Source organism: Podarcis raffonei, chromosome 7 (assembly GCF_027172205.1).
Source record: "Podarcis raffonei isolate rPodRaf1 chromosome 7, rPodRaf1.pri, whole genome shotgun sequence".
Classification (NCBI taxonomy): Eukaryota; Metazoa; Chordata; class Lepidosauria; order Squamata; family Lacertidae; genus Podarcis; species Podarcis raffonei.
The window spans coordinates 51795240-51939418 of record NC_070608.1 but is presented as its reverse complement, the minus strand read 5'-3'; the positions used below and the strand labels follow the sequence as shown (position 1 = coordinate 51939418).

At 40.6% G+C, this 144179-nt stretch overlaps 1 protein-coding gene across 1 annotated transcript; it reads left to right on the top strand.

The window, feature by feature from the left end:
* The first annotated feature begins 43149 nt into the window (after positions 1–43149).
* LOC128417650 (cadherin-19-like) lies at positions 43150–104392 on the top strand. The gene is made up of 13 exons (XM_053396615.1): positions 43150–43386; positions 63875–63944; positions 64740–64967; positions 67949–68051; positions 72508–72609; positions 73682–73840; positions 76194–76378; positions 77445–77698; positions 79927–80063; positions 83152–83273; positions 95540–95657; positions 101340–101591; positions 102811–104392. Exons 3-13 carry the CDS (start codon positions 64770–64772, stop codon positions 103302–103304), a joined length of 2124 nt encoding a protein of 707 aa, XP_053252590.1. The 5' UTR covers positions 43150–43386; positions 63875–63944; positions 64740–64769; the 3' UTR covers positions 103305–104392.
* Positions 104393–144179: the final 39787 nt, after the last annotated feature.

Here is a 144179-nt window from a genome sequence, read left to right as displayed (position 1 = left end):
TGATTTTACACTTCTTGAAATCCAGAAAGAACAAAGCTGGGTACAAAAATGTTTGATATAAAATAAATCTGAAGGAAAAAAGAGAAACATAAAAGCATAAAGGTTTACTGTACCAAAAGCACTGCAGTAAAACTAGCCCTGAATATTAAACATTGCATCATATTAAGCATACCACCATTAGTCATTGCAGTGAGAAAAGGGGTTGCTTTTTATTTGTTTAAAAAATGCCATTTTAAAATCAAGAAATGAGGAAGATAGATTATAAACAGGCCACCAGATGATGGACTGCCCCAGACTTGTCATTTACCATTAAGGCATAGGTAGCTGAAGAAAAGTATCAAAATGCAAAAGTTAACAGGAAAAAACAAAAACAAAAAATGGATAATATAAATAAAAATGACTGTAAATGGAAATAAGCTGAAAGTAAAACCCAAGAGTCATAAAAAGAACTCAGAACAGGTCTTAAATTTCTTGAATAAAAACCATCTGAATTTCAAAATCAGAATTTATATTTGATTAAGTTTGCATATCTATGCAAATTGGGGGGAAGTCTCCTTTAAAGTTTAAGACTCCTGAATAAACATTCATAGGATTAGTCTACTTGGCTGCAATCTTGATTGAACTGTAAAGAGCTGTGTTTTACTAAAACCTTTGCAGCATCTTCTATCTACAGAATGACAATTATGCATGGTGGTGTGACCCTCCCAGTTTTTTCTTGCATCCTGTACCAGCTATATTTTTGTTTTGTCTGTTGCTGTAATAAACTGATGATATTTTGGTCTGTGCATGCCTATTGGTGGTTAGTGCCCATTGGCACTGGCAGGGCAGAAATCAGGGAGTAGGTGAAACCAGACCCAATAACAAGCAGAGCGAACCAAGTCTAGTTTTGTGCTCCTCATCCTCTCTACAACATTATTCAAGAACAGCACTGTTTCTAAGTGGGGAAAGGAGTTTATGGGTAGCTCCATCTCGTGGACTGGAGATAAGTAAGAAGGTAAGCAGGTGGGAGTTGGCATTTTGATGCTGGTGGCAATCCCCCTAATGAACATATGAATAACCTATGGTATCAGGCCAGAGGTCCATCTAGTTCAGCATCCTTTTCTTACAGTGGCCAACCAGATGCCCATGGGAAGCCCGCAAACATGGCATGAGTGCAACACCATCCTATGCACCTCTGATTCTCAGCAGCTTGTATTCAGAGTCATGCTGCATAATGGACCAGCCTCCTCTGTGAACTTGTGGGAACAAACAATATGTATATCCAAAGGAAAAGAACAGAAACAATATGTATCCAACAGGGAACAGACCCACTGAAATCAACAGGCTTAAGTCTGGGACTGCTCTGCACATGACTTAGTTGGGTATGTCCTAATTATCACAAAATTAATATGGTGGTACCTCGGGTTACAGATGCTTCAGGTTACAGACGCTTCAGGTTACAGACTCCGCTAACCCAGAAATAGTATCTTGGGTTAAGAACTTTGCTTCAAGATAAGAACAGAAATCGTGCGGTGGCAGTGGGAGGCCCCATTAGCTAAAGTGGTACCTCAGGTTAAGAACAGTTTCAGGTTAAGAACAGACCTCCAGAACGAATTAAGTTCTTAACCTGAGGTACCACTGTAACGTCTTTTAGCTTAGAAATCTTTCCCCAGCTAGGCTAAATCAGTAAGGTGTTTCAGAAGGTTTCAAACCAATTCACTTCATTACAATGAGGCAGTTGAAAAGTGCAGTATTAACAATCAATAATGAAAAGTAGCAGAAAACATGTTGACAGCATGCGAAACAATGGCTGAGCAGTTTGTCTCATGTCACCCTTTAGATCTAAGCTCTAAGGCATCATTCACCATCAATTCCTCTGTCTCCTGTAAGGGGCCAGAAAAACATACATGACCATGATTCTTCACATAACATATGGGATCTCTAGTCACCCTTAGTAAATGGAGCAGCCTTGCTAAATGGAGTCAGACAGGTGGAAATGGGCCAGGCAGAAAAGCAAGAGGGAGGTTTTGCCACAATATGTGATTACCGGTAGGTTTCTGCCGCAACTGCAGTCTGAGGCGATCCATAAGATTTGGGTGTCAATTTCATAGCTTAATGCCACTTTTTGTTTTCCTTATCTTGTTCTTCTCTTTTATCCTCTCTAATGGTCAGGAAGAAATAACACAATTAAATGCATAGATTTAAGTTGTTTGGTCCCTTCTCCTTCTGGAATCAATAGAGCTAAATCAGCATAACTAGTTACAGATGGGGCTGCCAGTCACCTTTTTTCCCCCAAAGAAAGTAATCCAATTTCATGTTGCTGGGGCTCCCCCCCCCCCATTTCTTTCTGAGGACATACTAACTTTTTAAATTGAACTCCCAGAGTGAATGGATCTGAATCAAAAGAGATTAGCTCCTTCATCTGGTAACATAAATTTTAAAAGCAACCAGGAGCCAAAATGAACAGTGAACTTTGAAAATCCTAAAGCAATTGGAAAGCGACAAACTATTCCTGAAAATGTAAGCTCCGCAAAGATTTTCACTTCAACGGTCAAAACTACGTAGTGTAGTTCTCTGGAAAATCTCTTTGGTGAGCTGTGGGCGACACAAACAATTTGTGATAGAGGGTTTTTGTTTGTCGGCTTGCTTGCTTGCTTTTTGCCCCCAAAACTTAACAAGCTCTACTTTTTTATTTTACTTTATCTCTCTCCCTCTCTTTCTCTCTCTGTTGGATACAGTTCAGGAAGATGCTGAATCCATCAGAAAAAAACTGAGTCAGATGGCGGGTATGATCTTTTAATCATATGGTGCAAAACACCGCCTGTGCATTTTGCTCTGCTCGTTTCATCTTCCAATTAGCAGCTCTGGGAGAAAAAATCAGATACAGCCTTGGCTATTACATAATGCACTCTGGGGGACTTCCGGAGGCGGCACCAATGGCAATGGCGGTCTCCTTCTAGTCTGGAGGGAGAAGCTCCGCGGAAATCGGGTCTGTCCGCTACGGCGAAGCGGAGACCCTTTTGAAAATCACAGGCAGGAGAAGCCTGTGAACGTGGGACTCAGCGGGCACCTTTAGCGCCCCCCGGATTTGCGAAGGAACCCCGCAAGGGGCTCCAGAGCGTAACGGGAGCTTGGAGCGGTGCTGAGAGTCAATTGTTCTTTCCGTGGGGTGAAGCCGCACAGCTGTTGCCAGAGAGCGCTGACCTTTTTCCTGTGACAATTCGGCTGCTAAACAACTACCCGTGAGTAGGTGAAGCTTAAGATCTGGGACTAAAAGGAGAAAAAGGGGATTGATTTGGCACTGAAGCGGGAAGGTGTAAACAGGAAGTCCGCCTTCCTTTCTGTATACAGATCAAAGCAAAGACTCTCTGAGCTAAGACCTGGAGAGCGGTGCTTCAAATCTGAACATCAGAGTAAAAGAACTCCCTCCCCAGGTTGCAGGAGAGGGGGGGAGGAGGGGAAAGTGACTTTTTTGCCTGCAAAAGAAAGGAAAAGGGAATAGAGACCACCACCTAATTCCTGGGAACGGACTGCAAGGACCGTTAGAATTGTTGCACTGAGAGTCGCACTATTTATGGACAATGTAACTTTTTAATGGTTAACTCTGCAAAGGAGATATTTGTTAAAGGTCTTCTCTGGATTTGAAACTGTTGCCTGCTTTGCTGAGGGGGACTTTGGAAAGTTGGAAAAGACATTTTATTGTAACATTAATGACTGCTACAGTGTCCCCCTAGAGGAACATTGAAACTATACACCCAGCTGGGGGATTTTTCCACTCTTAACTTTTAACTTTGGGGAATTTCCATTGCAAGCTTTTACCATGGGATTGACCTTGACTCATAGACAAAGTGTGATGAATGAAAAAACAACAAGATCCGGCAAGGTTAGAGTGCAGCAGCCTAGTGCAGCATCCCAGCAGCGTAGACCATCTGTTCCTGGCCCTCCTGTGACACAGGGGGAAGATACTGCACAAGCTGGGTCAAAAGGAATGGCCTCAGAAGAGGGATTCACTTCTGTACTAAGCAAAATTTATGAAAAATTGGAAAGCCTAAGTAAACAAGTTACTGAACAAACAACTAAAATTGACCAGAATACTGTTAGTATTAATAGATTGGGACAGAAGGTGAATTCCAATACAGAATCTATTGAAAAATTGTTGCAAGAATCTGCCTCTAATCGAAAGACAGCTGAGGAAGCAAAAGAAAAAGCAGCGGCAGTAGAGGAAGAAATAAAACCGATGCGTAAACAGCTCGGGGACCATCAGTCGCTTCTGTCTATGATTGAACTGAGGGAGAAACAGACTAATTTGAGGATCAGGGCGGTACCAGAACTTGGAAAAGATAACCTATGTGACTACCTTGAGCAGGAATTTGCAAAATTTTGGATGCTAATCAAGACTTCAAGATAGTGAGTGCTTTCAGACTTGGAAGAGGAGGGAGAAAGAACAGGGTGAGAGACTGTTTGGTCACCCTCCGAACGAAAGAAGAGAGAGATAAAATACTGAGTCTGCACTACCAGAAAAGCTTGGAAATAAATGATTCAAGAGTGGAGATTTTTAAGGATATTCCGAAATATTTACTGGATCTTAGAACTAACTACGGAGATTTGGTGGCCCTGCTGAGAAGAAACAGAATTGTTTTTAGGTGGGAATTCCCCCAGGGCCTACCCTTTACATTTAAAGGGGAAAAAATTTAAAATAAGATCAGTGGAAGACAAGGAAAAATTTCTGAGAGACTATGAAGAAGACCTGCAGAAAGAAGCTTTAGAAGAGTTAAGAGCCTTAAAACCAGGAGTATTAGACATAGCACCACCATCTTTGGGATTGGACAAACCAGCAAAAGTGATACCACCGTCAGAACAAGAGGAATTACTGGGAGCAGTTGGAGGAAAGTAGAATAATTACACAATGTCTCTGCAATTGCTAAGTTGGAACATTCATGGATTTAACTCCCCGGAGAAGAGAAGGAAAGTCTTTCATTTATTGAAAAAGGAACAGTTGGACTTAATTTGTTTACAGGAAACACATGTGATAAGGCTACACAGGAAAGTATTGATTAATAAAAGAATGGATCAAGAGTTTATTTCATCGGATAAGGTCAAAAAGAGAGGAGTTGTAATTTATGTCAAAGAGAGCCTATCACCGAAATTTGTTTTTAAAGATGATCAAGGAAGATTTGTGGCAATCGAAATTCAATCACAAGAAGAAAAAAATTTAATAGTAGGAGTTTATGCACCAAATGAGGGGAAATCTGAATTTTTCAGAAATTGCATGAGACATTGTTAGACTACATGGATTACAACATTATCATGATGGGAGATATGAACGGAGTGGTATCTACAAATATGGACAAGTCGCAGAGACAGATTGTAACTAAAGATGGCAGACTACCAAAAACCTTTTTTTGAATTGACTGACAATATGGACTTGATTGATATTTGGAGAATTAAGAACCCCTTAGGAAGAGAGGGAACATTCTTTTCTGAAGCCAAAATGACATGGACTAGAATTGACCAAATATGGATAACTAGAGGACTGGCACCTAAGACTCGAAAAGGGGAAATTTGCCCAAAAACTTGCTCCGACCATAATGCTGTGAAAATGGAGATGAAACTAACACCAATCGGTTCCTTCAGATGGAGGATGAATGACACCTTATTTAGAGATCAAGAGGTTGTTAAGAAGGCCCAAAAAACCTTGAGAGACTATTTTGAGATAAATTTGAATACTATTATTGAAAAAAGAATAATCTGGGACGCAAGTAAAGCAGTTATGAGGGGGTTTCTGATCCAACAGAATACAATAAAGAAGAGAGCCCAAAATGAAAAAAAAAGATAAAATTTTGGAAAAAATAAAAGAGGGTGAGAAGAAACTAAGAGCGAAACCAAAGTCACAAGAGATTCTGAGAGACATAAAGTTATATCAAGTGCAATATATGAAGATGATGAACCAGGAAATTGAATGGAAAATTAAACAAATGAGACAAAAGACATTTGAATCGGCTAATAAATGTGGAAAATTGTTAGCTTGGCAAATGAAAAAAAGACAAAAGCTCAATACTATCACTAATTTGGAAGTGGAAGGAAAGAACATTCAGAATCCAGTGGAGATTAGAAAATGCTTCCAGAGGTATTTTAAACAGTTATATACACAAGGGCCACAGAAAGAGTTTGATATAGACCAATTTTTAAAAACAAATGGATTACAAAAAATCTCTCAGGAAAACAAGATAATGCTGAACCATAAAATTACAGAACAGGAGGTAGAAGGTGCCATTCAGAATATGCAGTTGGGTAAATCTCCAGGGCCGGATGGTTTAACCTCAAAATATTATAGATCTTTGAAGGGTTGGTTAATTCAGCCACTAAAGGAGGTTTGTAATGAAATTTTGGAGGGGGAAAAAGCGCCAGAGTCATGGAAGGAAGCTTATATTAAACTTATACCGAAAACTGAGTCGGAAAAGACACAACTTAAGAACTACCACCCCATATCCCTGCTCAATGTGGATTACAAAATATTTGCTGATATTTTGGCTAATAGATTAAAAAAAGTATTAGTGGAAGAGATACACAAAGACCAAGCTGGCTTTCTCCCAGGTAGACACTTGTCTGACAACATGAGGAACATAATCAACATTTTGGAGAAGTTGCAAGTGAATATTAATACTAAAGCAGTTTTAATTTTCATAGATGTGGAGAAAGCCTTTGATAATATTTCTTGGAATTTTATGAAGAAAAATCTCCAGGGGATAGGGGTGGGTCAAGGGTTTGAAAATGGTATAAGTGCAATTTACTCAGAACAAAAGGCTAAGCTACTAGTCAATAATGTGATGACAGAGGAATTTAAGATAGAGAAAGGTACACGACAAGGCTGCCCAATTTCCCCATTGCTTTTTATTTCGGTCCTGGGGGTTTTGCTAAATATGATTAGAAGGGACCGTCTGATTAAAGGTATTCAGGTCGGAGCCAAACAATACAAATTGAAAGCTTTTGCAGATGACCTAGTTTTGACGTTACAGGAGCCAGAATCTAGTACGAAAAGAGTATTAGAACTGATTCAATAATTTGATCATGTGGCAGGATTTAAGCTGAACAAGTCAAAAACTAAAGTTCTTGAGAAAAATTTAACACCGATTGAGAAAGAGAGGTTTCAGAAGGAGACAGGTTTAACATTAGTTAAGAGAGTAAAATATCTGGGGGTTAATATGACTGCTAAGAACTTAAATTTATTTAAAGATAACTATGAGAAATGTTGGACAGAAGTGAAAAAAGACTTAGAAATATGGTCAAATTTGAAGCTTTCCTTGTTGGGTCGAATTGCAGCTATAAAGATGAATGTATTGCCAAAAATGTTATTTCTGTTTCAATCATTGCAAATTTTGGACAAGATGGACTGTTTCAAGAAGTGGCAGAGAGACATTTCTAGATTTGTCTGGCAGGGCAAGAAGCCCAGAATAAAATTTAAAATATTAACTGATGCAAAGGAAAGAGGCGGATTTGCCCTGCCAGACCTTAAACTTTACTATGAATCAGCAGCATTCTGCTGGTTGAAAGACTGGCTGCTTCTTGAGAACACAGACATTTTGGATTTGGAAGGTTTTAATAATGTTTTTGGGTGGCATGCATATTTGTGGTACGACAAGGTTAAAGCACATAAAGCATTTAAAAACCATATTGTCAGGAAAGCATTGTTCAATGTCTGGATAAGATACAAAGACTTATTGGAAAATAAAACCCCAAGGTGGTTGTCACCAATGGAAGCGAAGGCTCAGAAAAAGCTCAATATGGAGGCCAAATGGCCGAAATATTGGGAAATCTTGGAACAAGGAGGAGAGAAATTGAAATTGCAGAGTTTTGAGAAATTAAAAGTGCGAGACTGGCTTCATTATTATCAAATAAGAGAGGCCTATAATTTGGACAAAAAAATTGGCTTCCAGGTGGAAAAATCAAAATTGGAAACAGAACTGTTAGATCCCAAAACTAAGATACTTTCAAGAATGTATAACTTGCTGTTAAAATGGAATACGCAGGATGAAACGGTTAAATCTGCAATGATTAAATGGGCACAAGATATTGGTCATAACATTATGTTTGCTGACTGGGAACAGTTGTGGACCACCGGTATGAAATTTACGGCATGTAATGCCTTAAGAAAGAATATTATGAAAATGATATATAGGTGGTACATGACACCAGTCAAGCTTGCAAAAATATATCATTTGCCTGATAACAAATGTTGGAAATGTAAAGAAAATGAAGGTACATTCTTTCACCTTTGGTGGACGTGCCCAAAGATTAAGGCTTTCTGGGAGATGATCTATAATGAAATGAAAAAGGTATTTAAATATACCTTCCTGAAGAAACCAGAGGCCTTTCTCCTGGGCATAGTCGGCCAATTGGTGCCAAAGAAGGACAGAACTTTCTTTATGTATGCAACAACAGCAGCAAGAATACTGATTGCAAAGTATTGGAAGACACAAGATTTACCCACCCTGGAAGAGTGGCAGATGAAGGTGATGGACTATATGGAACTGGCGGAAATGACTGGCAGAATCCGAGACCAGGGAGAAGAGTTGGTGGAAGAAGAAATATTGTAAAATTAATGAATGTTAAAATGATGATTGGATTGAATAGGGGTTATTAGCAACAAAGTTAATAAGAATATGCAAAAATGAATTGATAATGGATGAAAATATAGAGTTATAATATGTTAAGATATAGAGTTAAGATAAATGAAAGAGGGTAAGGATTTGCTGATTTGATTATCTAAATGGGAATACAAAAAGGGGAGGTGTGAGGAGGTCAAGGAAACAAGTTAATGAGCATAAAGTTATAAAAAATGGATTTGTTTTTAATTCTCTTTTACCTATTCGTTTTTTTGTATACTGTATTTTTATTTGTATTTTTTTTCTTTTTTATGTATTTTTCTAGGTTTTTTTTTTATTCTTTTCATATGTTCTTTTTGTATTTTGTAAAATGATGTTTTTGTAAAATTCCAATAAATATTATATGAAAAAAAAAAAACATAATGCACTCTGCTTTACACTTTACTGAAGTGCTGATGTTATGCAGACTTCCCCCCACACTCCCTGGTCTTTCTGAAAAATAACAACAGGCATTTAAAATCACATTCTCAGGCTAGTCCCTGTCAGTATTTCAGTTGATGAAGGCCTTTGTCCCATTTTGCTCAATGTATAAAAGCACTTGAAAGTGACTAGGTTGTACATCAAGATTTCTCAAAGGACATCTAAAGGATAAAATGCACCAGAAAGTTACTGTGACATGGTCTAATTTTTTATATTTAGCAAGCAGTGGAAACTCTATGAACATTTGAATAAAAAACCCTTATTAAAGATAAGAAGACAGCTGCTCCAATCCAGGGACTGACCTAGTTCAGCATTCTGTTTTCAACAGTGGTCAGTTAGATGCTTGCAGGAACAGCAGCATTCCTTACAGCAGGTATGAGAAATGTTTAGCCCTCATGATGTTGCCACACCATCAGCTCCAGCAACCATAGCCAATGGCCAGGGATCATGGGAGCTGTAGTTTGACAACGTAAGCATACCCTCCAACATTTCTTTGATGAAAATAGGGACGTCCCATTCCATATTAATAATTTTACCATTTATACCCCACCTATCTGGCCGGGTTATTTCAGCCACTCTGGGTAGCTTCCAACATATATAAAAACATAAAAAACTTCCCTATACAGGGCTGCTTTCAGACAGCTCTGGGGTCAGAGAACTCCATACCCTCCAACATCCTCCAATGAAAATAGGGACTTCCTACCATACCTTCCAACATTTCTCTGATGAAACTAGGGGCACCCTAAGGAAAAGTGGGACATTTTCAGATCAAATCAGAAACCAGGATGGTTTGTGTAAATCAGGGACTGTCTCTGGAAAATAGCAACACTTGGAGGGTCTGACTTATGGCAGGCCCAAAGTTGCCCACACCTGCCCTACAGGTAACAAGTAGCAGTCAGGAGACTACTTCTGCCTCTGAAGGCATAAGAAGGATGACTGGATCAGGCCAATGGTCTGTTCTAATCATCATTCTGCTTCCAATTAAATAGGTAATTTTCTGTTTTAAAAAAATAAATAAATATGTATGCCGATAATTAAATGTTGCCCAAAATATGAAATATTAAACAAACAACATAACAGAGTTTATATTTTTAGTAGTTCTACAAGGAAATAACTAAACAATTACAAAAAAGTTAAGCAATTAAATAAACCATTTTGAACCTTGTAACACTTTCTGCTGAAACCTGCCACCTTTCAAGTTACAAATGCCTGGGTGAAAAAATATCCCAATGCTGTCTAAATGATGCAACAGAAGGAAAATATCTGCTTGGGTCTGATGAACAAAGGGACATTCACAAGGTACTTCTTCTCTGCAGCCTTGTTGCTCCCTGAACTGTTCTAGAAGGTTGGTGGACCCTCCAGAGCATCAAGAGAGGCAGTGTAGGGGCCTATAGTGGGAAGGGCAGATCAGAGGAAATGTCACCTCAACTCATGTGGGAACATCTGCTGGATCAAGAGCCCTTCCACAGAGAGCTAGTTACAGCCAAAGCCATTTTATGCCCCTTGAGGCATGAAGGCTTTCCCCACATCCAGCCTCTTGAGGGTCAAGATCTCAGTGATACCTGCCTCACCTAGGCCATCTGTTATTTTTTAAGTAGTTGTTGAGATCATCTGTCGTTCTGAACCACTTGCTCTGAGCTTCCAGAGCTGGGCAGGATATATGCTGAAAAATGCATACAACCTCATCCCTGAATGTGCAAGACAAGATGCAGAAACAGTACAAAACAGACTGCAGAACCCTGCTATGTTTCTCACATGCTCTCTGTTCGGCCGGCAGCAAGACCACTGGATAACGGTGTTTAAGGGCAAGCTTCATTATTCCAAACTGGAAGTTTTCAGACCTTTTGCAGCTGGTATTAAAGAGCTCTGTTTAGCAAGCAGGTCACCTCTGTAAAATCAGCTTCGTTTTCTTCTAATCACCATCATGATAAAATGGAAACTGAGGTGTATTTCCATGTTTTGGTCATTGTATGGATCCTTTGTAGATAGTCCTAAATCATTAAGATAAGCCAATTAGGTTAATTAGCCATCTTAGAGCTGTTAGCCAGCTGATGTGAAAGTGCTTAACTAGAAGCTCAGCTAGAGAAGAATGGAAACTCAAGGACTCCACAAGCTGAGCACCTGGAATTAGAATGAGAAATTAATGTGAGATGTGGTTCATTCTTTCGCATCTCCAGTTAGGGCTGAGAATGTCCCAAGTCTGAAATTATGGAGCGCCACTGCCAGTCAGCGCAGATAATACAAAGGTAGATGGATGAGTTGTCTGACTCAGCTTCCTATTTTCCATGTGTCTTCCTATCTTTGTGGTGATAATCTGGTTCTACCAATAGGTAGTAATCCGAGTAAAATAGATCTGGTGCTACGTGGGAGTCAATGAAAACATAGGCTGAAAATTTACCAAGTGTTTTCTGCTGTGCAATTTAAAGGGATGGGGGAAGAATGCTTACTTGCCCTTCCCTCAATAGATAAACAGCTGCAATAAAATTTGCAGCCGTCTAAGTTCTTATGCATGCAAGCAGCTGACGTTACCACACTATAAGTTAACACAGAGGTGTCCTAGGGCATTAAAGGAAGAGCACAAATGGTTGGAATAGCCAGAGTGTGGAGGATTGATTGTCAATATAGTTTTATGTGCGTGAAATGGAGTGGTCTTTATTAGAACAGCACAAGAAACATCAAGCTGCAGTAAAAATTATCTTGACAACATGGTTTGCCTCGTGCAGACTGTTATCCAATTCCCAAGGTTGTTGCAATAGGCTCTAGGGAGTCTAAAATTAATTACTTCCATTTCATATTTAACAGAGAGAAAAGAAAAGGAAGACTGGAAACAAGAGAATCATGTCCAAGGAATATGAATGCAAAAAGCAATAATTAAACGGTTCGGCTTTCGTTTGACTCTGTACAGTATAATGCACTCACATTCAAAATACTACAAGAGGTTCACAGTCATCCTGGTGCCACTTATAAATGCTATTTATAGTGACAGTTATATATATATAGCTTGTGAATTAAAAAAAAAAGCATGTTTGGGATAGTAGTGATTACTGGTGCACACACAGCATGGATTTGGGTGCTGTGATATACGGTTCATAATTTCTAAAGCGTCCATTCCTTCTTCTTCAAGGAAGATGGATTGCAGAGGTTATGTGTACTTGTGCAGATATATGAATCACATTATAATTGATATATAGTAGGCAGCAGACATGTAGCCTGTGCTCCACTGCATATACAGGAATGCCAGTTTCAATAATGCTTGAACTGCCCCTAAGTTGCAGATCAAATTGCTTGTTGCTTCCATACTTTTAGCTAACTTAAAAGGTTAGGGGGAGCGAAAGTGAGTTTGATTTGACATTTGAATAGAGACATTTGAATTCCATGGCAGAGAACTAACCCATTAGGTCATTTTCTTTATTCAAAGGGATCTCTGACTAACACAGTTTGGGCTGATAATTGAGAACAGAAATGTGATTGTGTCCCATCAAACCAGGCTTTATAATCAAGTAAATAATGCTCAGAAGTCAGCAGCAGGGAATGATACGGAATGTCTAATCCACTGATATGATGAGTTCAGATATAAATTTGGCAGCAGTCATTTTGAAAAGGCATAAATATAATTAAGTTTGCCTTAAAAGAAAATTGCATCTACTTCCCAGTGTTATGAGTACAGAGTCTGGATGATACATGGGAATGGTTGAAGTTTAGAGGTGTTCAAACTGAAGTGAAGCTCAGAGTCATTTCCAGTAAATCTAAAAGTTGTTCTGCAGGATACTAGAGATGCCAAACAGGAAAGAATGAATCACCATTTGTCATAATTACTGCATATTATTATTATTATTATTATTATTATTATTATTCCTTTTATTTTTTCAAAAGTGCATAAGGTGGCTTAGTGTCATCTAAGCACCCAAATTTTAAGAATCCTTCAAGCAGCAGCAAAATCTTTATCTAGTGTAGAATCAAAAGCAAATTTTAAGGTTCTTAAACAGTTAAAACATTTGAGAACCTCCAAAGGAAATCAAAATAATTTTGAAAAGAGTGGCAATTTTTCCCAAGGTAGGATCATACCTTCCTATGTTGTGCAACACCCATTGCACACCAGCCTGGAACCAGCTGGTACTAGACATGAATCCAGATTCAGTGTTCTCTGATCGCCAATGCAAGGACTGTTGTGCTAGCATAAGAGCAAGAATAATGGCTGTGCCATATGAAATCCAACAGCTGCACTAGTGGAAGTTTATCATGCAACAGGTTTCACAATAGGAAGTATTGGAGCAAAGACTTCTTTTATTTATGGTTTGGACTGATTTTATCATTATTGTGCTTGTTTAAATCTTACTGTATACCTCTTAGAGACTACTGTGTTAAGCAGTATATAAAATGTTTAAATAAAATAAAATGGAAGCTGAGATAGATAGAACCTCCCCAAGGCTGCCTGTTCCGTTCACTGGATGAGCTCATATACTTGTGCACACACTAGGGGGAATTAAGCCAAGCAGCTTTTAGCATTACTGTAGGAGGCATACCTTTTATGCCTGCCATGTGCTGAAAAATGTAGCTGTGGTGTGTCTTCTAAATACAGGCGTTAGCACAAGCTGTAAAACTATAAAAAATAAGAAGAAACATGTTTTTTCCCCCAATTAATTTTTTTAAGTGTTTGAAATTGCTATGTGCAGCCATGCAGATGGAAGGGGAGAGAAGATAAATATTGCACTACAGATAGTTAATCTCTAGCAGAAGCATTTTAATAAATTGGAGTTACGAAAAAATCAGTGCACATCAATTGGTTCCAACCAACTCTTGTTTATCTTCCACCTCTGTCTGTGTTTGATGGATGTTGTTCATGCTCTTTGGTTTACAGTAACAAACAGGTTTTTAATTTTTCTAAACTCCATCTCTCCAGTGCCATTCTGTGATGGATGATGTGACAAAAGGTTCTTCAGTGAAGTCTGAATACTAAATAAATTAGCAGTATTAGAAGTAGCGCATCATTCACCCCTGACTGCATCCAGTCATTGCTGCTTTTCTCCTCCTTTACTTGCTTAATCTCTGGTGGTACAACTATCTGCTCAGCACATGACAACGGCCCAATCCATATGCCCTAACAACAGATGGTGTGTATGGCAAATAGGGCACAGAGTGTGCTTGCAATGAGCAAGGAAAGCACTGACTGCTCTTCCATATGTTCAGATCCCAAAGAAAACTGTGTTCAAGCTACATGCAAAATATCATGAAGTTAAACCACGTCTATCTCAATCAGATCTCACTGTGGTGTGCTTCATCTGCTGATGAGAAAGAAAGAAATTGGGCTGAATCCAGTTTAATCCAGTCAGAACTTTCTAAACAATGGATTAGTTGTTTGTCCTGTTCCTGGTTGTTGTTAATATTTTGAGACCGTGTAAAGTCTTACCATTAAGTACTGGTTCATATAAGTATTTCATAGTTTTATATTATTTATCTCTACATCAATGACGTAGGATTTATTATGAAATGTGTTGGGCCTAATGAACCTTTTCCTGAGCTCTTTAAGGTCATCTTGCTTTTTCTTACTGTGATTGGTGTTGTAATATATGGAATCTGTGCCTTACCATTTGTTTCTCCTGCCCACTGAAATCAGTGGGACATGCTAGTAATGGTTTAAGTCCCATTGATTTCAACTGGAAGTAAGCACAACTAAGTTTGCCTGGATACACCTCTTCACTTTTAACCCTGGGCCCTATATTCCTCTCCAAAGAGTTTTGTCAATATCTACCAAACCCAGGAGCAAGAAACAGTATACCTTGTCCAATGCTTTTTGCTGAATAAGGGCGATGGAAGAAAGAGAGCTATAAAGAGGATTACCAACAAACAAACCCTTACCCTGGAAAATGAGGCAGAAAACATGAGTGCACAACGGCTAATCCAACATATCAGTCAGGCTTGTTGAGAGCAAGGAGGAACTACCACTAATACAAAATAAATCATCTGTGGCTCACTACAGGCCAAGGTCTATAACAAACATCTGAGGAATAAAAGCTGCTTGTCTGTATAACTAAAGTGTTAGTAACACTGGAAGTTAGCCTGTGTGCTTTTTCTGCTCACTTACGCCTCCTCACCTGCCTTGAGATTTTTCATCAGCTTCGGAGTACATCATTCACTGTATTTTTCCGTGTTTAAGTCTAGGTTCTTTCCCTTAAAAATTATGTCCAAAATTAGGGGGCATCTTATACACGGGGCCATCTCCCCCCAGTTTCTTAAATCAGAGTCCCCCAAAATAGGGGGCGTCTTATAGACTGAAAATATGGTCTTTTCATGTTATAGTGTTCACATTTGTTGTTTTTTTTTAAAATATTTTTTATTAAACAGTTTTTATAACCACACAAACATAACATAAAAACAGCAAATACATAAACGAACAAAAACAAAAACGAAACAAAAAACAAGTACCATTTCATATCTTAATTTCATATACCTTTCTTCCCCGACTTCCTCATGCCTCCCTTTTCTGTATTCCAGATTCTAATCAATTATTCAGCAAATCTTCCCTTATTTTACTTTAAATTTAAGTTAATCTTCCTTATTCTCCTTGTCTTAACCATTGCTAATAGTAACCATTTACTTTCCAGTCCAACATCATTCTAATTTTCATTAATTTTGTAATATTTCTTTAGATAGTCCTTGAACTTTTTCCATTCTTCTTCCGCTGCTTCTCTTCCCTGGTTTCGGATTCTGCTCGTCATTTCTGCCAAGCCCATATAGTCCATCACCTTCATCTGCCATTCTTCCAGTGTGGGTAGATCCTGTGTCTTCCAGTACTTTGCAATGAGTATTCTAGCTGCTGTTGTATAGTGTTCACATTTGTAGCATTCGCTCAGGATTCAATGGGATTTCTCACACAACCTTACAAACCTCTCCCATAACACATATTCAAGTATGAAGAGGCTATCCATAACACAGAAGCTAGTGCCCACACTAGAAGCTGGCCACTTTTAAATAGGAAGGTGGGCATAATTGGAATTGGAAGAACTGAGAATGGTGAGGAAATACCCCATTTGCCTTGATAGAGTAACCTCCACTGTCTGCATCCTGCTGGCCGATGTGACATCAACAAAGTCGGTGTTCATACTTGTGTATCCCTGCACATAGTCCTCCTTCAGACTGATGTTGGTCACAAGTAGGCTGGGGGACGTGGCTGGCATATGCATTAGTATCTGGATGATGAAGCTGGCCCATGCATTTTGAGTAACCCCTCTGGATAAAATTCTGGATAGCTTTCATATGGCTTATAGTGGCAATGCAATTTTCCTAGAGTCACATCAGCAATAATGGTTTCATATAGCAGAATCATTTATATGGGCTGTTGTTGTTACCACATTTTTTTTTTACTGAAATACACAAACGCAGTATACAAAACCAGCAGTACAATACACAAAAAATAAGTTGCCATAAATGAGTGGGATGTGTAAGTCGGCTTCATACATGTCACTATGAAGATAATACCATGCAATTAACACTTCTATTAATACATGGATATATCCTGCCCACATGATACATCCCATTTGCCTGCAGTGTGAATAGGCCTTGGGATGGTGACTTCATCACACAGAGCTCTATTGGGAGAGATGAACATTTGTATGACTGTTCTGTGTTCCTTTTTCCCAGTTGTGCCTCTTGGATGATGTTATGTTGTGATGTAGCCTGCTTCTGGAGAGGCTTTGTGAGTGGTACAGCACTGCTCTATGGTAGAGTCAGGCCTGGTGTGATTATACCCTATGTGAGGTAAGAAAGAACAATTGACTGACCCAATCAGTCCAGTTCTTTCCCAAGGGTTCTATTGTTACTGATCAGTCTAATAATGAATCAGTGTATATAAAGATTTCTTATACCCATTTGCTTAAAGCTAAGCTATGTAGTGAATGGTTCACTCAACTCTAATGATGAACACATGCATACAATTCTTGTTCTCCCCTTCCCTTGTGGCCTAAACTTCTCATTTGTGAAATAGAGCCTGCCATAGCCCTTAAATTGAGTTGAGTCTCCTAGTGCTGCTTTGTAGACTAAAAAGCCAGCAATCACAGCTGGAGCCTTCCTGTATACGATTCACTGCTATTCTTACATTATTATTTTTCTGTATCAAGTCAGGGACTAGGGACATAGTCTCTCAGAACAGTTTAAAGTGCCCCAGTTCAATGGAAAATAATAATACTACACAGGCACGCGTACCCAACACTTCTCCTCACTGTAATTCCAGAGGGAGAAAATGGTCTGTGTCTCATACTGCAAATACATCACTGTACTGGCAGAAATCATGGCAGGTAGCATCCCTCTGCTCTTTGAGTACTAAAGTCTTTTGCAGAAAATGGAAGAACAGATAAGGATACAAAATATGAAGGCATAAAAATCTAAAGCACAGGGTACACTGCAGGCAGTAAAACAAGTTTTTATCATCAGCATGGAAAAAGAACTTTATATTTTAAAAAATAAGAAAATAACTGCTGAAAGATAATGATTAACAGCCAGATTTTTATAGTATTTGTATGTTAATGCTGTATAGGAAAAATGGGATTCCTTTCTTAAACTGGCAGTTGGGTCAGAAAAATGGGGCATTGCCATCAATGGTTGTAATGACTTTCAGGGCCAAATGCCACACTAACTAAGAAAGTTGCTCCAAATATCTGACAGCTCAGACCCAACATCACCACCTAACATTCCTGGACATCTGTCAAGACCCACAACTAATGATGATGCCTGCTAATGAGGCTCTGGGCAGCCACCATCTTAATTTTCCCCACATGCAGTGGCCCCAAACATCCTATAATTCTGTGCTACCTGGTGGTCCCCACTGTTTCTTTCTGGTGGAGACCTCACCACCCTCACAAGGTTGTGTGGTTACAGAACAGCTAGGACAACACATCCTGGAGCATCTAAGGTAGCAGCTGCAGCCAGGGTCCATCAAATTATACCATGCTGAATGTCCATTACTTAGTTCCTAAAGTGGACCCTGGGGGACATACTATTGACATGGAGGTGATTTGGTCATAGTTAATCAATCTGAAGGAATCAACAGCTCAACATGTTGAGTGGAATTCAAAATTGCATTGTTACAAATGTTCCAGCTTTGCAAGCATAGCAGCTTCCCAGATGGAAGCTCCTCCCTGCTGCATGCTGTTCTAGGGCTCTCCTGAAACCCTCCAAGCCAATTGTAGGGGGTGCAGGGGAAAAAAGGAAGAAAGCCCCTTTTCATAAGTGGAATCCCTTGCATAAGGCCTCTACTCACAGGTTTATTAGGTGAATTCAATCTGTTGATTTGAGACCATTAGTTTTTAACATGCCACAGCAAATGAGACTTTGTAGTCTTCTTTAAAAGTTACATGATTGGTCATTGGTGGTCACAAAGGAGCATATGCACAACCTTGCGCTGGGTGAACTTTCAGTGGCTATGGCTGGAAGTGGTCATGGAATGAATAAAAACTATATCTGTCAATAGACTCTAGACCAAAAGTGGGGGGAAAGAATACGCAAAGGAAATGATAGATGTTACATGCACACACAATAACAAAATCCTATCCTTCCCACCACATTCTAGTATTTCCTATTGTTCTAAATAAACAGAATGTCACCCTACCTGTAGCTTGTTTCAGACTTTAATAAGAATTGGCTGCCACCAACATTTACACCCACACTGGGCTCCACTTCTGACCTTCAGGTGTTTAGTACAAAGGTAAGGAAAGGTCTTCTAACCATGCTCAGCTGAACATACAGCAAATGGAAGCCTTTGGTAACCAGGGTTCCTGATCACAGGGAGACATTTGACCACCTGTAGCTCAACACAGATAAAAGGCCCCTTAAGACCTCCCAACTGAAGGCATAAAGGTCAGAGATGTAGCTGGGAGGCATGCTGTTGGAAAGTAGGACTAGTCCATAAGCCATACATGAATTACTGAACTCCAGTTCTGACAGTATCAGAATGCGGCTTAATTTCATTGTAATGTGGAGACACTGCCTTCAGGTAACAAATCTTTCCCCACCCTCCTTAAAGCCATTGTCTGTAATTTCACCAAGGTTGAACACAAGAGGAGATGTCAGTTTTTCCATTGAAACCTCCTCTTAACTGATAGCCAAGATATCCAGTCCCCAAATCAAATATAAGGTGAGAAAACAATGGAGGACTTAAAATTAAGATGATACGAGGACTTCAAAAAAGAGAACCTCTCACAATGGCTGGTTATCACAAATCAGCCCTGCACATAAATGTTTGCTGGCTGGCAGGTAGAATAAAATATCCCTTAACTGGCAGCTGTGTGACAGTAGGTGTTTCAACACTTGAAAGTGATACCATTATACAGAGATGAACAACTATTTGCAATGGCTCTGGAAACTAGATTTCACCATGCTACACCTACAGTCTACCAAGGTGCTCATGTAAAAAGACTCTAAAATGTATTTACTTTTAAAGATGAAATTCTAATCTTCTAATAACATAGTAGAACTACATATCTGATCATGATGTTACCCATTTTAATCTTCACTTTTTTAAAAAAGCAAGCAAAGGAGATACAGGTGACACAGTGAAGAACAATATTTTTTTCCAGATAATCTCTTTAAATAAAAAACCCCAGATGCTGTCAAAGAAAATAAAATTGAGAAACCTGGAAAATATTTTATGATGTCCTTATCTGTTGAAAGAGTTTCTCTAGGAGGTTGAAAGCTATGGGAGGGGAAAAAATGATCCCTTAAAGGGACAATGTCATCCCACTTAGATCTGAAACAACCTTGCTCAGCTCAGAGATGGCAGATTGCTGGCACCAGAATCAGCAGGAATGCTACTGCATTTTAAGTTGCAGGGAAGTGTTACACTTCAAATGAAGTCAGTTTTATTTGAGCAAGTAGAATGGAGAAAGATAGAAAAAGCTCAGAGGAAGGGATTTGTTAGATGCCTTTTAGATGTGAGCATTGACAGGCTAGCTTGAAAGGGACTTTGCTTCCTGTAGTTCTCTTTGGCAGGTGCATGAATCGTTCCCCCACATACTTGATGGTGGCAACATGTATTCTTTACTGACCTGGCAAATATCCACAATTTTGACATGTACACAGCACACAGGGAAATGTCTTTCCAGGTGGACGTTCAGTAAAAATAGATTTCTTAAGATTGTACAGTTCCAGAATCCATGCTAGGACAGAAAAAAAAATGGCCAAATTTATGGATTTCTGCAAAAGTGTAACCTATGTAGGACTTCCTCTAAAGCAGGATTCTAATTATGCCCTGAGTAATTGTCAGTTGTCATGATGCTCTATAGAAAAGTGTCTGTCTGAAAATAAAGAGGGAGGGAGGCAGAGAGACTTTGAGCATATGCAGAATGCTTTTCTGTCACTTTTCTCTCACTACCAAAACGGATTTGAACGTTGGCTCTCACCAGCTGGCTCTCACTGTGAAAAAAATGAGGCATATTGCATGTTGTAATATGTGCTAGCTTCATCAGGAGATCATCAGGAGGTTTGGGCTGGGTGTTCATCAGTATGCGGATGATACCCAGCTCTACCTCTCTTTTAAATCAGAACCAGTGAAGGCGGTGAAGGTCCTGTGTGAGTGTCTGGAGGCGGTTGGAGGATGGATGGCGGCTAACAGATTGAGGTTGAATCCTGACAAGACAGAAGTACTGCTTTTGGGGGACAGGAGGCGGGCAGGTGTGGAGGATTCCCTGGTCCTGAATGGGGTAACTGTGCCCCTGAAGGACCAGGTGCACAGCCTGGGAGTCATTTTGGACTCACAGCTGTCCATGGAGGCACAGGTCAAATCTGTGTCCAGGGCAGCTGTTTACCAGCTCCATCTGGTACGTAGGCTGAGACACTATCTGCCTGCGGACTGTCTCGCCAGAGTGGTGCATGCTCTGGTTATCTCCCGCTTGGACTACTGCAATGCACTCTACATGGGGCTACCTTTGAAGGTGACTCGGAGACTACAACTAATCCAGAATGCGGCAGCTAGACTGGTGACTGGGGGCAGCCGCCGAGACCATATAACACCGGTCTTAAAAGACCTACATTGGCTCCCAGTACGTTTCCGAGCACAATTCAAAGTGTTGGTGCTGACCTTTAAAGCCCTAAACGGCCTCGGTCCAGTATACCTGAAGGAGCGTCTCCACCCCCATCATTCTGCCCGGACACCAAGGTCCAGCACTGAGGGCCTTCTGGCGGTTCCCTCATTGCGAGAAGCAAAGCTACAGGGAACCAGGCAGAGGGCCTTCTCGGTAGTGGTGCCCGCCCTGTAGAACACCCTTCCAGCAGATGTCAAAGAGATAAACAACTACCTGACATTCAGAAGACATCTTAAGGCAGCCCTGTTCAGGGAAGTTTTTAACGTGTGATATTTTACTGTATTTTTGGTTTCTATGGAAGCCGCCCAGAGTGGCTGGGGAGGCCCAGCCAGATGGGCGGGGTATAAATAAATTATTATTATTATTATTATTATTATTATTATTATTATTATTATTATACTCTTACTACTACTGAGCTCCTTCCTCCACTTTTCCAACTATGTTTTGTTCGGTTTTGTAGCCATTTCTGACATTTCCAGGGTATGCTTCTATAAGAACACAAGAAGAAGATCAGACCAAAGGCGCATCCAGTCCAACATCTTTTATTCACAATGGCCAGCCAGTTTCCTGTAGGAAACCACAAGCAGGACCTGAGTGCAACAGAACTCTCCCCACTTGTACACCCCATAACTAGTAGTCTGAGGCATACTGCCTCCGGCAGTGGAAGCAGAATAAGCCATCATGGCTAATAGACATTGATAGCCTTATTTTCCATGAATTTGTCTAAGTCATCTTTAAAGTCATCCAAAGATAGATAAGCACAACCCTCTATGCCTGGTCTACACAGACTCTAAAACTCACTGGTCTCTTAGCAAAATCCCTACTTGGTCCCTTGAAGCCTTCTCAGACTTCCAAACTTCTATTTTCATGCTGAGATCCCTTGATCTACTTTCTTCCTTCGTTTGCCTTTCTTCAAGTTAACTCTATGCTCCTCAAAAATATCAATGCTTTTGCCAGATGCAGCAATGCATACAATATATATATACACAGAAACATATGCATTCCTGCGGCCTATACAGGCTCCTCAGGACAGTAAGGCCCCATTCCAGCACTCTTGGTATATAGCACCCATAGGGTGAAATCAGCAATGACATTAATTTCATTACATAGCACTAAGCTTTTGTAGAACCGTGTGCTATATGCCTAAAGCAACATGTTACTATGTGGGTTTTAATTTGCATTGTAATGGCCCAAAAGCTGGAAACACTGAACAGCTATTGAAACATCCAGTGTGTCAGCAGTCCCATTTCATTTTGTAGTTAATGTCACAAAAAATGGAATATTACAATTTATAGGCAGATTTTAGTTTTGACATATTTTGACAAATCATTGTCATCGTCGGATTTAATAACTGCTATTCTGCTTCCTAGACGTAACATTTCATCCATAGTTCCTTCCTGATGTTTTACTGCAACTTCTTTCTTGGCAGAATTAATATCAAATCAAACACGTTTTGTTTCTTAGTTGATTTAGATACAACACCAAACCATGGCTTGACACTAAAATCAAGTCTCATGTCAACATACTCTGTTGTCTTTCGCTCTTGCTGAAATGCAGATGCAATTGCTCCAGGAGAGCTGTGGCCTGATGACATGCCATCACTCTAGGGACAGGAGGGAGAAATTCAATTTGCATTTAAAGGCAAAGTTACTAGTCATTTTCCAAAACAATATATGTACTGAAACAACTGTGTCTTGAAATTTGCACTTCTCTGAATACTGCATTATTTACAGAATTCTGAATTCTGTAAAATAATAATAATAGCAACAATAAGCATATTCTACACTAAAAGTTAGAGGGACGTGGGTGGCGCTGTGGGTTAAACCACAGAGCCTAGGACTTGCTGATCAGAAGGTTGGCGGTTTGAATCCCCACGACGGGGTGAGCTCCCGTTGCTCGGTCCCTGCTCCTGCCAACCTAGGAGTTCGAAAGCACGTCAAAGTGCACGTAGATAAATAGGTACTGCTCCAGCAGGAAGGTAAACGGTGTTTCCGTGCGCTGCTCTGGTTCACCAGAAGTGGCTTAGTTATGCTGGCCACATGACCCGGAAGCTGTATGCCAGCTCCCTCGGCCAATAAAGCAAGATGAGCGCTGCAACCCCAGAGTCGGGCATGACTGGACCTAACGGTCAGGGGTCCCTTTACCTTTACCTTACACTAAAAGTTAAAAACATGCAATTAGATATTTGGGTGTCCTTGCACAACAAATTCACTTTAAGAAAGGATCTGACTTTTTCCTGTTAAGAAAGTGATAGGGAAACGAACTGAAAAATGTGGGAGGAACAACTGATTAATGGGAAGAAGTGTAAACACCATAGAAGCAAATCAGTATGAGTATTGATTGCCATATAACCTCAACCTCACCATAAGCAAATCAGAACAAATGCTCAATACAGACCGAGCATAGTTCATCCTCCATGCAAGCTTTGTTCAATCAAATCAGGAGTTTGACATTGCCACAAGGGGATAAGCTGTTCTCTGGATTTGGAGGAATAAATTGAAATCTTGGAATTCAGGGTGCATAGATGCTTAAATGCTGGATCAGGGTATTTTCCTATCCTCCTTCTCTGCTAACAGGCAAATCTCTTATCACTCAACTTCACTGTTTTGCATTCTGTGTACCAGCAAATTTGGGATGAAAGACGTGATTCAGCTTAGACCCTACCCCTGCCTTGAAATCAGTTTGTGTTTTTTTTGGGGAAATCACTTGTCTTTGTTTAGCCCACCGCTTTCAAAAGTGGCAACACAAAAAACTTCTGGGAAGCTGACAAGCAGTAAAGAATGAACAAATGTGTCCCTTTGTTGCTTTTCTCAAAGATCTTCTCTTCAGACAAATAATGCCTCTGAACATAGCTGTTACATTTTGCTATTGCTGCTGATAGAAATGGTTACCGTAATGGGAGGAAGTATGTTTGGTTGGGTGAAGACTAATCTAGGGATGGTAGGTTTCTGCAGTCATTAGATATCTGTGTCCTAAGAAGCAGCTGGGGGTGGGGATAGGGGGGTCCTGGAGAGTTAATGAAGTCTGGTATTTGGCACTTGAGATGTTGTTCAGGAAAAAAAAATGCTTGGGATTACATTATGTGGAAGACTCTGATTGGTTTGGACAAAAATAGAATTCAGCAAAGCAAGGCAATGTTGTGATCCCAGCTGAGGAGGGACAACAGGGAAGGGGCTGAGTGGGAAGGGAAATGATGGGGTAAATGAGTCAAGGCCACTGGCAGAACTCAAGAGCGGGGCCCATGCTAATGAAATCATTTGCTATTGTTAGCCTGCATCATAAAGTGCTTGGCTTCCAGCCCACAGCAAAGCTTTTTGTATCAGATGCCTTCAACTAGGACAGGGTGATTGTCAGTTTGGGCAGAAGTGTTTTAGATCTCTCTCCCCCCCCCCATTGGAAAATGCTTGTGTGTGTGTGTGTGTGTGTGTGAGAGAGAGAGAGAGAGAGAGAGAGAGAGAGAGAGAGATCTCCTCTGAGAATGTCATAAGATGATTAGTAACCAAATCCTCGGATAGAAGACCCCCCTCTTCCCTTGTCTTCACCTAACACTTTCTAAAAGGGGACGGGCTGCATGAATCTGTCAATTTTGGTTTCTCTGTTTCTCATTTTTTAAAGAAGTTCAGTTCCCTACATTTCTGCATCAGATGGCGAGTTATTTATTGTTTTAATCAGGAAAATTTGTCAGCATTTTAGTGCACATATCTCCTAATTTTAACGTATTAGTTTGCATTTTTGCCTCATATACATGTCTTTTGCAGGTAAGTTTCCCTAATATAACACATTTTATTTTATTCTCCCCACTAACTTGCACATTTTGCTTGCATTGGTTGGAGCACTATCACAAATTTCAGCAAAGTGTGACTTTTGAACTGTAGCTGTGTTTCATAGAATTGTAGAGTTGGAAGGGACCACGAGCGTCATCCAGTTCAACCCCTTCAATGAAAGTACCCCACACACGTTTACTGATTTCGTCACACCCCACCCCCACAAGTTGAGAGGTGCATTTGTGAAGCAGGGAGCTTCCTGTACTTGTGCAGCCTCCCCACATCTTTTAAGGCCTCAATTTTCAACAACTACAAGGTGCCCTTCCAAGTTTGTGGGCATGGTGTGTGTGTGTGTGTGTGTGTGTGTGTGTAGATAGCATGCTCATCTCCAGTGTTCTCCATTTTGTTTTTAAGCCACATTAAGAATGTCCAAAGGGAGATTTAATGTGTGTGTGTTTCATTCTGGTCCACAATTTGGTTCATTCATTTTGCTTTATAACTTTTCCGTGGCTGCAGCATCTGTTCTTTGTTTGCAATACTATCTGCCCTAATAATGCAAAGGGCAGTATTATTTTTTCTTTATTTGTTGTTGTTATTTAGACGTTTAGTCATGTCCGACTCTTCGTGACCCCATGGACCAGAACACGCCAGGCACTCCTGTCTTCCACTACTTCCCGCAGTTTGGTCAAACTCGTGCTGGTAGCTTCGAGAACACTATCCAACCATCTCGTTCTCTGTCGTCCCCTTCTCCTTGTGCCCTCCATCTTTCCCAAAATCAGGGTCTATTCCAGGGAGTCTTCTCTTCTCATGAAGTGGCCAAAGTATTGGAGCCTCAGTTTCACGATCTATCCTTCCAGTGAGCACTCAGGGCTAATTTCCTTAAGAATGGATAGGTTTGATCTTCTTGCAGTTCTTTATAGTAATAGTCAGAAGCCAGAGGGTAGTGGTCAGGTTTAAAGCATGACAATGTGTATCGAAAGCCAGCCATTAATTTGCCTTTGTCCTTACATCAGTAAGACTATATTAAACTTTGTCAAACATCATTACAAAAATGCTGTGAAGGGAGGAACTCTTTGACTATTGTGCAGAGACCTTCCATGCTCCCTAGTAAGTTAAGGATCTTCAATATATATATTATGATGCCATAAATAGTGTCAGTTATATGCCTGATGTCTTGCTAAGTATTACATCAGTCATGCTGTGCAGCTGGGACTCAACCAACTTTGTGTGAAAAGCCCTTTATCTCCTTTGGAACAGGAGGGCTTCTTTTTTTAGACTCTGATTTCCCCTCCCTTATTTATACTTAAGACTTGACTTTGTCAGTGGAATAAAGAGCCATGGGGGCAAGATATTTATAAGAATGACCTATCTTAACTGAAAAGCAAATCTCAGCCCCAGATACAGCATATGTGTTTCAATGGAAAGACTCTAAATGGATAAGTTATCACCTCCCTGGTGCAACTCAATTGGACATAATGTATTGCCTTTTCTCTGAAGCAAATCACACTTATAGATTCTATGTTCAAGACCTGTTTTTGCCTGTAGCCGTGAGTATGGTTGTTAACTGTGTACCATGGGCCTTCAGAAGTACAGTATGTTTCCTCTTTGTGAATTGATGCCAAATATGAAAGTGAAGCCCATTAGAATGCAAATAAATGAGAGAGATTCTGTGAAGCTGTTTTGTTTTGGTGTGTTGTTTAAGGCAGAAGATACATTTTTGCTTTTACAAATTCTATGATGTTATGTGATGCCCCAAAGTCGGAACATTGTAGAAAATGTTGCATTGCTAGATTTATTCAATTGCTCAACTGGTGAGGAGAGAGATACCATGTAATAGGCTCCTCATGATGTGAATCAACTTCATGCTTGAGCTTCATGCTATAACAGGCTGAAAATTCAGCGCAAACTCATCAGAATAATTATTTCTTTTCTTCTTTGTGTGAGAGGAGTGTCCTGCAGGGTGGCCATCTCTAGTGTGATCACTGATTACATTTGTAGTCATCCATGCCTGTGAAACAAGTGTGGCCAATCTATTGCTGTGCTGCATCACGCAGAGCCCCGGTTCCTGTCCTCAAATTTGTAGCTGGTGCGGTATATAAAAAGGAGAGAAACCCTCATTCCCCCTCCTCACTCCAACTATTTGAATTGCTCCAGTTTGTCCTGGTAATGGGCACCAGATGTCAAAGCATAAAAGGAAGCTGGACCCGGCAAAAAGATTGCCATTTTGACCTTCTATTGAATTCCAGAACTCTTGCCCTTTTTATTTTTTGGGTTTTTTCTCCCCTGTTTCTTCCAACCAAATCAAGCATGCACAAACATGCTGAATGGAGTGGAAAAAACAGCTTGACTTTGGTGAAAGAAGTCACAAAGAGATGGCCGTTTGCCACTTTTCCTGTCAGGGTGACATCTGCCACTGTTTGCTGAGATGTCTTTTGTGGGCGGGTGGGGGGGTGGGCAGATAAATAAAAAGATTAACCTCAGCAGGCCTGTTTTTTCCCCTTTGCCTTTAGAGCTATTTTATCCCTCTCTGGAATGGTTTTTATTTTGGCTTCAGTCTATCCTTTAGGAAAGATGAAGGCTGTGTCTTAGGAACCTGGTTCCCCCGCCTCTAACCTCCCTTCTGTTATGGCTAGAGCCTTGACACAATTCCTCTTCTTATACAATGAGCATTTAGTTTATTTACCACTCCATTTGTCTTGGCAAAGCAGGTTTACATCTGTAAAAACGCTCAGCAGAGTAAATCAAAGTGAATACAGCCAGATGCCTGCTAGCATTGATAACAACCCTGCCTCATGATAAAGTCAATCAGCTCCCACACAATTTATGTCTTTTAGCCTTTTCACCACATTTTTGGGATAATAGATCTCTGATGTGTGCAAGGAAATCTATGCAGGACTATATATTTCTGTTTGTGGATAGAGATAAGGTTTAGAATAGAAGGATTTTATTATTATGATTATTTCTCAGTTGCTTTTCACATTGTTTCCATTACAACACCTCACTGTAGAGTTTAAATAGGAGAATAATAGTAGAAAATAGTAGAATAGTAGAAAAAGTTTGAAAACAGAAAGTGTTGTGACCCTTTGGATAGTTAGCACCTGGTTAATTGAGCCCATGCTAGGTAGTTGTCGTCTTCAGCAGTTGCATGAAATTAAAAGTAGACTGACAATGAGTTTTCATGTTATTAGGTTGTATTTTGCAATGTGTCAGGGTCATCTGACCAAAGAATGTGGCAATGGGCAGCAGTTCAACCAAAATAGCAATGATAGATAGTGGCTTAACCAAAAAGAATATAGTAGAAGGCTCTATTTGTCTGAGATGTGTATCAACAATGTTATCAGGAATTTTATAGTGACTGTAGGAATAAAGTAACATAGATATTGCCTTGCTAGATCAGACCAATGGCCCAGCATGATATTTTTTTCTATTAATCACTCTCCTGTTACTTGTGCAAAAATCCAGCAATCATTATGTAGAAGCTTTGTTTTTGATGTGATGGTTAATAGCCATTTGTAGATCAGTTCTCTAGAAATAAGGTTTGTTTCATTTTTAAAAGCAATCCAGAGTGCAATCCATACCCAGCCCCTGGGTATGGAGCAGGGTTAGGATGGCACATAGGTTTATGTTAGTCAGTCTCCATTGACAGAGAGGTGCACCACTGGGTTTCAGTTTCACCCTAGCAACTGGAATGCAGCCATGGCTGCTTCTCTCAGTGACAGTTGCCTGTGGTAGACATGGCAAGAGGGCACTTTGGGTGGGAGTGAGACACCAAAGGCTTTGGAATAGATGGATCTAAAGTCCCATGGTTCCCATCAACTATGCTTGTCTAGAGCTGTTCTCATGAAAATGACAGAAAAAAAGTAATCCCACCTTCCACCCTGTCCAGCACAAACTGGCAAAGCTTTGGACATGGCAGAGAATCTACTGCTTTAAACTTCCCCAAGCCCTCCTTAAGAAGGCCTAGAGGCCACCACGCATTGCAGTAATAGATTTCATGTTAAATTATGCAGCATGTCAAAAAGTATTTGCTGCATAACCTCCTACCAGTTGTTTGCCCTCAAGTCTCATTGGCTAGTCATCATTGGTTTGAATAGGCAATCAGGGATTCCAAAGTAGGATCACTGATAGGTCAAAAAGAAGTCTTTCGGGGCAGGGAGGGGAGTGGGTAACTGATGCTCTTTCATGCACAGAACTCAAAGTGAAAAGAAGTCTTTTGTTCCTTCTGTATAAATAAAATATTGATTTTTCTGCCTCCTGTTAAGGAGAATGAAAAACAACACAGGAAGCCAAGGTTTAAGTTAAAGACAATTGTGCCATGTTCCTTTTTAGCAATTTAAGAAGAATAGCTTACTGTATGGACATTTCACACAGGAATTGTGACTGCACTTGTACATCCAGTGATGAAAATTGGAAGGCTTGCGCTTCTGTTACAATTTGCTTATCTGTATCAATCTACAGTATATTGAAATGATTTGTCTGTTTTCTTTTCTTCTGTGTTGTCAAAGAGGCAAGAGTGGCTTCATACGTAACCATCATAGGTATGGTTGACACTTCTTCTATGTGCAGCACAAGGGGGTCATCAGGTAACTGTCTGGCAAACTCCACTGTCTGTGCAGATCAAAGGCCATTGTGTGGTAACAGTATTTATCCCACTTTGTTGTGCAGCCTCCTATAGGAAACTTTTTTGCAAACAAAGGGCAGTATTCCTGAAATATACTCAGAGTCACATAGCTCTTTATTGCAACTCGTAAAACAGTGAATGAATCCCCCCACCCCACCCAATCCTCTGGCTTTATATACATTATTTACACAATGGGTCCCATCTGACTGGCTGATTCTGCTTCCCTCCTGGAGCCTGATTGGGCTGCTCCTGCAGGCGAATCAGTTGTTGCATTCTAGGATCCTACCTGCCTAACAGGCTGATTAACTTCCTCCTGGGGCCTGAATGGGCTGCTCCTGCAGGCCTATCAGGTTGTTGCATTCTAGGATCTTACCTGCCTATTGTTCTAGGATCCAAGCTTAGTACATAACAATTCCCTTGTGAGGCAACCTTCTTAGGATCACATACCAGTGTAGCCAGAGGCAAAAGTAGACAGGGGAAGGGATATGATATTTATTTATTCATTTATTTGTATAAAATAATATTTCAGTGCCACCATATCATAAAATATCAGGGCAGTGTACAACCTTAAAGCATAAAACACCACTAAAACCAACAGAGATAATCAGTAAAGTGACTGGGTAATAAATTTAAACTGCTGATAAAGCCTGTTGGCAATATGCCATGCTCCAGCCACACAAAAGCCAGAGGTTCTTATGACCTCCCTGCAGACAAGCAACAGACAGTATCACAGTTCCAGGTCACATTCCAGCCAGGCAAAAACACTCAAGGATTGTGTGAAGCAGGGCTAGTGCGGGTTGTGGCCTGGGGAGACTCCCAAGGACTGAACAGAAAGGCCTGGAGGACTTCATTTGGCTCCTGGGTTTGAGATGGCCAACCCCTGATATAAATCCCATAAAATATTCCAAAAGTAAGAGAAGGGATATGAATTTCCTGGTTAGCTTTTTTGGTCAATAGGATGCTGCTGCATATTTTAGATGAGGTTTTGATACTGCAACCATCTCCAGATTTGGGGTATCTGTGACATAGAGTGGGGAAGAGACAAAAGCAGAGCCAGGAAGAATGGTAGCACAGATGGAGAGAGATATCATCCCAATTCCCCACTCTCTTAATATTGCAAGTAGGGATGGGGGCAGAAATTCATTTGTTTTCACTTGAAGGTGAATCTATCACAACTTTCCAAAACAGTACCTGAACCAAAACACAGCTGTCTTTCAAAATTCACAATTGCACAAATATTGTGATGCAGTTCTCCAACCAACTAATGTTTACATGAAGGGGAAAGTGTCATTTAAGCGAATGTATTAGTGAAAATACCACAGAAAATATGTTCATGTTCATTTCTTCAAGACTCTATATCTAGCCCTACCAGCAAACAAAAGAGAACGCCCAACTTCAAAAGATACTTCCGAATAACTGTAGTTTCCCAAAGAATCAAAGAAATTATTGCAACTTTTAACCAAACACTGGGGAGGGAGGGAAAGAGCTTTATCAGCTTTATCTTGTAACAATTAACATGACAGAGAAATACCAGAAGGAGGAGAAAAGCTTACTCATTAAAAATAACCCATTAAATCTTCATGAAGATATGTTGTGGAGGAGTCATACATCTTTAGGGATGACATAAAAAATAATCTAATGTGATGCGCAAATTTGCTCTGATATCTCTGATAGTAATTTTTCTTGATGCATAGCACTTTAGGATATTCAATAAGTGGCACTAGGCTATTTATCTTCAAGCCAAAATATGTAAAAGGTGGGGGATGTAGGGAACATTTCTCATTTAAATCCAATGAACCTGTACTTTAGATTACATCGAGCTCCTGAGCATTCAATTTGTTTTTCACCCAGAAGTATTTCATGAAAATGCATCCGTGTTTACACATTTGCACATTTAAGGGAATGCTTAAGAGCAAATAAATCTTTCTATTTCCAACTTGATATACGGTGGAATCTGTACATAAATAATGGCAGTTCATCGCTGTCTGACAGATCACGTAAACAGTCGACACATTTGGATACCATTTTCATTCTGGCAGTTGAAAAATGAGGTCCAATGAAGTCGTTGTCAGTTATTGTTTTTATGTAGAGCATCATCAGAATATAATAATACAACAGGTGAGATCAAAGAACAGTCAAGTACTCTTGTTCTCAGACAATGGTCAGCCAGATGTCCGAAATATGATTGCAAGGCAGCGCAAAAATGAGCAGACCAGTCTGTGATCGTCTGGCCTCGGTATCTGATAATGAGAAATGTGCTGGTTTTGATCATGGGTGTTTTAATTCTAGGTACCATGGCTAGCAGCTATCAACAGAGCCAGCCTTCATTAATAGACACACACAATGCATATAGAGGGAGCTTTTGAAATCCTTAACTGGGTTTATTTTGCAAGAATATTGACTACCTCTCTGGGTATGTTTGAACCTGTGGAAGCTGGATGTATACAAACCATGTGTATACTGGGGTCATAGTAATTCACGGGCAGCTGGGGGCAGTTGACACCCCCAAACCATAATTTCAAGATCTCCTTCCCTCCCCATCTGGTATTATTCTTCTTTTTATGCTGTAAATGATCCTGTGATCCTTGGATGAAAGGTGAAATATACATTTATATTCTCCTTATATTGTTGTTAGGAGCTAACATGTTTGCCTTTCAGTGTTTTACATTGCCTCCTCCCTTGGAAAAAAATCCTGTGAATCCACATGACAGGGATTCTGTTGATGTAATTATAAGCTTTTGGGGAAGTGAAGAGTAGCTAGCATCATCTCAGTAAACTCTGGACCTTTATCTTCAGTAGGAAAGCCACCCCTTGGGAAGGAGACACAACTACAAATGCCTATTGCCAAATGTAATATATTTCCAGACTCTTCTTTGACTACTAGAGCTGAATATCTTTGAGCAATTATGTTGGTTCTGCCAATGAAAACAGTTGCCGTTTACAAGTAACTTAAATGCACCAGAACCATATTTCTAATAAAATGCTTAATTTAATAGTGACTTGCTTAGTATAACATCTTCAGTCATTAATGTGGAAAGTGCCCTAGTGAAACATGTTTAATGTAGGCTGTTTTGTTTTGAGGCTGAAATGCCCAGTAAAATTAATATTGGGAGTATATTGGGAGCCAGTGTGGTGTAGTGGTTAAGAGCGGTAGTCTCGTAATCTGGGGAACTGGGTTCACGTCTCCACTCCTCCACATGCAGCTGCTGGGTGACCTTGGGCTAGTCACACTTCTTTGAAGTCTCTCAGCCCCACTCACCTCACAGAGTGTTTGTTGTGGGGGAGGAAGGGAAAGGAGAATGTTAGCCACTTTGAGACTCCCTTGGGTAGTGATAAAGTGGCATATCAAATCCAAACTCTTCTTCTTCTTCTATAATTTGGACAACAGCTGAAATGTCTATTTATTTTTGTTCAGGAGCAAAATGTATACTGGAATCACACCTGGAATACAAAGCATCTTACAGCCAGAGGTAAGATTAAGTTGCCCAATGACATGTTGTGATAACATTAAGTTCAATGGTAAGATTACCTATTAAAACTTACTATGTTTCCCTTTTAGGGACGTGGGTGGCGCTGTGGGTTAAAGCACAGAGCCTAGGACTTGCTGATCAAAGGTCAGCAGTTCGAATCCCTGTGATGGGGTGAGCTCCCGTTGTTCGGTCCCTGCTCCTGCCAACCTAGCAGTTCGAAAGCACGTCAAAGTGCAAGTAGATAAATAGGTACTGCTCCGGCGGGAAGATAAACGGCGTTTCCGTGTGCAGCTCTGGTTCTCCAGAAGCGGCTTAGTCATGCTGGCCACATGACCTGGAAGCTGTATGCCGGCTCCCTCGGCCAATAAAGCGAGATGAGCGCCGCAACCCCAGAGTCGGCCACGACTGGACCTAATGGTCAGGGTTCCCTTCCCTTTACTATGTTTCCCTTTTAATTCAGCTACAATTACCAGGGGACAAAATAGACAGCTGAAGTGATAAGGTGGAGCAGAGACTTAAAGGTAAGGCTGATGCTTCTAATATTCTTTTAACATTTGTGCTTAAACAGATCATTAATTATGCAATTTTGCTACCTTTGGATTAAAGCGCCACTAATTGTGGGAGAAGAAAAAGTGCCACTATGAATTTTGTCAAACTGTCATTGTTCCTTTTTTGACAGAAACCGACCCTCTTTCCCTCTCCACTGTGGCCTTCACCACCCCACTGTTCAGCTGTCTGGTTTGACAATTGTTCAGCTGTCCACCAGCAGACGCCTCTTTCACTAGCTTTAAATTGAGAGGCAGTCAGCCTTTATAGCAGGAGGGGGCAATGCCAACTCACTGTACAGGATTTATTCTGATGAATGGCTGCCAGCCATTTCAGTGGGAGAGAGGCACGGAGGCGTGCTTTTGCAAAACTGAAAGGAATCACCATTTCTGCAGTATGGTACTGATATTCTCTTAATTTTCCCATTTTCAGAGAAAAAGGGGGAAGAAAACTCAACCTTCTAATTGACATCACGAACACTGACTCACCATTCATTTTATGCCAACAACTTTAGCAACAATGCAAAAGGCTGGGGTGTGATTTGGTGTGTGTTCATGCAGTCATAGTTAAGAGGAACATGACACTGATTTACAAGAGCTCTTATCTACTAATTCGTCAGGCTATTTTATTGGGCCATTGACAGCGCTTTCAGAATGTCGTCTGTATATTTCCTTCCCGTTAATAGAGTTCTCATTTCCACAGTTTCTTTTGAATTAAAAGATGAATTGTACTATTTAGAACGTTAATTTAGTCCATACATCAAAAATGCACTTGATTGAGCCAGTATAGTACTTCAGACTCCTCACCATAACCCACTCAAGCCGAAGTGCTGATACCAATGACAATTGGTATCTCCTTTATTCAGCTGAGAAGACAGTGGCTTATATGCAAACTCTTCAAAATCCAACATATGGATAAAAAGGAACAATGTATAAAATAAAAATAATAATCAAGGTACCAGTCCTTGCAATGCCACCAAGAGTGCAGTTTATGTATAGGAAAATGTCCTGATCCACAGACAGATTACTATGGCTAATGGGATATGCCACTCCTAAATGCAACTTGTTCTAAGGGCCTCTCCAGACAGGTGTTCGAGGGCAAAATGTTGTTAATACATTAATAGTGCACCAGTGGTGGATTTATTCTGCTTTAGTTTCTGTGATGCTTCTTTGGTGCTACAAAATTATTGTTGTCTGGAGGGACTAAGGTAAAGGTAAAGGGACCACTGACCATTAGGTCCAGTTGTGACCGACTCTGGGGTTGCGGCGCTCATCTCGCTTTATTGGCTGAGGGAGCTGGTGTACAGCTTCTGGGTCATGTGGCCAGCATGACTAAGCCGCTTCTGGCAAACCAGAGCAGTGCATGGAAACGCCTTTTACCTTCCCGCCGGAGCGGCACCTATTTATCTACTTGCACTTTGACATGCTTTCGTACTGCTAGGTTGGCAGAAGCAGGGACCGAGCAACGGGAGCTCACCCTGTCGCGGGGATTCGAACCGTCAACCTTCTGATTGGCAAGTCCTAGGCTCTGTGGTTTAACCCACAGCGCCACCCACGTCCCGTCTGGTGGGACTGCAGCACATCAGAAGCAGGACAAAAAAATAAACTGAACAAATTGGGCTTCTTCCAAATGTTGCAGATGCAAGGCAGATCCTGTTGATTGCTACACACCCTTTAATCTATTTATTAGGAAGTTCTATAAGGAAAAGGAAAACTCTGATGCTAAACCTCCACTGTCTTATGGCTATAATCATTTGTTGGAAAGCCTTCAGGAATAAACTCTGAGGAAAAATCTGTACCCACTGTCTTGCAGGACATCTTTGGGAGAAGAAGAGGCTAAGGAGTAAAACCTAAACAAATTCAGAGTGGGGACCCTAAGATTTTTGGAGGGTGTCTTGTAGGCCAAGATGGTGCCAAATGTATTGCTTTCCTTTCCTTTGGACCACATCAGTGAGGCTGAGTGTGAGGTCTTGTCATCTGAGCAGCCCAGGACCTCCATACACACTGCCCAGGTTTGTGCCCTGTAGTGGTTACTAGAGTGCTAGCAATGTAGCAAAAACAATATGGGAGGCAGCAGCTACGAGTTACCAATCTCTGCAGCTCCAGCAGTTTGATTTCATCCTCTTGAGACAGATGGATGGCAACAAAAGTTCTATATCAGAACTTATTTCTGGGCTATGATCGTTACCTTATTGAGATGTGAATGACTGTAACCCTTTGCAATTATTTAACCACTAGAAAGATAGAGCAAATTGCTGTAATGGTCCATTTGACCTAGTAATGTGAGTTCCAATAGCATGAGTTGATTGACAGTGGGTGATGAAAACCAAAAGCTTTGCAAAGCACCCTTGGATGCCCCAGAGTCCATGCACCTGTAGCTTCTGCTGCAGTAGCTCCCGCCAACGATGAAGTGGATAGGAGCTCCAGACTCACCTTCCTCCTTGAAGGCAGGAGGCAAAGGGCAGCATTATAACTCAGCCAGCCTAGCGGTTTGAAATACGGCATTCCTTTGATTGATGGTTTGCTTTATTGAGTGCTATTAGAAACCACTTTGATCACCCAGTGGTGAAAAATGGCTTACAAATGGTGGAATAAATAATGGGTTGTATCTAGTGCTGCAGGTCAGCTGCACAGCAGACTTTCACTTGCATAATGGTACTTTCCCCTTGTTTCTCATGGAACCTCCCAGGCAATCTCAAAATCTGTTCCAGAGGGTTGGGAGACTAGAGTAAATTTTGGGGTTCCACAAGGAAAGGGAAGGGAAGTTTTGTAGCATGAGTGGAGCACTGCTCATGCCACATTAGATACAGTCCAATATAAATAAGATTAAATAAGTTAAAGTTTTAAATGAATAAACACAATTTATTTTTTTATTTCTTTGAATTTATAACCTGCTTTTCACCACTAAGTCCCAGGAAAGGGCAAGTACAGTTCCACAATACAGTTTTAAAATAATACAAATAACAGTTAAGTTAAGATGGCAACCAGCACCACAACATTGCAAGAAGGGTGCTACACAATAGGGTCTATTGCCACATGACCCTTCAGCTGCAGTCAAAAGTGGCCCAGCCCAGGCACAGAATTACTTCCTCAGTTAAAACCTGAGCTGTTTTTGACGAGTTTCTTGTTTTGAAATCACAAACTGCCATTCCTCATTTTGATTTCTGAGCTGGCTCTTCCAGGAAACATCACTATGAACAAAGATAATTAAAATGTAGAGACATGTTTTCTTCCATTCTTGCATTTTATTTATTGCACCACACTTCGGTGCAACTCTATCTAGTCTTAATTGTACAATCTACAATTTAATTAAACTGTAATACTTATATATAAGCTAAGGGGAATTTTTATCCTAAGCACATTTTGTGGAATTATGTCCAGCTGATTTCACTAGGAAGTTAAATGCTAAATGAATTTTAGGAATGTCGAGGAATTTAATGCCCCAGAATTGAGTCAGAAGGCTCCTTTTAGCTCAAGTAATGAGAAGATGTGATAGTGTATGAATGAAGGGGGGCAATGGTGACCTTCTTTCTATTCTTTACTGTGTGAACTGAATTTAGCCGGTCAAAGCCATACATTGTATATGACGTTTTTACAGCCATTCTAGAAATAGTCTTCTGGGGCTGAGCTACTTTTCACATCCTCTTATTTTAAACAAACTAAGCTATTTCAGCACTCATCAGACACTCTCCTTCAGAGGTTCCTATAAGATATTTCACAGCAAATGCATTATTGTCACTGAAGAGATTGTTTTGACAGTGATGTCTGAATGTTTGTTTATTTATTTATTTGCTGGTTGGAAGCAAGCCTTCCCCTTCCCTCAAAACAACAGAATTGAATTTCCTGAAAGATGGCATGGCTGAATAGCTGGAACCCTGACCAGATACACTCCTTAGTGTGGCATTTGCAGGTGTTTACCTGAACACTCTTAAACTGTATTTGTGAATGGGAGACAGGTGTGAGCATACAAGCCCTCTCTCCGAGTTCTCATGCACATTGACTTGCACTTTTGGTGATGAAACCTTCCTTGTGTTGAGAGTGAGTGCCAGTTGTGGGAAAAGGCAAATTCCAAGCTAAGGATCACAAGTAAAGGAAAGAAAGAGGGTTGGGTTGGTTAACCAGTTTGCATGCCTCCTCTCTGAGTCACAATGCAGGATGCAGCCAGTGCCATCACTTATTAAAACTAGTTGGGTAAGATATATAAGCTAGCAGGTACTATATTTGCAAATGACTGCTTCTGGTCTAACAATCTGCTTGCACTGCTAATACCTTCCAAAATGTCTTAATTTGCTCATTAAATCATAATTATAACCTACTGTACCTTTAGGCACCTTTGGAGTTTGAAATTCTACCATTTTGCTTGTTATTTTGCTCAGTGGTCAAGCTGTTCTAGCAATTGCCTGGCCCAGGCTGACACCCAAATTGTGTCTCCATCTGGCCAGTGGGTAGCTGGTTCCAGAAATGATTGACCTTGCTGCTGGGCTTGCCAACACTTGAGCTAACTGGGACTTTGCTGTTTTGCCTCTAGGATAATTTTTTTCCTCTTGTCTGCTGGGTAAGCTAGTTCTTCAGCTGGCGTCTTGCCAAACTAACCCAGTTGCAGCTTTTCCATCTGGTTTATTCTTGGAAACATCAACTGATGTTGCTTCTCAATTATAACTCTTTCATTCTCAGCCCTTTTTACATATATCCTCCGTCTACTGTGCACTGCCTTAATCCCTTCCTAAATGCAGAGCCTGAGTCTTGTGATATAACCTCCTGTGCTCCACACCTGTAGCTCTCAGTAATGTTCTGCTTTCTTTATCTTCATTGCCACACTTTCCTTGTGCTGTGCACATCATTTTTATTCCTTTGCATTCCATAACAGACCTACTTAGAGTACAGAGGCAGCTAGTTCTATACTGTAATGCATTAAGAAATACTGTGGGATAGTGATAAAGTCTTTGGCAACAAACAACTGAATTGATGTGATAGTTTGTAATGTTTGTGTACATTCTATATGCTGATAATTTTTAAACTGTATTTAATGTGGTTTTCAATATGAATAACAAAGATTTACATTAACAGAGCAAATGATGAAATATAAACTTTGTTTCTTTTTGTAAAAAGCAAACCCAAGCTTAAAGAATATATGGTCAAATCCACACCATATAATTAAATACCATTTAATGCACATGTAAAACATGTGGGGTCCCATGAACTGTAATTTGTCCCTCACAGAGCTATAATTCCCAGCACCCTTAACAAATAACAGTTACCACAATTATTATTATTATTATTATTATTATTATTATTATTATTATTAAAGCCATGTGCATTGAATGACTTTTAAATGTATGATGTGGATGTGAATATTCATTGCAGCCGTACACATTCAGAACTGGGGGAGTGGGAAGAGGGGGAGGGGCAAAGGGAAAAGTAAGAGCAACTATTAGAGCATAGAGTCCTATTGCAAATATTGTGCAAGATGAAGCAACTGGATGCACAAAAGTTGACTCCTTTTGTAATAAAATTGTCCAGACCATAAATATGATTCAGAACTTTACTAACCAGAACATCATCAAAACAAGTACAAAACAATCAGTGATACACCCAGAAAGTTGTATAAAGTATAAGCATAACCAGGTATAGGTTCTTCTTCTTAAATGTATAACATAATTATGATCCAGGCTAAAATCAAGCTCTGTCTGTTCCACAGCTTACATTAGCAGCTCCTGGAGAGAATAATTTTCACATCCTTTTCTCATTGACTGGGGAATCAAAAGACCAAAAGGGGCAATTCCCTTTCAAATGGAAAATTTGCAACTGAATACCTTAATCATGTGATCTAAGGTTAAACACCCATGTGAAGGCTAGCAGACAACATTAACAGTTAATTATCAACTTAGCTGGAAGCTCAGAGACCTCTTTCTAACTTAGAATACTCTAATGAAATTTTCCAGTGTTGAACCCTTAGCAACATACACAAAGTCATTCTCCATTTCAATGTGCAATTAAACAATTATACTTAACAAGTTCTCCCGGAATTAGGCTTGAGACCCAGGAGGGTTTTTTGTTGTTGTTTTTTACCTTCAACAGAAGAGTTAATAAACAGAAAGGAAAACCATATGGCCTCAAATGAGTCTGGTTTAGGAAGCTCCTTAAATAGCCAAACATTCTGGGTTAACTTTTCAGAGAGTGCAATCTGTCAAATGTGATTATGATAGTTGCTGAAGGAGAAATTTTATGGGGGGGGGGAATCCAGTAATAAAAAGTTTGCAATGGTCCATGTTTTGTGAGTTGCGATGAAAGATCAGTTACGCTGAAACACACATCCTTGAATAGGTGTGATTTTTCATTATTATTATTATCATCATCATTAGTATACACCCCACTCTTACACTAAAAGTCCACAGAACCATGTGCAACATAATTACAAAATAAAAAATTCAAATGCAACAACCAATTTTGAAAAGCAATAACAAAGAACATAGCACAATCACCGCTTACAAATGAAACAAAGCAAAAGCTTAACAGCAGCCAGGGTAAATGGTATTACACATTAAAATTGGGAGCAATAATATGAGGTGCTAACACATTAAAAGCCCATTGAAATTAAAGTGTTGCCTAGCAAAAGAAATAAAAAGAGGGACCCTGACAAATCTTGATTGGGGGAACATTTCATGAGGATCAGCACTACCATGTAAAAGCCCCTATTTCTCATGTCAGGTGCCAAGAGCAAATGTTAACTTCTGAAGCCTAATTTGAAACATAGCTCTTATAATGATAACTTTAGTGAATGCTGGTGCACTATTTGGGCATACGTTCCCATGTTGTGAAGAGCTGCCTTAGCGTTTTTGTGCATCAGTAATAAGACACAATGAGGTGACTGTCCTGGTGTGTGGAATGTCCTTCTTTTGCATTGCTCCTTTCTCCTGTCCCACAGCTAAAATCCAAATGGGACACCCTGCCCAGCTGTTTTTAACCAAAAACAAACAAACAAACAAACAAACAAAACATTGGGAGATATCACCACTGACTTCCCACGTCACAATAAATTTCATCCTGATACAGCACGGCATCTTTGCCACAAGTATCTGTGATTAAAGTCACAAACATAAATTTGGCCTTGTTTTATGAGGGAACTGGCAAAGGGCTTTCCTTGTGATTGCTTGAAGCAGTTTTGTGCTGATCCAAGCTCTTGAATGCATCTTGTACTGTAAAGTACAAGAGCTAAATTTCCTTGCACACTGCATTCTATACAGTTTTTATGTTACAAAATTTTGCTAAAAGTTATCAGGCTGCCCGCCGGTGTCAATTGCCTTTCTCCTTCCTCTTTTCTCATGGCCAGTATTGCACCATTGAGTGAACTTTGGTCACAATGATCTTTTCCAAGAAAACTAAATTGAAATAATAGATGAAGGAGTAAAGACCAAAAGTGTATCAGAAATAACTAATTTCTGCAGTCCACTGAAAGGTCAAGCAGTTCCTTGTCATACTCCACATCTAGCAACAAGATTCCACTGTGATATTTTCCAAAGAGGTAGCCATGGTAGTCTACTGAAGAAAAAACAGCAAAAAAATCTTGTACAACCTTAAAATAAGACATTTGTGCACCTGACATAGGCAATGCATCTGATGAAGCAGACTCAAGCTCACAAAGCTTATGCCATAGTAAATTTATTTCTCTTTAAGGTGCCACAAGGATCTTTGTTGTTTTTAAAATATTTGTGGTTGTCCATGTGTTTTGTGCTACTAGTAAAACCTTGTATATGTACCACACTTGCATCTTCATTTTATTTAGGAAACTACAATGAGCATGTCATTGAAATCCAATAAAATATAAAGGAAGAAAAATGTACTGCACATCTGATCGCCTATAGCAGGGCTCGGCAACCTAAGGCTCATGGGCCAGTAGTGGCCCACAAGGCTTGTCTAACTGGCCCATGCGCACGGGCGCTCCTCCGACCTGGATGTGCACCGGAAATAGCATGTGCGCATGCATACGGGACAGAGAAGCGCATGCTATTTCTGGTGCACTTCCGGGTCGGAGGAGCACCAGAAATAGTGTGTGCGCATGTGCACAGGCACTCCTCCAACCTGGAAGAATGCGCATGCCCACACACTCTGGCCCATTCTCCGTCTGAGGGAGCGTTGACCAGCCCATCCTCCAATTAAGGTTGCCAACCTCTGGTCTATAGCTTTGGATATCCTCTTCTCAAACTGTTATGTGATCCATGATCCTAAATTCATTAAAAGTTCATGGGATGGGTGGGACAAAATGAAACCCTCCTCAAATAACTATAAGGGGAATAAATCTCTCCAATTTGGGTGGTAGATGCTTATCTTAGGAAGAAGCCAATGACTTTCCATTTTTATTGCTTTAGTAACTTAAAACAAAAACAAAACAAAAAACCCAACCATGCCACTTACTGTGTTGCAAGACTCCCCCAACCCCAGTTTGCTATGAGCCACACTTCCTGGAATGCCTTGAAAGCAATGCCACATCATAGTATCATAAAACTGTAGAGTTGGAAGTGACACGAAGGGTCAAATAATCTAACCATCTGCAAACCCTCCTCCCACCCCTGCAGGTTGCATTGCATCAATCCCAATTTGTTCCAGGAAGCATAGCCAGCTGATGTAGTTTGGGCTCATTTCATAGCTTCCCATGGACCACACTTCTGGAAGGTAAGTGGAAATTGCCTTCCCAACATGTTGAAAGAATTTCTCTTTCCACATGCCAGAAAGTAGCAGAAAATCTGTCTTTGTTGTCATAGCGGGAGAATAATTTCAGGAAATTGGAAATAGAGATAGTAATGATAGTAACAATACTACTAATGTTCCAGGGCAGGTTACAGCAATTACAGGTAAAAGGGTTAAGGTAAAAGACCCCTGGACAGTTATATCCAGTCAAAGGCGACTATGGGGTGCAGCGCTCATCTTGCTTCAAGCCAAGGGAGCCAGCGTTTGTCCACAGACAGCTTTCCAGGTCATGTGGTCAGCAAGACTAAACTGCTTCTGGTGCAACAGAACACCGTGATGGAAGTCAGAGCGCATGGAAATGCCATTTACCTTCCCACTGCAGCGGTACCTATGTATTTACTTACACTGGTGTGCTTTTGAACAATTACAACACAATATTGAAAACAGCTTATTACAACGTAGAACCATAAAAATAAGATGGGCCCTTAAAATATACATTACAAGTGTCAAAAGCTGGCAGAAATTAGGGTACAGAGCTCTATGAAAAGAATAAAGTAGGCATGGTCCACTCAGAGACTGGGAACAGGAAGGATTATTTAAGAATTTATAGAAAAATATATTTAAGGAAGCAAAAGGGGAGTGCTGCAGAACCAGTCCTTTACTTCATATTACTTTGTAGCTCCTGTAAAACGATCGATTGTTTTCTTAACATCTAAGTGGAGGGCATGTCTATTTCATTTGCAAAACACTCACACAGAAAATGGCTCTTCTCTTTAACACATCTGGTACTTGCCAGTAAGTCCTTTTTCCAGAAGAGAGAAAGAAAGAAAAAGAAAGAAAATCCATTTTCATTTTGCTCACTACATCCGTCTTGCTTCATTTCAATGCTGGGTTCAGCCTGAACTTCAGAGAAGCATTATGATGTTTTGCACAAAAGAGTCTATGTTTTACTAGGAACACCCAAAATAGCAAGCAGTAAGCAGTGACATACTGTGAGTTTTCAAATCCCAAAGCATAAGTGCCTTTTACTGGCATGAAATTGTTTCTTCCCAAAGCTTTCAGAAGGCTCTGAAGTCAAAAGAACTTCTCCTTTCTTTCATCAGACGTTTAAGCCATTTTTTTTGTATTATTCATTCTTCAAAAGCTAGGAGGGCTTGGTGCCGCACAGGTAAGTTTTCAATACCTTTTTTTAAAAAAAAATATTTGTACTGGTTTTAATAAAAGAATAAAATCTAAAACGACTTCAAATGGGAGTTTTGGAAAGACCAACTCTCTAGTTCTGAATACGTTTACTTGGAATTGACATCTTTTGATTGAGGCGGACACTTTACACTTCAAGAAATGTGTTTTGGATCAGAGTGCAAATCTTCTTGTTGTTTACAACAATAGTAGCTTACAATCATACTCCTATTTATTTTCTCTCTAAGCAACCTGGTAAACTCGGTTATACAGAGAAGTAGTGCTTTGTCTAAAGGGATCCATCAAGGTGGAGCCAGGTGTGATAAAGTTGTACATATATTTCTTTGGCCTCATTGTCATTTGAAATCTATGAAGTGTTTTTAGGTTTTGGAAGCAGCATAAAAAAATCTGTGAAACATCTTTGAAGCAAATACAGTAATGGGATAAAAAAAACACCACATTTCATGATCATATCATCATTATCACAGCAATAAAACAAATGGTTTCTTTCCTGCTGAGGAGAGATAGAGAATGGGACTTTTCTGTAATTTCTCCAATATAAATATATTATTTTGTGCAAACTTGTTCAGATATTATTTTAAAAGTTTGGTAAACGTTGAATATATCACCAACAATGCAATCCTAAGCATATTTAGTCCAAAGAAGTCCAATTGATTTCAGTGGGAATTAGTTTTTAGTCACTGAGTGTGTGTTTAGGATTAGTTTTCCTTAACTAAAGCTGCAGTCGTAAGCAAATCAACTCAGAAGTCCATTCCATTAAGCTGTTTCATGAAGGAAAAGTTTCTACTTTTATGCCAAAGATTTGTTAAAGCGGTTATCTATCTCTGGTCATAGAAGGCACCAAAATTTGATCAAAAAATACATAGAAACAATAGATTTGTTTTCATTCAGAGTATCTTCATTTGATTTTGTGGTACTGCAGAGTGTACAGTTCCCTGATTCCTTCAGAAACAGTTTCATAACTAATTTGTTCCATAATTCAGCACCTGACTACAACAGCGGTCAACCTCAGCAATTCATATTTCTCTTTCATTTTGGTTTATAGTTTCAAACAACGTGCTCAGATAGCCAAGACCTCTGAGACAATTTGCTATGAGTTTATTGAACTGCAGATTTGAAATTGTAGTATGCCATGAAAATATTACCACTAACACTTTCCTTTAGGAAAGAACTATTGAAAATCCTACCCAAATTAAAGCTGCAGGGATAGTTCTGGATTTATTTATATGCAAAAGTTGGTATTTTGCATGGGAGGAGGCAGAAATGTAACAGGAGAAAAAGTTCTATGTGTATACACAATGATCGGAAATCTATAAATTAATGTAAATATGGCTTGCTCTAGAGTAAAGAAATATATGCATCTTGGAATATATATTTTTATGAAAATCAATTTTTGATCATGCTGAATATACTGTTCAGTTTTTTAAAAATATTTTTTTTCATCTACAGCATTATAATTCACAGCTTCAAAATGTTTTGCTTATGAGCAAAGAACCTGTTTTAATAATTTAATTTTAAAAAATTGTGATGGGAAAACTGTAGCTATAGTTACTCAGAAGTTTGAAGTTCATTGTATATTTTAAATGGTTTGACAAGGAACGGTTGTTGTTTTCAAATATGCCTTTTACTGTCTTTTCTTGAACTTGTAGATAAATTGAATAGACTGAGAAGTTCAAGAAAAGACTAACCTTATACTGAAGACAAGTGGAACATTAAAACCTTGAAGACAAAGACATAATTCAGCCAAAGTTCAATGTGTTCCATTTATTTCAATGAGGGAGAGAACTAAGCAAGTGGTCATTTTGATGGATTTTAGTTAACCCAAATAGCACAAATAACTGAAACTCTTCAAAATAAGAGGCAGGAAGACACTGTGAATGGAGTTATAGGCCAAAATTCAGCTTAACCCTGGCCATACAAACAGAATGTTTCACCCTAAAATGCTAGCTCTTTACTCTACACCCACACACAAATAGTTTTCCTTTAAATTTTGAAAGATGAAGGGTTTTTATTTTATCTCTTTGACACTGTGAGATTATTTCAGCTACAGTATGTTTTTAGGTAGGTTGAAAATAGATTCCTGTTTCTCAAGGTGTCTAAAGCGGAAGAAATGGTCATAGCTCCATCAAACAAAATTACTTTTATGTTGAGAAAGATGAAAACACCAGCAGTTAAAAAACCAACTTTTCCTCTCTTGAAACTTCTTTTCTGTTTGAAAACTCTTCTACATTTTAAGGCATGGTGGATGCTGTGTTTTATTTTAAAAAGATACTGACAGTTTCTGTATTTAAACACTTCAAGTAAAGCATACAATATTCATACCGTTTGAGAGAACCAATTTGGAGCTGAATTGTGTCCTAATTTTACCAATGCCGATGAAAGAGAGAAAGAAAAGATTTGTAGCTCTTGTGTGTCTCTGAAGACTAGTTCACACATTCATGAACATAGCTTGTTTTTCTCATCACTTGAATGCTCAGTTATTGAAGCAGGTTCACATATGCATGTTTGCTTCTTAATTACTACAACATCACATATTGACATGCCCAAATACCTCTATTCTCAATGCACATCGATCAAGGGAGGGAAAGCTCTGTATTGCTTGCATATATTATTATATCTGTCCATAGCTCCCACATACGTAGCTGTATCAGTGGGAGACATTGATAAATGTTCAAATTATCATGCATAAACTGAGAGCAGAACCTAACATTATTTCAGTAAACTTGGATCCTTAGCTCCTGAATAGGAATTATGAATGGCCCACTGCAAATATAAAGCCAAGGACAGAATAATATTGCTTCACATAATGCTGAATGCAGTGTCTTACAATGGCGTCAGTTCTCACAATCAGCCACACACCATCAATCCGGTATATAGCAATGAAATGTCAAGAAATTAAGCTGTTGTACCAAATCTTGCTGGCCATAAGTGAATATATGGACCTATATGTGTGAACTAGCTCAAAATGATCAGATGTCAGTGTAAGAATATTCCATTGTACTTCTCTTGCATTTACCAGACAAATGAGGAAGGAGTGAAAATGCACATATTGGCCACACCCTTAAGCACAAATAGGCCTTCCTACTGCATCTATTGCTGCTGTTGTCATCCATCTGTCTCAGTGGACAATGTAAGAGTGTGCCTTTAGGGTAAACTCAAACTGCTGGTGAGTTACAGCAGCTGCTGTGGCTGTAGAGACTGATATGGGGGAGACATGTTTTATTGCAGGCGGGGCAGATGAAGGTGTCTGATTTTGCTGCTATAGGTGTGCCATGGTGTTTCTTCTCTCTGTGCTTCTCCCAGCAGTCATTCCTCTTCTTCTCACTGTTGTTGATACATGACCTGTCTGTCTCCAGGCACTGCAATCATCCACAAGGAATTCCCACATGGCAAGCATAATGTTGTCAGCTTTCATTTCACATAGACAGCTTTGTAATGCAGAGAGCTGGTCTGTCAATAGGTCTGGTGCCTGAAGCCAGCTCCCTGGAGAGCACATGCTGGGAATGTGCACTTGGGAGAGTACATCTTTGACATGGCCATTCATTGACAGCCATCCCTTCAGCTGAAGTGTGAAGGGCTCCTATATATGTACTGTACATATGTAGATGTGCAGGCCTTTACTAATCCAATGGTAGCTGTGTTAGAGGAGGCTTCTGAGTGTACATCTGGACTCTTCACTCTTCCACAGGGCATGTGGCCAGGATATGGCCTTGGGGACAAACATGTGACCAGGCGGAGTATTATGGGCAGGCATTCTGCATCAGCCACACATGTATGCAATGGCTTTTCAGGCATCAAGTGATCGATGTGTTTGTATGAATCAGTCCTCAGACAGGACATTTTTACATTCTTTCCGTTGGCTACAGGTAGTCATGTCTTAAATTAGGGCCAATCCACAAGGCCACAGAGTGTATGACTGGTTTATTTTCTTTGTTTAGCTGTCTTTGTAAATTCAGTTTAGCTACAGAATGGTGAGTGAGTTGCTATCTGGATTATGGTGGCATTGCCATCAGTCAACCAGTTTTTTGAGAGTTCCCTGTGTCACACCAATTAGAAGAAGTCCTTACATAACCTGTTTGCTGTCCTAACCCCTTTACTTAGTTCCATACATTGTTATACTAAAGGCCAATATGGAGCTTTTGCTGGAAAGCAAGAGACAATTGAAGTGCAAGCAAACACATCTTTGATAGCTTACTCTGTGTGCTAGGTAAGGAATCTAGGTATGAATTGCGAGATTAAGGAATCTAGGTATGTGAGATAAGGATGTGAGATAGGTATGTGAGATTAAGGAATCTAGGTAATTGTGAGATAAGGAATCTAGGTATGAATTGTGAGAGTTGTGAGATTAACAGTGCAATCCAAATTTAAGATCTGCTTCAATGAGAAAGTTTTGAATAAGCAGATCTTGGTCTGTCCTGGCTCAAGTCATCTTGGCTGAACTGGAGCTATGCTGGTGGAACTTAAGCTGACAGAATTTATGCCATTGTAAATTCCCTAATGTTATGCATTAGCAAGGTTTTTGTGCCAAGTGCTCTTCAGCTGACACTATTGCTGCTGCCACTGAGTTAGAGAAAGCCATCTTCTAATTAATCAGATAGATGATACTCCTCAAGCAGAGAATAGCTGATAAAATTATGTGGAAAACCCAACAAGACTTAGAATAACAGCATCAGAAAACAAACCAAAAACTGACCAATGCTGTTGTACAGGAAGCAAAAATCATACTCAGAGAACTGAACACAAAGTGTGTTTACCAGTGGTTCCTCATCATCCCAGAAATAAGTGACAAGTGGGGTGCCACAGGATTCTGTCCTGGGCCCACTGTTGTTTAATATAATTATAAGCAACTTGGATAAAGGAACTGAGGGGATGTTAATCAAATTTGCAGATGACACAACTGGTAGAGGGTAGCCAATGCCACAAAAAACAGAACCAGGATACAAGATGAATTTAGCAGATTAGAGAACTGCCCCTAAACTAACAAAATGAATTTCAATAGAAGCAAATGTAAGGTTTTGCATCTTCATCTTTCTGAGGACTGCAATATATACATGCATCATCAATTAGATAGTTCAAAAGCATCTTATTTTCTGTCATTAACATATTTGTGTGTGTAGACACAGAAAGCTGAGCAACCGACACAGTTTACATCTGCATAGCATTTCCAAAAGCTCCTCATGGATTTCAGGAGTCACTTTTTTTAGGAAAATGATCAGGTATTCCAGCTATCTAATGATGTAGCATTTGAATCCAATTCAATTTATATGTTAAATGTGTTGTAAGGAACTGTGAAGTGGTCTGTTAAGGACTCCCCTCTATTCAGAGGTGGAGCTAGCTGTGCACCCGGGGCGGGGCTAGCTGCCCGGGGGGTAGGGCTAGCCACCCACCTTGCCGCCCACGGGGGCGGGATGAGCATCCAAGGGGGCGCCGCCCATGGTGAACGTCCTGGGGGGGGGGAGGCGTGGTGATGTCACCCCCCTCTGGGATGACATCCAGGTCAGACCGCACCCACCACACACCCCTTCCTCCGCTAGTGCCTCTATTTATATTTGCTTACCATCTTTTCTTTTCTTTTTTCATTTTCCAAATGGCATCTTGCCATATCATATAGAAACCTATGTATCTGTATTATTTAATAATTGGCCTGGGACCCTTAATGACTTCAATTATGACAGACAAAACTATTCTCATTTGCTTTCCAGTCAAATGACAGAAGATAATGCATGTAGAAAATGTGAGAACAACAGCTTCTGCCAGAGAAAAGTTTAGTTCCACCCCAACATAAAATTTCAAGTTTTAGATTGAGATGAATGCCATTGTATTTTCTTTCTTGTAAAAATAAATAAATTAAATGCTGAATGAAATAGAATGAATATTTCAATAAACCTTTTATCTTAATTTTTATACATCTATATCATCTATCTTTTATCTATTTATCCTATTAATGACTGCTTTTTAATTTGTAATTTTAATTTTGAAGCTCATATGCATGAACTAATTTCCCCTTTTGTTCATGCAATAAACTGGTCACAACAGATTGCTCTTACCTAAACTATAAGTCTGTATAAAGCACTGCCTTCTTTCATAAACTCAGGGTTAAATCTACATTGTTCCAAACTACCTTGGCATTCAACTCAATTTAAGGCTATTCTGAATGCAAGTATAATTGGTTTCCACTAATAATATTTTATTTTTTTCTATCCTTCTTTGTTCTCTTCTGCATAAAATAGTATAAAACTATTACGAAGCTATTTAAGTGTGAGCCATACTTAAAACATAAAACAATATAACAAAACGCATAAAAGACAATGTCTCCTAAAATTCACCATGAACAAATAGCATTTAGAGTATGCACTGCAAAGTGCAGTGTTTTTATGTGTTACATAGCAATCATAAAGCTACTTGTCTTGGGTTAGTTCCACTTGACTTATGTGAAACAGTCCAATACATACCTCACACCAGGAATGAAGAATTGGAAAATCAAGCATTTGGGTAACACATTGTCAGAAATTATTATTTGCTATATAAATAAATAAAACCAAACCAAACAAACGTAGGCAGATACAATCTGTTCAGGCAGGCAAGAAATCTCCTCTGTCTACCTCTGAACCAAACCACCCCAGATGAATTCACACAGGTGTGCTCATAGGCAAACAGCATCTTCCATTAAAGACTTAGAATGACAATGTTCACAGGCGCACCTAGATTTAATCTGAAGTCTCAATTGCCATAACCTTTGACAGGGCATGTTTGTGGGGAGGTCTTACAGAATGGTCCAACAGAAACAGAAATAAGCTTCTCCAGGCCAATTCTGAATTAAGGACCAAGGATCAAGTCTAATTCAGTCTTGCAACTCCAAAATTTGCATGTTTGGAGTTAGGCCCATTACAATCTGAATCCATGGGAGCTTGCCTGATCCTACTAGGGAGAATCAATGGGCTGATTGTGACCAAGCTTTGAGCTATTTTATTCTGCTTATTCTAGTGATTATGATTTATTATTACAAGCCAAATAGAGTCAGAGATCTAAATTTAAAATAACAGACCCTCCAAGTGTCCCTATTTTCCAGGGACATCCCTGATTTAGAGAAGCTGTCCCAGTTTTTGATTGATCCCGGAATGTCCCACTTTTCCATAGGACATCCCTATTTTCATTGGAGAAATGTTGGAGGGTATGGAGTTATCTGATCCCTGAGCTGTCTCAAAGCAGCCCTGTATAGGAAGATTTTTTTTAATGTTTAATGTTTTATTTAAAAAAATATATATGTTGGAAGCTGCCCAGAGTGGCTAGGACAACTCAGTAAGATGTGTGGGTATGAACAGTAAAATTATTGTTATGGAATGGGATGTCCCTATGTTCATTGGAGAAATATTGGAGAGCATGAAATAAATGAATGACATCCATGAGCAGGAATATGAGTTGGACTGCAGGGTTCTTCAACAGTTGTCTCCAGATGTTGCCCATCATCCCTGACCAGTTTAGTCAATAGTGAGAGATTATAGGAGTTGTAGTCTAACAGCATTAGGAAACCAAGGCTGAGGAACACTATTGGAGATACATCATACTTTTGTCATGGGGACACCACCACATCTACTGACTTTATTGATTATATTAGCCCTGGGCTGAAACTTGTTCTACATTTCTCAGAAGCTTTCTTTTGTTGCAAAAGAGGCTTCCATTTTTCTGCATTGTTTGCAGCGCACTTGGGAGTCCCTTAATAATTTCCATGTGGGGTGGGGATAAGCTTACTTTATCATAAGGAATCTGATGGCCTAATCCCTGTAATATTATTGTTATGGATAGGGGAATGATCAGTCACTACAAAAGTGTGACTAACCATAAACACTTTATATTATAGAAAAGTAGTTCCATTTTATGGGCATTCCAATTCTTTAAAGTTATTTGAGAATATTTCTATTTGGATGTATTAACATTCTGCCAAATGATGAATTGTACTTTTTCTTTTTCCTAGTCCTTTTACATCTCTGCCTAGTGGATCCTTTCTTTCTTTCTTTCTTTCTTTCTTTCTTTCTTTCTTTCTTTCTTTCTTTCTGCAAGAGTATTGTTACTCTTCCCTTTCCCTTTCTAGTTTTATCATCATGTATAAAGTGATATGTGCTCAACTCGAGCTCATTATATTTATTTTACTAACAAAATCAGCCTTACTTGCAAGAATTACCATACAGTGCTTATCACAATCCCTCACCTAAGCGAGAACTTGGTCATCAGGCTCTATTTCCACTTTCCTTGTTTCCAGAAGCCAAGTCCAAGGTTAGCTGTTTGTCTGAGCCAAGAAAATACCATTATTTTCTGTTATTTAGTTCTGACACTTTCCCTTCCAGATATCGCATTGTATAATTCAGACTGTTTCACATCATGCACATTTCAACATAAGAGAATAAAATGCATCAAAATAAATGGGACATTTCATGACACACAAATGTGATGCATCAAATATTTTTCAAGCAAATTTTCCTCTCTGTCATACCACTTTTTCATTTATTTGGTCTCCAAAAATTGTATTTGTGAACTGAAGCAGAGAGAATCAGGTTACATAGCCTCATTAGCATTAAAAACTGGAAGCACCAGCATTAGCCTTGCTGTTATTGCCCTTTCCAACCTTTTTTTCTGTGTGCAGAGTTTCAAAGTGAGCATGTCTACTGTGTGAAAGGGGTTTGTGGAAGGGGTTGGTTAATTATAAACATAAAGCCATAATGAATGAAAAATGCACTGTGTTCTCCAACTCTGCCAGATAGAAAAGAGAGAGTTCTGAATTGTTTTTTTCCGGTTCATCTATCATGACTTCTTGATTGCCTGTCAAACTCCAACCTCTATCCCAGTCAGCACAGAGCAATCAAAATGTTAACCCTTTTAAAGAACAGAAATCTATTTAGGATTTATTAATATTTTAATCCTGCAAATGCAGTGACTCCATTAGCATCAAATTTGTTTTAGAGTTGCTATAATCTCTGGAATCAAGAACACGGGCTGGTAGTCAACCAAGTAATTGTGTGAGTGCAAGAACTTCCCCTTGTGCAATGGGACTTCTGCCTCTACCCCGGGCATAGGCAAACTCAGCCCTCCAGATGTTTGGGGACTACAGCTCCCATCATCCCTGACCACTGGTCCTGTTAGCTAGGGATGATGGGAGTTTTAGTCCCAAAACATTTGGAGGGCCGAGTTTGCCTATGCCTGCTCTACCCCCTCCCATTCCTCCTAAATCTGTTCTTTGGGTTCCCACTGCCTTCCAAAGGAGATCTAAGGATGGTGCAGGGCATGTGCCGGGGGAGGATGGGAGAAGTCCTGTTGCACAAGGGGATGCTGTTCCACTTCTGCAGTTATTTAGTTTAAAACACCCAATATGGAAGCAACCCAGTGAAATAAATCATAATACAATGGTAAATCTTTGGCCTGCCAGGCTGGGATCTATGAGTCAAGGGATCTTGCTTCAGTGAACAAGTCACCTTCATTATGCATGTTTTTGAAAAGTGAGAGAGGGGGGGAGAAGAACAGTCAGTAGTTTTGTTTTTGTCATGAAGATCTTGCGAACAAATCACCTGATGAAATCTGTCTCCATGTACCGTATTGACCCGAATACAAGCCGCACCCACAAATAAGTTGCACCTTTAAAATTCAAGGAAAAAAAAAAAAGAAAATACCTGAATATAAGGCGCTCGCCGTGTGTGTCTGTCTGAGGTGCTTTCTCACGCACGCTCTTCACACCCCCTCCAGGCCGGTTCCTCCTAGCAAGCAGCACAGGCACACATTGTGCCACCGCTCCTGCTCCTGCCTTGGCTTCTTGTCTTCCCTATCAGCTCAAGGCATCCAGGCATCACTGGAGAGAAAGATTGAAGGATGGGAAAATGGAGGAGCCCACCATTGACGGGAGAAGCGGGAGTGCTCCCCAAAGAGGAGAACAAACTTGGGCAGCCTGTGAGGGGAAGTTTCTCTCTCCCCTCTCATACAACGCCCGCCCTGCCCCACTCACTTGTGGCCCCACTTCTTCCCAGCCACCCTCTACCTCATGGGCTGCTATGGTTTGACCACAGCAATTTTTGTAAGGTCGCGGATTTAAGCCACACTTTTTAGCTTTTCACTGTTGAAATTTGGGGGGGGAAGTGTGGCTTATATTCGGGCCAATGCGGTATTAATCAAGTTCATACAAGAGTTCATTCACTAATACTAACTTTTTCACTCCGTGCCCATTTTATTGTGTGTGTATTTCTTTATGCATATCCTGATTTACTTCTTGTTTCATAACAACATAGTGTCTCTACATCTATTCATCCTTTTGATGGGTATATATTGTATATCCAGTGGCACAGGGCAATCAATATATTCTTTACCACAGACTAAGAATGCAGACTGCTCTACAGGGACTTTCTCTCAACTGGATTTTATCACTGAGAGAAAGAAGGCAGAAATACTTAGCACTGTTTCATAAAAATATGTTATCCAGTGGTACCTCGCAAGACGAATGCCTCGTAAGACGAAAAACTCGCAAGACGAAAGAGTTTTTCGTTTTTTTAGTTGCTTCGCAAGACGAATTTCCCTATGGGCTTGCTTCGCAAGATGAAAATGTCTTGTGAGTTTGTTTCCTTTTTCTTAAAACCGTTAATACCCAGGGAATCCGTGCTTTGCAAGACGAAAAATTCGCAAGACGAAAAAACTCGCAGAACAAATTAATTTCATCTTGCGAGGTACCACTGTATATGCATATACAGATTGAGGGAGTTATCAAGGGGGCGGGGAAGCAAATGCAGAGGCAGCATGAATTTTTAAAGTGATAGTAGTATCGTGACCCCCATAGACTCTCTCCGTGTCTCTTGTGGAAGCTTTCAAGGACTCTCATTGTTGTTATTCCATTGCATATGGACTCTGGCCAGCTCAGCAGATTTATAGAGAAGTAGAAACATCTCTCTTTCCTTTTCCTTCTGGGCTGCAGAAGGAAGAGGACCCCAGAGTGAAAGCCCCAGACATCTGCTGTTCCCAAGGGCCTCTATTGAGATATGTACCCTGTATAAGCATGGTAAGATGTGATATTGGAAGCCAATGAAATATGGGTGTGATGCAATGCCTAGTATTTCCCCATCTCTGTCTCTTTGCCACTCATATATTTATACAGTGGTACCTCGGTTTACAAACTTAATCCGTTCCGGAAGTCCGTTCTTAAACCGAAACCATTCTTAAACCAAGGTGTGATTTCCCTAATGAGGCCTCCCACCGCCGGTGCCCTTCCACCATTTGGATTCCGTTCTTAGACCAAGGTAAAGTTCTCAAACCGGAACACTATTTCCGGTTTTGTGGAGTTTGTAAACCGAATCGTTCTTAAACCAGACTGTTCTTAAACCAAGGTACCACTGATTATAATAGTTCAAGAAAACATGTAAACATATCACAGGTACCACAGTTCATAAACATACAAGCACAATATCATATTGAAGTAGCCAAGGGGAGAAAAGCTCATTCTCATTCATAACTGTTGGAACATAAGGGAACCTCTCTGGCATGAAGTGTAAGTGTCTGGAGGGTGATGCTTTTACATTATGTAAACAGAGCTGATAAATGGGAACCAAATTTTGTCAAACTTCTCATGTTTTACCATTCCCTTTACTCTATGATGACAGCTTAAGTGTTCATAAAGTGCTATGTCCCACACTCAACACCACTGCTCGCTCTTAGAAGGCCCATTTTGGGTTTTCCAGCTTGAGCAACTTCTGCCAATACAATGTTTGAGAGGAATGGCATTTGTGATGGATTGTGGGGTTTGTTGAACTATCCACTGGAAAGAGTGCTAGCAGGGCGTCAGAGAGAAGGGGCTAGGTTGAAGTTTGAGAGAATTTAAGGTACCTGACCCCAAAACCATGACTACCCTTCTATTGCCATCTGCTCCCTACCATTTTTTTTAATTTTTAATTTTTATTTTTTGCCAATAAACTGAATTCACAGAAGGAAAGGAAAATCCTTCCTAAACCCAATATAGGGTGGGATTGTATCCTGCCCGCTCCACACCTCTTGCTGTAATTATGTGGACTATGGATTGATAATCACTGACACATAGACAATGCTAAGTGATAGCAAACACAGCCAAATGGCTCTGGCACTTCTGAACAACCGTGGCTGAATATCTTTTCAAAGGGAAGAAGCAATTCAAAACAGCGAAGAAAATAATGCCCATGTAAATAAATCTGCATAAGGATGCAAACCATATTCAGCATCCTGATTAAATCATGAATAGTGATGAGGAAGTAGCAAGGGACAGTGGAATCTTGGCATTCTTCCAGCAGTTAATAACCACATTGCCATTCAGGAGCAGTCAGAAATAGTATTGCTCTAGTCTCCGAGAGTCAAATGCCTTGACTTGGAACTAAGAAAATGATTAGTGTTGTTGACAAAATTCATAATTGCCTGGTTTGCTGCACAAATTTGTCCAGCTCAAAGTGCTCAGCTGCATTAGGAATTGCAGGTTTTTATTCCCTCCCGCCCTCCCCGGACGTTGTTTCCTGACTTGGAATGTTAAATGAGGTTCTGCATGTGGGTGCTCAGCAGGGTTTTCCTATTAACAACTTACTCTTAGGACTTGCCGATCGGAAGGTCGGCAGTTCGAATCCCTGTGACGGGGTGAGCTCCTGTTGCTCGGTCCCTGCTCCTGCCAACCTAGCAGTTCGAAAGCATGTCAAACTGCAAGTAGATAAATAGGTACTGCTCCGGCGGGAAGGTAAACAGCGTTTCCGTGCGCTGCTCTGGTTCACCAGAAGTGGCTTAGTCATGCTGGCCACATGACCTGGGAGCTGTACGCCGGCTCCCTCGGCCAATAAAGCGAGATGAGCGCCGCAACCCCAGAGTCGGTCACGGCTGGACCTAACGGTCAGGGGCCCCTTTACCTTTACCTTGTTAACGGCTGTGAGTAACAACAACAACAACAACAACAACAACAACAACATTATTTATACCCCACCCATCTGGCTGGGTTTTCCCAGCCACTTTGGATGGCTTCCAACAAAGTATTAAAAATACAGTAATCCATCAAACATTAAAAGCTTCCCTAAAGAGGGCTGCCTTCAGATGTCTTCTAAAAGTCTGGTAGTTGCTGTTCCCTTTGACATCTGGTGGGAGGGTGTTCCACAGGGTGGGTGCACCACCAAGAAGGCCCTCTGCCTGGTTCCCTGTAACATGGCTTCTCGCAGTGAGGGAACTGCCAGAAGGCCCTCAGCGATGGACCTCAGTGTCTGGGCTGAACGATGGGGGTGGAGACGCTCTTTCAGGTATACTGGGCTGAGGCCATTTAGGGCTTTAAAGGTCAGTACCAACACTTTGAATGTTGTGACAAAAAGGAGTGCCATGATGAAACCCCCCTGACTGCTAGGGCTGGGTTAAGCCATGTGGTTGCCAGAAGCAATGGACAAGATAGCCCCCTCTCCCCTAATTCTCATGCATAGAAGTTGACTGGACTAGCAACTAAATATTTTTCCAACACTAGCAAAGAGAGTGTCCTCTGCTGCAGCTGAGGAAAGCCTGATGATTGCAAAACAGGCCGTGTAGCACACCCAACACTTCCTCTTGCACTCATGTAACAAATTCACTTAAAAAATAAAATGGATTTTTATTTTTTTGGATTTTGAAAAATGACAGGGAAAAGTTTTGAAAAATGTGGGATGGACAATTGATTAGCTGGAAGTCAGGTCAAGACCTTGCAAGCAAATCAGGATCAATGATTATTGTCATATAACCACCCCATCAACAAATAAGTATGAATGCTCAGTAAAGACAGGACATAGTCTAAGCACTGCATAAGCTTTTTGCAAGCAAATCAGAATGAATGCTGGGTGAACAGGTCATTGGATGGAGTCCTTACTCTGTTACGCCTTGCATAAATATGGGTGTGACTCACATTCTAGTTACTTGGAACAACTAAGTCCGCCAGAGTTCTTTTTATCTCATATTATTGAGACATATTATTGCTTAGGAAGAGCAAATTCCCATGGTAGGAACACCTGACTCTCAACATTAACTCAATATCAAAAAATAGTAAGGGCAACAGAAGCAAAGATTGGCATGCACTCCCACTTTATAAGTCCCAGCACAATGACTCTGTAGATATATTTGTTCAATTGAGTACAAGGACTGCGACACATAAATAAAACACATTTGCCACAGTTATTAAATACCTACAAAATGAATGCAATTTGGCATAATATCCAATTTTCAGATAAATATTCCACCCCTACACCCTTTCCCTGCTTAGCTTAGTGGTTGCATTCAGATGCAATTTGACTGGAAAAGAATTTTGCTGTGTTCAAGCATAATCTGCATGGAAGAGAGAGTGATAATTATTCATGACTCAAACAAGCACACTTCTAAATCAGAAGCATAATCAAATACATTAAGCTGCTTCTTTTTCCCCCAGATTTGAATGGCTGCTGACAAGAGCAGTGTAAACCAGGAGGGATTTGGCCCTGAGCACTTTCCTAGGTATAAAGCTGCAGTTATAAGGTCTGTGCGTAAGCTCCTTTGTGTAGCTTTTGTGAGGCACTGCATCAGTCACAGTGCTGACTTGGCAAGCAAATGTTGCAAGCATCCCATTTCTTCAAAACTGGTGTTTAAACATTAAGGATGGCATTCAACTCATAGCAGATCTGTTGAAAATAATGATTATGACTAAGCTGAGTGCCAGTCTCCCAACAGCAGCATTAGTACAATGGTACCTCAGGTTATGGTATGTGGGTGGCGCTGTGTGTTAAACCACAGAGCCTAGGACTTGCCGATCAGAAGGTCGGCGCTTCGAATCCCCGCGCCGGGGTGAGCTCCTGTTGCTCGGTCCCTGCTCCTGCCAACCTAGCAGTTTGAAAGGACGTCAAAGTGCAAGTAGATAAATAGGTACCGCTCCGGTGGGAAGGTAAACAGCGTTTCCATGCACTGCTCTGTTTCGCCAGAAGCGGCTTAGTCATGCTGGCCACATGACCTGGAAGCTGTACGCCGGCTCCCTCAGCCAGTAAAGCGAGATGAGCGCCGCAACCCCAGAGTCGGACACGACTGGACCTAACGGTCAGGGGTCCCTTTACCTATACCTCAGATTACAGCCGCTTCAGGTTACAGACACTTCAGGTTACAGACTCCGCTATCCCAGAAATAGTTCTGGGTTAAGAACTTTGCTTCAGGATGAGAGCAGAAATCACGCAGCGGTGCAGCGGGAGGCCCCATTAGCTAAAGTAGTGCTTCAGGTTAAGAACAGTTTCAGGTTAAGAACAGATCTCCACAACGAATTAAGTTCTTAACCTGAGGTACCACTGTACTCCCATTTTTACTCCTGGGACAGATACAAGTAAAGTGTATCCCACACACTTTTATAACACGTGACTTCCCCTTCCCAAATCCTGGGAACTGTAGTTTCATACCGATGCTGGGAATAGTAGCTATAGCCACAGTTCTCAGGATTCTTTAGGAGAAGCCATGTGTATTGAATGCACTGCGGATGTATGGTATGGATTTGTCCTTACTCTCTTGTCTGTGATTTGTTTTCACTGAACTTAATACCTCCCCACTTGTACGCAATCAGCACATGTGTGACCGCTGACACGCGTGCCATTTTTGGTAATGAAAGGGGGCAAGGTGGTGCAGAGACAGAACAGGTGCCACAGCAAAGAAGGACATCTCTGAGATCTTATCCACCTCACCTGGTTCTCAGGTTGAAGTGCGTTCAACCAAGATCATGGTGCAGAGGAGAACAATGGCATGTTGTTAGACTCCAGTAGCCCAAGCCCACATGGCCAATGGCCAGGGTTAATAGAAGGCCATAGGCTGCCCATCCCTATTTTAGCATCTCTCTGTTGGAAATTAGGCTGTGTACACACTGCAATATTAAAGCACATTCAAAACACATTATTCTTTCCCTCAAAGAATTCTGGGCACTGTAGTTCACCCTTCACAAAGTTACAATTCTCAGCAAACCTTAACAAATGAGAGTGCCCAGAATTCTGTGAGAGAAAGAATGTGCTTCAGATGTGTAGTTTGTGCACAGTCTTAGAGCGAAAAGGTGCACAGCGTGAATGAATGAAGCACCACCATTGAAAGGCCTTTATTTCTGATCAGCACATCTCTGGAGCTGAGATTACTGAGGTACAGGGTTATGTATTCCAGGCAAGTGTCAACCGTGTGTTGCGCAGTCATGCAATGTGCCTCAATTAAATGAGCATAAGCACTAGAGATTACCCAGAATGACACAAGAGTGAGCATAAAGGAACCAGGTAATTCAATGTGGGGAACCTACACAACACCCATCATCTCTGGCCATTGACCAGGTTTGTTAGAGCTGATGGGAGTTCATCAATATATGGAAGGCCCAAGATTTCCCACTCCTGGTGTAGTGCAATATGACAGATAAACCCTTACAGAATTGCAGTCAGCAGGTTTTCTGCTGCCAACCCCCATTTTAACACTAAATTGCTCAATAGTCTTGTGAAATCTTCAGCTGAATTGAAGCACTTTGTAGTGTGATGTCTCTCATCTCTCTTGGAACTAGCTGTAGGATCTTGTGGTTACAGAGCAAAGCAAAAGAATCACATCAACATAAAAATACCTTACTTTTTTTTGCAAACTACTTTGAGTTTTGTTTTTGTGCTTTACGATTAAGTGGCATATAAATTTTATGAAATAAATATATTTCCCCCTGCTGTGATGAAGCATCTTCCTTCTCTTAAAAAAAGAGGATTTTAAAAAATAGAGCTTGGTCACAAAACCAGTAGTCTTAAAAACTACTTTCTTCTGATGATATTAATGATTTGTGCAACCATCTTCTGTAATTTAATGAACAGCAGCAGCAGCAGCAGCAATGACAACGCTTTTAGTCTGCCAAGTTGTGTTAAAGGCTTTCTCTGTTCACTGAGGCTCTAAAATGCTAGCAAATAGCAGCAGGGTTATGCACTTAATAGATGGTTATTTAGAAAATATAAATATAGTATGGTATCCTATATTGTGGTTGATTCATGTTTCAGGACTACTGGGGGGGTGGATGGCTGTCAGTTACAGAGAGGTGGACCACATTTATCTGCTTGGTGGAATACATCCACCATGCATCTGAAATGCAAGCTAAAAGTACATTCATTCATTCATTTAATAAAAATACTTTATTGATTGATTGATGCTCAAGGTGGTATACATGTGTCTCCTCCTTCCCAGTTTATCTTTTCAACAGCCCTGTGAGGTAGGTTAGGCTAAGAGATGGTGACTGGTCCAGGATCACCCAGTGACATACGTGGCTGAATAGTGATTTGAACCCTGTTATCTCAGGTCCTACTCCAACACTCTTAACCACTATACCATATTGGCCCTCTTTATAAATTGTATTTTCAATAAAATTGAAACCATGTTTTGTGTCAGTATGAAATTGGCAATAAAACGGCTAGCACATTTTCAAAGCTAAGCAAGGTCTGGTATGGTTTCAAATTGGATGTGTTGAGATTTCCTGCATTGCAAGGAGTTGGACTAGATTACTATGGGGGTTCCTTCCAACTCTGTGATTCTATGATCCAGCCAAATGTCATTCATGCTGATTTTCCATTCAACATGGGTGGGTGGGTGTTGGTGTACATGTGCGAGAGTGAGAAATGTGGCCATCAGATGCATATACAGCAAGTGTTTGAGGAGGCTGAACCTGTAGGATTAGTTACTGGATATCCAGTACACATTGCTGTGGGGAGAGAACGTTGCATTTTATAGATTATCAGGCAGAAATTCTTAGTTTACTTAGACAGCAAGTATTTGGAAAAGCAGCACATGTAGAATTTGTGCCTGAGTATTTTATATTCCCCATTTTTTCTCAAACTGTTTAGTGCCAGAGTGTCTTGTCAAACAAGTTAACTCATTCAAAGTAAGCTGTTTCTTATCCTTTATACCTCAAATGCAGCATGTTCCATGTACAAGCTTTCTTCTCATGATGTTTCAAATCAATGTGTTGAACCATTTTTAAGTATAAGTCGCATAGTCTAGGAAAAAGTACCCGTAATATCATGTAAAAGAAAACTATTTCTAGTGCTCATACTGATAGCTTTGCCCTAAATTTGCTTCCCTAACAAACAACAGCAGCAGAGTGACTTACCAGAATGACATGAATAAAGAAACCCATTCAAAATGACACTACTTTCTAATATGCATTTATCCAGCTCACTGTGCAGAATATTCTTAATCTAAACTGAGAAGACAAATGGTACATCAGTCTTTCCTTCACAGTGACTGCAAAAAACAAACAGTGTGTTTGAAAAGCAATCAGATGGATAATTAATCAGCACCACAAATTCAGTAATTGGTGTGTACTATCCTTGTGGAATTCACCATACAATTTTAGTAAGAATAATGTTATAGTCACTGCCTGGCATGCAGTTCCAGATTTCCTCATTGATCTGTAGCTTCTCCTAAGCATGCTGCAAAGAAAACCCGCTTAACAAATGCATTAATGACATGCTTTGATTTATGCTGGTGTCTCCCCTTGGGTATTATTGAGATAATGAATATGACATTTAAAGCATAAATATAAGCATCTTAAATCATCTGCAGGTGTTGCTAGATAATAGGTGAATTCCACCCCCTGCAGTGCAAAAGCTTTTTTTTTAAAATGAGACTTAATGCTGTTCCATTAAGTTTTTAAAAATTGCTAGAAAATGTACAAAGTGTGATCCAAATTGATACATTGGATTTATTGTTGATGGAGTGGTGTTTTGTGACGGGGGTGCTCTGTATTTATGGATGAGAAATCCTCCCCCTTCCCAGTTCATTGATGACGTTTTTCTCAAGTCTGAAGTTGGTGACCCCTACATAACTGCCCATGGCAAGACATGTATGTAGAAACACAAGAAGCTGTCTTATATTGAGTCAGACCATGTCACTCAGTACTGGCTACAATTTCAGGCAAGGAAATCCCTTATCCTACCTGGAGATTCTACGAATTGAACCTGGGGACCCACTGGTGGAGGAAGAAGGGGGCGGGGGGAGCGCACCACCCCCAGCAGCACAATCCTGGTGGGGCTTCATTGCGGAAGGAAAATCAACACCTTGGAAAGTGGTGTGGACTTTAGGACCACAGCTGATTATACTATCACTGACAGCAAAACATACAAGTTGCCTCAATGGTGTCCTGAAGCAACTGAGCTTTATAGCCTGGACTAGTTATCCATTGACTAAAGACCTCAAACCCTGAATGTTGTATCTGCCTGTTGAGGGACAATACAACCATTTGCCTTTTCTAGGCCCTGGGATTTCAAGCTCTGAGGATTTCAGAGGGTGCCTTTAGAAGGGTCTGTCAGGTCTAGCCTAGGGAGGCCTATATTCATGCAAGCTTGTAGCTCCTGGAACAAACACGCATGCAGCCCACAAACAGACTTTGTAAATGGGGAGCAGAGAGGTTTGCCGCATGTATACAAGGCAGATCTTTCCTTCTAAGATCTGTAAAACTCTAAATGCCTACCACTTTTAGATTTAGCTGTTCCTTGTAATAAAATAAAAATGTGTGAGTGGCTGGGTATTATGAAATATTTATTTACATCATGGAAGGTGGGAAGCCATGCTCAGTCATTTGAAGCTTTGCCTCTGATACTCAGGTTTATTAACCTTGTCTATAAAGAAACCACTCAGAACAAATGCTGATTGTGTACATCTTCCAAAAATGCTTGGCTCACCAAGTGCATCGTTTGCATCATCAATTTATCATTCATGCATTTTAAACCAGGAACTTGCAGGTCACATTTTCCTTTTGTCAGACGAACTGATAGCATGAAAGGACATAAAAAGGTTAAAAAGAAAAACAGAGAGAGAAGTACTGTATCATTTGTTAGGGAGCTAGTCTCTTCCACATGCTAGTCTCTTCCTCTAAAATCACACAAGATGCTGTTATGTTTTCAGAAAAAAAGACTTGCTGTGATTCTATCATGTTCCTGAAACTCAGGATGCATATACACACATATAAAGCACATGATTTCCCCCAAAGAATCCCAGGAATTATTATTTGTTAAGGATGCAATTGTAGCACTGTGAGAGGTAAGCTATAGTTCCCATGGTTTTTTGAGGGAAGACATGTGAAAATGAAGTTCATCCTAATTCTATGATACTCTGTTTCTGAGGAGGCAAAAAGATCCTGGAAACCATGTGACTCACACATAGGGCTGTGGGGAGGATCTCATTCTGGTTGCACTTTAATGAGAAACAGCTACTACCACCTTAGAGTGGAGGTGAATTTGCCACAACCCAACTCCCCTGGGAAGAAGACTCAGAATGGTTTTGCCCTGGGAAAGAGCTGGGGAAGGGTCCAATAAATGCATGCATTGATGAAAAAACCAAAACAGAAATGCGCCTGGGTAAAAATTACTTGCAAAAATATGTGTATTTGTCAAAACCAAATACAAAACTATTTATTAGGAGAAATTCACTAATGCTGTAGGTTGTTTTTTTTCTTTCTTTCCCCAAAACAGATCAAAAATTTCAATGGAAATGTGGAGAACCGAATTTAAGATCAGAAAAATGAGGACCTGAAATTGGAAGGTACATCCATCTTTACTCAAACATGTGGGTAATATTCTTCACATGTTTCTGATATAATCATGGTGCCAGGGACTACATGACTGCCTCCACTGACATCATTGTGCCCATCATAACCTCTGCCAATAGGGAGCCTGCTCTTTGCATGAAGTCTCCTTGCCCATTGTTGAACCCTAAAGGATCAAGGTTCTAAATCATGTAGTAGTTCTGCTGAATAAGTTATGGTGAATACAGTGACTGAGAAATCAGGAGCAGTGGGAGGCATGTGGATGTGGAGACAGGACTCCACACCTCCTGGCTTCATGTTTAGCCTTTTCCCACGTGCAACACATAAATGAGACTTCTGAAGTATTTCTTTTCAGAACAGAGAATGTGCATTCCAACCACAATTTTTAGGATTCCTGTTTCTTGTTGCACTCATTAGAATCAGCAAATCATTCATGTCCTAGGCACCTGCATCTCAAAATGAATTTTGGGTAGGTAGAATGTGACAATGGAATCTACTTAAAGCATAATGGCTTGGTTGCACAATAGGCATTACCAAGCTTAATACGTAAGATTATTTTCCTTTATGTGGCAAATGTGTCTGTGTGGCGTTTACACATTTCCCAAACAAAGAAAGGCAGGGGGAGGTTGACTTCATGCGTTTTGTGTTTCTAATCAAAAACCTGTGGCTTTATTCTACTTCCTTTCTTTCAAGAGTAAAAAGTCTTTCTAATGGCGAAAATTGAGCCTTCAGTTTGACGGAGAATCAATATTTGTTCTGCTTTGTAAGAGTTACTTTTTGTCTTCCCACAGATGCATATTGATTGAAAAGGAAATTTCAGCATGCATTGTTACAAATGGCTCTCACTCGCACTGACCCTGGCTCAGCTTGGGCCCTGTTTTCCCTGTACGCACAAGTGTAACCCCGATGACTTGGAGCAAGCATTTGTGAGACGTCAGAGAGTGAAACATGGCGGGGTTCGGAACCTGCTGGTTGTACAGGAAGAACTGATGTTAACACATCCTTTGAAATCGGGCCAGGTACAGTAACTCTTTCTGTGGGAGGTTTAACATCTCATTGAGGTGTTGATTAGTACCTGCTTGCTTTTCTAAATCTTCCCTCAATCTGGCCTTGTGAAAGAACAGTCTCCTTGAAGCCTTTTTTCTGAGATGTGCAGCAATATACAGCAATGCCCGAAGAATAAGCACCATCTTTGCCCTTCTTGCACTGTTTAACAATCTGTTCCATGTTTTCAAAGCTGCTTTAGCATCAAAGAATCTGAAAGATCTCCTGTCCAGGTTTTACTTGGGACTGGAGGACTTGGTCAGAGAGCCATGTAAGATTCTGTGTTAGGACTGTCAGACAGGCAGGGTCATCCACAGGTCAGAATGACTTCTCAAGACTCAATGTGCAGTCAGCTTTTTCATTCAGAAAAGGAAAAGACAGCAGAGTTCACTCAGGCTCAACTGCCCTAGTTGAAGACGTTGTTGTGGCTGGCATCCCTCTTTAGCCCGTTGCCTCTGGACTCCTCCCAAGCAGACATAAACTATGGTGAGGAGGAGGGACCCCTCCTCTGGGCCTGTCTGGCCTGTTGCTCAGCAATGTGCAAGGCTCTTCATGATCTTGGTGTCAGTGGAGGAGGACAGGCCACTGTAGGAGGACTTGCCTACTGATATGAAACTGAGGCAGCGTCTGGTTCCTCTCTGTCAGAGTCTGCACTCAAACTGACATACTTGGCATCCCACCTTGTCTGTGGACAGCTTCCTTCTTCTGACTCTCTATGTTCACTCAAGCCTCCTGCTTCTACCACCTCCCAGCTTTCTTCTTCAGTGTCCCACCACCACTGTCCTGGTCCAAGTCTTCTTCCTCTATGTCATCTCTAAGGGGTTCTTGGGTTGACACCTCCCACCACTCTTCATCATCCAGCCTGTCCTTCAACCGCAAGTACTTGTTTGACACTAAAGTTGCTATCAGAAACTTAAAACCGTATTTGGTTTAGGCCACTTCTCAGCATTTCCCTGGCTGCTTGAAGGAACTTACAAACTCAGAATCGAATTCCCTATGGCCTGAGGTATCCAATCATAGTAGTTTAACTTGAGGATTGATATGTACATATTTCTGGACTTTTATCTGGGCTACAGCACAGGGAAAGGCACTGTGCAATTAAAAAATAGTATCATGCTGTATTGACAAAAGTGTTTTGAAATTCCCTTCCATCTTCCGAAAAGAAAGAAAGGACTCATTTATCAACATCTGGCAACTTGCTTAGGTTTTTTCTTTTCCCCCCTTTTTTTGGCATTGCATCAGAACAGACACACTGAGCAGCAATGCAGTTTACCAACACTATTTAGATTGATATTCTGTTACGTTAAGTGGCATTTGATTTACCCCTCATTAATTTTTAATGAAGCAGATTAATACTAAATCCTTTTTACCAGTAAGAAAGCACCAGGAACCGGCACAGTTCATTACGTTAACGTGACTTGGGCACAATAAGCAATTATTTTCCACCCTGTTTGAAAATGCATACGATGCCCAGTAATTTTCTTAATGATTCTTCCCCCTTCTTCTTTATTGCTGTTATTTAGTTACTTAAAAAACAAACAAACCACCAAATCAAAACAAGAGAAGAAAAAACACACACAATGCTAAAGCCATTTTTAATCTCTCCATCTTGCATCCTTTTCCTGTAAGGCAACTTTTGAGCTGAATGAATGGCAAAAAAAGTTTAACCACTAATTAACTAGCACTAAAATTTAATTGGGCCCAAAGGGTGAAGTGCTCAAAATTCATTAATTACTTTTTACAGCCTTTCAAAGCAAAAACTCTGGAAGTATGATGTCTCATTTCAAAAGGATAAACAAGACAATCCCTTTATATTTTGTGAATCTGCAAATATGGGTCACTTTTTTTTTAACAGAAAGGTCACAAAAATGTGATCAGCTTTCAGAAAGTTTAAAAAACAACACCAAAAGCAAATATGGATTTAATTTGCAGAATGTAATGTGATGCAGAGGGCTCTATTTGTTTATAGGAAGCATTTCCTGGGTACCTTTGCCCCTCCTTTTTGTCATCAATGCATTTATAAACGGCTTCTGAAGTTTCTCCTTAAACATATAAGCCTAAAAAAGCCTTATTGAGGCCTCATGTGCACTATGCATTTAAAGCAGTATTATAGCACTTTAAACAGAGATGGCTTTCTCCAAACTGTAGTTTTCTAATGGTGCTGAGGGTTGTTAGGAGACCACTGTTCCTCTTACAGTTCCTAGAATTCCCTGGGAAGAGTGATTGATTATTAATCAAGATGGCTGATGTTTCTCAACTTTGGGAACTGGAGTTGAATATATCAAGATGGTTTGATAAATATTTGAATTTTCATTAGCACCTCATATCATTTAAATTTGTCATATCTGATGAACTTGCCTTTTTTCTCTGATGCCATACTAAGGAGAAGATTTCACCACGCAAATATAGATAATGATGGATACCAGATCCAAATACTTGTCATTTAGTCTTTGCAAGAATTATCAATCAATCAATCAATTAATTATTCACACTCCAAACAAGCATTTCAAGATGATTTACAATAAAGACAACCAAAACAGCAAATAGGTTTAAAACAAAACTAAAATCATACAAAATAGACATTCATGGCAAGGACCCATTTATTCAGCTGTTAAAGTCTGTCAGATCAAAAATGTCTTTAGTTATTTCCAGAAAGTTGTTTCCAGATATTGGGCACCTTTTGTATCTCAACTGCTGAATCATGGGGCATTTGTGAAATTCTGCAACTGTTTGTTTCTATTACAAGGAGAAAATTCTGCTAATTACGAAAATAAATTGACTCCATTTGCTTTGCAATCAGAATGACATACTACAATCTCATTCAATTTGGTATAAATCAATACATGAAAGGGATTGCTGACCTTATTGGGGGGAAACCGACTTGACATTAAATTTGATAAGGTTTGTTTGTTTGAATCCTATCTTGAAATCAGCTTGTTACTCATTATTCTCGCAGCTGAAATCTGATGTAGATAAACAAGACAATTCCCTGGCTGATAATGGACCACATTTCTTGGATGAACCCTATGAAGCCACTGTTCCCGAAATGTCTGTAAGAGGTACTGTGTGTTGTACTTTGACCTTGCACTGATTCTATGTTTATGTTTATGTTTATGAAGTAGGCTGTTGCAGCTAGATTATTTCATTTTCCTAAAGAATCAAAATTTGAAAAGATTCAGGGCTTTAAATATGTGCAAACCAATGGGGTTTCTCTAAACCAGCATTTCTAATCATCACATCCCTCTCATTCCTATAAACCTCGTTCCATGCCCAATAATCATGGGATGCCTTTGCCCAGTGATGCTGTGGCCCATAGATTGCAGCAAAATGCTGGGCAAAGTTACATAAAAATACCAAATGAGAACACAAAACATGCAATAAACAAAAAACAAAAAACAAACCAAATACCCTCCTCCCACAAACATATTTAAAAGGCCATACAATGTTTTATCAACCAAAGGCAAGGTTATAGAGAAACAATATATAATGAAAATGCCAGAAGAGCATTCCACAAATGGGGAGCCACTGCAGAAAAGGCTCTTTGCCACATAAGCTTCTCACAACCAAATCAGAACAAATGCTCAAAAAGAGTGGACACTGTATAAGCCTTGAGTAAGCAAATCAGTATGAATGCATAATAAACACATTGTCTGTACGAGTCTTTAATCTCTGATTTGGTTTTATTTTTCTGTTTTCTCCATCTGAACATCTCTTTTGGACTAGCTGGCTTCCTGAGATCTAAATTGTAGCTTGTCTAGATCACATCCTTCTTTTGGGGGGTTCTGCAAAAGGATAGGAGAAATACCAATTTAAATCTGGTTTAACTGGTTAAATTAAGTTTTAACTTCTTCTTTTTTAAACACTTCCTTCCTATCATTCAGTTGCTATCTCACATTTACACAGTCTCTTCAGGGCTCTTCAAATTATATAGTTTCTTCAGCAGAATATTTAGCTCTAAGTGAGATTTCAAGAATCAATATCTATATTAACATGAATGCACATTAATTTATTATTTAGTACACTTTCTTACTTCACCACTATACTTTCTTACTTCCCCGCATTTACATTTTCTTCAGGTTTTAAATACAAGTGTTATACTAAATTAAAGTGTAACAGGAAATACAGGGGTACCTCAGTTTTTGAACATAATCCATTCCAGAAGACAGTTTGAGTTCTAAAACATTTGAAAACCAAAAAATCAATAGCCGACAGCTAGGCCTCAGGATCTCGCACTCAATAGAAGCTGCGTGGCATGTTCGATTTCCGAGGTGTGCTTGAAAACCGTAGCATTTACTTCCAGGTTTATGGTGTTTGAAAACCGAAATGTTCATCAGCGGAGACTTTCAAAAACTGAGGTACCACTGTAGACTCTTCCGCAAATACAATGTTATGATCTCTGTCCCCACCCCCTGCTAGTTGGTACTTTCCATGAGTGTAATTCATATTCCGTAGTTTAAATGTCTATAGACACAATACATTTATAAAAATCAGCAAGATTTGAGTGCAGTGGTCATACTTTATATTTCAGTGGATTTGAGATCTAATTTAAAACTTTATACATATAGTTTTTCTGCAGTTTGCTTGGTATTATTGTTTATACCGCTGTCTAGTAGCAAATTCAGGACACATTGTATTATTATTGCATTCTTGTTCCATTCATTGCTTCCATGGTTCTCGCCTTCCATCAACACTGACAAGTTGTTGTACTCGTAAGAGTTACATTTCAGTTTAAACACTGTAGCCTAATAGTCACACGTGAAATCATTTTTAATTAGTTGAAATCATTTTTGAGTACACAATCTTGAAGTCCTATAGTATTTGGAAGCTATAAAATGTAATATGTGGAAGCTACTAAAGGAACAAATTCCATGGCACAACTGATTCATCTTTGGCAACTTTTTGAAATTATTATGTTGCCACATTTCTAGCATTTTCCTGAATGGCCTTATGAGTCTGCAAAAAGCTGAATATCCATCTGGTTATCGTAATGCAGATTTCAGAGTTGTTCTTCTCGTATTACCTCAGGAGCATATAAACATATGTACGTAGCAATCCAGTTTTTGTGCCATATGTCTAGCCTCATGAGCTATTCAGTGCCTCATGGGCCATTCAAAAAAATCACATGATTGAAGCCACACAATAATAAGATTATAGTAGTGGGTGTTACCTAAGGATTATCTTCTTAGTAGTGACTTCCTTTTTACTTAAACCAAATCACAGCCAAAATATACTAGGGATGGGGAAACTGAAGCCTTCCTGAAGTTATTGGACTCCAATTCCCATCAGCCCCAACTATCATGGCCATTGGTCAGTGATGATGAAAGTTGTAATCCAACAACCTCTGAAGACCCACAGGGTAGACATAATTGACTTAAATGATGTGGTCCCAAAGAAGCTTCCAAGCAGATAAATTTAATACTCTGTGCTGCTTTCTTAAGTAATAGTATACAAATAAGTTTGCAGGTGAGATACAACACAAAAGCCATTAGTTTGGGACATTTCTTTTGATGCCATGAAAGCAGCCAGATTCCCTATCAACATATTTACAGATAATATTACAGCTTTATATAGGCATCTAAAAGTCCTCAGGGTGCTGCTGACTAATTTATCAGAGAAACATGCCGTTGTAGTGGAATGTCTTGGGATAAGATGTGATAATGTGATTCTATGATAGAAAGTGGCTGGAGGTCTTGCGTGCCCCAAGAGAGGTCGATTTGTATTTGTATTTAGGAGTTAGGAAAGAAATGAGTTAGACATAAACACTGCATTATAAAATGAGAAGCTCTGACGAATATTTCCTTCATGGGTATAATCTTATGAAAGGCCCGTGGGGATGGTGTCAGATTTAGATCTAGGATATAGCCAGCTCCCAACCAGAGACAAAATTGTCTTCTCTAGATGGATTGCACTATCTGTTATTCAGTGGAAAATGCTCATTACCAACCTCAAGGATATAAAAAGCTATCAGAATCCTGTTGTGTGTCTTGCCTGCATTGCTTGTTTTGAGTTTATTTCTTTTAAGCCGCACCACAGGCATTAAATTAAGGACTGATGCAGTGCTCATGGTTTGGTGGTTTGTGTGTGTGTGTGTTTTTAATATGGAGTCCTTTATTATCTCTTAAACCTGTAGCCAGTGGAAAATTAAGAGATGATCTCGCATATATACACATGTGTGTGAAAAACAAAGTGTAAAACAGGAATGGAGGAACTGTGGCTCTCAATATGTTGCTGGACTTCAGCTCCCTTCAACAACAGCCATCATAGTCAAAGGCCAGGAATGATGGGAGTTGTAGCTGAGGCATAATTAGAGCGCCACAGGCCCCATACTCCTGTTTTAAAAGTATGGCCAATTAAAAACAACTGCACTGGTTGCCAGTTCATTTCTGGACTGAATTTAAGGTGCTCAAATTAGTGTTTAAAGCCCTAAATGACTCAGGCCCTGAATAGCTGAAGACCACGTCATTTCCTACAGACCCCTTGGTGTTCAGATCAGCATAGGCAGGCTTCCTCAAACTTGGCCCTCCAGATGTTTTGCGACTACAATTCCCATCATCCCTGACCACTGGTCCTGCTAGGTAGGGATCATGGGAGTTGTAGGCCAAAAACATCTGGAGGGCTGAGTTTGAGGAAGCCTGGTATAGGGAGTATTCTTGGCTGTCCAACCACCCTCAGATGCTTGGGGGGTGGCCCTGGGGAGGGCATTTCCTGTGGCAGCCCTTATAATGTGGAACTGCCTTCCCAAACAGGTGCATCTTCATTACACAGCTTTTGGTGGATGTGCCTCTTTAGACTGGCTTTTGAGATGTATATTTTGAGAGGGTCTTAAAGCTGCTGAGCCCTGGCTGAGGCAAGGCTCAGCCAGGAAAGGCCAAGATCTATCAAATCCAAACTCTAATCCAGCCAGATCATGGGTCTGGATTACATTGTTACTTACCTTACTTAAATTCCACAGAAATGTATAGGAGTGTGCTGTCAGTTGAGTTTTATTTCCATTTTGTCCAAAGGCCAAAGTAGCAATCTAAAAATGCAAAACATAAAATGGTTAGTTTACACATTGTTACCATGGGCAAAATGTAACCCAAAAGTAGCTGTCCTTGCAGTGATATGGGAGGCATTCACAGTGAAATTCAGTAAAAAGGAGGACAAGATTTAGATTCTGCTAGGCTTCGCAATCTCATAAAAAATGAGACAGGCAGCTTTTCAGGTAAATAATTCCAAAAGCTGGGTGTCTGTAAAGAGATCCACTATACTTCGGTAAATAAAGGGTCACACACAACAGAGGATTTCATCTACACTTCAAAGGAATGTGGTATTTATTTATATATGGAATAAAGCATGTAAATTAACCCTAACCCTCACTTTCCCTAACAGGATCTTGAAAAGAAAGTATCTTTATGTTGCCTATATGTCTATATACATATAGAAACATTAACAAAGAATGAGTAACTTTTTTACATGGCTAGCTATAGTAAATGCTCCCATAAGAACTGTGCCTTTCACTCAAACCTTCCACAGGTACTTCGGTGGTTCAGGTTACAGCTACAGCTCCCACAGGTGCCCGCCTGCTTTACAGTATCCCTTCTGAACAACCCTATTTTTCTGTGGAGCCAACAACAGGTATTGCTGGTTATGGATGTAAGACTCTTGAGTATCAGTAATGCACAACATGGGTGTGAAAAACCTGTATAACCAATAATCTCCCTTTGATGTTATATCTGTATTATAATTGGATCTGTATTATAACTGGGTTGGATACAGATTTCATCTAAATGCACATAATGGTGCCGCAGGAAGATGCTGCCTTTCCCCCATTGTGGCCCCCTCTTCCATGTTCTATTGATGAAGACGAAGGTAGGAGGAAGGATGACTCTTCTTCTTCTTCTTCTTCTTCTTCTTCTTCTCCTTCTTCTTCTTCCTCCTCCTCCTCCTCCTCCTCCTCCTCCTCCCCCCCCCTCCTCCTCCTCCTCTTCTTACTGGTTCCTCCATTCTGGGACTTTGTGTGTTTGTTTATAGGGCCCATAGGAGCAGCCCACCCAGTGATCCCAGCTGCAACAAGTAAAGTTGTGGTCGTTTTCAACCCACATCAGCTTCCATATATGAATTGTTCTAAAAAATGTACCCAGCTGTGTGTGGTGCACAGCTTCTAAATCAACAGATACTGACCCAGATTGCTTTGACTGCACTTCTCACCAGCTGGAGGTAGAGAGTGACTGTCTTTCCCAAACAGGCAATTGGGCTCTTAGAACAGGGGAGGGGAACTTGTGGTCCTCCAGATGTTATTGGATTCCAGCTCCCATCAACACAAGTCTATGTGTTCGGGGATGATGGGAGTTGTAGTTCAATAATCTCGAGGGGGTGTAAGAAGTTCCTTAGCCCTACCTTACAGGTCACAGTACTAATTCAGCAGTACCTTCAGATTTCAAAACAGCTGGGGCCATCAAAACACCATCCTGTAGGCTTCCTTTTCTTTTTGTCCATACAAAGGCAGAGCCAGAGGCTATCCAATCATGGAAACCCTCTGTGCATGCAAAGTGTCCTCTCTAGACTGGGGCAATGGTATGATAAAATACTCTCATGTGTTGGTGTGAGAAAAATAGTTTGAACTTTAAGACTCCAGTGCTGTACATGCTTGCCAGGCTGCAGGTCTCATTGATATCTAGCTGTGCTGTAAATATTGTATATTTTGCAGGGGTAGTAAGAACAGCTTACCCAATGGACAGAGAAACACAGGATCAGTGCTTTGTTGTCATTCAAGCCAGAGTTGGTGAAGCAGGTGTCTCTACAGCTACCACAACTGTAACTATCAACCTCTCTGATGTTAATGACAATCCTCCTCGATTTCAGCAGAGTGAGTAAAATGTCTCCTGGTTCAATTTTTTTAAAATGCTGGGAGCAAATTCAGACCAACTAATTCTGATAAATAAAACATACGTTATATGTGAAATACTTTTGTACAAAACTTAAAAATTAACGCTTTTATATTGCATATGTTCCTTGATTAAATGTCATTGTCTCTTTATAACCCATTCAAAGAAACATTGCATTGATAGTATAATTAATGCCAAAGGAGGGTAAACCCAGTGTGTCCAGACTCCATAAGCCATTTCGTTGGAACGTTTATAATTTAGATAAAGGAACTTTGAGAAATGTACTTCTGTGAATTCTTAACCGAGGCATCTAGAACTCTACTACAGCTACAGTGTGTCCAGACTCCATAAGCCATTTCGTTGGAACGTTTATAATTTAGATAAAGGAACTTTGAGAAATGTACTTCTGTGAATTCTTAACCGAGGCATCTAGAACTCTACTACAGCTACAAATTCAGTCTTTTCACACCACTTTAAATTTGTACTGTCAATTTTGTCTTGGTAACATAGATGTAGTCACTATGTTTAAATAGCTACAAAAATTAAAAGCATTGAGCATCCTGTAAAGAAAACACAGTCAGAAAACTGCAACTGTTTCTTCTTTAGTTGCATGTCCATCACCAATGCAAGCAGCTTCTTCATTTGAACAAACAGTTCTCCCAATAGTCACCCTGTGAAAATGTTTAGAGTGTACATGGAGAATCCTGAAAAAATATTTTTCTTCACTGTTGCTTTAGTGCCATGTACCTCTCCACTATGTCTTCCCCTTCCCTGTATGATCCTAACCAAACAGGGATCACCTAATACATTTGATTTTGTAAAAATACCACAGAGCCACTTAGATTTTACTGCATCACAAAGGCAATTCAGAATAAGGTCCAGGAGTATTGCTTTTATCTTGAATGGGTGTTAGAGAGAGAACCATGCTACAAATATTTTTCCCCATATTGGTATTTCCCATTGCTGAAAGAGGGAGCATCTCTTTTTGGAGGAGGTAAAACTCACACAAAACATGTTCCCTGCCATTTTGTCTCAGCCTTATCACTTTCTATACAGATATTTAAAATAGAAAGAAACTCTTCCTTTGAACACCTAATACAATTTCCACCTCTCTTGGGGATAGCAGCCTATATTTTTGTAACTACTGTTGATATACCGACAAGGATAAAATGAGGTTTTGCTAAGGACAAAAATCCTCTGAGGACCAACTAATTAAGTGATAAATATAAACTGAGTAACTTGGGACCAACACATCTCAGTGCAATCTTGCAGGCAAGGCATAGTACACCTTGGATTTTTAATAACAGAAAATATGTAATTTATGGTAGTGGTTTTCACTACTTGGATTCTCTAAAAGCTTATCAGGTGTTCCTCAGTTAAAAAAAGCAGTCATGGCAAATGTGTTTCCCTAAAAGACAGACAGCCTGCAATTTTCTCTCCTCTCCTACATTGCTGCAAACACTTTTCTCATGGGCAGGCTGGTGCTGAGTATAATTTTGGGTGCATTTTCAGTTCAAGTAGAGCAATGGTGAGGGCCAGCAGTCCTGATCAGTACAGTGAATTGTGTGCACATGTAATGACATTTCCTTCAAACCTTCTCCACAGGTTCCTCAAAAGACAAAGTGATCTGGAATGAGCCTCAGAAGGTGGAATGTTTGAAACCCCCATTGCTTTAGGGGAAAACTTTAATTTTAGTGGGTACTACGTTGCTACTGTGCAATGAAAGCACAAGGAAAAATATTCTAGACATGAGCATCATAAAGTGACCTAATGACCTCTCCCAGTGTTTTCCTGTAGAGTTTACACTGAACACTTCATTAGAGGATGTAGAATGCATTGCTTTCAATACAAAACAACCCACAACTGCTTAGGGACAGTTTCTGGATGCTTAGCTAATGAAATATATTGAGGTATTGTGTTGAAAAGCATCATACATATTTCCAGTCTCCCTTAAAAATGAAGTCAGTCTTGGATGTTTCAGTCATAATTAGTTGTATTTTTCATCTCCCCTCTTTGAAATTGGTGGTTGGACAATTGATATCTCATTGTTCAATTGAGTTTTTGTATTGCACACAAGCAAGCAAGTGAACTTATAAACAACTGGAATGTTGAATTGGCTCATGAATGTTGAAACACATGAATGGATGATCCAAGTCAAGGCTGCCAATCTTAACAAAAGAAAATGAGCTTATGACATAAGCTCCCCCACCCCCAAGCCATACATCTTGTGTAACTGGGCAATTTTCAGAATAAAAAGTGGTCTACATTTAGTTGTTATTTCGGTGATCAAGATTGTGTTGGCAACTTTCTCTGATATTTGGTTGTTTCTTTAAGAGCGTTATGAAATGTATGCATCTGAGGCAGCACCTGTGGGCAGCATCCTAGGCAAAATCAAGGCAGATGACAGTGACCTGGGAGAGAATGCTGCCATGGACTATGTAATAGAAGGAGACACTCCTCACATTGTTCGCATCATTACTAACAATGAGACTCAAGAAGGAACTGTCATATTAAACAAGGTGAGATGTCAGCCATTACTTGACAAAGAAATATCACAGAAATCATTGAAACGGACAAGATTAAGTACGTTTGCTTGTTATAGCCTTGTGTTGTTTGTCATGATAAAATATCAATGCAATATAAAGGGCTGTTTTGAAGAAGAAAATCTTCTCTCAGATGTATGCCAAACTCCGACATGATCCAGGATAGATTGGCTGCATGCAGAAAACTATGGCCCTAGACCCACACAAATTCATGAGACCAAACATGGGACAGTGGCATTTTAATTAATACAATGCCTTGCAGGAATGGCAAATCAAATTAACCACCTTCAGAAACTGTGGTCAGCTGAGAATTTTGTCTATGGTAGGGAAGCATCCCTCCAGACCCCTGGGCATGTGATACAGCTGCAGGTTGTGGTTCCCCAGCAAAGGATGAGGAGGAAACAATGCCCTTTTTTGCTGGGTGAGCCTTGAGTATCAGCTCACCATGTGTACCCAGGCCCTGTTGCCCAGTGTCCATCCATAATATGTATGTCAGGTATACAGGGCACCTCCCCAATGCCACCACACCTAAAACACTGGTGGATCCCTAAAGTGGGCCCTTAACCTGGTAATGCTTCAATATACCTAAGGTTTTTTCCCTCAGCTTCCTCACATGCCCAGGCTCAATGCTCCGTGAGCAGCTAATCTATGCCACTCGCCAGAATGCCAGCCAAATTGTTCCCAGTGTTGAGTAGGCAAACAAGAATGTACCTTAATGGGGAATGAAGGACCCCCCCAAAAAAAATAATAATCCTGCCCAGCCTCTTCTAAAAGGCACCTAGCCAAAGCCCACACTGCATATAGGGAGGGAGCATACAGCAAAATGCCAAGAGGAGCAGACTCCTAAAGCCAGGCTCCAGCCCAATGATTGATCATCAAAAACACCAGGAAACTAAAGGAGTAAACTTAATAGTAAAAGCAAAGAGAGTCAAGGCAAAGATGAACCATTAATATGTTTATTGTCTTTAATTCTACACATTATTGGTTTTCTAATGCTGAATGGAAAATATTCTACTTCCCCCCTTCCTTTTCTTACATGCAGATATTGGATTATGAGAATCAAAGCATATATAATATGAAAGTGAAAGGTGCCAACAGGCACATAGATGAGCGCTTCCTGAAAGATGGGCCATTTGAAGACACAACTTCTCTTAGGATCAGAGTGAAGGATGTTGATGAGCCTCCCGTTTTCATGTTAGATGAATTTGTGATGGAGATTGATGAAGGGGATCTGAATGATTCATTTGTAGGAGTTGTGAGTTCCAGAGATCCAGACAGTGTCAACAGTTCAATCAGGTGCAGCTTCAAGAGAGCCTTTTACAGCTGAGATTGTCATAGATTCTTGAATAACACTGAAGACAACAGCTCAAATCTAGACCTGTATGTTCCGTCTGAGGGGTGTATGGCACTTCCCCATTAATTCAGTTGAAGCTCTCCTGTTTGTGTTTAAAATGGTACATTTATGGAGCTTTGTTTCCCTTAAATAGGGCCAGGGCTTTTTCGGCTGTGGCTCCAATCTGGTGGAATGCTCTGTCACAAGAGACTAAGGCCCTGCGGGACCTGACATCTTTCCGCAGGGCCTGCAAGACAGAGTTGTTCCACCAGGCCTTTGGTTAGGGCGCAGCCTGACCCCTCCTCTGGCAACCTGCACAGAATTTTGCTTAACGGTTGCCATCAATTTGATTTTAATTAATTTTTATAATGAAATGTTTTTAAAATGTTTGATTATTTGATTGTTTGATTATTTGATTGTTGTTAGCCGCCCTGAGCCTGGCTTCGGCTGGGGAGAGCAGGATACAAATAAAATTTATTATTATTATTATTATTATTATTATTATTATTATTATTATTATATACAATGGCAAAGCCTTGCAATAGGGGGACGTCTGTGTGCATATCCAGACTCTGCACATTCAGTGTTTAGTTGCACATTTGCTGTTTGGAAAGAACTGCTGATTTATAAATATAACTGCTTTTATAATTTGTGAAGTAAAGTGAATCCTGGTAAAGAAAATGGGGTTATTAAACAATACAAACATTTTGAAACAGAGTTACTTTTCATGTTTTCTTGGCTGCCACAAATCTGATAAGAATTACTTATTTGGACAGGTATTCTGGGATGTATGATTTATTTCAATAGTAGCTGCTTTTAATGGGTTATCTAATCAGGAGTGGCACATCCCATTTTGCCATCCAATTTAGGTAAAATGGGAAGTGCTGCCCTGCTGCTGCCCTGCCCACCCCACTGGCAGAGAAGCACCAGCGACACTGATTTTGAAAAGAACTTGCCAAATTTTCATGAGATCTCATGCACTCTGCAAAATCTCATTGTAGGGGTCCCTATCATGGGACCTGCCAGCATTTCCAATAGTATCTGCAAAAGATCTCAGTAAATATTTCCTCAAAAATCCACAACATATGAGATTGTTTGCCGTTCCTGCTCAGTTCCTGTTTGCACTGGCCCAGCCTCTGTGCCAATGAACATGTCATCTGAACAGAGAAGTCCCAATAATTTATCTCAGTGACTAAGATGAATTGTGGTGGCTGGTGTAGGTGCCTTTTCTTCATTGCTGAGGTCCATGCCCACACCATTTTATGGTCTTGTTCCATTTTTTCTGTTGTTTTAGTTGTGGCAAGCATTATGCCGTGTCCCCATGGCAGCCATTTTGTGTTACGCTTTGCCCTCTCGGCAAACAACAGCATTTTCTCAAAATGTCAAATGACCCCATGTTTGGTGACGCCTGCTTTAAAGTAAGCCATTTTTTAAAAAAATGATCTTTGAGTGCCCCCTTTCCAAGGGTACAGAATAGGTATATATTAAAAAAATATAAAAATTCCATCTATAAAATATCCAGTTTTTGTTTTTTTGGGAGGTGGTGCTGGAAGACTGTAGGGAAGCTAAGAAGGAGGTCTTTTAAGTAGGAAAACCTTATTCTGCCTTACAAAACAGTTTGTGAAAAGCAAGCCCAAAGGTCTTCTCCCCCCCCCCACTTCCCGGCAACACCATTTTCTGACCTTTTCTTTTTATTTTATGGAAGTGGGATACATACTATCAAAGGGGCTCTTTTCAGCTCTTTCTCCTTTGCTCTGCTTCTTTGACACTGCATCAAGCCAACCATGATGAAATAAATGTACGGTTATATCTCAACTAAGTTGCCAGTGTTACTCATTTCACAAGTGGCACTTTGCTGTTTCTTTTGAATTGAGTCACTCACCTGCTGTGAGTCTGCCTGCGCAATGAGAATGAATAATGCATTTTAGATTTGGTTCACATTAATATAGGTCTGAGGCATATTTAGTTTCATAGAAAGAAGTGCTTTGATCTTGGTAGCAGTGAATTTTAAATGTTTATCAGTGTACATTTTTCATGATTTCTGAGCAGCTGGAGAACACATCCATATTCATATCTACACCACTCTCCTTTCTTCACTGACAATAGCTTATATAGCCTTGTTTCAGAAGTACCATTTTTGTTCAGTTCATAAGAAAGTCTCCATCTCCCCCTTCCTTACTTTGATGTGCAGGTATTCTATTGTCCACAGCAAGCATTTAAAGGGATTTTTCAGCATCAATGCACACAATGGAACAATCAGTATGACCAAACCTCTGGACCGAGAGATAGCGGCTTGGCACAACATAACCGTCTCAGCCACTGAATCAAGTGAGTAAGACTTTAAGGAACCCTATGCTTGAGTGATGGCATGAATTCCTTGCAATTATCTTCAGTATATCTCTTCTTTCTGAACTGAGAAAATAAGCTACTTTTTCATTATTTCACCGTTGCTAGCTAACATTATGTAGCATTGCTAAAATGATGAGTTGGAAGCCAAATAATGTTTGATCTCCCAAGTCTTGGGTTCTCATAAAATATTATACCATTTTTAAAAAAGAAAATAATGGAAACTAAAACAGTTTTAAGTTACACCGAAGCATATAAAACTGCTCTCCTGGTACAAGATCTTATGTTAAATTAGACCCCAGTTAATTTCACAGCAGATTTTTTGACTGGTATGAAATTAGCCAGGGTTTAATTTAACACCAGTCAGAAACCTGTGTCTCAAATTAATTGTGAAAGCAGGGCTTTAATCAGCTAGACTTCCATACAGTTGCAATTAAATCAGGAAAGCATACCTTATATAGATATCACCTGTCAGTTTTGTCTCAAAATCAAATGCAAATTGCCTCGTTTGTGCTCTCACTTACAGGTCACCTTGCCTTAGGGAGGTAATTCCAAAAAATCAAAAATGTAAATCTGGAACAGTGTGCCAGAAACTTAGTGCCTAGCAATAAAAAGAGTAAATGAAAACCACAAGGGAACAATTTCAGATAACTTGAGATTGTCTTGTCAAAAAGATGAGCTGTGGGCTTTTCATTATAAAGGATAATGCACACACAAATTAAATTATACCAAAATAAAAATTACTTACAGCATGGAAAAACTATACAGATTTTTTAAATAGAATCCTAATAGATTTTAAACTGAGTTCAGTTTAACTCAAAATAGTATGGCTTGTTTTTTCCCTTCCACCTTGCAACATTCCAACATATCACGTGAAATTTCGAATCTTCATTTTCACTTTTGTTCTGTTTCCTTTAAAACAACAACACAGAATGACAATAAAGAGATCTTCTTTGTGCAATATCCCAAATAGTATTCAGTAGTCTGTTATCTGTCTCTACATATCTCTCATCTTTTTTCTGAAATCACAAATTCTCACAAAATTCCAATTTTAGAAAATCTCGGATTGCTGTATGCAATGATTTATAGGAACTGAAAATCAGAATAGATTTAGGGAGCAATCCTATGGACAAGAAAAGTGAGCCAGCGTAAATTTACACCAGATCCAGACCCCATTCAGCAGTGGGGCTGCTGCTGCTGCTGCTCTGCCTAAGCCTAGCAGAGGTGAGAGACTTCCAGATAACATTCTGTGCTGGGTTGCTCAATCTTGTGACTGAGCTGAACGAGCTTAGGTTGCAGCCTAAATCCTCCCTTTCTGGTCCCACCCCACCATGCCTCTGGAACTTCCCTTTTGGAGGACTTACTGAGTAATGAATAGGATGAGCAAGTTACAGTGGTGTATCTTTGGCTAAACCAGGGTTGGGGACTTAACCACTGCATGCTAAACTGCTCATCCCAGAGGATCTTGATACAGGATTGCCCCATTAGTGACAGACATCTTTAATAAGTACAGTGGCAGAATTAGGATATTAGGAAAGTTGGTTGTGCAGCATGCATACAATTTTCATCCCTTGCTGACCAGGAAAGCTACAGATTACTGAGAAAAGCCTGGTTGTCTGAAACTATCTAGAGATAAACTATCCAGAAATAAGTTCTATACCTGTATGCTAGCTTTTATTTTGTTGTTCAGCTGGGAAGTGATAGTTGCCATATTAATTTGGTCAATATAAAAAAATGCATTACATAAGATAGAAAATCTAGTTTGACATTTTTGTTCTCCAGAGGTTTTTCAAAAAAATATTGAATTAATTTCTGTAATCCTACCCTCATTTCTTAAAAGCAAGTCACGTTAGTTGTTATCAAACACTGGCACAGCTAATTGGGGAGAAGAAGAAAATTCCTCTTTGGAACAGCAGGTGTTATGATAAAAGAACCTAAAACATTTTGTTCAAAACAACAAAACAGAACTATTTGGCATTATTTGTTGTGACAAAATGTCACAAAGGCCTTTATTCAAAATATGGGCTTTATTTTTGCTTTTAATTTTATTCATTATAAATTTTATTCATTTATTCATTATAGCAGATTTCCATTGGCATGACTGACCTTGTCAATATGTCCAAGTTTTACAACCAGTTCCCGCAATCCCTTTCCTCTTTTCAACATAAGGGAAAATTAACCTTTTCTGCTTTTTCTAAGCAATGATATGTTGACTTGTGGAACAATATCCAAAGACTAAGAAAATCCCATGAATAAATAAAACTGTTGAAGATAGCCAATGGAGAGGATTTTAGATTTCATTTACTTGTACAAGTAAAGACAAAAAATGGCTTTATCAAGTACTTCTTGAAAATTAAGCTTATTTAAGTGTGGGACTGTGAATACTCTGTCATACCTGTCTTAAGCAAAATATTCATTTGTTCAAAAGCATTTAAAATTATCATATCTTCTGTAAAAGAATTGCTAGAAAGAAGGAAAGTAAGACAGTAAATTCCTTCCTTCAGTGGTTCTGGTTTTCAGTTATTTTCTTTCACATTTGTCCATATCTCAGTTATTGCTTACTCAGTTCACTTACCTACAACATTTGTCTTAAGTCACATCAGGGAATATTTGTTTGGGGTGTTTATTCTTTCATGGCTCTTTCAAATAGGCAATTTGCCGTTTGCGCTGATCAAAGGAGGAACTTGCCTAAATGAACTCGTCACATGCTCTAGAATGTTGTACTGTATGTGACTCAGTCACAGGTAGTCATGGAATGCTAAGTGGTTACCCCTATTGAAAACACTGTATCAGCACAGTGGATAATGCTATGCAAAATGACTATTATTTTTATTATTATTTCATTGTGACATATAATAATATGTAACAGTCATACTATTTGTTCCTGAAATCAAAGGCACAGTATGTCTCACAGGAGAGGTGTTCTCTTTTTTACAATAGTCACGTCTTCTAGAGCTGAACAAAGTATTTTAATGACAAAATTATATATCATACTACAGGGTCGCACAATAGACTATGAGCTGCCAATTTTGCCTTTTATTTATACTTACTTTTGTTTCCTTTGCTTCAGTGAACCCAAAACAAATATCAAAAGTGAATGTTTATATACATGTTCGTGATGTTAACGAACATGCGCCAGAATTTTCGGATTACTATGAGACATATGTGTGTGAGAATGCAGGTTCTGGACAGGTAAGATGAAAAAGTCTTGTTGATCTCTTTTCCTCCCTGCTGAGATCTGCCAGTGCTCATCCTTTCTTGGCTGCCTGAAATCGTGTAAGATTTTCTTATTTGGACAGGTACTCTGGGATGAATGATTTCTTTCAGTGGCAGCTGATTTTAGTGGTTCATATCATTGGAGTACTTCTCCTTTCCAGTCCACCACAGGAGGCAAATGGAGAGTGAAGCCTTGCTTTGACCTCAGTCTTGTTGCATCTCCTCATCTGCATTGCTTTCTGTTTCACTTTTGTTATCACTGTGGGTGTTTGTTGACCGCTTCTTTGGATGGCCATGAGGAAAAAAATCAGTCATATGATCCTGGGTTTTTCATCAGTGCTTGGCATCCCTTTAGATGGGTCATTGCTCTGGACAGGTGTTTCATTGTCCACTGTTGAAACTGGAACTTATATATTGGGGCAGGTATGCAAATTTTGAAGAAGAAATGGAACTGGTAAAACTGTGAAATGAGACAAAAACAGAAACAACTGGCTCTGTAATTGATCTGCATTGTCTTCTTACCTTCTACCTGCTTCATTCCCTGTCCTCTCAGTGCCAGGTTTCCATAATGCTTGTTTGTGTTGTTAATAAGAGCTGTAGTCCTTTTCTTTCTGTGTGTCTGTCTGCCTCCCTCCTCTCGTATTCTCTCCTGCAAGCACAATATTACTGTGCAGGTTCAAAGTTGTGGTTGACATTCATCAGCTGTGAAACTGAAATATAATGTCATAGCTCATTTTAATCAGATACAGTTGATGAGAATAGTTCACGTCCACCATCACCAGCTACCATTCCAATTACTGTCACTGAATCCAAGAGTACCCTAGACTGCTCACCAGATATCTAGAGGAGGTTGAATCTAATCACTAACATGAATCCTCCTATCTTCTGTATATCTCCTGCTTATGCTTCACTCAAACTTAGGACTAGCTACACAGGATGTTAAAGGGGTGGCTTGCAGGAATGTCAGGGGTCTTTTTTAATTGGAATTGGAATCAGGATTGAGACCACAGTACATAGAAAGGGGAGGTTTAACCCTTCTATTTTGACCAGAATCCTGGGGGGAAAGTCCACTATTCAGGGGTTTAAACTTTTAAGATGAGCCAGTCACTTTTATGATCATTCTATACCAGTTATTTACCTCCTTTTGTTAATCCTGGTGCATGCCACCTTGGGATTTTTTTAATGAAACGTGGTATATAAATATTTTGATTTAAACATATAATGTCCTGTGTACTAATCCTGTACTCCAGCTTCTATTGGCTCACCAACTGTATCCAGACTACATCTGGGTCAGACTTTTTAAAGAAAGAAGTAAGAGCAGTATATTAAAGACATACCACTTAGCAGCCTCATGTTTATCTTGTCTGCAAAGAGGAACATGATAAGATCTCTCAAATGCCTGTTAGCTTCCACAGAAACATCACCAGCATCTCATAATAACCCATGGTATTGAAAGCTGATGTACAATGAGCAGGGAATGTGTATTGATCACTCTATAAGGGCACAAACATCATACGAGTGCCATTGTGATGAAAACAAGAATTGTGGGGGCCCTAGAAACCAATAACAATGCTATTCAGGTGAATCATAAATGCCAAGGTCACCACACAATACATCAACATTGCCAGACACGCAGCAGGTAGGCCAGAAAACTGCAGGTTTTAGACTGTCTAGCGTTCTCCCTTTTAAAAGGGTAGCACGTATATTTTCAGTCACTGTGCCAGTTTCTTTCAAGCAAATCCTCTCCTAGTGTCTAAATAATGTGAAATTGGGCCTTATGAACAGCCAGGAGCATGTCCCATTTCATGTATGCTCTTCCTGACCAATTTCTGAAGAGGAGAAATAATGTGAACTGGGCCTTCATAGGCTGTGTGCTCAAATAGAGGGTTTGTTTCACACTGAAGACTAATTCCCTAGTGAAGGGGATAGACTCACGCCCAGTGGCAACTGATGTGCACTAGACCTGTTGGGACTTCTAAGAGGTCATGTGGTGTGGCATAGCCAGGTCCTCAGCTTCCTCCCTTGCAAATATATTCCAGACACTTAAGCATTGCTGTTTATAAATAGGCAGCACCTAACCAAACAGAAAAATGTCATATATATTTTTCAGAATTGTTCTATGCTGGGAAAGAAAGTTGTGTAACCTCCACCTGTTCTGGTTCTTCTTCTTTCCTTCTTCTTTGCAGAGAAACCGTAGAGACTTAAAACATTGTCGTTTCATCAATACTTAGCACCTAAATGAGCAGTTGTATAGGGATAAGCAGGGTTAAGATTCAGTGGATGTCTGGTTGAGTCAGGAGGTTCTGGAAATTTAGTTTGGTCAGACTAAGCCCTGGTTGCCCTACCTAATGGAACAGCATCTACTGATATTTCTCCAACAATATCTCAGCACTGATCCTGACCAAATATATGAACCAGGGCTAAGATTTCATAAAGCCCTCTACATAGTTACCTTAAAAGTAAAAAGAGATTCTATGCTAATGTGGCTTACATCTGTTCAATCCAATGTAGGAGAGTCCATTTATAAAATTCCCAATAAAAATCACTTCCATAGAAATTTTGTTTAGTATTTATCAAGATTCTGGGGGGAAAGCTGCATTTAGTAAAGTGATTGCATCCTCTTTTTGCCTTTATTGTGACTTTTGGGTGCTCTTGAACTTTTTGATTTACCCTCTGGAAATGGGTCTCTCTCTATATGTAAGTCCTTGGGACTATCATATGAAAACATAACTTGGTAATAAAAACTAAATGTAAAAGGAGATTGATTTTTCCATAACTCTATCCATCATGCTTACCAGACACTTTAAATAGATTTCCATTATACTTTTCATGTCAGTGCTCTACACCTTCCCCAAACCCAGGCATCGGCTACACAATAGCTGACTTTTTCTTACACAAACCAAGTCCAGTGCACTCCTAGAGTTGGATTCATTGGTCTGTAAAACACTTCAAAACAGGATGTGCATGAAAGGAACTCAATAAAATGAAAGTCTAATCCTTTGATAGCCATCAGATGTAACAGAATAATACCAGTAAATTGTGTGTTACATTTACATGAATTTACACTGCCTCTCTTCAGCTCTCAGAGCAAACTATAAAAGCTGGGCAATATGATCAGATTAAAACCTGACAAAACAAAGATCTTTTTTAATTAGCTCCGCACTGTACTTTAACTGATTTATTATTCCCTGTCATTTCTATAGTTCTTAAAGTGCAAAGTAATTATGCCATTCACCTACACAACACACATATGTAAGACTCCCATTTTATAAATTATGCTGGTTGCTAAGTTTCTCATTTGATAGATGCAGGGTTTAGGCTGACAGAATGTCTTTCCCAAGTCCTTGTGCAGCAGAACTTTAAATTCACATCCAAACAACCTGTAGAGTATTTATCGCTTATAAACTGCTCCTAAGGTTCAAACTACATGCAGGGGTCACAAACTTGGATCTGCCTTAAGTGGCGGAGTGTGTGATTTAAAGTACCAAGCAGAAAAATGGGTGAGACAGGGTGAAGGAACATGCACACAAAACACACCATTTTACTATGTACTTTCCCTTCCCAGGTTACTTTTTTTTCTAGTAAAATGTCTCATATCTGACCAGAGCTAGGGTAAAAATGACTTTGGGGTGGACTAAATTATCACTTGCCCTTTCCTTTAACATGATCAAGGTAGATTTGAGTCTGCTGTTATTTGGAGACACATGTCTTTGGCTCTCTAGTCCATTCCGGGATAAGACTTGCTGCAGTAAAGCATAAATGTTCAGGACAGAGCAGTTGTCAGTTTGCAAATAAATCCTATTGCTTTTAGTTGTGCTTACTTCCAAACAAGGGCGCCAGAATGGCAGCAATATATCCAGCAATATAAAAGGGGACCAAATTTATCTTAGATGCTACAGCAGAATTAATCTGACTCAGTCAGAATTACCCCAACCTGGTTCTGACCTAAAGAAGATTGAAACGTTCTGCTTCAAATGTATTTGTAGACAAGTAAGTAAGCAAGCTGAGCAACATTTGTTATTGTGTATTATATGTAGGGCTGAGCCAGAAGGGAGTCTCTCTCTCTCTCTCTCTCTCTCTCTCTCTCTCTCACTCTCACTCTCACTCTCTCTCTCACACACACACACACAACTTTGCTAGAATTGGAAGAAGTAATACACTTTCATCATTTGTTCAGGATAAATAAAAAAAAAGTTTCATTTTTGATCCCTGATAGTTTGTGATCCCTGATTGTTTAGGATTGTGCAAATGATTTGTACAGTGAGCATTGCTTAAATGACCTTCATTTGCCCTTAGGGATGTCAGACAATAACCCAAAAAGGTTGGCTGCCTAGTACGGTATTTTGGCATTCAATACATGATCCCAGATGGCTTGTATTACTTGCACTGGAATGAAATAGAAAGAAAAAAAAAGATATGGGCAGCAAATAAGCTGCAAAGTGGAATGCTGAGGTGAATGTTTTGATTAGCCAATAAAAAAGGAACACAGATTATGTGGGGCATTGGTCCTCAAACCATGGCTTTCAAGCTGAAAAAGAAACATGAGGAACTCCTGGAAACTTCAATTGGTTTAGAGTGCAAAACAAGAACATTTTTAGGAGCATCTGCTTTGCATTGCTTGTGCCATCTTGATCCTATTGCACTGTTGTTGTTGTTGTTGTTGTTGTTGTTGTTGTTGCTGCTGCTGCTGCTGCTGCTGTGGCTGTTGCTGTTACCAGTCACATTTTATAACTGTTTGATTTCAGGGCCAATTTAAGCATTATGTTATTGCTCTTTAAAGCCCCCAATGGTTTGTAAGCAGTTTGTGTGTGCAGGCTGAGACCCCCCTGACCCCATGCGACACCCGGGTGGAATAATGACTCGTGACAACGTGTTACGGGATTAAAATTGTCCACAACTTTATAAAACTTTCAGATGTAGGAAGACCTTGGCTTTGGCACTGGTGTTTATCCCTCCCAGTCTCTGTCCGGGGATCTGGGGCACATCAGGGTTAACCAATCTATCTGGGGATTGGGCTGGCTTTGGAAGACATATGTTTAAGCAGAGAGCGCACCCCCCCCCCATTTCACCTCAACACAGGGGAGTGCACTGACAACCGTTCAGCATATGGCCAGTGCCTCCCCTCAACACAACCCCTTTAATGGGGAACCCTGGGATCGCTGCAGCGGGGGGGGGTGTTTCACCACTTCACCCCCCCCCACCCCATTTAGGGAAGATAGACTAAAGGATTCTGGCCAAGGCCTAAAACTGCCAAAGTTGTGACATTTTGCTACGGGGAAGGCGAAACCTGCCAATGCAGGGGAAATTCCTTCCCGGTCCTTTAACAGCAACCATCATAAGACTGCAGCAGCACTAACATACCTGTAAAGAAGAAGCCAACCTGAAATAAAAGGTCTAAACGAAGGGAGGATATGGCAGGTGAAGCTCTGGAGCTGACTGAGAGCTCCCTCTTTTATGCTTAAAGAGGGGATCCTACACTTACTTGGTCCACTCCCCTGGCTCCACCTCCCAAGTTGTGATTGGTTATTTGAACTGAGGTTTGGCAGGAACCTCAAGGTTCGTGACTTGGGGAGGTGGTCCAGGAGTGCTCTGCCAGGAGTCACGTAGGATCAGGGGTACTGCGCACCCTCCGTTTGATGTGGAGAGCGGTCATTATTGGAAGAACTGCTTACATCCATATGTACCTGACCGAACTTGTTTATCACCATATGTTGCCAGTTTACTAGTGAAAATGATTCAGTTCGTAAGTAACATGGATCAAGCCTTCTTCGTGGTGGCTCTGTTTTGCCAGAGTGCCCTCCACTCTTTCCATTGCCTTTTACGGTTTTCGTAAAGACTTTTTTAAAAAATCAGTTTGCATTGGGATGATTTTGTAGTTGTTTCATCTAATAACTGGTTTATCTGCTGCTGTATTTTAATAATTCTTACTGCTATTTCAGATCTTGAACTTTTATGTACAGCGTATTTTTTAAAAACCCAGCATGAAGACAGTATTCAGTGTTCACACACCCTTGGAGAGCATGAAATCCATGAAAATGGTTTTTTATAAAAGCATTTATATATTATCCTCTCAAAAAATATCAGGGTGGTGCATATCAGTACACAAACCTTTTAAAAAACCCTTTAGAAGTAGTACAGAAGAATCATTAAAATGAGTGGCTACTCAATAATTCTTTTAATAACCAACAAAAGAAAATAATAACAACAATAATAGTAGTGTATCCCTGCTATCTTGTGGACATTACAGTTGCTTTGCATGAAGGAAGAATAATATTTTTTGCTGAGGGTGAGATACTATGTTTACTTGTATCTTTCTGAAATAATACTGTCCTCTCTAATACATATTTATTCTGGCACAAATACCTGCAATTTGCGTATCATCTGCGAATTGACTTTGATGCAGCAATTTACTTGACCATTTACTTATTAGCTCGTAAAGTGGATGAATGTGTATTTTGCACTTTGAAACAGAGATAGCAAGGCAATACATATTTACCCAGCACTTAGCATAAAATAAAATAGTCAGCAATTACAGTCAAAGTGAAAGCTACTTACTTGACATTAGTTCTCTATAAAAGAGAGATAATGCCGCAAATGCCAGGAAAAATAACAGCTTGAATATAATTCAAACATTTTTTAAAAAATATAAAACTAGGGAGGCATTCTGTATAAATTAAAACAATATTGATAATCTATATGTAGTGGATCAAGAAAAAAAGAAACAATAAGTGAAAAGTGTTGGAAGATGTCAGCAGAGACCAGTTGTTTTATTTACATGCCCTTCTAGACCATGACAAATTTGATCCCTAATTGTGAAATCCCTACCTGTTTTTATGTAGGAAGATGAGAATGAAGATAATATTTTATAAAACAAGCAAGGGTCCATATGAACAAGTGGAACATGAAACAAAATGCTGCAGACTGAAGTGCTATTATTCAGAGCAGGGATAGATTTAGGGGAGTGTAACCCGTTTGGTCACTGTAGGGGATGTCACAACCATTTTTGCCATTCCACGGTTCTTCCCCTTTTGGGGATTTCCCCTCCTACACACCTTAGTGTGTAGATCTAAAGATCGCTATTGCTGTTGTCTTTCTGCAAGGTTTGGAATTTTCCCCAGACCTGCTAATACCACTCTCTTGTGTGTGGATGTTGCATCTTTGGCTATCGGAAGATCTACACATTGCAACTTACTTCACTAAGACTTTATAGGATTTGCCAGAAGACAGCAAGCCATTTAAGGAGGGTGCTCATCTGAATATGTGAGGGGCAAATGGAGTCCTATGGCCTCGGGCCAAGCTTCCTCACCCACCCTGCCCCCAGTGTGAATGTAACTTCTGGCCCTGCCCCCAGTGGCTGTGCATTTAGGTTTAGTGAGGAAGGGACCGTACAGAGATTCACACAGAAGACTTCTCCAGTTCTGAGAACCCTTAACAGCAGGCTTCCTCAAACTCAGCCCTCCAGATGTTTTTGGCCTACAACTCCCATGATCCCTAGCTAGCAGGACCAGTGGTTAGGGATGATGGGAACTGTAGTCTCAAAACACCTGGAGGGACAAGTTTGAGGAAGCCTGCTTAACAGGTTCCCCAAAGGGTGTGGGAGCTGTATTCATCTAAAGCATGGGTCAGCAAACTAAGCCCTGTGGGTCAGATCAGGGGCAATTGCCTTATAGATCCAGGCAGCCAGCATGGCATGCACGCACAATCGTTTTTGTGACTCAACCAGGCTTGGGGGTCAAAAGTGAGGTGGGCGGCTGCTCAAGATCCTTCTCCATTTGCTGTGTGCGCGCAGCAATCTTTTCTTCTGGGGTGGGGGGTGAGGAAGAGGGAAAAGGAGCCACAGTTTGGATTTCCACCATGGAGCTGCCAGTGACTGACCTCAAAAAGGGCTCAGAGGCGCCTCAGGAGCGACGCCCGCCAGTGTCTGTAGCGGCAGTGCTCCCCACCGGAGGAAGCGGGGAGAGCCTGGGCAGCTGCACTCCAAAACAATTATGCGCTCTGCTGAAGAGGCCACTCATTAGCTACACAGTGCAAGCCATGGAAAGGTAAATAGCCACCGCCTCATCTTCCCTCACATGGGGAAAATAACGTTTTAGCTTGAGCGGCGCCAGCCTGACTTAGCGTGGCCAATGGCTTTTCTCTTTGCCCACGCATGCACACATGCTCTCCAGGGCTGACAGTAATGGCATGCTTACCTCAGCCCTCCCACTCCCCACCTTACGAGAACAATAATAACTGTCAACACGAAAAATGCAAAGGAAGCAGCATGGGTGTATGAGGCACCCCCCAAAAAAAAAATAACATTTGGGCAATGTGGGGGTTGGTCCCAATAAGGGTTTTTGCCAAAAATGTGGGTCATAATCATGGCAACATATAGTCTGGCCATGTCCCACAAGGTCTGAGAGACATGCTACAATAATCTGATTGGTGGAACCTGAGGGCCACAGGATGGCATCTGATAGTTGTTTGTTGGCTATTGGCAGCCATCTTGTATTTAAAGAAGTTCGTATGTGGGAGTGATTAAAAGAGATGGATAGATCATTCTGTTTCTGATTTGTGTCAGTTTCACATGTTGTGTTAATATTTCTGTCTCATCCCATTTTTGCATCCATCTGCATTAAAATACAAAAACAAACCCTGAATGTATTGTTTCAGAGTATATCAGTTTCTGTGTGCATTTTGTTTGTGTTTTAACCTAAAGTATATATTCTGTACACATTTTGGTATGTTCTTTGAGCTGTGAAGTATAATGCAAAATTTGAAGTGCAAGAAAACGGCAGTTTGAGCCTGAGATGTGAATCAAGTAAAAATCTTCAAGTCAAATAAAATCCTTGAACATCACTAACCATCCTTGAAAAGAAAAATGAAGTGTGTTTGAAGCTCCCATGTAATACTAATGAAAAGGAGACAGCTCAGATGAACAGGGCTTTTTTCAGTGAAAATCAGCCACTGACAAATCAGCAAAACAGACCCTGGGAGAGACAGAAGGAATAAGAAGTCAAAGCCCTCTACAGCTATTCAGCTTGACCATGCAAGGATGAAGACAAGGGGCACATGCACCACACTTGCCCACACAAACCTCCCCTGCATTTTTTGCCTTCTAATGAGATGACATAATGCCTAAGAAGGGTTCAAGTTCCTGTTGCAGTAGTGCACAGCTTCTCTTCCCAGTTTGGAAATTCATTTTGTGTGGTAGCTACTGATTTTATCTTTACCTTTGGCTCCGGTGCTGAGAAAGAAAGTGGGAAATGAAAGGTGAGAGGATCACCCACTGAAAAATATATGTGCAAGGTTGGAGAATGATTTTTCTCTCAATACCCACGAAGTTTATATACTCTTCTCTCCTTCCCTTCCAACTGGCAGAGAAGGTTAGCAGTGTTAAGGATGCAGTGGGGAAGAAATTGGATTATTCATCTGAAGTGAAGGCCAGATTAGCTACAAGTTTTGATGGGGAAGAGATTCAGTGAGTTTGCCTTATTTGCACTTGCTGAAACAATATGCGAACCAAAGCACAACTTTGAAATGTGCAGTTCTTTGAATTTTGTGATGATCTTTTCCAACCAGGAAATGTGCACAGACATACATATATACTGTGCTCAAAATAGCATATATTTCTGGAAAATATATACTGCATGATAAAATGTGCATATCAGAAATGCACACTAAAATGTTGGCAATTTTTTTATGAAGACTCCTTTTAAAAAAGAAATACATTATGCCTGGCTGCATAAATGTGGCAAGACTGGATCCCAAATGATCCCAAGACTGGAAAAATATGAAACTGAAAGAAACTGTAGTTGACCATTTCCTCCATCCCCTGCCACAATAATTTCAAGGCCTTCTGGTTGTATCAGGCAGACTTCAACCTGTAAAGATTCAGTTTGCTTTCAAGGTTTTTAGGAGGTAGAGCTGCTTCCACTCAAAGGCTGACCTAAGGCACTTTTCTGCTGCCTTAGGTTGAGCATTAAAGTCCTCATCCCCGAGTCAACATGCAGAATACCCAAGGCCAGTCAAGTTATGCTGAAAGCTCCCCATCCTCTATGGCAGTACAAATATAATCATGATATCCAATGCAGCTGCCTGAAGCAGTTGCTTCACTATGTCTAATGCTAGGGCTGACCCTTCTCTAAAGCCTGGATTTTTACTCAAACCAATTTCATTTTTAAACAATGACCAGGCAAGTTCCCCAGTTAGTAGTCTTCCCCACTGACTTGTAGATTGTTACAGTTTTCAGATTAATGAGCCTTGATATGACACAATTCTTGGCAATTAGATTTCAGCACAATCAATAAACCAACCCATGCAAGCTTTCCAAAGTAATATCAAACTGTGTTACCTTTGTTTTAACATAAAGCATGAAGTCATATTAGACCCTGATCCAGAAACAATTAGTGCACTCTTTTCTTTTTCTTTTTAAAGGAGGTGATGGTTTAACTAGTGAACTGCTGTCTATCAGGTAGTTTCGGACCAAAGTAGAAACGATGCGGGAGATCATTAATTGTTTTAAATTTATACTCCTCTGAATCTTGTGAGACAATTCTCTAACCAAATAAATGTGTACAAAAATGCAAATATTCAGGGGAAATTATTCACAAAACCCCATATATTACAGAAAATACCATGCATGTTAGAGGAAATTGCTTGTAAAAATGTATTTGTCGGCAAAATTGCTTACAGAACTGTGCACAGGAAAAAATTGCATTAAACTGCTGGTGAATTTTCAAGAGGATTTTTTTTAAAATGCAAACTGATGCAGAATACTTAACTTGAGCCTTGAAAAATGAGAAACTGGGTGGGGTGGATGACACTGACAGATGGTCCATTCTTAAACCACACCCACTATTGTTTCTGAAGGGGAAGAGGGAGCAAGGGGAGTTTGCCTACCCAATCTGTCCATGAGTATTCTCCCACCATGGAGTTGTATCTAATGTAAAGTTAAGTCATTACAAGGAGCTGCTGCTACTGCTTGAAGAGATAGCTGACAACTTGTAGTAGCTAGAGTTAGAGGACCTGCTGTTGCAATCCTGTTATGATTAGATCAGTAACTTAGGGTGTCATAGGTGTAATGTGAAACAGTTTGTTTTTATGTCAGGTTGATGCAGAAGCTTGCATCTCATCCTAAGAACTAAAGCAGCAGATGATAGAATCAGGCTGTTATCAATGAAAATAAACATTTAAAAATCATTTCTTTCAAAAACTCTATTAGCCCATCATTGCATTGAACTATGGTTGTGCCATAATCACAAAGTAATTTCTGTGGCTGTCTGTTGGCTTCTCTGACCCTGTACTTGGCAAGGCTGGGTTTTTAAGCCCCAATTAGCCATTAAACAGCATTTTAGAAGACTTACCCTCTTAATGAAAGAAATGAACTGGTAGTGCATTGAAATGGCAAGATAATGTGGAGCTGAAATAGCAAGATAAAAAATGTTGTCACTGATAATGTACGATTTGCCCAATGGTATCAACCGATAATGGTAACAAATATTTACTCTTAGCAAGCAGAGCAACTGTTCATTATAACAACTGCAACATGGCTTGTTTATTTGAGATGATGGAATCAATGATTTCTGAATGCAAAGACGCTAATTTTGACTCTGTTTTCCTGCAAATGACAATCTGGTTCAATAGGTTTGGAAATTTAGGCTATTTTGTTTCTTTGAAAACACAACCAAGTGTTCCCATAATCAATCTGTTACTATCTCAAAGAATCAACAATTCAGCACATGAACTTGTCACAATCTTGCGGTCACGGCAACTATAATACATCACTTGAGTGATGCCTATGATGTTTGTGGGCTGGAAGGAAATAGGTTTTTGTATTGAAGGATGTGTTCAAATATAGAATGATATACTTTTCACCTTGGAGAACAAAGGAAGGGCAGAATACTTTATACATTATTCTTTTTTTTTCCCCTTATGGAAACTTTATTTAACCTTTGCATTTTCAATTCCAGAAGCCATTTGCATTAGCCCACGACTTTAGTGCTTATCTCCTCCCAATCAATACAAAATCAAGTGGCATAATTGTAGGACATTAGAAAATCAACAAGCTCAACAGACTTGTGTTAAGTGATGTGTATTTGCTGCTGCAGCTAATACATTTCCTGCCCTTCAGAGACAAGGCAGGGGGATTTCAACCTTACTAATTGAATGGAATGTCTTGCACGCAATTTTGTTGCATTGCTTTCAAAGGCAGCCAATAATATTTGGTGCTAAGCATATTGTTTGCCATTGTTTGCTTTTAGGTTATTCAGACCATCAGTGCAGTGGACAAAGACAATTCTGTGGAGGACCATCATTTCTTCTACTATTTGAATGAGGAGGCCACAAACAGCTCTGGTTTTGCAGTCAAAGATAATCAAAGTAGGTATTGTGTGCACAGCCCTTGAAATATTTCTGCAAAGAATTAATGCTCAATTTGCACTTTAATTATGAAACTTTCACTAGACCTGTTCAGACATTCACCTTCATGTGTTCTCAGAAATTGTGGAGGGAGGAACTAGTTGTGCATACCCTGTTTGTGCTGACTGCAGCCTTAGATCTTGAATCTAAAGATGGAATTTTCATGTGTTCATTTGAATGAACTTAGAATGAACTTAGAAAGCCCTTAGAAGCCTTTATGTAGCTGGAAACCCTGAGCAATTGTGGTTCCTGTTCACACAGAAAATTCTAAACATGTTCAGCTGAATGTGCAAAGTTTCTCCCTGCTGACCTTCTCACTCAGTTGCAATAGTAAGAGCCAGTGTGGTGTAGTGGTTAAGAGCAGTAGACTTGTAATCTGGTGAACTGGGTTTGTGTCTCCACTCCTCCACATGCAGCTGCTGGGTAACCTTGGGCTAGTCACACTTCTTTGAAGTCTCTCAGCCCCACTCACCTCACAGAGTGTTTGTTGTGGGAGGGAGGAAGGGAAAGGAGATTGTTAGGCGCTTTGAGACTCCTTTGGGTAGTGATAAAGTGGGATATCAAATCCAAACTCTTCTCTTCTTCTACAATCGAGGGTGGAGATTTTTTTCACATGTACACACTGGGGGGTGGGGGCAGTGCATGTGGTCCTCTCTCCATATGTTCTGAGAACTCTTGAAAGCTAACATCTGAGCAAGTCTATTGTTCATCCGGTAAATAGTACAAATTGTGGTGTATAGCTGAGAACCACTGTGGGCCACACAACAGCTTAATTTTCAGGATTTAGAATGCCAGGCTCAACTCAGAGCTCAGCTATGAACATCAGTGATGTCATTCTCTTTTATTACCTCACAGGAATATTAATGAGATTAACTTGCTGTCTGTAAATTTCTTGCTGATATGGCTGGATAGTTATCCAATGAATAAAAACATACCACATACATAATTATATCCTAGTGTTTAGAACCTGGGCTGGTGTCTTCATCTAAAATGAATCTGCAGCATACTCTCACAGTTAATCATGTCAAAGTTGTCAGGAACAGTCCCTTTCAGTCATCCTGGTTTTGGTTTTACACCTGGATAATCAAGTGGTGTCTGTGCTTTGCTGTCCCTTTGGTCAGCTGAGGCTGCTGTACCAGCAGTGCACATACCTTAGGAAATTAAACCTGGTCTGTGTAATGCACTCCACATGGTATTACCTCTGTAGCTGTTGGTGAATACTAGCAAATAGGGTCACTTTGCACCAATACATCTGTACTATGTACCAGTTTGCTTACAGGCACAATTCGTAGAGATGGTGTTTACCGTTAAAGTCCTAAACAGCTTAGCCCAAGACAATTTAGGGAGCATCGCGTCCCTTATTATCCTGCCCATTTCCTTTGATTAGAAGAAGTGTCTCCTCTGGTAGAGGCATAGTCGTTGAGGATACAGCCTTCTCCAGACTGGTCCCATAATATGAAAAAACAATGAAGTGTAGTTCAATACTGTCCCACCCCACACTTGCTGCTTTTTGCAAGGCATCAAAGAAAGTTTTATTCTAGCAGTCTTTTAATTTTTGAAATAGGCAACACTTTTATGATTTTTTTTAAAAACAACAACTCATGATGCTATCTCTTTGAGGTTTTTAATGAAATTATAATTTTTATATGTTGCAAACTGTCCTGAGAGATGTATTTACACTAGAAGTATGGTGTATAAACACACTAAAAACAACACCACTCACATATATATATATTAAAATGAATAAGGATGTTTGTGATCATTGGTTATTTCATGTGTTGAGCAGAATAACTATAGAGTGTTGGAGCCATTTCCTTTTTTAAAATGTGTTTCTACTGAGCTGTTGTAAAGCACAATACTGAAGACAGCATACTCAACAGTCAGGCACACATTCCACAAGACACAAATCTTAAATACTTGTCATCAGGCCAGGAAAGCATTGCTTTAAGAATTCCGCTATGTCTGCTGTTTCTGAAACCTTCATTAGGCAGTGATCTCATGATGTCATCCCCTCCCCAATTTAGCTATTTATAATTGAGCTACAGCTAATAAGCAAAAATTAATCTGGCATGCTTGGCTTTTATCTAATTATAAGAATGCAAATAAAATAACTCATAGATCAAATAAAATATTCTATTTAAGGTGCAGGAAGTTGATAAGTTATTGCTTCCAAGATTTTTCAGTTCCTGAATTCCTCCACCAAATGTGGAAGAAATTGGGTTTGTATTTATGGCATATCTATCATTTATCTTCTGACAAATTAATTACACCTCTTTTCCATATCTTAATGATAAAATATAGTGCTGCTTTTTGCTGAATGGGACATAGATCCCCACAAGCATTTCTACTATCATATTCAGTCTCCTCTTTTTCTTACTGTGTAGCTTGAGACGATTATAAGAGTTCTGCTGGATCAGAGCAAAGGCACATCTAGTCAAACATTCTGCTCACAGGAGGCAACCATATGCTTATAGGAAGCCTGCAAGCAGGACCTGAGTACAACAGTGTTCTTCTCAGTTGTGATTCCTAGGAACTGATACTCAGAGGCATATTGCCTCAAACAGTGGAGACAGAACACAGCCAACATGGCCGGTAACCATTGATGGCTTCAACTCTATGAATTTTTCTACAGTTCTTTTAAAGTTGGTGGCTATCACTACCTCTTGGAGGAGCTAATGCAATGGTTTCACTATGCAACTTTCTTTTGTCTGTCTTGAATCTTCCAACATTCAGCTTCAATGGGTGGCCCTGAGTTCTACTATTAGAAAAACTTCTCTTGGCCTGCTTCTCCACACCATTACCTTAAGCCTTCCGCACCCTGCTTGATCTTACCATCTGCAAGTCTCCTATCAAGGGTGGGTATATTTGCCCCCACCCAGGGACAGAATATTTTGTCCCTAATAACATTTGTGTTTAATTCTTGCCAGCTATAGTCACCTAAGTCTGTGTAATCTCACGGAGGTAAGGGACTATAGCCAGAGTCATATAGAAATTGTAAGTCCTACCAGAGTCACTATTCTTGGTGTAAAAAAAAAAGCCTATTAAGCACTTACTCAAATAAGCAACTATCTGGGCAGTTGTAGCAGATTGTTAGGAATTGTTGACTTCTGATTTAGAGGGGGTGGGGGAGATGACTAAGGACTAAGGTGATGTTGAATTTCATGAGGTTTCTCCTCAAGGGTCCTTCTCTGCAGCAAAAGAAACTGCATTCTGACTTAGAAAGCCTATAGAGAAGTAGCAAGGCAGATTGCAGCCTCTTCTATGCCAATAGTCCAGGGCACTGGGAGACTGCACACAGTTCAGTAGCAACATCTTTAGCTTGGTTCTGGTGGGGTTGGTGGGAATGGTAGGGCTGTTTATAGAAAGTAAGGATAGCATGAGGAGAAAGAGGAGATATTCCTCATCTTATAGTTGTTTGTTGTTTAGTCGTTTAGTCATGTCCGACTCTTCGTGACCCCATGGACCAGAGCACTCCAGGCACTCCTGATTTCCACTGCCTCCCACAGTTTGGTCAAACTCATGTTAGTAGCTTCAAGAACACTGGCCAACCATCTCGTTCTCTGTCGTCCCCTTTGCCTTGTGCCCTCCATCTTTCCCAACATCAGGGTCTTTTCCAGGGAGTCTTCTCTTCTCATGAGGTGATCTCACAGTACTAGGAGTCAACCAATAAAACTGATTCAAAAGGAAGCACCGCTTCATACAATACATAACAAAATGTGCAGAATCAATGGTGAAATGGTGCACCATGACTACTAGCTTTGACAATGTTGCAAAATGTTAGATAAAATTAAGGATAGGGTGAACAGTAGCTGTTAGCCAGGACAAGTGGGCTCTACAACAAACTGTTGCAGAGTGGAGAGCTCCTGTTCTATAAAGTTCAGCCTTGCCCAAACCAGTGCCCTCCACATGTTTTGGACTCCAATTTCCATCAGGCCCAGCCAGCATAGCCACTGGTCAGAAATGATGGGGATTATAATCAGCAGGGGAGCAAATGCCTAGGGAGGCGTGCATACCCTATACCCAGGAGTGGGGCCAGCCGCCCATGAGGGCAGGTCAAGTGGGAGCAGGGCATTCCACGGGGCCTCCAAGGTGTGTACCTTCCTCCTCACCCAACAGCTGAGGAGGAGGTGGTGGGCAGACCGTTTGGGGCAGCGCAGAGCCTGTGGGCACCCAAGCCACTGCATCACTCACAGGAGAGATGTGTGGCTCAGGCACACTGCAGGCCCCGCAGTGAGTGCCGCCTGGCATTTTGTCACCCCCCTCAGTGGTGACAACCGGGGTGGTCAGCCCCTACCACACCCCCTTCCTCCACCCTGATTATAATCAAACAACACCTGGAGGGCACATGGTTGGGGAGGCTGATGTAGATGACATTTAAGTAGAACTTTCAAGTTCAGGGACAGTAAATCACTGAGGGTGGCCTAGTGCCTTCATGTTCTTCTTGCATGATAAATATGGACTGGCTACTGCTGAAAACAGGAAGCTGGATTAGGTAGTAGGATACTAAATTCTTTCCCTCTTATGTAGAGCACCGCTGGCAGATTCTTATTCCAGCAGCTCTTTCACAGATCTGCAGATATAGTGCTCTGAAATAATAAAAAACCCTCAGAACAAAATCTCAAAAGCCAATTTTATCTCTTAATAATTGCTTTCTAAATATGGCAGATTGTAGGAGTAATAACTTCCCCATTATCTCTTAAACTGCCAAACACTGGTAGTATTAGAAAAGGGAAGAGCGTGCAAGGGAGAGAGCAGGTTTTAAAAATGAAGTGAAGATTTAATATTAATAAAAGCTTCTGCTTTGTATTTAGTTCTGCTAAAACACAGTTAAAGACAAAGGCACAGTTCACAATTATTTAACTTTGTTTCTTGTTCCCCCATTACACTGTTTTCATCGATAGACAGATGACATCATATGAATGACTTTTCTGTGCTGCGATGTTATGCAGCATTTGTATTGATCCCTTAGGCTGAGAAAGAATCGTAAAGGGGGGACACCAATCGAAACTAATCTGAGGGGAAAACCTAAGTTCAACAGCTGATGAAATTGCAGGAAAGGAGACCACTTAAAGGCAGCCTTCTGAGACTTAGAAGAAGAGCTATTTCAAATTCAACTAAAGTATACATTGCTCATATTGACTTTGCTAATTATTTGAATGTTCTGGCTAGGTGAATAAATCAATACAGCTAACTTTTGGAAAGTTCACTGTATTCTGAATAAGAAATTGCTTGGTTCAGATTCTGCCTGGCCCACAAAATATGTGGCCTTAGACTAACCACTGCCTCTCAGCCTCACACCACCCAGGTGCACATAATACGAGTCTAGCTTATTGAGTTAGTACTGCAGGGTTGCTGAGATTATGTAGGGATGATGATGATGATGATAGCGGTGCATCTGAACTATTCAGATTTCACATAATCCTAAGCATGAGGAGGCAAGCTCCACTGATCTGAGTGGGACTAAGTTGTCCCCTTAGCATCATGATTTCCAACTTTCTTCCCCCACACCTCTTTATCTGCACAAAATATGGCACAGTGTTTCTCATAAATAAGATATTCTAACTGAACGTGAATTGTTGGACTTGGAGACCCATAAGCAATGTCATGAAACAAAATCATCTTTTTTGTTATTATTTTTTAAAGATAATACAGCTAGAATTATCACCACACAAGGGGGATTTCATCGTCGAGAACAGTTTATTTTTACCTTACCAATCCTAATCGCTGACAACGGAAGTCCACCCCTCACCGGCACAAACACTTTGACCGTCACTGTGTGCGATTGTGACCACGAACCTAGTCTCCAGTCATGCAGATATGGAGCAATGCTCTTCTCAATGGGCATCAGTGTACAAGCTTTGGTTGCTGTTGTAGCTTGCCTACTAATAATATTAGGTAAGAAAAACAATACTTTCTTCATTTCATATTATGTCATCTTGGCCTTAACATTTCATATTATGTATTCTTGGTTCCATGGATTTGTTGCCCATAACATGGTCTGTATTACCCAAATTAAAACCTGACAGAACTCATATATGAATCGATAGACTACACCCTTTTTTTAGACAGAGGACTATACAATGGTACCTCAGGTTTTGAATGAACATTGACGAACATTTCGGTTTTTGAATACTATAAACCTGGAAGCAAATGCTTCAGTTTTTGAACACACCTTGGAAGTTGAATGTGCCACGCGGCTTCTGCTGAGTGCAAGATCATGAGGCCATGCTGTTGGCTATTGAGTTTTCCGTTTTCGAACATTTCAGAACTCGAACGATCTTCCAGAACAGATTACATTAAAAAACTGAGGTACCACTGTATTCACTTCTGGGCAATCTCCTTAGAGCAAGATGCCAGTGGTGGACAAGGCCAGAGGCAAAAATAGCCCAGAGGAATGAATGTAACTTTTATTGTATAATAGGCTAGTTTCTACACACATGCACAGAAATACATCCTCACTATCCTTGTCCAGACAAGGAAGAGAGATGATTAGAGTTAAAGAATGCATTATAGCCAGACAAAAACAGCTGGTGTACAAAGTAGCACCAGTGAGGGGTGTGGGCTGATGAGATAACACATAGCCTGGGGAGAGTTCCAAGGTCCAGATAGAGGTGCCTGGAGAACTACACTTGACTCCCAGCCCTGAGTTTCCCCAGCCCTAATTTTCAACACCTTCATGGTGATCATATCCTGGACACAATCTGTGCTTTTGTATCTGTGATAGTACTCACTGGTACACGGTGCCATCATCACTTTCCTTTGCTACGATGACAACGATTTTGTGCTGGTGCTTATAGCACTTTTATCAAGATATGAGTACCAACACCTCAATTTTTTTAAAAAACTAAAAAAGCACCAGACACAAAACCCCATTTACAATAACTCATAGACCCCATTTATCTACCCCAGTTCTATACACATATATGTGCTCATAATACTACCATGCTCATGATCCACACTCTTCCTATCTCACCCATGAAACCAGAGTCTATAAAACTGGTCACACTACAGTAGCATCAAGATTAGTAAAAATTGTGTGTGTGTGTGTGTGTGTGTGTGTGTGAATTTCTCAAGTATTTCACCAGCACCATGCTTTTATTTGTTTGCTTGGCAGTTTTTATTCTAGCAATTGTGGCCTTGAAGCAGCAGACAAAGCAATCTCTATTTCACAAGAAAGGAGGAGAAACATTCAGAGAAAACATTGTGAAATATGACGACGAAGGAGGTGGGGAGCAGGACACGGAGGCTTTTGATATTTCAGCCCTGAGGAACCAAACTGTCCTCAGAGAACACAAACCTCGAAGAAATATCACAACACAGATCCAGAGCCTTTACAGGCAATCTCTGCAGGTTGGCCCCGAGAGTGCTGTTTTCCGGGAATTCATTACAATGAAGTTAGAAGAAGCCAACTCTGATCCCGATGTTCCCCCTTATGATTCCCTTCAGATATATGCTTTTGAAGGCACTGGGTCAGTGGCTGGATCGCTTAGCTCCCTGGGATCAAGTTCTTCTGAACAGGATGAAAGTTATGACTATGTTCCTGAACTGGGATCTCACTTCAAGTATGTAAGAAGCCCCTGGGGCTCTGCAAAGAGGGCAAAGCCATAGGCACTGCTAATTGTGACATTATGGGGAAGTCCAGCAGACATGACTGTGGCAATAGTTACAAAAGACTGCAACTCTCTTATTGTATCAAAGAAAGTTGGAAATATCAACACAGAAGGCAAAGCCAAGCCATTTTGAAATACAGCACAAGTCTTATTATTTAAATTGTATTTTTGGCATATGGTTGTTAGAAATATATTTGTGTACTGGCAGCATCTTGCAAAAAAGATGCTAGAATAAAGGCTACCCACCTTCCCTTCAAAAATGGAAGATTCTGATATAAGCAAATTGTGAGTTGGTGCACCTGTTGTTGAGACATTATTTTCTGTGCACAGGGATATTGCATTTGAAAAGACATCCTTGCTTAAAATGATCATCTCAGATTATCAGTATGTGCTATTTTTTCCTCTTCAGAAAAAGACATTCAACATTACAAGTACAGAAAAACTTAATTTTCTTTCAGTATTCTGTGCAGTTTAAGCTTTTCAGCTATTTACAAAGTTCTGCTGGCTACAATTTAATAATCACAATCAAAAATGTATATGTATTTCATACAGTATGGAATTTTGTACAGTTTATAGTGAATACAGAAACACCTGAAATCTTGGAGAGAAAGAAAAAAACCAATGTGTTTCACTGCCAATTCTAGAATTATCTAGAGAAATCTGAAACTCGGTTGTGACAGACATTTTATTTTTCACATTTTTCTCTCTCTGATACTTTCACCTACATTTCCTCAGACAAATTAATAGGTGCACATAATTTGTGATTTGTCTTTGTTGAGGCTGTACATATACTTTACTCTCAGCAAAAGTATTTATTTTGAAATAGCAAATTGAAATAAATCTAATTTATCTGCGTTAAAACATAGATCTCTGTAACAGCCGATATCTATTCATAATTAAGTGTGACTTCTTGTTAAACTCCTAATTAATTTTCCCACTGGCAGAACCTGAAAAAGTAAAAATATAGCAGGTTCAAGTGTGAATCAATATTCAACTTAACTATGGTAATCAAGCATGTTGCAAAAAACCAAATACTATTCACATCTGGGCATTTCCCCTTTTTATTAAGAGCTTAAAAATGACTGATTTCCCAGCACAGATTTATTTTTTTTTATTATGGAATATAAAATTAGCTGCAGCACTCAATTTTATTGTCACAGTATTAAAGATCTTTAAAATGCTAAGCTGGTGGACATAAAACTTTATGTATAACATTAGATAATAAGATAGTAAAACACTTTAATGTTAATCCAGCTCTTCAGAAAATGATCCCATTCCATTTCATCTTTCAGGAATAGAGTCAGTCTTCCAAATTAAATTCCCCTGCTGTATTTTTGTTTGCACAATCTACAGCCAGTATAAAATTGGCTCAGAACTATTATTCTCTGTCACTTTATCCATCTGGCTGATCAGCACAAAATGCAGTGATCTAAAAGCCATCAAATGCATTCAAATGGCATCCGGTGCAAAGAGAGCCCTGCCTCTTATTTATTTACCATGTTTCTATTAGGTGTTTATTTTATGGCCTCCGCGTCGTGTAATCAATTGAAACATTTCAATACCCGAAAGCTGGCATTGTGATAAGGAAAACAAGTCCATCAGCTACTTTGTTTTTAAGAACAAAAGCAAAAGAAACACCAGACAGGAAATCTCAAATGAATTACCATTGAGGCAAAAATGGAGAAGCAAAAAGCAAACGGAATTGCAAATATCAGTGTTTGTACTATTATACTTCCTTGTTAGACAGAAACAGAAACCTGAAGAGTATAGGCTAAGTGGAAAGCTGCTAGTAAAGGGACAATTTGCCTGCCATCTTAACTATAGTGTAGTAGAATTGGTAAGAGACAATATTGGTAATTTAATTCAATCTTTATTTAAAACAAAATAACCTTCACTTAAAGCGTCTCTGACAGTTTTGTACCCAGGCTTCCTCTGCAAATCCTCCACAGCCCCTTTCCGCCAATTTGTTCTATAGCTTGAGTTTCTTAGGGCCAAAATTAGTTGTTCTGTGACTGGATCTCACCAAGTAATGTTCTAGAACTTTCCTGAAGGCTGTGTAGGGTTTTGTTTTGTTTTCTCTTTTGCAGGGGGCAGAGGAGAATGAATATTCATGTGAAGGTGGAGAGAGAGAGAGAGAGAGAGAGAGAGAGATATCTTTCCGACCGCATAATTTCTTCTCCTGCAAAGCATATGAAGGGAGCAAGAGAAATGAGCTATTATGCATCCCTCTTTTTGACTAACAACGGTGTGAGGAAGTCATTTGGATAAGGAAAGTATTCAACTCTCCTTCCCCATACTGCAGTCCTGACCTAAATCCTTTTCTCAATAGTTCCTATTTGAATAATAGAACTGCATAGGTACAGTAAGAGGTAAAGGTAAAGGGACCCCTGACCATTAGGTCCAGTCGTGACCGACCCTGGGGTTGCGGCGCTCATCTCGCTTTATTGGCCGAGGGAGCCGGCGTACAGCTTCCGGGTCATGTGGCCAGCATGACTAAGCCTCTTCTGGCAAACCAGAGCAGCTCAGGGAAATGCCGTTGACCTTCCTGCCAGAGCGGTACCTATTTATCTACTTGCACTTTGTTGTGCTTTCGAACTGCTAGGTTGGCAGGAGCAGGGACCAAGCAACGGGAGCTGACCCCGTCGCGGGGATTCAAACCGCCAACCTTCTAATCGGGAAGTCCTAGGCTCTGTGGTTTAACCCACAGCGCCACCCACGTCCCTATAGGTACAGTACATCTAGTCATATGTCACCTATGTCAGGGGTGAATATCCTCTGACCCTCAGGTATGTCCAACTGATCTGAAGAAGAAAAAAGCTCAACAACTTTGGCTCATCCTCCCTAAAAATAGCTCATCAATTTTGATGAAGCCTCCCCCCAAAAAAGGCTCAACAACTATGAAGATGTCTCCCCCCCCCAAAAAAAAAGCTTAGCAACTCTGGTCAATCCAATGGGTAGATCACTGCCAGTTTATTTATAGTGGGAGTAGATCACAGTCTCTTGGAGGTTGGACGTGGCATAGATGATGTTTGACTACAGCTTCCATGATAACTGACCATCGGTCATGCTGGTTAGGGCTGATGGGAGTTGGAGTACAACAAAATCTGGAGAGCCTCAGTTAGCCACCTCTGCTGTCCATAATATCTACTGCAGTCCCCAGACAGGACAGTTCACCAGCAACTTTAGGTCAATTCACCCAGCCTGGAGATACTAAAGAGGTAAGTTTAAGTACTGGGTAGCCACAGACTCAATCTTTGCCCCACAATGAAAGTTGCTTAGTTGCTTAAAAGGTTTCAGGGATTTCTTACTCTCTCAGCCTAATCTACCTCATTTGGTTGTTATAATAATGAAATGAAATTTTATATACAGCGGTACCTTAGGTTAATAACTTAATTCATTCTGGAGGTCCGTTCTTAACCTGAAACTGTTCTTAACCTGAGGCACCACTTTAGCTAATGGGACCTCCTGCTGCCACCGCATGATTTCTGTTCTCATCCTGAAGTAAAGTTCTTAACCTGAGGTACTACTTCTGGTTAGGCAGAGTTTGTAACCTGAAGCATCTGTAACCTGAAGCATCTGTAACCCGAAGTACCACTGTATGTGTGTGTGTGTGTGTAAAGTTAAAGGGACCCCTGACCCTTTCGCGTCCAGTCGCGAACAATTCTGGGGTTGCAGCGCTCATCTCGCTTTATTGGCCGAGGGAGCTGGCATACAGCTTCCAGGTTATGTGGCCAGCATGACAAAGCCGCTTCTGGCAAACCAGAGCAGCGCATGGAAATGCCATTTACCTTCCCACCGGATCGGTACCTATTTACTTGCACTTCGTGCTTTCGAGCTGCTAGGTTGGCAGGAGCAGGGACCGAGCAACAGGAGCTCACCCTGTCACAGGGATTCAAACCACCGATCTTCTGATCGACAATCCCTAGGCTCTGTGCTTTAACCCACAGTGCCACCCACATCCCATATATATATATATATATATATATATATATATATATATATATGGCTTGAGGACATTTTCTGGGCTGTCTTGGAAAGCCAGAATGTAGGACATAACAGCATGTGTACACCTTCTGCCTTTAGGGATCTGATGAAATATGAAATTCAGTGGATTTGATATTTGAAAGCACAGGCTATGCTGTTCTCCCTTTAGCTGGAGGATATAGAATAACAGCACACAAAACTCCATATAACATGGTACTTTGAGTTTTCAGGGCATGCGTCCTCTTTTATGTGGAGGTGTCAAAGTAAAAGCAATGGACACTACAGTTTGAGAGTTTCCTCACTACACTTCGTTAAATTACTTTTATGTGGTGTAGCACGAAGGAGTTCCTGAAGTTTTACAGATCTCCTTAAAAGTGAAGAATGAAACTTTGTCTCAGAGATACATAACTGGGAGTGAACGTGGCTATGAAAACTAAATATAGTTCTTCAATGCGCTTATTGGCAGAGACACGCAGGGATACCTGTGAGCACAGATGATAATCACCCACATTCCTCTCTCTTAAGTAAAGGAGGCTTTGTTCTTATTTCTTATAACAATAAGAGATCCATCTGTCATCCCAGTTGATGTCCACATATTCAGTGAAAAAGCTGAGACTGAGTGCATACAGTCAACATGTATGCATACAATCTAAATATTGAGGCTTTCCAGTTGATAAAAATCCAGCATGGTCAGAATTCCTGATCACATGTAGCCTCTGTAAAATTACAGCTCTATGTGCATAGCTAACCCCTTTCAGACTAGGGAATGGATGAATAAATCTGCTTTCAATATATTTCCAATCCTTTTTCTGTGCCAATTGTGATTTAAAAAAAAGTCCATATGAAAACATCCATATGAAAACATGTATTTCAATGATATGTTTTCTCAAAGAAACGGATTTCTAAATGTGTTTTATCTAAAACTGAATTTAAAAATGTGTATATACTGTGTGTGTGCACTTGTGTGTCAAAAATTGTGATTGAAATGCAATGTTTGGGAAGGGCGAAAGCCAGTGGATAACTAATTCAATTCTATACATTAATCCAGGTGGCTCGAATCAGCTCACGTGATACCAGAATTCACAAGGAATCCAGTTCCACAAACATTCCTATTTCAGATGTCCTATTAAACACTCCTTTTCTAACACAAGCTCTAGTACTTCTGTGTTCATGAACTGCACGTGCTGGATGCACAATTAACAAACCAGTTGTTTGCCATTAATATTGAATTGATTATGTTATTTAAAGGCAGTCCAGCTCAATGTAGCCATGAAGACTAGGGCTGCATTCAGACATGGGGTTTATTGTGTTATTTTAATGGATACAAACTGTCCCAATTGCTAACGTTCCTTTTTTTTTTAAAAAAAAATAATATTTATTAAAGTTTCAACAAAAAGTTGCAAAAATGTAAAAAGAAAAAAAGAAAAAAAGAAAAAAAGAAAAGAAACAGAGAATACAAAATACAAAAAGTAGGAACAATTAAAAACATTTCCATCTTTCCATGTCTTGTCTTTCATTTACTTATTTCCCTGACCTCCTCACATCTCCCTTTTTTTGTATTCTAGTTCAATTAAATATTTCAGCAAATCCTTTCCAGCTTGGTTTTTATCCTAATAATTTATTTTCATGTACTATAATTTTACATTCTCATCTTTCAAGAGTTAAAATTTTTTTTACCTAATCTTTTATATCTTTTCTGCTGTAATTTTACATTCTCTTCTTTCACCAATTAGGCATCCATTTTTACTTTATTTAATCTTACTTCTCCTTAAAACTGATATATTTGAACTTAATCTCTTAAGACATTTCCCCTAGGGTCATAAAAATTTCATTCCACGATTTTTCCAACTCTCATCAAAAAATAATTTTTTTTAAAAAAAAATCTCCATATATATACATTTTAAACTCCCAGTTTTCTTCCACCGTCCCCCCTCCCCGGTCTCGGCCCCTGCCGTCAGTTCCATCAACCTCCAACAGTCCATCAACCTGGAGATCTTATGTCCGAGGCTCTTAACTCTTCTTCATGTCCCATCTGCCGATCTTCTTGATAATCTTTGGTACTAAAAAGCAGATCTCGGGGGAGCTCCAACCCATCAATGCTCATATTCCTTCTTAACAGGTCTGCCAGATTTCCATAGTTAAGGCTAGGGCCCATAAAGTATTCCAAATCTTGTTTCACAATTCTTCCAAATCCAAAGGCCCCAAAAGCTCCAATCACCTCTTGGCTCAAACTCATATCCCAAAAGTCATTTGATCCCCGCATAAGGGGGTCTCTCCACCTTTCATTTTCCAGATCAGGCCAGATTCCCATCTTCGATGACTGGCTTCTCCTAATTACAGTCATATAAGGCCTCATCTTGTAATCCTCCATTTGCTTCTGTAGGGTTAAGGCTCCCCCTTGTATTACTTTATACTCCACAACAACAACCTTCTCCTTCTCTAATTCATCAATATGTTCAGTTAAGAAAGATTCCTGTGCCGGGTTCTTGTCAACTTCTATACTGATGCCCACTTCTGTTCCCAAAATATCAATACTGGTAGCCATGACATCCATCTGTTTATGCAGCTTTCCCAACAGATAAAATGTCCTATTCAGTACAGACACTACTTCTTCCTTGACCGAAATTCTTGAAATGTTCAAGGTCAAAGCTGGTTTCTCACAGTCTTTATCTTTATCTTAAAGCCAATATCCCAGCTGCACTCTTGTAACAATGTCCCAAAACTCCCTCTAGAGGGAAACAGTCTCCATTTGTCAATCCTTTCCAGCACAGTTCCAAAAGTAAAATAGTAACAGTTCCAATTACCTTCTCTTTTTTAAACGCAGAAGCGGACAATAGAAACAATGTCTTCTTTTATGTCTTGACAGCTAGCTGTCAAATTTATCCTGTTTACCGTTGATGGACTTTTTGCAGACCGTTCCCAGGTTCAGAGACATGGTACTTCGATTTTTAATTTTCCAGCTTCTCCTGCAGACTTACCCTGCTTCCAAGGGGAGTAGTAATAGTAGTTTGAATCAGTGGAGTTTTAATCCTTTACGAAAGACTTTCCAAGACCTTAGTTAACAACTTCTTTGCTTCAGTCTATTTACAGAAAGGGGAGGTGGACTTCCTGTTTAAACCTTCCCCGTTCGGTGCCAGATTAAATTATTTTACGAGTCCAATTTCCCGTTCTACTCACGGGTTGTTGTTTAAAATCCAATTGTCCACAAAAAGAAGTCAGCGCTCTCCGACAGCGGTAATGCGGCTTCGCTCCGTGCAAAAAGCGGTCGATTCAAAGCATCGCGCCGCTCACCACCATGTCGCTCCGGATTCCCGTTATCGGGCCTCCTCGCGAGTAGGGGGGGCGCAAAAGGTGCCAGCCGAATCCCAGGTTCACAGGCTTCTCCACCTGTGATTTCTAAGGGTCTCCGCCTTCGCCGTGGCGGTCAGACCCTGTTTTTCACGGAGCCGGTTCCTCTGATCGGGAGGAGCTCCGCCATTGCCGGAGGCGCCAACCCGGAAGTCCTGCTACTAACGTTCCTTTTAAACAGCAGCACACATTGCATTATACAGCTGTGGCTATTTGACTGTTATACCACCATGGCATGCTAAATTTCATTTACACTAGTTGACATGGTATAGCACCAGACCCCCAAAATGTCCCTATTTTTCAGGGACAGTCCTGGATTTACAGAAGCTGTCCCGGTTTCCTATTTGATTCTGGAATGTCCTGCTTTTCCTAAGGACATCCCTATTTTCATCTGAGAAATGTTGGGGGGTATGGTTGGATGTCCCTATTTTTATTGGAGAAATGTTGGAGGGTGTGTAGCACAAAAATTACCATTATCTGATGGTTGCTGTTCTCCTACCCACTCCAGACATGCACACTTCTGTTGCCCCATGATTCACTACATGCCAAAAAGATGTAAGCACTTGGTGTTTGATAAATATGATGAAGCAACTCTTGATAAATACAGAGTGGATCCTCAATAAGGTGGCAGCAGATGTCCCTCATTTTTCCTAGATTGTCTGCCTGACACCAACTGAGTCATGCTTCATATTTTTGAAGGAACAGGTGCTTCAAGATATCACAGAATCAGCCAGAGTAATACTACACTTAAGAAAGGAGGAGCCTATAATTTTGATGGTATTTGAAAGTATACAAATTGTACTAGATAACTAGCAGTTTATATGATGCCTAAAGAAAGCCTAGCACAGAAGAAGAAGAAGAAGAAGAAGAAGAAGAAGAAGAAGAAGAAGAAGAAGAAGAAAGTAAACAGTCAAAGCCTCAAGGTAAATAAGTCAGCAGCCAGATACTCCATATTCTTGACAATTATACCTACCTAGTTTGTCAAGAGAATTGGAAAGTAACTGAAGGATCATAAATAAAGGAATATGATAAACTTCAACACATCAAATGGAAGGAAATGTTCCCTGGGGCAAAAAACAGGATCCACGTTGTTTATAACACCTACATTAATGATCAGGAAGAGGAGATAAACAGCATTTTAATGGCATTTGCCAATGATAAAAATGGGATATATTGCAACACTAGGGAGAGCTGAGATAAGCTACAAAATGAAATAAAAAAGATAGTCTGGAAATAAGGCTGGAAATATTGACAGAATTGGGGTGAGGGGGGAGAGAAGGATTTCCTTGGAGAAATACAAGTTGCCATATATACATAATAAATGTGAGAAGGAAACTGGAAAACACTATATTCAACAGGCAAAGAAAAAAGAAATAGTGCTTTATCTTTGTTTTAATTTGTCCTCCACCTAAATTCTACTTATATATTTGTGGTTGTTGTTTTTTAAAAAAATGATATATAACACCATAAGAGTCCAGCGGCTCTCTCCTGACAAAGGAATCCCAACCTGAGGAAAGGCTGTATTTGAATTTCATATTATGTAGGCTACCTGACACTTGATTCAAGTGTCTTTGCATAGTGGTTTTGTGAAATTCATTTACATTGCTGGCTGAGTTTTTTTAATTATTTGGATTGGCAATACAGCCTTTCTAATGCATTTTATATGTGAAGGGAAAGTAGCAGAGAACTATGTCAATAGAAAGGAATGTGTGCTAGAAAAAAAAGTTCATCATTATGCATTAACATCATTTATGGTACATTCTTTTGATAGGAAACCTCTGCCCTTGGAAAGCAAAGTGAAATAGCTTCTGCAACATTAAACACTGACAAAGAATGAATATTGCGCCTCCACAAAGCAAATGGTCAAAGCAGGACAAGAAACAAACACATTTAAAGACACCCCCTAAAAGGATGTGTGTGTTCTGTAGATACATTTCATTTCCTTTTGCATCTCATAATATTTGCAGATAAAAAGCTTCAATTTGCACAGGGAGTCGCTGTTGTCTCTCTAATTATTAACACATGAAGGGTGATACAGAGCTTTTCCTTGTTGCTGAAGGCACCATTGTCAATTTACCAACCTGCAGAAAAAGATACCTTCAGGGAATCCTTTTCATATTATTTTCCCTTTGGGAAAAAGAAACTGCAACCCATCCCCCCACCCAAAAAATCTCCCCACTCTTTAAAAATGCAGCTCCTAACCCAGGCCGGTAAAGCTTCCATGCTCTAGCTAGATCCGCCTCTTGCCTGGAGGAAGGAAGTTGCAGCCCTGGATATGGGATCCTCTTCAAAGAGTGTCCTAATTGCGCTCAGGACCTTGGGGCCCCCCATGGCATCCAGAGGCAGGGCTTAGCCCGGGCGTTCCTGGGGTGGTCTCTTGATCACCCCATTTCCAGCACCCAAACAGGTTTTTTTGCAAATTGGGGAGGGTGAGGGTTTATAAACGGCAGCGCGACGTGTCAGAGCCAGTTGCTTCACGCTGCCGAACACCTGCCCACCTGCCCTCTTTGGTTTCTGTGCTCTGGCCTTGCTTGGGACTTCAGTTGGTCACCTGTTTTGTGGCAGGGGCCTGGTAGGAATTTTGTTCACTTGGCAGATTGGCACTGGCCATTTGGGTTCTCGCCTACCTCCCAGCAATCGTCACAACTTTGTAAGGTTTGGCGGTTAGGGATTGACTTAGTGTGGTTGGGGGAGGGGAGGTGTGGCCATCACCTGCTCCTCCTTAAAAAAGGGTATTCCGTTAAAGGAATCTGGGTTTTTTGGATCTCGTCCGAAGTCCGCTTGAGGGGCTAGGGGCATGCCAGGACCACAGGAAACCTGGGGTGAGCTACAGCTGATTTGCATCGATTTAGCTCCCTCATTTGGTCTACCCATCCAGACCTCCTGGAAGGGGTCAGTTTTAGTTTGTCAATGCCTAAGCCAATACTGCTCACATTGTGTAATCAATAAAGTTGTGGCCTAAATTTGCCCGTTAATTTTAAACTAAAATTTGAGTCTGTGTGAATTTATTTATGGGGGGTTACCTGAGGTCCTCGAAGCGCAAATGTTGAACTACGATTTCCGTCATTCTGGACTTTTGACCATTATGTCTGGGACAGAAGGGAGTTGGAGTTCCCACGCCCTCTTTAGGTCATAGTAAGACTTTAGAGCTGCTCCATCCTTTCATTAGTATTTTATTAAAAGCCTAAACTAATAAAAGTATATGTGGAAAGAAGCAATGCTTAAGGATGTTTGAGAGTTATGGGGAGGTGGTAGGAAAATAGTGCACTAGAAATTTGCATCCATTTGCATGGGAGTTAGGATTCATTCCCTCCTCCCCTTCAAGCTCTAGAGATTGGAGAGTGAAACTTGAATATCTCTGGCATCAAAAGCAAAAGGACAGTCATTCTCCCAGGACAGTTACTAGAAAATTCTAGTTCAATACCAACATCCATCCTCCAATTTCTCAAAAGTGTTCTTGCCCTGTGAAACAAGCTTCCATTTTTCTCATTCTCAGGGCACTTGATAATTTCTTGCAGTGTTGGGTTTTGAGTTTGCCTTATCACTATAAGGTGGCCTAGGGTGGGGTGTGTGTGTGTGTTTGTGTTTGTGTGTTTTCTTGCCAGTAAACATTTCCTTTAGCAGTCTGCAGTGTCCCTGGCTATCAGCAATTCCTGAAGGAAGTTACTTCATGATGTCTTACCCTGGGCTTCGATTGAAACAAAGACCCCTGGGAGGGCTACAGAATGCAGACCACTGGAGAGGTGATTTGTTGAAGGAAGGCCACTTGGAAACATCCAACAGACACCTTGAAAATAAAAATAAGTGTGACAAAACACCTATGATATCTGCCTTTTGATAATTTTCAAATACATTTTATTATCTTGTTAAGTGAAAGGGGAATGGCTGAGTAGGAAAAGGAGAAATGTTCAGCATAGCCCCAGAAAAACCAGACAATCCCTGGTAAATATGGATATTTGGTCCATATAATATCATCCAGGCCCAGTGCTTTTTATATCAGGGGTTACTCAATGGTATGCATGCCTCTTTTTGGTTGTTAAAAAGTGTGGCACTTGCTGTAACAACTTCATGGTGAGTACCAGGACCTATTTTTCTAGGGGGTGGGGAGCACTGTCTAGGCCTCATATTATGTAGATTCTCTTTTCTATTTTACCAATATTTATTAACAAAAGTCAGCACAAACAAAAGGATCCAGTATATTGTTCCTTTTCACCTCATTCAGCCCACCCCTAAAATCTGCAGGAGCGTATTTCTGTTTTATAGGGGCCAGACTGCTAAATGTCTGCATTTCCCATACACAGAGATTATGGCTACTGCCTCTCTGAAGCTGGAAATGTGTGCCCTCTTTGTTTGCAATGAGTCACAAACAATGCAACCCTGCACATGTCTACTCAGTAACAAATCCCACTGTAGCCTGAAAGTGGCTACAGAATTGCAGCCTAAATCTAGCAGGATGCATTTTTACCCTATGGTCCACACAACACAAGATACAGTTTTCCAGAAAAAGATGAAAGAAGTTAATAAGCCATGTCATTAAATGTGGAATACCTCTATCGTCATTCCAGCAGTTTTCTCCAAACTGCTAGATTAGTGTAAAGCAACTGCACTGAGCTTTGAAATGTGTTTTTTTTAAAACCCCAAAAAGTATTTTAAGAATTGCTGTCCTTGCAGTAATTTTAGTTGCTGACAAGAATAGTTTTGCCATCTTTTTAAGCAGTGCCTTTACTAAGGACGTTAGGAACGAGTGCTTAGTGAGAATTACCGCACAAGCAGCTTTCACTAAGCACATGATTATATAGATCCTTTCATGCTCCTGCATTAGGTTAAATTCTGATTACTGTGTTTCTTGCCTTTCTTTTCAGCTTAAAGTGGTTTTTGTGGGTCCAAGCCTGAACATGTAAAGCACAGAAGCGCTACAGTGGAGCCTTCTGTGCAGATCACAGAGCTTATTGGAGGAAATCCTGATATCCAGTCACAGCTTCATATTGTGATTAACTTTTCAGTGGTAGTCAGATAGAGTATTTCATAAAGGGCTTTAATAAACTTATGTCTGTTAGAGGAGCGCTTCAGCTGAATAGATTGCAATTTCTGGATTTTCTCTCACATAATGCGTCCAGGTTTCTCAGAAATCCAAAGAATTTGAAGCTTTTCTGTCTAAAAAAATAATGAGAGGAAATGCCTAAGGTCTAAATTTTATTCACCTGACTAGTTCTATCACAGTCACCATTATGCTGCGGCTAGTACTACATATGCTGACTTCTGAACCAAATGACCCAAGAAAAATCCCACTTTTCCTGGTAGCTGTCCCTGGCGAGCTACGGTGTAGGTATTATTTATTTGTGGTTTATTTATTCCTAACCTCCCTTTCAGAGCACAGCTCTCCCAAGGTGGTTCAGAAGGATTTTTTTAAAAAAATAACAAAAATAAAACCACATAAAACAAACTTTCCAAATAACCCTATATGAGCAGCAACAAATAAAATTCAAGAACGAGCACATCAAACAAACATAGATCTTTAAAAAATAAAGTTCATGGCTCTTTTAGAAATCAATGTCAACATTCTTTTAAAAGTCAGTATGTGGGTATTTACCTGAGGAGGGAAACCTGTAGCTGTGAGGGCACTGTCAAAAATGTCATGCTATCAGTGTTCCTTTCTAAATAATTCCTAAATTATTTGGGTATTTGAAACAAACATGAGTTAACCAAGACCACTGAGTGACTAGATTGAAAATTAATGGGTGTTTCTGCATTTACTTCCTATTTGGTGTCACACAACCTATGGGAGTTTTTTAAGACATACAATTCAAGGCATTACATCAAAAGGTGCAAGGATAGGTCACCCTTGCATTCATTGATAGCCTTGCATTCATCACCCTCCCCAATAGACCAAGGGATCAAGGCAAATGTGGTGTTTGGGAATCAAAATATGATGTAAGCAAATGACATTCCTAAAATAAGCATTTTATCAAGTGTGGCATTCTAGTTTCACTTAGTCAAATATGTCACTAAGGGAGGCAATATTGTGGCAAGATCAGCTTGGCTTGGCCAGTGTTAAAGCCGAGCCCCTGCTCAGCTGAAGATGAACTAGCATAACTTGCTCATCCTGGCTCAGCTGGGGCTCAGTCCCCCAAAGTGGGTGGGTAGGCAGGTCCAGAGGGGGGATTTAGGACCGAGTTCAGCTTCGTCACAAGACCTAGCAACCCAGCATAAAATACTATTTTAAAAGGTTGTCCCCCTGCTTCTACCAGGCTTAGGCAGAGCAGCAACAGCAGCTGTGCTGCTGAGTAGTGTTTGGATCTGGTGTAACTTCATGCCTACTTAACTTAACAGTGGTATGCTTTATGCCATCTTCTTGTGCATAAGATTGCTCCCTAAGTATACCACAATGACTCTGCAATATGAGTGCCTTGTATATAGACTATGTGGAATATAGGTTCTTTCGCATCTTTTCCTGGAGTGGGAAACTAGAAATGTGTAACTGCTATTGCTGAAATTCAGAAGAAAGCCATGATAAATTAGAAGATTTACTACCTGATTTGTGTAGGTACGGCAAATTAAAGATAGGAAAATTCATAACAGTAGCTTTGAAAAAGTGCTTGGATTTGAATGAATCTACATAAGGATGCAGTTGTAAAATGTCTAGCAGGGATTCACCTTCTCCCCCAGATATAAGTGCAACAAATGTGAACCAGGCTGCTCACTTGCATTTTACTTCACTGTAGTTCTGTATCTTTCAGCCTGTATGATTCTGGATTAATGTCACAGTGAAGCTAAAGGTGAGTGGACATTTTCATTGAAACTGTATGGTGGTTAGTTGCTAAAATCTGCTGTTATATAGAATATAAGGCATATATGTATATTTTATTAGAACCCAAGGCTTTAATGTTTTAGATTTTCTCAAAGGGACCAGATAAACAAAGCCATACAGTAAAAACACTACAAGTAGGCAGTTCTGCACCCAATATACTATAAAGAGAACTAGATCCAAGTCAAGCAACTTTAGCACAGGTGGGCCCATAGCACTAAGACCTGTTACCATGAATATTTCTTAGCTGCACTGTTTTCAGGGCCACAGACTAGCTAAGGAAATCATCCATCACATATGTCCACCTATAAAGTACAAAGAAGAATTTGTTCTGAGGACCCAGAAACAGAAAGCCACACATTTTCAAGGTTAAAAAGTGTGCAGAATGAAAATCTTGAGAACTGACTTTCAGCAGACTTTATCCATTAGTTATGGTGACTGCTTAGATGCACCTTAAATGGCCTACACATAATAGAATTCAGTTCCCATGATTTCATAGTGCAAAAATACATCAGACATCTTATGAAGGAGATAGTTTAGAGCCAATATGAATGTTATGAGGACCACTAAAGTAATCAGGAGTTTTCAGAGTGATCATTTCCCCCGGTTCCCTTAAAACTCTAAATAGGAAACACACACAGTTTTAATGATTATGGGTTGTATCCAAAACTGTGTGCTAATGCAATGGAACTTCACCTTCTTCTTCCCCCCACCCCTGAAGCCTCATGTCATCCCTCAACATCTGCTCTGGGGAGTGATCTGTGGGATCCTCTGGTGCAGATGGGGGGCACGGGGGATGTTGTATTCTGCCTTATTATTATTGATAGTCAGAAATACAGTATGTGGTTTGGGTAAAATAATCCACATATTACTACTGCAGTATACTAAATGGAAAACTAAATTGTCCACTGTGTCTATCATCCATTAGTTTTAATAAACACTTGTATCATCTATTAAGAATACATTTCTCACTGAGGACTAGGATCAGAATAATTTCTTCTTATATTTTTATTAATTTATGACCTGAGCCCTACTAAGAATGCTTTACTAACTAAGCAAATAGTCTTTTTCTGATTTATCTTCTGATTCATCTATCTGAACCCTGTACCGCCCGCCCCGCCCCCCCCGGGTTTAAGAATGTGCTACAAGGCTATTGAAACAAAAGTTCTAATGTTTTATGACTCCAAAACTCTGACTGAACTGATGTACAGTGGTACCTCGAGTTACAAATGCTTCAGGTTACAAACTCCGTTAACCTGGAAGAACTACCTCGAGTTGAGAACTTTGCCCCAGGATGAGAACGGAAGTCGTATGCCAGAGGCACAGCAGCAGCAAGAGGCCCCATTAGGCAAAAGCACACCTCTAGTTAAGAACAGTTTCAGGTTAAGAACGGACCTCTGGAACGAATTAAGTTTGTAACTAGAGGTACCACTGTAATTCTTATTTAAAAGTGAAAAGCTCAGAAAATTGGGGAGGGGGAAATCATGAGACTGAATCATGCTGAATATTAGAACAACTCTCATCTTTATATATGTTATGTAAGAGGCAGCCAAAATAAAGTAGACTAATTAGACAGGCTGTTTTTTACACAGTTTGACATGTGCAAGGTTCAGGAAAATATACCACTGAAAAGGCCCTTGTGTTGCCTCCTTCCACACCTTATTGGGTGGGGACACACAGAGAGAAGGGCCTCAGATGATGAAAGCAGGCTTTGAGTTGGTTCACATGGGGAAAGTTGGTTCTTGAGCTACTGGGGTCCTGAACTGCATAAGGCTTTTTAGCTGAAAACCAGAACTTTGAGTTGAGCCCAGAAACTAATTGGTAGCCAGTGCAGTTGTGCCAGAATCGGTTTTATTTTTCAGACTGTCCTACTCTGGTCAGCCATCTGGCCACTGAATTCTGCACCAGTTTCAGTTTCTACACCATCTTCAAAGGCAGCTCCACATATAACATATTGCAGTAATCTAGCATGGAGGTTACCAGAGCACAGACAACAGAAGTTTTGTATGCAACTTTGCCTAATACACACTTCTTTGCAGAGCAATTTTCCCCAATACAATGCATTTGTATGTTCATTTTAATTAATACATGCATTTGTAGGCACACTTTCTGTCAATACTGTTGTGTATTGAGTCAAAGGATTTTATATCTGTATTATTATTGTCTGTATTTGCATTAGAGTAAAGTAACTGCCTTTTGGTTCCAGAGGGTACAGCTACTATTGGTTCATTTAAGCTGCTGTATTTGTATCCTCTGTCTTATTGGTTTCCTCCAAAAGGCAGGACTGTGATTGCCTGATATTGTTCCCTCCAAAATGTATCCTTTCTAGCTAGTTCCCTGTCCCTATAAATGTAGCTCTCCCCTCCTCAGTTCTCAGTCTTGTTTGCTTTAATAAAGAAGTGTTACTACAGAACTGTCTCCAGCATATTATGTCAAGAGAGCTGAAATCACAAACCCCACGTCACAACAACTGGCGACGAGGATGGGATCCGGAATGCTGAGGAGCGGTTAAACGCAGCCCTGCCTCAGAGTCCGGATTGTAGCTAAGAACAAGACTCACTGGCCAGCTGAGAAGACGACCCTGCCCACAGGACAATGGAGAGTCCAAGGGTATTGGAGCCCTTCCAGCCATCAGAGCCCCACACGTGGGAAGACTACGTCGAACGCTTCGAGTTCTTCGCAGTGGCTCAAGGGATCACCAATGCCAGCAAAAGAAGGGCCACATTCCTGAGCTACTGTGGGCCTGAGATCTTCACGCTGGCCAAGGCATTGCTTGCTCCAGCGAAGCTAAGTGAGACACCTCTCAAAGATATTCTTGCCTGCCTGACAAGCCATTTGGCACCTACTGAGACCAAGATGGCCCGGCGGTTGGAGTTTCATAAGAGGCAGCAACGTGCTGGGGAGTCTGTATCTGCATTCCTAGCTGAACTGCGGAAGCTTGCTCAGCACTGCGACTTCCAAGATCTGGAAGAGACTCTCCTGGATCGGTTTATCGGTGGTCTGAGCAGCAAGAAAGCCAGAAGATGCATCGTGGCTAAAGAAGAGGTTACCCTTGCTTCAGCCTTGAAGGAGGCCACCGCCACGGAGAATTATGAAAGAGAGGAGCTTGATGCCAGTCGCAAGGCCCCTAAGCCACAGATAGAAGTTGCGCATGCCATGGACGAGCTAGAGGCTACTCCGAGCCAAAGCCCAGTCCGTGGGGTCGAGTCAGTGCATCAGGCCTGCACAGTGCACAAAGAGCACCGAGGCAGGTGCCCTGGTTGTGGCGGAAACCATGAGCGGAAGAGTTGTCGTTTCCGGGATGCTATGTGCTGGACGTGCGGGAAGACAGGTCACATCGCCAGGGTCTGTAGATCGGCGGCGTTGGAAGCGACAGGAGCACCTAGACTGGAGCATCGCAGACCGCCCACGGCAAACCATGTTCTAAAGGACTGCCACTACGTAACGGAGATCAACGGGAGGGTCATGCAGTTTCCAGCGCAAGGCAAGGCACACGTCAAGGTGAAGATTGAGGGTCAGCTGTGTGACATGGAGGTGGACTCCGGATCTGGATTCACTATCGTGTCGGACCAGACCGCGAGGACATTCTTCCCTAGGGGTAAGTTGCCCCCTCTGGAGCCCTTCCCGGCAACTTTGCAGTCATACTCAGCGGGCCGCATCCATGTCATGGGAATGTGTGCCGTGAGAGTACAGTTCCAGGACAAACAGGCGGTACTCAAACTGGTGATTGCGAAGGGCAGTCGCCCCAGTCTCCTGGGCACTGACTGGTTCCCCGCCCTGGGACTGAGTATATCAGGGCTTAATTCAATCCAAACCTGCCCTGAGATGAACGAGGCATTATGCAAAGAATTTGCTGGTCTCTTTAATGGAAAACTTGGTTGTTATAAAGGGCCCTCAGTTGACTTCGAATTGGACCCTGGGGTGGCCCCAATCCGACTCAAACCAAGGCGAGTGCCATTTGCACTGCAACCCAAGATCGAAGCAGAGCTGGATAAATTGGTCAAGCAGGGAGTTCTCTCACCCGTGGACTCTGTTAAGTGGGAGACTCCAATCGTCACGCACCTTAAAGCAAATGGGGAAGTCAGGATCTGTGCAGATTACAAATGTACTATCAATAAGGCACTCAGGGGAAACTCATACCCCATTCCAGTCGTATCACATCTGTTGGCTAAACTGGCTGGGGGCAAGGTGTTCGCCAAAATTGACCTGGCACAAGCTTACCAACAGCTGCCAGTAACCCCACAATCAGCGGAAGCACAGACTATCGTCACACATAAAGGGGCGTTCAGAGTTAACAGATTACAATTTGGAGTTTGTGTGGCCCCAGGGATTTTTCAAGGGCTCATGGAACGCCTGTTAAAGAGGTCTGCCGGGGGTCTTGCCATTTTTTGATGACGTTTTGATTGCTGGAAAAGACCCACAGGAACTGGTTGCGCGTGTCCGTGCAGTGTTGCTCAAGTTCAAGGAGGTGGGGTTGCAACTGAAAAAGGAAAAATGCAGTTTTGGGGTGCCAACTGTGGATTTCTTGGGGTTTAAAATTGATGCATCAGGCATCCACCCCACAGATGCTAAGATTAAGGCCATCATCGAGGCACCACGACCACAGAACAAGACGGAGTTGCAGTCATTCCTGGGACTTATTAACTTTTATCATTCGTTCTTACCCCAGAAAGCTTCGGTAGCTGAACCATTACATAGACTGTTGCAGAAAAAGAATGTGTGGCGATGGGGGCAGGGGCAGCAGAAGGCTTTTGACTCCTTGCGAGGAATGCTGAGTAGCAGGAGCGTCCTTGCTCATTATGATGAGTCGAAGCCGCTGGTCCTGGCATGTGATGCCTCTCAATACGGCCTGGGGGCGGTGCTGAGTCATAGGGAACCGGATGGGTCGGAAAAGCCCATCTCTTTCTATTCCCGTACGTTGTCACCCACGGAGCGCAACTATGCTCAAATTGACAAAGAGGCACTTGCAATTGTGGCAGGAATCAAAAAGTTCCATGATTATGTGTATGGTCGCCATTTCTCCATTGAAACGGACCACAAACCACTGTTAGGGTTGTTCAACCCGAACAAACAAACGCCACAAATTCTCTCCCCCAGAATGTTGCGTTGGTCTATATTCCTGAACGGGTTCCAGTACACCTTGACCCATGTGCCGGGGAAACGGTTGTGCCACGCTGATGCGCTGAGTCGATTGCCTCTTCCTGGCGGGAGCAATGAGGATCCTGCTCCAGCGGAGCACATAATGATGCTGGAAACACTTCCGGGGACTCCTGTAATGGCTACTGATATAGCTGAGAAAACGAGGAAAGATGCTGTTCTCTCCCGTGTGCTCACTTGGGTGGAGAGGGGGTGGCCAGGTGGTCCGCATGAAGACAAATTCAGGCCTTATGCGACAAGGCAGCATGAGTTGTCCATGCATAAGGGTTGTCTCCTGTGGGGAGATAGGGTGATCATCCCAGCACCACTGAGAAACAGGGTTCTTGAGACACTTCACATGGGACACCCGGGAATGGTCAGGATGAAGTCGCTAGCCCGATGTTATGTGTGGTGGCCTGGAATGGACCAGAACATAGAACAATGGGTACGAACATGCAAGGCATGCCAAGAGGTGCGGCCAGAAGTGGCCAGAGCACCAGTTCACTGGTGGGAGCAGTCCAGATCTCCCTGGAGCCGGCTGCACTTAGATTTTGCTGGGCCATTCCAGGGGAAGGTCTTTTTGGTTATCGTCGATGCATATTCCAAATGGTTAGAAGTGGCGATGGTCCCTAGCATGGCATCAGCTGCCGTAATCAAGGTGTTGAGGCAGCTGTTTGCAACCCACGGGTTACCTGAGACCATTGTATCAGATAATGGGGCAGCTTTTGTATCCCAAGAATTCAGGGCATTCTTGGCTGATAACTTCATAAGAGGGGTCACATCCACGCCCTTTCACCCATCCTCCAATGGGCAGGCTGAGCGCATGGTAAGAACAGCCAAAGAATCCATTGTGCGCTTAATGGAGGGTAACTGGTCAGCTCGCATCGCGCGAATGTTATTTTTGCAGCATGCGACGCCGTGTACTGCGACGGGCAAGTCGCCAGCTGAGCTGCTCTTGGGTAGAAGACTTGTAACGGTGCTGGATTATGTCCACCCGGATAAAATGCCAAACCGTAATTCAAGAGCAAACCCCCAGGCTGAGACTGACACAACAAGGTATCTCGCCCCTGAAGATCTGGTCTGGGTGAGGAACTATTCACGAGGCTCGCGGTGGGTGGCTGGTGTGGTCACCCGGGCTAGTGGACCTGTGTCCTATTATGTGACCTTGGAAAATGGGCAAGTTTGGAAGAGACATATAGATCAGCTGAGGCGCCGGGCGCTCAGCAGGGAGGGGTCAGATAATTCATCCCTGGCTAACGACGCAGAGCTGCAAGACCAGAGTGAAAATGGCCCAGAGGTGCAGTCACCAGGGGCTTCAGCAAATGAACCAGGGTCTGCTAGTCCTCAGGATGACGAGGTACAGGTAGGGGACCCTGCGATGTCTGGGACTCCATCTGTTCCTGACGAAACCCCTATAGCACCCCCCCTACCACAGGTAACATCCAATCCAGAACCGGCAACACCTGTTGTCAGGAGATCAAGTAGAAGTTGTAGGACCCCACAGTACCTGAGAGATTACGTCTGTGGTGCTCACTAGGGGGGGAGGGGTGTTGTGTATTGAGTCAAAGGATTTTATATCTCTATTATTATTGTCTGTATTTGCATTAGAGTAAAGTAACTGCCTTTTGGTTCCAGAGAGTACAGCTACTATTGGTTCATTTAAGCTGCTGTATTTGGATCCTCTGTCTTATTGGTTTCCTCCAAAAGGCAGGACTGTGATTGCCTGATATTGTTCCCTCCAAAATGTATCCTTTCTAGCTAGTTCCCTGTCCCTATAAATGTAGCTCTCCCCTCCTCAGTTGTCAGTCTTGTTTGCTTTAATAAAGAAGTGTTACTACAGAACTGTCTCCAGCATATTATGTCAAGAGAGCTGAAATCACAAACCCTACGTCACAACAAATACCTCCCAAATCATTGCTGGCTCCTTCCCATACCAGTATTGTCCCACTATCTGACATTAGGAAGGAGCCATAGTTGTGGGCTCCTCCCATATGGCTTTAGAATTCTCGCATTGCTGCTCAGAGTGGTTGGGACAACCCAGTCAGATGGGTGGCATAGAAAAATAAATTATTAGTAGTTGTATTATATAGAGAAGCATGTGGGAAAGCAATCTCAAAGTTAAACTGTATTAGCAACCTGTGAATCGGTGAGACTAGATGAGATCGAATGCAAATATTTCAGACTTACTTGACTTGCAGCGGTAGCTGACTCTTGCTTCCCCCATGCCATTACATCATGCCATAGCGTCAATATTTTTAAGTAGCACTAATGCACTCATTTCTGTTAATTAATTGTAAGCATACATGGGTAACCTTGAACATTGTTTCATTGTTGGGCCCCATTCATTCTTAATTTCCCACAATGGCAGCTTGTATGTCTTTGAAATAACCTAGATCTGTTGTGTGCAGCTACATTTCTCTTCTAATTTCCCCCACTGCAACAGTTTATTTGACTGAACATTTTCAGCAGGGTAATTAGCATGTACAAGACTATTTATAAGACACAAATCTTATTTGTGTACTGGCCAGTGGCCACTGCTAACATTTCCCAAGGGGGGGAGCATGCAAACCTGCTTGCTCTTCCGAGCATGCTTCATAGTTGTAGCCTTCTGTAAAAACCAACAAAACATATCCAAAGTGGATCTAAAAAGGCATTGCTTTTCTTTTTTATGTACCTCTGCCTAAATATGATGGGGTGAGAGACTTCAAATTGGCCATCGGGGGATGGTTTTTTTCACCTGTCTTGCCCTACACTTCAAGCGTTAGAAACTTCTGGAAGGGAGTTTCAGCTTTTGGTGAATGGTGAAGATTCACCTGCTTACCCTGGCGTTTGACACTTGAGCTGTATATTTTTAGAACCCACCTTATTTCTGTGATTGTAACCTGTCCCAAAACCTTAGAATGAAGGGCAGGCAAATTAGGAATACTTTTTGTACTGTGCTCTGTGTGTGTGTGAGAGAGAGAGTGAGTGAGAGAGAGAGAGAGAGAGAGAGAGAGAGAGAGAGAGAGAGAGAGAGAATATGCCTATCTGTAGATGCAGCTGTAGTGTAGCTGTTTTGAGAGGAAGCATGAGGTTGAAAGCTAATGTAGATTAGCTATGGATTCTTTCTAACTAGAACTATCTATAATTTCTCATTCTGATATAACTTCACTAATTTCTTAAAATACTGGGACCCTATTTGACATCCCAGAAAAGATATGCAGAGTCATGCGGGGAACAAGGTAGTACAAAGATGGTAACTGCAAGGTAAGTAGATCAAGGAAGGTGGCATACATGCCATAATGTATTTTCTGCCACCCTGCTTAGCTCTCAAGTCCATAAACCTGCATAAAGTTCATTAATAGTATTTTTATTGCAACATAAAAAACATAAAAAGTGAATGAAGTGAGACTCAGAAGGAAAGAAATAGAGAGTGGAAGTAGAAGTGTGTGTGTGTGTAGATAATATTAACACTCTGGGACAAAATATTCAGCTACCTGTTATTTCCCCTACCTAGTAGGAGATACATATATCTCTTAACACTCCAGATCCCTCTGAAAGCTTTGGGCAAAGTTGGAGAGACAGTGTGGCATAGTGGTTAGTGTGTAGGACTGGGAGACCAGAATCCCCAGTCAGCCATTAAGCTCATTGGATGACCTTGGGCCAGTTGCTGCCTCTTGGCCTAGCCTTCCTCATAAGGTTGTTGTGAGGATTAAATGAGGAAGGGGAGAACCAAGTATGCCACCATAAAAACCAGTCTGCTCAAGAAGAATGAAACAAGCTTATTTTGTTTAAAGGACTCCGATAGAAAAACCATGTAGGTTAATTGCAAACTTAGCTTAATCTTCAAGTCACTTGGATCAAAAGTGGTGATAGGGCATTGTAGGAGAACTGACCCAATAATGTCAGATTTACTGACCCAATAATGTCTTTATTTTATTGTTTGATTCAGGCTGTGTCAAGTGGCATTGTTCAAATGTATGGTGGTACAGTGGTACCTCTAGTTACAAACTTAATTCGTTCCGGTGGTCCATTCTTAACCTGAAACTGTTCTTAACTAAAGGAGTGCTTTCGCTAATGGGGCCTCTTGCTGCTGCTGCGCCGCCGGCACACAGTTTCCATTCTCATCCTGGGGCAAAGTTCTCAACTCGAGGTAACTCTTCCAGGTTAGCAGAGTTTGTAACCTGAGGCATTTGTAACCTGAGGCATTTGTAACTCGAGGTACCACTGTATTAGATTTGCAGTCCCCAAAAGATACAGGAACATAAGAAACTGCCTACTGAATCAGGCTATTGATCCATCTAGCAGTGGCTCTCCAGGGTTTCAAACAGTGGTTTTAAGCAAACCTACCTGGAAATACTGGTGAAAGAACCAGGGACCTTGTTGCATGCAAAGGGAAAAAAAAGCAGATGTTCTACCACAGAGCTATGGCCCCTTTCCTAGTGACAAGCTCTTTCCCTAATACAGTTTTGGGCATACAATAAGGATCAAGTTCCAGATCCCATGAAGTCAGCAACAGAGTTCTCAAAAGATTCAACAGAAAAATATCAAAACCATAAAGAAACAAACCTCTGCGCCTCCCACTGAATAAGACTGCTCAGTTTTATCTATGGTTTTATATATGGTTTTAAAAGTTTTGTTGTCATTGTTGCATTTTGTATCTTGGACCCTAAATCACATTGGTATGCCTCGTGGGAAGCTATTAATAGTAGTAGTAGTAGTAAAGGTAAAGGTAAAGGGCCCCCTGACCATTAGGTCCAGTCATGACCGACTCTGGGGTTGCGGCACTCATCTCGCTTTATTGGCCCAGGGAGCCGGCGTACAGCTTCCAGGTCATGTGGCTAGCATGACTAAGCCGCTTCTGGCGAACCAGAGCAGCACATGGAAACGCCATTTACCTTCCCACCGGAGAGGTCCCTATTTATCTACTTGCTTTCAAACTGCTAGGTTGGCAGGAGCCAGGACCGAGCAACGGGAGCTCACCCCGTCGTGGGGATTCGAACCGCCGACCTTGTGATTGGCAAGCCCTAGGCTCTGTGGTTTAACCCACAGCGCCACCTGTGTCCCTTAGTAGTAGTAGTAGTAGTAGTAGTAGTAGTAATAGTAATAGTAATTAATAATAATAATACTTTATTTTTTCCTAATTTTATTTTATGTAAACTGCTCAGACTCAAATTTAAACTGCACAGACTCAAACTTAAGGTCATGTTCAGCTGCAGTGAAAAAAGCTATCCAAACCTCAAACCATCCCCTTCTTAGTCAATGCTTCATGGCAATTTGTACCCTGGAAAGGAAAGTGCATTTCATAACAGTGGCTTCTGAGAATGGCAAAGTAATAACTGTTTTCAAACACTGATAAAGTGGCTATTTTATTTGTGTGTCCCAGCCAAGTGACCTCAAAACTAGGAAGTATAATCATTCAAGTTTTTTTCCTGATCTACAATCATTCTGAGTTGGGTGTTTTCCCCATTTCATAACCTACTGCCAAACACAGCCAAAACTCTTGCTTACTACCAGTCTAATGAAAAGAAGAAGAAGAAATTACAGGGTTTATGTCCATATAATGATGGCTGAAAAGACTAGTGGGAAACCATTATTTTCAAAATCCTGCAATCATCACAGCTCATCATAATTCTTATTAATCTTGAATGTTCTTTCTGTTTATTATACTTTCTTTTTCAGCTTGTGCTGCAGACATTTATTATTAAAGCCCCAAATAATCAATCTCTTCTTTGTCATTGCTTATTTATGTGTAACTTTGTGTATTTATTTTTCCTTTATCAAATGCACAACTCTGTCAATTTTTCTATGCCGTTTCTCTCTCTGGATGATTGCATTTTTGTCTTCTCACCTAGAACTGGAAGGCAATCGCAAGAATGTAGTACTAAAGAGATCTACTCAGAAGTAAGCTCTGTTTAATTCAGTGGGGTTTACTCCCAAGTACTAAGTGGGGTTAGGCTTGCAGCCCAAACTTGAAATCCTATGTCTATTTATGTAGGAGTAAGCCCCACTGAAATTATTGGGATTTGCTTCTGTGTAGACGGTTGTACTGTAAATTGTTGAAATACCTTGTCTGTATAATTCAAGCTAAAGTAATAATATTTGCAATTATCCATATTATTGCCTTAGGAATTTTTAAAAAATGTATTTTTCTTGGTAAATTCATTTTTCTCCTATTATGAGAAAAATAATGATGATGGGGAAAGATATTTGCAATGATCTTTCATTTCTCATGCTGTTCTGTATTTCATCAAGAATCAAATATATGCTTTCCAACATGCAAAGTATTTTTCTCCAGTAGAGAAAATACAGTGTTGTTCAGTGTGCTGGAATTTTAATGGACGGAGTGGTAGCCTGACTTAAAACTACACCAGAGCAACATCACCCACAAATCTGTGCTAGGAGTTTTGTCCTTGCTCCTACCACCATCACCTTCTACAAGTCTCTTTGAATTACCAGTAATGAAAAGGCAGGCTTCCTTAGGGGATGACATGGAAAAGTTGGAAGCGAACCAAAAATTTGTGGATGATGTTGAACATAAAAACAGACAATTTATTTCATAGCAAATCAGGAATTTCAGAGAAAAGGTGTTTATACAATGCTGAGCAGATGCTCAACTGGCATATTCACTCTAGCATATTCACAGTCACACATTATCTGTTGTTCAAAATGAGTTCTGGAAAAGTTGCTTGGGAGACATAGCTGCAGAACTTGACAGAAACCAATCTCTGTCATATACATGTCATTAAGAGCAGCAAATTGATGCCAGCAAAAAAGCAAGATGCACGTTTAAGACAAAATAAGTAAATACAGTGGGTGGATGCAAAAGTAGGTTATGGTTTATTTCAGGCTGATAGAAATGAGAAAGAGGTGGGATTTTGTTATGCTATAGATATTTTGAGAAGACGAAGTGCTGTGGCCCATAGACTACAGCAAAATACTAGGCTAGGAGCTCAGAGGCATTTTGCCTTGAGTGCTTCCCACCCACCCTCAGGTTAGAGCCTTCGCTGATCACTTTTGGGGTGCTGGTTGACAAGCCAGAAAGTAATGTTGTCTCTCAGCATGATTGGCACTTGGTTCTGGGGTTTTCTCACCTTCCCCTCAGTGAATTTATGGCCTACTTTTGTTAAACAGAAGTACATTGTTTGTATGAGGGCAGAAATGGCATTGGGCAGGACCAACAAAGCATGTGGGGAGAGCTAAGGGGGAAGGTTGACCATGGTACTTCACAAGCTTGGGTTGGGGTATCTGCCTGGTTGGAATCTGCACCCTGATTGCCCAAGGAGACCTTTGCTTGTTTGGCTTGCACCACAACAAGGTTCAACACTGGCCGACTCCCATGGAACAGGTTTGGGGTGGCCCAAACCCAACAGACCCATTCTATCAATATGTGGTTGCGGAATGATGAACTGGTCCTGGTCCCAATGCCATGCCAACCCTTACCATGATTGTTGTTGTCAATAACGATCTGGCCTAATTTATTCCATCAGTGGGGGGCCACTAGGGGCACATTGGAAGATGGCCGACAATAACCTCTCCGGCTCACACGAGGTAATTAAGAGGCTGATATGGGAGTATGCAGCCTCCCTTGTTGCCCAAGGGAATGGGGAACACTGCCTTGCCTGCTGTGGCCATAAATCACCCCCGGATTTGAAAGAAGGGGGTGAGGGCACTAGGCACAAAGCCCTTGTGTGGGTCCGGCTCTCCCGGACACTGTCTCTGATCGCGCGCTGGCTGCATTAGCTCGAAATAAACAATTAGAAAAGAAAAAAATGCACATACTTCAAGTGAAGATCAGGAGTAAAGACTAATTAAAGGGATCTCTGGGATGTGGAGCGACGGGCTGGATTCAACAATAAATCAAGAAGAATCATCATCAAAGGATTGGTATGTCGGAGCGAGACTGAAAAGGGGGGGGACTTTTCTTTTTTCTTTTGTCTTATGTGAGTACCCAATAACCCTTCCCCCTAAGAAAGAATCGTCGCGATTACTGATCACAAGCAGGATGAGTAAGAACTGTGTGGAAATTAATTACTAATCAAAGATATGGCGTGTGGGAACATCAAGAAACTTCTCTGTGACGCAGTCATAAAAAGAGACTGTTGTGGCAGGCCTGCCCACAGGAGGACTGAGGGGGAGGAGGACTATGGCCGTTACTATATCAGAATGTGAGATCGGCCTGGCAGGGCCCCCTGAGAAAATTTATGAGAGCGGCAGGCCTGTGGAAACCAGGACAGATGGTGGGAAACGTTTTGTACGGAGGTGCTGAAATGATGTCTGTCTATTTTGATATGGCTCTTGGATGAGTGTAAAATCCACACAGGATATAACAACGTTTGTTTTCAACCTGCTTGTGGAGACTATCAGAGATCATAAAGAAAACAAGAAGATGAGGAAAACAACAAAGAGAAGATGGAATAGAAATGTGAATACTATTTGGATAGAACTGTGTATATTAAAGCAGCATCAAGAGAGATGTTTGGATCCTGTTTGGAGCTCGAAGTATGGGTACCCCCAACAAAAATTTTAAAATTTGGCTGTGTAATTTGGAATTAATGTGATTTGGAATTAATGTGATTTGATTGGCCTGTTAATAAAAATTATTTTAATAATAATAATAATTTATTCCATCAGCAGTGTACAGTCTGGTTATTTGCTGCTCTCATGCATCACATAATGCAACTGCCTGGGTAAATGAAAGGAGCAGCTAGATCTTCTAGGCGAACTGTGTAGGTAGCTTTTGCACACTATAACGTTAGTCTGGAACTTGCCACTCACTTTTTACCTAGGATCCATACAATATTATTGCTAGCCCATTATTTTCTAGATATCTCTATATTGCTTTTCAAAAAATTTCAAACCTGTTTTGCGCTCTCTCGCTCTCTCTGTGTGCATGTGTGTGTGTGTAATACAATGCAGTGTCAGTGCAAAATATCCAGTATGGACTGGCCAAGATATATAGAGACCTCTCAGGTCTAATGAGCCTTTAATTAAAAGGTTCCTCCAGTTTGTCTCCTTTTTATTGCTTCTAGTTGAGGATAATGTGATAATACTAGTGAATAACCTTTGAATTGCCCTGTGACTAGCTTCCAAATTGTTCTTTAATGAGAGTCACTGGGAGGGGGGGGAGAGTGCCTTAATTACAAGTTGCTTCTCTTCCCACCCTCACCCCACCCTTATTTCCCATTTGTTATTGTGAAATCACTCAGTTTTGCTATAAAGGTAAAACAGATGAGAAGAAATGTCCAATGGTAGGGCTTGCTTTGACGGGCAGGCACCAAGGCTGATGGATCTTCTTCATCCTCTTTATTATAAAAGCAGGGGAGCAGGTTAGAGAGGACATTTCTGTATCTCTCTCTCTTCTTTCCAAAGCTTGTCCAGCTTCAAAAGGCAAGGAAAAATGGGACTGCAAAATAGATTAAATTCTTTGCAGATTATTTTCTCATAAGGTAAAGGTGTTGAGAACGCAAGAGGGATGTCACAGACCAGTATACAGTGGTACCTTGGAAGTCGAACGGAATTCATTCCGGAAGTCCATTGGACTTCTAAAATGTTTGGGAAACAAGGTGCAGCTTCCAATTGGTTGCAAAAAGCTCCTGCAGCCAATTGGAAGCCTCAACGGACATTTGGGTTCCAAAGAAAGTTTGCAAACCAGAACAATCACTTCCGGGATGGTGACATTCAGGAGCCTAAATGTTTGACTTGCAAAGCGTTCGACTTCTGAGGTACGACTGTACCACAATAATTCCTGAAGAGATCCTTGGCTAGGAGAATGGATACAAGGTACTTCAGCTTCTTGTGAGATAATGTTAATGTTTTTGTTTAAAACACTTATCTTAATTAAAAATGGTAGGGATAAATATGAAAGTACAGAAGGAGAAGGAGATAGGGAAATGCTGTGTGTGTGTGTGTGTGTGTGTGTGTGTGTGTGTGTGTGTGATATTTTAGTAATCTAGTTATTGGAAGACCTCAGGTATAACCTACAAGTATATTAGTTAATCTATGAGAAGGTGCTGAGAAATTATTTTTAGCTTGTCACCATGGGTACAGTAACATGTTGCAAGGAGATGATTTTGGTGGTAGGTGTGACTAGAAAAAGAATAATCTAACGACAGTATAAAGTGGTAGACTAGCAAAAGTAGTTTAACTAACAATACAGTTTACTTGGAAGCAAGTGACTATGTTCAATGGGGCTTGCTTCTAGTGAAGTTCTTAGCGCTGCGCTGTAAATTAAATAAGTACCTGACATTTTATTGGAGCGTCATCACAGTGTTTGAAAGAGTCTGGTCAGTTTTAGTGTTTAATTTCTTACTGCTGAGAATCTGAGAACGGAGGAAACTTTCCCATCACATTGAACTCTTGGCATGAAAGGCCACATCTTGCATCAACCATATTCAATAATGTGGCTCTGAACTTTGAGCTGTGATTTGATATAGCAGTATCTTTCCTCACCCTTATTACCTAACACTTACCAGCCTGTCCACTCTTGGCTGATAATGAGCCTACTTCCTTTCATGCCTATCAGCATGCTTTTGTGTTAGCTACAGCAGCAAATTACCTAAAATAACTCTTTTCTTGATAATAATAACAATCCTATTGACCTCCTGCTATGAAGAATGACATTAACTGTTCTAATTCTTTAGCTTGCCTTGCTTGGAAGACATTGTACTGTCTGCTCTTAGAACACATGAAAATACACACCCTTTAATGTTTCTCCCCTCATCTCGATCAGGGGAAAAGAAGACCTTAAAATATTTCAGTCAGGGAGACCTTTGCCATGACTGTTAACTTTCAGGTGAATAAGAAACCTGGATCCATCTCATTTTTTATATATATAAAAATGATTTTCTAGAACTATCAGCTATTGAATAGAGGGGCGATGAAACAGAGAGGGACATTTGACTATTTTTCTGGAATGGAAGATAATAGATGACAACCTTTCTGTGTGTAATTGTCCTTCTCCAGAAGGTCAGAGCAGTAGAGCTGTCAAGAGAGAAATTATTAGGAGATAAGCATCTGGTTGGCTCCTGTGAGAACAGGATGCTGGACTGGATGGGCCATTGGCCTGATCCAGCCAGTGGAAACACAGTTTGAGCAATAAGAGCAGTAAGTATTTTCAAACTCCTGTCTCTTCAAATGGAAGTAGTCGATAAGAGCAGATCGCTATCCCCAAAATCCTGCATTTACTTATTTTCTGAATAGTTGTATGAAATCATTCACTGTTGCCTCTCAGCACTTTGGAGCACTAAAAAAAATGGAGGGTTGGTTTGTCTGTATTCCTCGGCCTATTGAAGCTTTGCCACCAGTTGGCACCTCATTCTTTCAGCTGCTAGACAGGGACAATTATTGCCACTAATTTCCAATGCTGACAAACCAGCATCATTTCAAAGCAGGAAAAGCAGAAACTCTCACCCCCTCTGGCCACTGCTCCAATCTGTCAATTATAAAATTTCATCCAAGAAAGCTTCTGTATGCCAACTTGATTTTGTGTATGTGTCAGAAAACTAGTGTGGGATAGAATAATAACAGTAAGGCAAATGTGGATGAGAATGCCAGATACCTATGGACATTTTATAAGTGTCTGCATCTGCTTTTACTTGGAACACTCCTTTCCAGTTATATAGCACTATTCTAATGAAAGCCAAGCATATGTGGTAGAATTTTATGATTGCTTTAATTACTTAGTTAAACAGCGATGGCTAGCCTCCCACACGCAGCAGCCATGGTACGCTGTGAAATTCTTTTCTCTCCCCGCGTTTTTAAAAGGTGTATCAACAATGTTTTTCATTTATTTATTTATCTTTCTAAACAAAGTGTGAGAACATTTGAAAATACGATTTCCAGCATGCCAAATGATATACCGTATTTTTCGCCCTATAGGACACACTTTTCCCCCTCCAAAAATGAAGGGGAAATGTGTGTGCGTCCTATGGGGCGAATACAGGCTTTCGCTGAAGCCTGGAAAGTGAGAGGGGTCGGTGTGCACTGACCCCTCTCGCTCTCCAGGCTTCAGGAAGCTCTGCGCAACCTTAGGGAGTCCAGCACGAAGCCGCGCCGGGCTCCCGAGGGTTGCACAGGGCTGCCTGCATTCCCGGGCTTCGCGCAGCTCTGCGCAACGCTAGGGAGCCCGGCGCGAAGTCGCGCCGGGCTCCTAAAGGTTGCGCAGAGCTGCCTGCATTCCGAAGCCTGGGGCACGCTGAAGAGTGCGCCCGGGCTTCATGCAGCTCTCCGCAAACCTGGGGAGACCGGCGTGGCTCCCTAGGCTTGTGGATAGCAGGTTGTTCTCGGGGCTGGGGTCAGGGGAAGCTCGGGCTTCCCCTGCGTCAGCCCCGTGCCTGGGGGGGAAATAAATTTTTTTCTTTATTCCCCCCCCAAAAAAAAAACCTAGGTGCGTCCTATGTGGCGGTGCATCCTATGGGGTGAAAAATACAATATTTAGCCTTTGTGAACCCTGATAGTTTTAATGAAATATAACTTTCTACCTTTGATACAGTTGTTTGTATCTCTTGTTAGACTCCCTTTTGACTCTAAGTCTCTGTGATGTTGTCTGTAGTGACTTCTCCTCCTGCATGACTAATTGTTGTTTCAATGTTTCCTCAAGAGAAATTTTCTTGTCTCCTTTTCCCATAGGAGTCCCTCAGTGCTCTGGCCTTAGCCCCCACCCTACCCCATTCTGACCTATGTGCATAAGCAGTCATTGCAGAGTGTTATGGTGTATCAGCGCTGTGCAGTTGGATTTCTGCTTGCACCATGTAGCTTTCTCTTTCTCTCCTCTTCTTGGGTGCCCCCTATATCTGCACCAAAGGGTACCCCAAACCTCTGGAGAAAATATTGAAGGCAGGTGGGGGGCTGCAGGTTGCAGGAGAGCCTAGGCAGTTTATTAAACTTTTAAGAAGTATAGATGTGTCAAAATTAATTGCATTTCTGGGGGTAAGACTAGATTATGAATATGGTAGTGTTGTATTTACTTACCATACCTGCATTTGTACCCCATTCTTCAGGCAAAAAAAGCCTTCCACAGTGGCTAAGATATACCGTATTTTTTGCACCATAACACTCACTTTTTTCTTCCTAAAAAGTAAGGGGAAATGTCTGTGCGTGTTATAGAGGGAATGCCTACGGGTGGCATGCCTACGGATTTTCCTCCTCTAAAAACTACGTGCGTGTTATGGTCGGGTGCGTGTTATAGAGCGAAAAATACGGTAATCAAAATAAGACAGCAGTCCCTACCCGCAGGCTTACAATCTGACAACTAAATAAATAATGCCAGGGAAAGGGGACAGGGAGGGAAGAGGAAAATCAAAATCAAAACTCAGGCACATTTTTTTCAATAGTTTTTACTATAATGACCAGCTGGCACTGTTCAGGGACAGGAAGTCCCTGATGGAGTTGGGCTTCCAGCCAATTTGGAGAAATGAGCCCTGCTATCTATCTCTCCCACTGTGGCAGCCTGATGGAATGGCTGCCCCAGGTGAATGTCGAAGGAGAGGAGACCTCTTGAAGCTGGCTTGTTGTGATGGAACAAGCTATACTTCCCAGCATTCCCACATTTGTGTATTATCTGCCTTGTTTTAGCCAAGAAAATAAAGCTTATTTCACGTCTCCCATCGTTTTTTGTAAAACGAAAACCTATAATTCCTGCACATAGATGATATTCAGGGTCACTTCCACCTCTATGATCCTATCAAATATACAGTGGCTCAAACCTGCAACCTTGGCATTATGAGCACCACACTCTAACCAGCTGAGCTATCCAGCCTGCTACATGGACAAAGTGTGCTATACACAAGAACATAGAATAGTTCATGGGCAAATAATGTCATTTTTCAAGGGCAAACAAATATATCAGAAGCAAAAAACAACAACACCCCATGTATATTTAAAGAGGAAATGGCCCGTCTCATTACTGCATGGAACCATAGTCCTATTATTGTCACAGTTCAGGAAATTTCTGTATTCTTAATAAGAACATTTAACATACGTCTGTCCCATTGGTAGTGCTGTGGGTTTCCACAGTGTCCTAGATATGTCACCCTTGTCTAGAATGCTGTGAACCTCTCTTTGTTAATCTGAATTAATGAGCAGACGATGTCCAGCTGGACTGGAAAGAATAATAACCTTCCATAGGTAAGGATAATTGGTGTACCTATAGAGCATATTCCAAGTAACAGTTACCATGCTTTAAGGAGTTACATACCCCCCCACTCCCTAATAGATATTAATAGATTTAACAAGTCGTTAAGAAAATGCAAAGCTTTTTTTGTGCCATTAGACAGCTTTTATTATTTCATGTGCTACAAGATCTCTGGTGTATTGGTTTTAGCCATAATTCAAGGTGCTGAATTATAAAGGCCTATGAGATTCTGTCCAGTCTCTCTAATTCTGCTTGCCTGGGAGAAAGGACTATTTATAAATATAACCATGAACTTAGCTAAGTGAGCCAATCATATACTTGTTTCAGGCTATTGTAGAGAAGAGAAAGAGTTAGATGAAATTTAAGACTGAGCTTTAGTTGATCTGGATTTAAGAATTTTTCCAATAAACCATTAAGCCATAGTTCAATATATGCCATCTCTTTCATGACAGTTTCATGCAATCTAAATAAATTCTTATTTAACAATCTAAAGTTTAATGATAGAAGCATCAAGGTCATAAGATCACGGGGCATAATACATATCTTAAAGCAAACAAAAACACACACACCCCCAACACACACAGTTTAAAAGGCCATAGATTGTTTAATTAGCTAAAGGCCTGGGATAAGAAGAATGTTTTTGTCTGGCACCTAAAGATATGTAATGGAGGCGCCAGGTGAGCCTCCCTGGGGACAGCATTCCACAAGCGAGGAGCCACCAAGGAAAAAGGCCCGTTTTTGTGTTGCCTCCAGACCTCTGGCAGAGAAGGCACATGAGATGGGCCTCAGATGGTTATCAGGGTTGGTTCATGGAAGATAAGGCAATTGATGGCTTCTAGTCGCAATAGTTATATTACTTCCAGTAGTTGTGGCAGTAAGCTTCTGAAGACCAGTTGCTGGTGATAACAAGTAGGAAAGTGCTATTGAGATTGGAGACTTTCCATGGTCATCTGGCTGGCCACTGTGAGCTCAGAAAGCTGGACCTGATAGATCTTGTCTGACTGTGTTCTCTTATGTTTACTATAATGGTGAACTATTTCTATTAGAAAAATATAGACGTTCCTTATTCTGACAACATATCAAAACAGCACTTTCCTCAAAATAAGCTTCCCTCCATTTTAATACTTTGGTCTGGCTAATCAAGTACTCTGCTTGTAACCTAACATAATCTCATGTTGACAGTGTGAGAAACCATTTTTACACCCTGCAGTAGCCACAGGGCAGAGAACAATTTATAAATCTATATTCACCTCAGCCAATGCCATTCCATCATCTCCCAGTTATCTAACTTTACTCCCAGGACTGTATCGGTCTTCCTTGCCTGAACTATTTTCCTTTATTTCTGATGCTGAAATTAAGGGCATTGCTTACATAAAAATCCTTTAAAGCAACCATCAATCTCTAGTATAAATTATACATGTATGGGATTGCATGGCTTGTTTAAGCATTTTTCTTCAGGCAGTCTGTAAAAAAAGTATGTTATATTGACCGAGGCTCAAGTTCTAAAACATTTGCCAAGTGAAATAAATATATGACTATTTCAGATAATAGTTAATTGCCAAATTGTGTTCCTGAAACATTTGAAAATCGCTATTAAACTCTTGATATTTGAATAGTGCTGTCTCAAGCTTGTGTCAAAAGGGCCAATTGTTCTGATATTTTAGAAGGGTTAGTTTGGGAAATACAAATTGAGAATTTGTGTAGTTAAGCTATTTTTTAGTCTGATGGTGTAGATTAATAGCAGAAAGAGAAATAATAAATCAATGATAACTAACGGCTACAAATGTAGTAAATCAATATTCCCCCTCCTCCTGGGTTTCAGCGAGAAAAATAATAATGGATGCTAAAACAATGTATTTGACTTCATTCATGAGTCCTTTTCTTTGGGTCTTTTTTATATTTCAGTGCTGAATTAATTCAGAATGCCTGAGGAATATTGAATATTAAATTCTATTATATTTTGTTTTCATTTGGGACAAAACTTTTTATATATTACCTATGTAACTTAGAAATATTTACCAACAACTTTATTTTCAATATGCATAGTCTTTTAAATAAATAAAATTACTTTTTTTTGCAAAAGAAGATGAACTAAAGAGAAGTAGGCTTTAAAAAATAATAAGAAATACCTGCAGTATTAAAAGTTTGAAAATATTTTGGTTAAGGTTACTAAAAAGATTGCTTATAATGAAGTCAGCTTTGACAATAATATCCAAACACATACAGATTTGTTGATATTACATAACAGTTCAAAACACCAAATATATATTTTAATTATTTACAAAGGACTAGCAGCCTCACACCCAGCATTGCTCAGGAATTCTAAGAAACCCCCCAAATCAGTGTAGTTTTGAAAGGTTCTGCTGACCATCTTGGTTCAAAATGGCATCCTGCAAAATGGCACCTGCAAAGAGGATATGGGGATTTTACTACAAGTACAGCCTTAGACCATGTAGGATACTGTTTCGAAACTTGTGTTGAGCATCTTTTCCATCCGCTAGGGAAATATTGAGGGGGCCACCACTTCCCCTCTTGCATGCTAACAAGCAAAACATTAATCTGCTCTCCATCCCAGGGGGGCGGGGTTGCAGTCTGGCTATGCACTCTCCCCGTGTACAGTGGGGGGGCAGCGTAGCGATGCCCCCAGATCACAGGGAGTCCTCGGCTGTGTCACAGCCCCAGGCTGACCAATCCAGTCATCCAGGAGGGCATGGCTAGGGCAATTTATGCATCACCCATTAACCCAAATTCTGGTGTCTGTGTGATTTATTCTCAAGAACTGGGGAGGGCTCGAGGTCTTGGCGTGCAAAAAATTTGCATTTAGATTAGCTTAGATTTAGTTCTAGCATTGCTTTGCTAGGGCAGTCTATAGCAAATACTATTTTATTTTTAGGAGATCAAAATATTTATGCCACTTCTAACTCTAAACATTTTCTTGGAGTTATTTATTTATTTTGAGAAGTAAGTTTTCTTCTTGCTTAACTAGAAGAAGGTTTCCAAAGAACCACCTCCTCTCATATGAACCTCCACAGCTTTCTTCACCAGGACTTGCTCTGTGAAGATGAGGCCTTTTTTCTTATAGTAGCATCAAGATATGGTATCTCATCAGAAATAAGCTTGCTTTACTGCTTACAATGTAGTTTTCTTTTTTAAAAAAAAGTTAAATGCAAAATTTTCATTTTCAAGGTAGAAAATTTATAATATTCACAGCGGTCCATAGAGTGGCCATAGCACCAGGAAAAGTGTCTGATCATACCAAATTTCATGAAGATACTTTACTTTTATTTTAACACAGTCAAGATAACTTCCAGAAAGTTGATGAAATTGTACTTCTTGTCTTTTCTTCTCACATAATTATAATTGATTTTTATGTTCTGGAACACTTTTACTTTTTAAAGCATAGTCTACAGAGGCTTGTTAAGAAAACATAAAATCTAATGTCATCAGCGTTTCCTTCCTCCCTGTCAAAGCATAAAGTTCAAAGCTCTTGAAGTAATTGTAATGAGAGACATTGATAGCCATATTGAAAATGTCATCAGGATTGTTGATATCTGTTGTAAAAATGCACAATAAAATCACAACTTAATTGAATAAGCAAAAAAAACCCCACAATACACCCTTTCTTTGAAATGCTGTGGCAGCCTTTTGTGATTTATCATAATCTGTTCACAAATATGTTTTGAGGGGGGCGAGTACATTAAAAAGATGTGGTGTGGGGAAGTGTTACTGAACAATAACTCCCATCATTCTTGACCATTGATCATGCTAGTTTTGGATCATGGGAGTGGAACCCAACAACATATTTAGGGCCACAGATTCTCCATTCTTGAAACAGAGAATTTGTGAGAATTTTAATGGGATTTAAAGAAAAATGTTTCTTCATCTTGAAGATGAGGTCAATAAAATGTCTGCGCTGGATAAGTACAGTGTGACTGAGGTAGAAAGGAAAATAGTAAGTAGGATAATGTTGGTGAGACCTGTTCCTGGTGAAGATGCCAGAATCAACCTTCAAGCCTGTGTGGTGGGAAAGAAGTGGAATGGGAACCTCCCTGGGGCACAGAAAGTTTCATTGCCCTCAAAGATGAAACACCTTGAGGTTAATGTTGCTGTCAGTAGTTGCCTCAGCTCCTTGAGAGGATCACCTACAAGAAATAGGGCTGATCTCAGGCTGATAGGGATGGAGTCAAAATGTAGCCATCGTGTTAAAGAGCAATACCCACACTGAGATAATTATTTGTTATTACCTTGCAGATAGAGATGGGACAGATTATATTGTTCATCCCATATATTATCTAATGTCTGCATCCAAGTGTGCAGAAAAGCAAGGGCCTTAAACAATGTCTCTCAAAGCAACAGCAAAATGTGGCTTTGGAAAATCATAATTAGGTACAACATTCTAGGAAGACAATTCAGCAAGTCAGAGAGGCATGGTTTGATACAAAACTTCATCATGTAGTACCACTCATCTAGATCCTCACAGATAGTCAAAATGGAAATAACTGTCATCACCATTTATAACCACAAATTCTGGGAATCTGGGATAAATGGAGGGGCATATTAGTTCCTGACAAATTTAGGTTGTATCCTCTTTAATGCAGGGATCCCTTTGCAGACATACAGCCTTGCCATAGATATCAGAGAGCATGCAAGGAGACAGAACTACAGACAAAGTTGTGTTAAATTCAAATCTGAGTGCTAGGAAAACCCCAGTACATGAATGACCAAGAGGGGAGGCATCTTCCTTTTCTGAAAGTAAAGAGTTATGGGTGTCACAACAACCTTTATACAGAAAAAATAATGGCCTTCTATGTTATAAGTCTTCAGTCTAATGCACACTAACTTGGGACTTACCTCCAAGTAGACATGGACTGCACAGGTCTAGATAAAAATATATCCATCAGTTGCTTCCCACAAGTATCTGAACTTCATTATATAGTACTATAGGGATGGGTCAGTGAAGTACACAATGAAAAGCTTGGTCACTGAACACATACTAGAGTCGTATTGCAATACTACAAACTGGCTCAGTGTGAGAACCTTAGATTTTTAACCTTACTGTGGTGTTTGGAATAGCCAATTTACTTGCTTCATATGATCTCAAAGAGAGACTGAGCACATGCTGAGGCAGTGCCTCAAATAAATTCACAGTGCCCAAACTGCCCTGCCTTATAAACCATCACAGCAATTTGAAAATCAATTTTATGTTTGACAGAGAGCCAATGTAGCTCCCTCAGGATACTTGCAACATGCTGAGGCCACTTAGTGTGAGTAAAATTCTGACAACAGCATTTTGTCCAGTTTGAAGTCTGTGCAGGCCTCCCCCCCCCCAGAATACAAAAAAAAAACAAAGTATGTGATAGTCTAACCTAGGGGTGAAAGTTCAAAGCATTGCCCATTATTTCTGCATAAATAGTTGCTGACTTTAGTTGATACATAGGCAGAATATTTTTTTTGCCTCTTGCCAGCCACAATACAGACATCCTAGGGTAGGGGAAAGAAAAGAGGGAAGTTCAGATGAAAATCATGATGGAAGAGATCTCCCGAAGACCATGCAGGCTTTCACTAGGCCATCCTCATTCCAAATTTTAACATTTTGATGTTGAAATGTGGGTGTCACTGTTATAATTTGACAGCAACATTTGACGGTTTTAGCTTTTGTCATTATAAAGGGATGTTTCTTAATAGATTATAAGATTTTTTTTTTAAAAAAAGAAACCACAGCCCTAATTTTTAGGAGTGTGTATATATAGCATTAAGATATCATATAGGTTTTAGTTTTTTCTTCCCAGAGACCTGCCTTAGAGCAGGCCATGGAACTGAGGCCAAGTGGCTCCTCAGAAGTTAATGTCTTCTTCTGTACAGCAGTAATAAAGGAGTCTGTTATGATACCAGAGTCTGTTGTGTGTTGCCTGGAGAGCAGAGCCAAGATGTGGAATGCAACCTGAGCTCACCCCATGTTGAGCATGACAAGAAACCATTGCATCACAAATGAGGCTTCCTATTAAAGGCATGCCAATGTAGTCAAAGCATAAGAATGACATAAGCAGTAAAACAGGAGCCAGCACATTAAAACCAAGCAGGAGGAGAAAATCAGTACGGACAAACTGTCTTGGGGAAAAAATCCTAACCAACATGCCTGATGTTCATCAGGGAAGGGGCCATCAAAGTGTTTCTGGAGTAGGAGTCCAAAGTCTGGGTGCTGCAAATGAAAATGGCCACTGTTTTCTCCCCACCAGCTGTGCCTACAAGGGAGGCAGAACACAGGTGGCTGGCTTCATCCAGTCAAGCTGCTTGTTTACATCCTGAGGCTGCAGAAGCTCAAAAGTATCCATAACAACATGACCAAGCAGAACCTTGGCTGCCTCCACCTCTGATTCAGTCAAAAGTAGGTCACCTAAGGCAAAGCAGAGACAAGTGATTTTTTTTCTGCAAAATGGAATGCAAATGGGTCACAACAGTCCTTTGATGGATCAACCTGATGATGTTTCACCGGCCTGGCAGGATCTCAAACAGATCAACTGGCCAACTTTGAACAGGTGTAATGTTGATTTAAAATTTTAAAAGATGATGCTGTTAAGGTGCTACACTCAATATGCCAACAAGTTTGGAAAACTCAGCAGTTGCCAGAGGATTGGAGAAAATCAGTCTACATCCCAATCCCAAAGAAGGGCAGTGCCAATGAATGCTCCAAGTACTGCACAATTGTGCTCATTTCACACGCTAGCAAGATTATGCCTAAAATTCTACAAGGCAGGCTTAGGCAGTATGTGGACCGAGAACTCCCAGAAGTGCAAGCTGGATTTTGAAGGGGCAGAGGAACCAGAGACCAAATTGCAAACATGTGCAATTATGGAGAAAGCTAGAGAGTTCCAGAAAAACATCTACTTCTGCTTCATTGACTATGCAAAAGCCTTTGACTCTGTCTACCACAGCACACTATGGCAAGTTCTTAAAAAAATGGGAGTGCCTGATCACCTCATCTGTCTCCTGAGAAATCTCTATGTGAGACAAGAAGCTATAGTTAGAACTGGATATAGAACAACTGATTGGTTCAAAATTGGGAAAGGAGTACAGCAAGGCTGTATATTGTCTCCCTGCTTATTTAACTTACATGCAGAATTCATCATGCGAAAGGCTGGGCTGGATGAATCCCAAACTGGAATTAAGATTGCCGGAAGAAATATCAACAACCTCAGATATGCAGATGACATAACCTTGATGGCAGAAAGTGAGGAGGAATTAAAGAACCTTTTAATGAGGGTGAAAGAGGAGAGTGCAAAATATGGTCTGACGCTCAACATAAAAAAAAAAATAAGATCATGGCCACTGGTCCCATCACCTCCTGGCAAATAAAAGGGGAAGAAATGGAGGCAGTGAGAGATTTTATTTTCTTGGGCTCCATGATCACTGCAGATGGTGACAGCAGTCACAAAATTAAAAGACGCCTGCTTCTTGGGAGAAAAGCAATGACAAACCTAGACAGCATC

Excerpts from the sequence above, each read along its gene's own strand:
- LOC128417650 (XM_053396615.1), top strand. The coding sequence starts at position 64,770 with ATGCATTGTTACAAATGGCTCTCACTCGCACTGACCCTGGCTCAGCTT. Across the intron at positions 83,274-95,539 it reads AGAATGCAGGTTCTGGACAG|GTTATTCAGACCATCAGTGC; the intron begins GTAAGATGAAAA and ends GTTTGCTTTTAG. Across the intron at positions 95,658-101,339 it reads TGCAGTCAAAGATAATCAAA|ATAATACAGCTAGAATTATC; the intron begins GTAGGTATTGTG and ends TATTTTTTAAAG.